This window comes from Aulostomus chinensis, chromosome 2, assembly GCF_037954235.1.
Source record: "Aulostomus chinensis isolate RoL2024-O1b breed Wild chromosome 2, RoL_Achi_v1.0, whole genome shotgun sequence".
In the NCBI taxonomy this organism is placed as follows: domain Eukaryota; kingdom Metazoa; phylum Chordata; class Actinopteri; order Syngnathiformes; family Aulostomidae; genus Aulostomus; species Aulostomus chinensis.
The window spans coordinates 22,575,864-22,714,343 of NC_141321.1; the positions used below are offsets into that span (position 1 = coordinate 22,575,864).

Below are 138,480 nucleotides of genomic sequence, written 5' to 3' on the forward strand. Positions count from 1 at the left end.
TTTGTGTAAAATTACACGCCAGGTAACATGTCAAAACTATGGTGTGTCCCAAATTGCATACTTCCATAATTCTTACTTAAAATTTTCAAATTGAGCTTACTAAGATGTCTGCGATGTCCTCTTCTTCTAGGCCGATTTGTGACTGGGCACCACATCAGCATCAACTAATGACCGCCACCTTTTGGCTGCGCTTGTTTGTTGATTTTTGAAGCAATAAAACAGCAAAATGAATGGTCATTGCACATTGTTATGCCACAGTCGGCGCCAACAATGCGATGTCCTCCTTCTATTGGCTGCAGATGCAACGGTTAAGTATAGTTTATTTATGTGATCTATTTCGCAAAACATTTCGACCAACTCTCACCACAGCTGTCCGTCGCCTTTTTTATCGATGAAATGGATGCGGCAAGTGCCCACAGTCGCATACTCAAAATCTTGTCTGATTTGAGTATGTTACCTGAGTACTTTTGCGTGCTCAATTTTCACATATTATCCATGCTTTTTCCATTTTAAGCATGTAGTGTGGAAGTATGTGATTTGGGACACACCACTAGACTCCCCCTGCAGAAATACTGGCATGTACTGCACACCCCGGTGAAGTATAAGGGACCCTGCCCAAGCAGTGACTTCTAGTGTCATGCCATCACAATGCCAGGCAACCAGCAGGGACATTGTACCGTTGTCGTACATTCTTGCCATTGATAATAGACACTAACTAACCCAAAACCCTAACCCTAACCCAAAACCCTAACCCTAACCCGGCTACTTCACACATCAGTGTATTTTCTTCTGGCTTTGCTGCAGCAGTAATGACATACCGCCCATGCGGCTTATTTCTACGTACTCTTTTCCAGCCCTGTGAAATAATTATACATAATTTGTGTGAGGATTTTTATTTAGTATGAATGTTGACAGAACGTTGTTGTCAGTGAGAAAGACGACAACAAACATGCGAGCACACAGCCAGACGCTTCACAATAGGCACACACAAAACCTCCCTCCCTCTATCACAATTGCCTGTTTTTCCTCTGTTCTGCTTTTGTTTTGTCCGGGCTCATTTGTGATGGTATTTATCTCGGTAAAGGACACAAAAAAAACCCGCTCTTGTCTGAAAGAAGAGTCATTTACAATCATTTACATTAACAAAAACTGTATTTTACCATCACAATAACCTCAGACAATAGCATATATTCGCCTCGTTCATTTTGTGCAACAAATGAACAGAAGACACGCGCCTCCATTGTTCCGAGAAAATACGCCACAAACATAACCATCTCTCCCTACACTTCATGTGATAGATAATGAGAAGATTTTGATAAATTCTACAATACAACCTTCTCCCCATTGGTTAATCCACATTATTTAGTATTGTAAGCTTCACAATAGTGGTTTATTGTTGCTCATTCACAGCTCAATAGTGATTTAACCGTTTATGATATCTGAACAAACACGGTCTCAGATCATTTTTAAGAGGATGCCAACTCTGCTTAATGGCAGCAGCGTTTTTTGTTTGGAGGCTGAAGATCTTTGCTGGTCTTAGAACAGCAGATACCTACTTTTGAAAAGTTGGATTAAGAACAGGAATATGTTTTGTAAGCATGCCACAAAGACCATAGTTATATCTGTGAAATAGAATACAAGACGGTTTAATTATGCACTTGAATACCTAAGTGACGCCCAGAAAATGAATAGAGAATGAAATGTTCAAACTGTTCATTTCCCTGGGATCTTATATAGTTCAGTTTAGCTCATCTATCCCTTTTCTGTCAGGCACCTGGGGTATTGAATTTCCCTGACACTCGGGTCCTTAATGAGAAGCAGAACGACACATTCATATTATAGCTTCTGCCCTACCTCTCTCCATTTCTATGACTTGCTTTAATAAATTACTGTCCAATAAGAACTTTTATGATCTTGGCATATGTTGCCTTTTATAGGTGAAAATAATTGCGTTCTCAGATCCCCCTGCCCTTTCTGAACATGAGAATGAGACTAGTGGAGCCTACAAAATGAGATAGTTTCACAGTGTCTGCACAAGTCCTTCTCATTTGGGTCGTTACGCCTCCCCCTCCGTCTTTCTCAGTTTCCTGGTATACCTTCACAAGCAACCCCCCCCCCACCACCACCACCACTCTCAACTCCACTCATGCCTAGAGAGGCCCATGCTTGCATGCCAAGAGGCGCTCTTAAAAATCCACAACACCATCCCCCAATCATCTACACATACACACACACACACACACACACACACACACACACTCACTCACTCACTCTCTCTCTCTCTCTCTCTCACAAACACAGTTGTTGATTTCCCACTGAAGTGTGACAGAAGCCACTTGACAGGTGACACACACACTTGATGTTATCGGGTCAGGGCCAGAGATTCAGCCTCTTGAGTGATGAGAGACTGTCACTTGCATTGTTTATGAATGCTAAAGGAGTGGAGAGAGGGGAATGAGAGAGAGAAAGGGAGGTTTCCACACTTTCTTTGTCATATATCACTCAAGTCTCACGGGGGGGGGGGGGGGGGGGGGACAGAACATTACTCACCACAGAAGTCTGCGGAATATTTGGCCACAACTTGTTCCTTCAACAACTTTATGATAGTGACATCTGAAAAGACTCACTAAGTACGCAAGTTGGTTCATCATCGTGGTTTCTAGATTCAAGTTGGCCTGAAATAAAAGCACTATTCAATCATTTCGAGAAATGCGCTGGAGTCGGCTCAAATTGGTGTGGCTTCATTATTGGCATTGTCAATTGATTACACCTCGGGCTATAATGAAATAACTAATTGAATGTGTCCTCTTGGAAACAGTTTGTTGAAAATGTACAAAATGCAAACAGCCGTGTCCTGACTTGCTCTGTGAGAGTGGCTTTTCATGAATTGGCTGAGTCTGTTCAACTTCCAAAAGTGCTGCAGGTACACAGGCTGCTGCAGTTATTACAAAAATCCAGTACACCGCTATGACGTTGATGAGGAATGGTAAGAGTCTGTAGTCTGTTGGCCCAGGAGGGGGTTAGATGTCATTTTAAAAAGACCCACACTTTAATTCTCTTTGAGAAGACATAACTTTACCAGCACACAAATCCTCAAAAAGTCCTCATATGTAGAATTTTTTCCTTGTATTTCCATCATATCTATTCACTAATGAGGAATGTAAGGAAAATAACACGTTCTCTTGTTACAATAATTATTTATTAAATTTAAAATATCTTTAGCACAGGTTAAAAATTAGACACTTCCATCTACCATGAGCGCCTTGGGATTTAATGTTCTAACATGGTTGAAAATAAACACTCTTAGAAATCAAAGACATTTTCTCCTGACTTCATCCATCACTATCTTAATAAAATGTCACATCAGAGTTGCTAGGGCAGAGGCAAATTTGGCATATAGGTAATCATTGCTTACACTGGACATAATTATAGAAATGAGAAAAAAAAAAAGTTTTCAAAATGTCCCTCCCTTGCAAATTGGATAATTTGGAACGAGTCAAAAAAATTACTTATCGTACCACCGTCATAGTTTATTGTGTAGTTTTGCATTCAGAAACAGATATATGCCATTTTAAAACAACGGCACACTTTAAAGCTGGTGATACTTCTTTTTGGTGAGGTAACTCAAACGGCTGCTCAGTGTATTCTGCTTTTAAGCTAAACTGTTTTACCATGACATTTTATTGGCTGTTTTAGACACTAAGGATATGTCAGTAATTATCAAGTGTTCGCATGTGGACGTGCAATTGCAATAATAATAAAAAGAAATTACAAAGAATATGGCAAGACTGGCATACATAACCTCATCTCCTTTTTCCCCAATCCAATTTTTGCACAAACCAGTGATTCATGGTCCGTTTTTGCCTCAGCCCTACCGTATGAAACATAAAATATAATGAGTAACATGAGCAGAGCACTGTAGTAAATGGCAGGCCAATGCATTAGTTATCAGTAAGAAAACATTAACAGCAAAGACATATATTTTCCAGTTTTGAAGTTGTTTACAAACCATATCTGTGTTCACAATTTATTAAGCTTTTTCTCCTTTGATTTTTTTTTTCTTTTTTCTTGGTCATTTCATGCCATATGAGAAGTCTGGATTACAAAAGTACCTGAACAAATTGCTTGTATATTAGCATGCATAGCTGTTTGGTATTTACATCCTATTTACAGACGTGAACTGAGACGAGAAGCATCTACAATACATTTCTTTCATGTGGTTCATTTACATTTCTAGAATGGGGAACAAAAAAGCAGCCTCATACCGATTTACAGAGTACGCAGGACATGCATGTGAAGTAAAATGTTTTCTTGACTCACTGTTGTTTTATTTCTTGTCATTGAGAAAAGGAATATGTCCATTCTGCATCCGACCAGTGCTACTCCATTGCATAACACAGATCTATTTTCTTCCTTTGTCTGTATTGCGCACTAGTGTCTGAACACAGGGAGCTTGGAAAGGTTAATTTATGATGTTAACCGTGCCGTGAAGGGAAAAGCAAATAGGAAAGAGCATGCACAGCACCAGAGAAGGACATTAAGCTGTGGCTATGTCCTCCCTCTTTTTCACTCTCTTTTTCTGTCTGTCCACTGACAACAGTAGGGCCCCCCCGATGTGTACAAAGACACAGAGTTATCACCATCCATCATTGCAGGCATACCAGAAAGATCTTTCACCAGTGACCAGGCTGTAAGCAGGACTGACACCTCAGTGTTTTTGTTGCCTCGTGTCATGCATAGCCACAGGAAAAGGCCCCTCTCAGCAGAACACATTTATAAGAAATCAAAACATCCATTGTAAATTACAAAATCAGTGAAACACAAGAAAGACACAGTAAAAGAAGATTATTTAACCTACAATATACAGTAGTGCTAGTAGAATAAATAACTGCAAAATATAATATTACATTGTATCTATATGCACATTGAATGGCTTACAGTATCGTAGCATCAATTTCTGTAGTAAGAATGGAAGACATGGATATATTCAGACTGCAGACAATGTTTGTAATCCAGGGGCTCGTAACCTCCTCGTGGAGTGCTGCAGTCATGAAAGATATTGCTCAGTAAGTATGAATAACATCAGAATCCCATTCTTAGCTCTTCCCACAACTACAGGTCCATTGTCCACCTCCAGCTCATTTACACTCCAGCTCTAATATAGGCAATCAGCTGCGCTATACCCTCACCGGAGCTCCATAAACACTTGATTTCACATAACTGCCTTTGATAAAGGAGGGAAGTGACTTCAGGAGCATGTTAATGTGCCTTCCCATGAAGCTTATCTCTGACTGGGGGTCATGGAGGCCAAGTGGCAAGGGACTGATCACCATTGCAATAAGACCCTAGAAGCTGTTAGTGCATCTTACGACCCCTCTGACAATATTGGAGCCAGCCAAGGCTTACCTTTGGATAATCAAACCCTTGATCCAGGCCCATGTGGGAAATAATGTGGACATTTACTACAGTACAATTGAAATGAGGGGCGAGCACAAATTAACCTCTGGTAACAGAGATGAGGCTCATTGTGATAGGAATCATAAATTTTTAATTGTCCACCAGCAGCGGTATTTTAATAGCATGTAAATACAAAATTATGAGCTGACCCACACGATTGAGGCATCAGGCTACGTTTTAAATAAAGTCCCAACAAAGAATTACAGACAATTTCCTAAGAAAATCATGAAAAACGTTTGTTTTTTTTCCCCCCGTGAACACACTGGACCACATAAGAATGTTTTTATCAGGTATATGTGATGATACAGTATAATTTAGTCGACTAAAGACGGGAGCTTTTGAAGGGAACACTTTGATAGCATATGGTTATCCCCTGCTGTCTCACACTGTCTGCTCTGTAGGGGGGCCAGAAGGGGTATGTGCAGAACTTTCTGGATGCTACAAACTTTTCACTTCTCTAAAACTGAGGGATTACACCCTGTTCACAGCAGGGAGAATGACATGCATCCTAGTAGCTCCTCTAAGCTACTTAAATCTCCATTTTACACCCTAAAAAAGACCCAAATGTCCAGCCAAAACATTACAATCACTTAGCTAGAGGAGTAACAATCGAATAATCTAACCTTCTGATTGCTTCGTGTACGTGAGCCTGAATAAGTGCAGCCAATCTTTGCTCAGTCCCTGTATGCCTGATCCAGCAAGCAGAAAGTCCATTCTCTGTTTTCCATGTATATTAGCTTCATCAATTGTTTTCAAAGCAGGCAAATTGGAATCTAGTTAAGCTGTTTTTCCTGTCGTTAATTTTCTCTCTCTTCTGGCTCAGGTGCAGGAGAGTAAATCAAGCTGTCAGAAACCAGACTGCACAGCTAAACGTTGCCGGCTGAAATGCCACCTGTCCACTGCTTCTGGCAATTTATTATTTCCTCATGTATTTATTTCTCCAGCAGGACCTCGGGTGTTTGCAAAACTCTTAGTCTGTTTACATTTGATACAATCATATATGACCATTGTAGAAATGTTTTGGCTATTTCAAAGCAACAGATGGCTGTTCAAAGACTGTGTTTACCTCCATTACTTAATCAGATGCTAAAGATCTGGTTTACAGCATTTATCAATGGTATTAGTCTCGGGTCAGCCTAGAGCGTTTATTCCAATTGAAGCATTTCAGTTAATCCGATCTTCTCTGTTCTTCCCCAAATCTTCTTGGACGTCCATCTCATCTCAGCGAGGGGTTTGATGGCGAACTGCTCACCCCGAGCAAGAGCTTATGTGCTGGCTGGAATGAGGTGGGAGGAAGGGCTTTAAAGGCTCTATTATTCATCCCTGTCATTAGCTATGTGACATAAGGAGGTCTGCTCTGTCTTCGCTGCTGTCTAGTCGTTAGATCAACCCTCATCTACTGTCTCTCTATCCAAATCTATGCCACCGTAGATGCCTCAGCTCAATCAAGGCTCTATTTTATCAAAATAACTAAACTACTAAGCATTTTTGCAGTGAGATGTACACAGAGTATGTTGAGCTCATACCTGTGAATCATTTATTCAAGAGTCTTGGCTCCTCCCGGGGGTCAGGATTAGAGCAGAGCAGGCGCCACGCGTTGCTTTACTGTAATCCCTTCACCTTTGACCCCACTCCCACTACCACCGTGTCTGGCTTGAGGTCACCGTTTATCATGACACACAACCAGACACAGACATATTGTGTGTGTATGATGCAAAGGATATGAGCTTTTTTTTTTCTGTTACTGGGCTATTTGAAGACTTTTTTAAGCTTTATGATGAGTGAGAAACATTACATGTTTCATAATTTTGATATTTTCAGCATTTTTTTTTCCTTAATTCTAGCTAATAAAGAAATGAAATGGTGACTAGAAAGATGGGCCAGTAGTTGTTTCCTGAAGAGATTTAGCTACAAGTGTGTTATTTTGACTGGGTTGTCCTTTTCTACAGGTTTTGGCTCGTACTGTCATTGCCAGATCTGCCATCTGTATATATCGTCTCTCTTCCAGATTGTTTTTTATCCCACGTGCTCTGTCTCTGTGTTGACTTTGTCCCCAAGGTGAAGCTGCTTCAGCTAGCCAGTGGAGACACTTACAGGGTTAAGACTTACAGTATTAACTTGAGAGAATTAGCTAGATGATAATCAAATATAGGCCAGATTATTTAGGTACATTTGCATGTAGGATCTCATAGAAATGTGTGAAATGACCATGTGCTGTGATTTAGGCAGTGAAAGTCAATCAGAATTCTTTTTTGGCAGTCACACAATAAATTCCCCGGTTGAACGTCACAAGACAGTCTGTGTGAGGGGTCACGTTAGGTTCACATCAAATTATTTTGATGGTTGTCGTATCAGGCAAACGCCGTAATTGATGCCATATTTACACAACTTGTTGAAGTTTGTTAGGACAAACTATGTGAGACAAAGATCTGGGTACGTCCTCCATGAAAGGATCCTAATTGACTTTCTATTGGTATTGTTTTTGTGGTACTGTGATGGAATTTTAACAAGTCGTTGCACAACAATGGAATGTGTTTAGAGGCTTTGGTCATTTCACGAATTTCAGTGAGAGCAGGTTGGAATGAGACTCACAAGCGCAGTTGTTTAAGCATGGTCAAGTGCAGATTAGAAGCTATACAGTTTGCAGATTCCTCTATTAACTATAAAAATGCTTTCACACTCAGCACACAAGTGGATGGACTGTTTTGCTTTCAGGTTATTTCAATGCAAAACAACAGAAGTGAGTTATTAGAGTGGAAAAATGGTAAAGAAAAGGAGCAACTAAGTGTCTAAGAAAGAGATGGGTGAATGGGGGAAGGCAGGCTGTGGGGCCCTGTAGGAGGGAGGTAGAGGAGAGAAGCAGGGGACAGGGCCCAATATGGGGTAACTCTCAATCTATAGTGCTCTATAGCCTTGGAATCCCTGTCCCCCTCCTCCCACGCACGCGCACACACACGTACAACCACACACACACACACACACACACACACACACACACATATCCATCTCGTTAATAAACCTACAGCATGGCCAACTGGGTAATATATCTTTGACCTGTGATTACACTAACAGCTTATTGTTTGCACACTGAACAATCCCATTATGTTGACGATATGTTTACATACAGCCTTGCTGTTTAGATTAGCATGATGTGTATGTGTGTGCGTGCGCACATATGTGTGTGTGTCACTGAGGGAGGACAAGGATTTGCCGTGTGTGTGTGTCAGTATTCTCGATATGAAGGTGTACATCAATGCATGTTTATGTTCATGTCCTGATCCTGGTCAGGGTCACTGCCAGATGAAAGCACACATGCTGTCTGTTTGTCAGAGGAAACTAGCAAGCCTGTAATGCTGCAGCCAAGTTCAAAAGCATAGAAAAATGAATCGTCTCACACAACATTGGTAGCTTCGCAGAAACAGGAGTCTTCTTAACAATTTCATTTTGAGACTCAGAGAAAATCAGCATGGGCTCATTAAGATTTCTCATGACAAATGACATATTTTCAGTGACGTTCTAATCCTTGCATTTAAATTCTCTAATCACTGTTATGTTCTGTTTTCAAGTTAGTTTACTTATAAACTGGCTGCTGTGGGTAAATCTGTAACCACTTATGTTATGCTAAAGTGGCTAGTTTTTCCAGTAGAGGATGTAGTACGCACAAAATTTGGAACCGATCTTTAGTCAAAAGGTAAATAACACCTAATTTAAAGAAAATAAAGAGTACAAAGGGTGCAGCTGTAGTGGACAGACAGAGTCTTCGGGCTAGCAGGGTAACAGGTATTTAACCACAGGGCTGAACATCTGGTTGAGCCGAGGGCCATGCTCATTAGCACAACGTTAACGTCAGACAGGACATGAGGTCATGACAGCCCAGAGAGCTGCCTAACAGTCTGACAGTTTGAGGTCAAGGGGGTTTTGATCTCTCCAAGGTGGCTGACGGTCAGAAAAGTATATTTTATGGATGGTGGTTAGACTTTCAATTTTGGATCTCTGCTTTCTTCTGCTCTGCTCTTGGACTTCTCTGGCAGCATGTAGACTCATTGAGATGTGCAAATCCCTTTGACGTCGGATGAATAGACAGCTGCTGGCAGGATGCCCCGTGCCACTTTGTGCGCTGCCATTTAATTGGAGCGCCCCAGTTTGCTTTCCCTCTTCTCTTTTCCTAACCAGGCTTACTGCGGCCAGGCTCTGTCTGACATCAAAGGTGAGGTTATGTGTCCCTTCAAAGAGTTTATGACCTCTGTGCTCTCTACTGCAGCATATTTAGCTGAAGAGGACCCTTCAGAAAAGGAACAGGTGAGGTAAAACTATTTCAGTCATGTTTCTAAGATGTAAAAGGTGACAAAGAGCTTGCAATCTAGAGACTACCTGCACATCCTCGTCTATGAGTAATGGTCACGTTCCATCTACAACTCAACATGCAAAGTACACCATCTGCGACTATACATATTGGATATACTGTACATATATACAGCAACATATCTGAGTGGCGTTGTGTATGATGGCTCTGTATGCATGCGCTAGTTTGTGTGACTGTGTTTGTGTCAAACAAGTGTTTTTGTTTTCCCCGGTGTTGCGTCCCTTAAAAGCAATCAGCGCTGAGCAACACTCCTCCCGATGACATGCAGCAGGGCAGTGGGCTGTGGGGACGGCAGAGGTGTCACTGAAAAGTTGTGGGATCCTTGACGTACAGCTCACACTGAGAGGTAGAGGATGCATGAAGGTGGAGGTGAGGCGTTCAACAAGCAAGTGTTTTCCCTGTTGTCCATGCAAAGGTTTTCTGTCTTCACCACCGAGGGGTTAACCTTTGAGGTTGTCTGTTCACTGGCTTGGCGTATTATCGGTCAGTCCATTTGGTTCTCTTAATAGTCCATAGAAGACGGAGGTCAAGAAGTCCTCATGTCTACATCGCAATCAATGAGGTGTTCTTTTTCCCACGTGTTGGCTTGGGATCAGAGCACCACATCCAACCATGCAAAGAGAAAAGTAGCCCTCCCAGGCTGACTGCAGGTCTGTTACAGCAGCTACAAACCCTCTGGTGAGAGGAGGACAGTTACTTCAGTGGGAAATGATGGGTAAAAATGAGAGTAATAATAGTATAAAATGAAATGTCAACATTTAACAAGAATTAAAACAAAAGAATCTAATTTGAGTTGCCTTTTCCTTTTCAGTTTGACCATATTAACTGCTTGGGGGGGGGGGGGGGTTACCACATGAACTGCTGTCTTATAATCATTGTAAGGTAGTAAACAAGTAAATAACAACTTTACTTATCACAGTCTATTGAAATATATAGGAGAAATATCCAGATACTCATGACCGTATCAGAAAACCAGTATTTCTTACTTTTTAAAAAAGGGCATCTGTAATATCCACTTATTGAGATTTGCGATGTACATGAGGTGGTAATGATATGTTATACTCCGTTCCATGCTGTTGTCTTTGATCATCTCTATTTACATGTACTAGAGTGGATATTAGAGAGGAAGACTAGGCTGTTATGTAAAGAGAATAACAATAACAGCAAGAACAGTTTGTACATTTCAAATGAGTCATCAAGAAATGATACCAGAAATGATAATTACATGGTGTGTGAGGAGGTACTGTGAAGAAGACTGGCTTGATGTGGAAAATAGTGAACCATGAATACTCTATCCACAGTTTATGAGATGTTGAGGATGACTTGGTATGTGTCTTACTTTAGGAATAACAATAAGGTTTTATTATGGTCTATTTACAGAAGCATGCATCAATGCTGAAGAGAAAATAGTTCTCCCGATGTGTTTATCTGGTGGTGTGTATGTCTGGCATTGTCAACCATCTCACGATTATGAGTCTGTCTGTTTTTTTTTTTCCTCTTTTTTTGTGTTTCCTAGAAAAAGGCTGGAGGTAAAATATCAGGGCGGGAAACGGGAGTAGGAAGAGGCTTTAAAGAATTTCACTGTGGGGATTTTGAGGGATTTCAGCAGGTCTTGTCTTCTGTTCTTCAGTGAAGTCATTTTTGAATGTTGTGCTTTGAAGGCGTCTTCGTGCGATTGGTCAGCCACTCTGATGTCATCACTGCTCAGTTGTTAGGTTATCTGCTAATAGAAAGAGAAAGGGGTGGGGAGTAGGACAAGAAAAAAAAGTCATTCAAAGGAAGTTCAGACAGTCTCACACACTTTGGTGTATGCATGCGTGCAGGCTATAACGTGTGAGGTCCACATCATGAGCCGTATGAACTCTTGTCTAAACTCTCTCTCTCTGTTCAGGGTTCATGGTGACCCACAGTGAGTCAGTCACAGTTTTTCTGGGGGTGGGGAGGGTTCTGCTGTCACTGATGCCAGAGTAGAAACAAAGGCAGAGTGACCACCCTGTGAGTGTACATGGAAAGCCCACTTGGCTGAGATTCAGAGTGACAGTGGCGTCAGCATGGGGGGTGACTCTTTAATCAGCTTCAATTAAGGCCAAAGAGAGACAAGCACATTCACGAACAGTGGCGAGTCTCCACTCTGTCTCTATACCTTTACGTTATTCAATCTGGCCTTGTTATATTTCATTAACAACACAAAAATACTGCTCCTTTGGGCTGTTAATAAAAAAAAAAGAAACAAACAAAAAACTTAAATTTTGATGAGACCCCAAGAGCAGCTTGTGTACTTAGTATGGATGATTCATACAACCAGAAGGAGAACTTTGTAGGTGGGCCATTAGCCACACAGGCTACAGTGGAATCCAGCTTCTATCTACCAGAGATCCAATTACATGACCCCACTGTTAAGGTGCCTGCCCTGCATGCATTATAAATCATCATAAACAAAGGGAGTATTGACATTACATTGCATGCTAGCAAAGCTCCACTCACACTTGTTAAATCCAAAGTTATTATCTTGATAGAATAAATTTAGTCGTTTAGGGCGGTGAGGTATTTATATTCACCATAGATATTTGATATATATATTGACCGTCTACTCAACACAGATAGGCTGTTAATTGTGCCAATAAACAAATATTTTCACTTAAAATTATTGCATTGTTACTACACATGATTTCCAGCATGATTTGTGGTCTCAGCATGCACACACACGCAGTCGCCCCTCATTCATAAAACGTTTCATCCCTTTTTGCACCAATCATGACGAGCTTTACATCTCTGTGTTGTCCACATTCGGCACAGCAGTGAGCCATGTTCTCAAGCTAATATCCTCACTACTGAGATCACAGCCATTGCCCCAGGGCATGCTACATCCACTCTCTGAAAACAGCAGCAGTCACGACTCTAGCCCTTCAAGACTGAATGTGGTCCCAGGGTGTGTGATAACAGAGTATGTGATGGGAATGCAGGGCCATTTGGACCTGCAAAGCCAGGTGTTAGCACTTCAGTTCACTGCCTCATCAATAATTGACAGAGGCAAACCAATCAGAACAATTTGCTCCCCACAGCGAAGTGCTAGAGCAGCCTAACACCGGTGAATCATTAATGAGGCAATTATCTGAAATGGTTAGACGGTTAGCCCTCACTGGCAGCGCTCCCGTGACGCTACTGCGGCGGGTCTCCTTATACAGGAGCTGCACGTGATGGAGTGATATACGGCAGTCCAACACAAGCTGGAAATGAAGAATGGACTCGCACATCACAGCGCAAAGACAGAGCCCAGCCTCCGAGAGACTGGAGTGCAAGTCGTGTCAGTGATGCCAGCTCTCCATCTGTTGACCACAGCTCCGAGTGCCAATAATGGGAACAAACCCAATTGGCTATTACCATGGGAGATTGACCTTTATTGGTTGTTACCATTGCACAGACCAACAGAAGCCGTCTCCCGGGTGATTCAAGTGTGGGAGAGCCTTTATGGACATGGATAAAATCGACCTCAGTGACATCACTCAAACATGGGGGAAGCAACAACAACAATAACAGCAAAGATGGAGTTTGCCTTTGAAGAGCAGAGATCCCGGATTGTTGTTTGAGAGGAAAATCAAAGCCCCAAGGGAGCTGCTCACAAAGCCTCATCGATTGGCCATATTGGAACCATTTCATAGTTTATCGATGCTCCTCTGCCTGCTTTCTCAGCCCAGGTCCAGTACAGGCTCAATTAAACCAGCAACCTTGATCTTACATACTGCATAGATTATTCCCAAACACACACTCTTGCATTCTTATCTAAAGTAAATACTCTATACTCTTCATTTTTCAAGGCCAAATGAGAGAGTGAAAATATTATTTGTGCTGTTCATACATTTACAGCTCTTTACATAGGATGCTTGTAATCATCCTAATGCATTCTCTGTTTCAATATATCTTTGTGACAGAAGGATTTGGAAAGGGAGGGAGAGAAGCGATGAGACGGGGAGGTAGAGGAGGGGGAGGAAAACCTCGAGGGTTTATTGCCACTGTAGAACTGTACGGTAGGCAATCGTGAGCAAAGGAGGGTCAAGAGTAAACTGTTCCTTGTTGTGATTGGGAGGTTACTACAGGAAATCAGCAGCCTTATTTTGTTTTCTACCAAATTTGGAAACGACAGACATGAGGAATGATCAGACTGCAATGCCAGGAGTTTGCTGCCTTCATAAATGTGAAAGGAAAACAAAGCCAGATGAATGTGTGTCTGTTTGTTTTTTACTGTTTTTGGTCAAAGCAAATTTAACCAAAAGACTTAGCCAGCGAGCAAAGTATACTTTATAGAAGTAGTGTAGAGTATGTGTGATGAACAGTGAAAACTATTATATGAGCCAAGATAAGTTTTAATATCAAAAACCGTAGGAACAGGTTAACCCAAAACAAACTAACAATCACAACACACACACACACACACACACACACACACACACACACACACACACACACACACACACACAGAGAATTCAGTGTTTTGGTTTTTTTTGAACAATCATGTTGAGACAGCAGACTTTGTGTTCCCAAGTGTTGGCCACCATTGCAAAATTCCAATCAGCCTTGGTTCTTAGGTGAGATGGAGGGACAGTCTGATCCTGGTTGCTGGACCTTCGTGTCCTACTGGTGGTGTGTGACTGGAGGAGGTCAGAGACGTCATCCGGTGCTGGTCCATGCAGGCCTCTATGTCATTACAAGGACTTTAAAATCAGTCCTACAACAGATGGGAATGTAATGAACTTCAAATTGCGGTGATGTGAGTTTTTCTGCTGGACCTGGTTAAAAGCCTTGCAGCAACATTATGCACCAGTTGCAGACAGTTTACAGTTGACTTACTTACTGAAACAGGTGGCGTTGAAGATATTTTTATTATTAATATATTGTGAAATATAATGCAGCACTGGATAGAAAATAGTTGCTGATATATTGTATTGCTTAAAATTTGGTTTCAGACCCGGGTTACATTACATCAGCCTTAACCCTATGGATAACAGTTTTCACGATTCTCAAACCACCTGTTAAAAATGGCATTTGTAAAAATGGAAAGCGAGAGCTACACATGCAGTGACTGTTTCATTTGACGAGGCCTGGTTAGTGCATCTGATATGTCAAAGTGAGCAATTGTACTCAAATAGACTTTAAGTTACACTGAACTTGAAAAAGCGCCGAACACAAACAGATCACCTAAAGGCCTCTCTGTGTTAAATATGACTTTTATTAAAGACGACGGGGGAGGGGGGGGGGGTGAACAAGTGTAACTGGAAAAGTTCAATGCTGTCATATTTAAAAGCTAAAGACATGTCACTGAACTCTACGTCGTGCCTTTTAGTCAAGATGACCTCATTGATGATAAATGTTTCTTTTTGTCTGTGTGTGTCCTGTTAGGAATGACTTCTGAAAAACCCAGTACAAGTAATTGATTAGAAGTTGGGTCAGCCTGTATTGCTGATATTGACACTTGTGCAGATGTTGTGGACAGCTAGTCTCTGTTTAATGATCGTGATCCACTTTTATAGCCCTCACAGGATACCATCAGGAAAACAGGATATTTGCAGTATGACTTGAGAGAGTCATAACCCTGGCACCTATGTGTTTTGAGATTAACATGTAATTAAAATAGTAAATCAATATTTATTAAACAGTAGTGCAAAGTGTAATCAGGTCATAACAGTGAGTCAATAGGAACATCCCTCCACAACACTTTGATTGCAGTGATTTTACTATGATGTATGTCAATTCATAATTACCAAACAAAGACACACTCATAAATCAACTATAGAAACCTCACCTACAAAAGACCCCCCTTCCTTTTTCAAACCGCACTTTTTGAACGAGGAGTCTTTACTTGTTCATTTACTCACCACAGCTTCCCCACACTTGTACTTTAAAGGCTTTATTGTTTACAGTAGCTACGACTCCTGAATACACCTCCTGCCTCTCGCGCTACTGAGAGGAAAACGCTGTCCATACTTTCCAGCATCTACTGGAAAATGAAAAAGAGAAGATGTTAAGAGCTTAATGGTCTCCTCCGTTTATTGTTTAAAAATTGCTTGACATATAAATGGCTGAAGCAAACATTGGTTGGCCTCAATTATGCATTGAAAATAAAGTTATGAGCTAGTGGCTGAATTATTGATGCTGGCACCAGGAACAAGAACATGTTGGCAATGTGTCACTGCCTTTTTGCTGATGCTTCATCTTGTATTGACAATTTTTCATCTAAAAAGCCTGTGAAGTCTTGATCTGTGAAAGATGGAAAACACACAATGAATATTGGAAATCTAATACAATATTACTGGAAGAAGAAAACAGATAGAATAGAGTCAGATAATATAATGGAAAAATAAAAAGGGAAAATGTTGTTTCAACAAATGACTTAAATACCACTTGGTGTTAGAACAAAGTAAACTGCAAGAAATGTTACATTCTCTGTTTTTACATAACACGCAGGATTTATTCTTTCCTTATTTCACGCTATGTGTAGATTATTTAATTTAATGTCAATAAGCACATGCACTGAATAAATGGCCGTGTGTGTATATTTATGTGTGTATCTTTGTATATTTGTGTGTGTGTATATGTGTATATATATATATATATATATATATATATATATATATATATATATATATATATATATATATATATATATATATATATATATATATATATATATATATATATATATATATATATATGAAATGGAGCGCGAAAGCAGAAAGAGTTTCTCAGTCATGGGACTTTCCTGTACAGCTGACATACTTCCTGAGATGCAAATGCTTGTGGTTCATCTGTTGATAGGCTGTCTCTATCCTATTTGTCTTTCTGACTCTGTTTCAGTCAACCATGGTCTCTCACACACACACACACACACACACACACACACACACACACACACACAGGCTTATACACACATGCTAGTAAGTATCCGCATGTCAAGGAAAAAAAATTGTGCAAATGCTCAGTGTGATAATATTGTTGCAGAGTTTAAGACATAAATTAGGGGAAATGTTGCTTGCTGTTCCATTGTGAATGCATAATCATAATCTTAGAGGCCTTGCGCATTATGAATTTATGTCTTTGAGAGGCATTTAAATTGGTTTTGACCAGACATGGTGTGGTGAAAAAAGAAAGAAAATAGTGAAATTGAAAGAAAAGTGAAGTTCCTTTTTCTGCTACGTAAAAACACAAACCTTTTTTAAAAAAAAAAAAATGTGTGTTAGTGTCTGTGTGTGTGTGTGTGTGTGTGTGTGTGTGTGTGTAAAATTCCACATAGGTTCCTTTGACTGATCTTTTATTACTTTAATTTTTGTTTGATTTCAAAATGCAGGACAGGCAGGAAGGTCACACCATACAGAAGGGGTGAGTTAACTTAAGCAGCGCAAGCCACGCAGTTTGTTCTTGCTGTCGTGGCTATGAGTCAATACAGGGGTACTTTGTGTGGACAGACAGGGTGTGTGAGATGTGACTAAACGACAACTACGTTGCCATTTCTCAGTCAGGTGTTGTGCAGTCCACTGGGTCAAGTCAAGTATAACAGGGAGGAGGGGGAGTGGTGTATCCTTTCTCTCTCTCTCTCTCTCTCTCTCTCTCTCTCTCTCTCTCTCTCTCTCTCTCTCTCTCTCTCTCTGTCTCTTTTTAAGTCTGCATTCTTTCTCTTCATCACCCATCTGTCACCCTTGAGTGCACAATTTATCACTTATTGGCCCAGATAAAAATCTTTATCATGATGTACTTCTGAGAAATTGGCTTAATCAGTGTTAGTGGTGAGTTAAGGTGTACTCAGCTGTTATGCTGGTGGAGCTGTTCTCTCCTCCCGTTCACTAGTGTGAATTTACTGTCAATGAGACCATAGTGGGGACACCTGGTTACGCAATCAGATCGAGTCTTTATAGATAAACGCACAATTTTAGTGTTGCATAATCTACAGCAGAGTTTGCACAAATACGCGCACATCTTGAAGTGATGAAAATATGTTGAATAGGATCATACTCAGCCTGGTCGTCAGGACAAATCTGCTGCTAAAACAATTATATAGGCGGTAAAGTTTTATTCTCCTCTTCTTTTACTCTATTGTACATCTTTCTTGAATGAAGCTGAAATTGGATTCATTTTCTAACTTGATTTCTTTCAGGAGATGATACCATGCCATTATATCTCCATGCTATGCATCTTTTAATAAACTTGTTCACATGTCAATTATTTTACGTGTTCCATTGTATAATAGGGACAATTACAAATGAGTCTTTCTGAGGTTCATGAAATGGAATCTTACATTTTATCTTAACTAAAACAAGTAGTTTCCTACTTGAAATGAAAGACCAGCTGACATTTACATCAGACATGGGGGGGGGGGGGGAATCTATGAATCATCTGTCAATCGTTCTCAGGCCTTTTCAATGTTTCAAACTTTGACTAAGACACCAAGATCAAATGAAGAGAAGTGGAGATGAAACTGTGGTGAAAAGCGTCTGTGATATTTCTCACTGGCCTCAGCCTACAGCCAGTCACAATCAAACCGTGACTGCACGCATGATTCACGTTAATGCAGAGCTGCAGGGAAGAAGATGTCGTGGATTTTTGAGTCAAATAACCACAGATCACATCTACACTTTAGTTTTTCATGCCCATACCTCTGCAGCCGACTCGTGTGAGGCTTTGGATGTGAAACAACACAAGGATATATTTTCTACTCTGTCAGTTTCACACTGACGTGACTCAACGTTTGTCATCTTTCATCGCTGTAATGCTGCCTGTTGAGATACTATGACTTTTATTTCCAATAATAGACAGATTTCATGTTTAACTGGCAGCTGCTGTTAACCTTTCCACACTTGCTCAACAGCGTGTGTCTTTTTTTTTTTTTTTTTCACCTCATTTGTGAGGTGTGTGCTGCTAGAGAGCCGGCCACTCTCTTCCTTTCCGGGGCCTGGTAATGTTCGCGTGTGGAGAAGCCACTGAGGAGATCAATACCCATCAGACTGCTAAAATAAACACATTTATCAAACTCTGATACGTCCGTGCTATGCCACGCTACTACAGCATGTTACATGTGATCGGAGTCAGATATACTCAGAATTACCCACCTGCTAAAAAAGCTCATCTAGGGTCATTTTCTATGCATTTCAACACCAGGGTGACAGACTTTATGGCTCTGGCTGGCAAAAGAAAGAACAATAGTTTCTCCTGTGTTCTCCATCATTAGCAGTTCAGCAAGCTCTCTGGGATTTAACGTTTCATCTGAGGAAAATGTTCCTTATGTCCTCCCTCTGCTGCAGATAAAGAACAGGCGTTTGAGTAATTATGGTGCATTATCGCCAAGGAACATTTCACTGCTACATTTTAAACTGTGTAGTGAGCGGTGACAAACGAACGACCATTTTAATTTCTATCAGGAGGAAAAACACATGGTTGGAGCCAATGAAGTCAGCTCTCTCATGCTGCCGCTGACTGAGACCATCTGGACCAAATAAAGTTTTTCCCTTTGAATCAACAGCTGTTGGAAATTACTCTCCTCCTCTATATGTCAGTCAGTATGTTTTTTGCACTCCCTTAAAAATCCAGCCTTGTTTGTTTTACAGTTTTTGTCCCGTGTCAAATTTGATCACAGAAGAAAAACAAGAAATGCACCTGTTTCCCTTCCGTGTTTCCCTCCCTCTCCACCAATGCTATCTCTTACATCTTCCCCTGACCCTGCCCCCCCGCTCTGTGGTGGTGATCGAAGGGTTGACCATGTCAGTCAATCTGTCAGTGGCTGACAGTTTTACAACACATGCACTATACTGATGGGTACTATCACTCAGTAACGATTGCCCCGGACAAGAGAGAGTGAAAGGGCAGGGTGGAGTACAAATAACAGTTTGTGTGAAAAAGAAGAGGGAAAAAAGACAGTTTTAGCTCAGTTTCACTTACCGAACGACAGTTCACCATCATAAGGTTTTGAAATCAGAGGTAAATTTTCCCCTCTAGTGTGGAGATGGAATCAGCCTGGTTTTCTCTTTCCACTGGACAGAGAAGAGACTGTTCCACTCGTCTGGCAGATAGGTTTCTCGACACTTCATTTTGGACTCGCCAAATTATTTACATATTTTGACGCTAATTAATTCAAAATACATCGATTGGAATCTATATTTAAAAAGCCACATTAAGGTTGTTGTCTGTGTCAAAAAGCACTTGCTTTTTAAAGAGATCTTCTTTAACATTTCATTGTTCACATTCGAAAAAGAAGTGTAATAGTTATTTTAAGAGGTGCAGCCTCGAAGATGGAACTCCAGTCCCCCCACACACACATTTTAGCAGTTATGTTTGATGGAAATTTTGTACCTTTTTTTAAATTGACAGCAGACATTGACGAGAAACACGAGTAAAATATTCCTGGTTGGACCTGACTGCTCATGTCCTGGAGGGCTGGAACAGCATGAAGCCACAAGTATGCAGATTTGAGTCTGCTGTTTTACTTACATTTTGCCCAGTTTTAGGATATAAACGATCGTATTATTTATGGTTTGAAGATGACCTAGCTACAAATGCAGGACGTGGATATTAAATGTATTGTTATATTTATCGTAAAACATTTAATCAGTGTTTACACTGTACACCAAAAACACACCTTTTTCTTCTAAAACAAACCATTTGCCAAGTTTTTTTTTCCTTTTTTTTCTATAGCGCAACCAAGGTAATGCATGTTCAGCATGTGATGCAATCAATGTACGTTTATTCAATTTGGTAGTAAGTAGAAAAAACTGTTGTTTTTTTACAAAAGGAAAAATTCATTCAAGATGTAAGCTGAATGTATTTGCTTGAAAAGTCTTAAAAGTTAAAGACTTGCAAAGTTTTATATAAAATCCTCCACTGAAAAATAGAAGAGGATGGATTTTTTTCTACACATAACAATTTTAGATCATTTTGACCATTCTGATCTGTGATTTTTTTTTCTCCCTTTAATTCATAGATAATTCAAGAAAGTCTGTTCATTGACAAAATTGGACGAGATGCATTCCACATGTGAGTTTGACATTTAACAGCAGCGCAGACAAATTAATTTGAGCTATAAATTCAAATACGGCATAAACGCGAGTGTCTCTGAAGACCCTCGGGAGGAAAGTCCTAAGTATTTCCCCCCTAGAAGCCAGGACGCAAAAGCTGCCCAGAGGAGAAAGGCGAACGAGCCAATCTGTTGGACTGTTTACAGGCGGCGGCAACAGAAGCGTCGTGCCACCCTGCACTGTCATATGGGATCCAGACTCCCACAAACACGTGCTTAATGACTCGATTTATTCACCCTGTCACCATCTCTTCATCTTTCTCTCTCTCTCTTTTCTCTCTAATGGTCTTGCCCATATGCGCTTCCAGTTTTCCCTTCCCATTGGTACATTAAAATTACGCGCTCAAGGTTAACACCTTTTTTCCTGCAGAGATGCGCGGACGTATAGAACAGCACTGTGGCTAGAAACACTTCTTTATTTAATCAGCGAAGTGTTCCCCTTAAAAGTGAGGGTTGGGCTCCGCGGTGGTTCTAAGTCATGTGGTCAGAAATGTGTTGTTTTGAGCAGGAGCGTGATGCATGTCAGTGACATCTGGGTGAACATAGAGCATCGATCAGGCGGAAGCTCTGGAAGGTCTCTCACAAGCTTTATTCTTAAATCTATGCTGACAGGCGATGACATGATGGAGACGGGGCTGCTGAATTGATTGTGTCCTCTCCTTTCACTCACCCCCCCTCCAAACTCCCTCAGTCGCTCTCTTTTCCCTCGTCTCTTTGTCCCATCACTCTCTGCCTTCTACGTTGTGCCGCCCCCCCACCCCACCCCACGCCCCCCCCCCCCCCCTCTCTTTCTCTACTCATCGCTTGGATGTGTTGAGCACAAGATGTCAGATTATTTCCCAGCAGACACTGCGCTGTGTGACAGAGGACTGGGGCAGTATATCACTGGATGACACTTCCTCTACGCCCCCCCCATCTCTCTCTCTCTCTCTCTCTCTCTGTCTCACTCTCTCTCTCTGCAGACATCAGATATCGCTGGGCCTTTTTGATCACTTAAAAGGCTTGTATTAGGAGAGGAGCTGGTGCTTAAACAAAAGCAAACAAAGTGTTTCATCTGTCGTGTTTGTCAGTGGGCCATATGTGTGGCAGTGTAACAGCTTTTCTATCACAGAGGTGCTTAACCACACAATATCACACGTTACAGGATTCCAAACACTCACGAGATGTCACGTAGGCAACATGGCCGTTCTACATAAATCATTACTTCAGATTTCTCACGTGTTCATCTTTTGTTTTTTTTCATTGAATACATTTTTGAAGTATATTCAGTGTACACACACCTTTTGAAAAACTACATTTAAACACTTGTAATGACAAAGATTTGTTAGAAAATAAAAACCCTTTCAGATTTATTTTTTTTTATGTTCACGAGAACTGGGCCCAAATCCATACCTTAATTCTAATTGAATGCCTTGAGGGCTTTGGCAGGAGTCGGCTCGGCCCAGTATACAGGCCAACCGCTCAGCATATTGTTTCTATGGCAGCTGTCCCCCCAGATTAATAACTCCAAGGTCTGCGCTGGCAAAGCATGCGTGGATACCAGAAATTACAATACTAATTCAGCACTGGGGATTTATACAGCAGCCTCTCGCAGGATTTATGACAAAGTGAGAAAGGGAGCAGGAAAGAGAGGGAGAGAGCAAGAGAAAGATAGAAGAGGAAGAGAGACTAATAATGCTAGCAAAAGTGATTAACTCAATGGGAGAAATTGTGCATTTGTAGCCCTGCGATTATTATTGTGTTTCTCATCACATAATGAGTTTGAACAATGCAGTTAATGGCATTATTGGCTGGCCACCAGGATAGGGTGTATATAAGCTTGATAGCACTTTTTTCATCAATAAATCACTCCAGTGCACAAGGCAATATTTAAATCTATGTTATTAAAATTGTGGGAACAACACTATCAGATTTATGTTGTGTTATTTTATTATGGATTGATTAGCATCATCATAGGCATATCTGATTTGCGTGGAGGCAGCTGGAGCGTGGTCGCTTTAATCCATTTTGATTGCTCTGCGGAGGAATGTCACTGCTTTGCTTGAATGGACAACTACTCACCGTGTACCTCTAATGATTAGTTTAGAGAGGAAAACACAAAGTTTTTTTTTTCCTTTATATCTTTTGCCCCCTTTATATTTGTTACTTCCACAAACAGATACGTTAACCTGACATAAAAATCTTTAAGCATCACGCTCATCTGTCATGGTTTTGTCTAAAGGAAACAAATGAAAAGCCGAAAAGATTACCTTTTCTTTTTGCCGTTTTCTTGTGACAGAGAGAACCTTTTAAAATCTCAGTTTGTGGAAAGCATTACAAATCATTAAGAAAAAAAACCAGAGTATTCTGAGGCAAAGAGATATATAAAAGTCACACTGGACTGCCAAAGTAATTTCAGTGGGATTAAAATAGAGGAGAACTGGAGAAACACAACGATGAAGCAGCGAGAGTCTGACCACTTCATAGACACTTGCTCTGCTTTCTGTTTACAAAGCAGCCTGTTGTGAATCTAATTATAATCAGCTTGTTTACTCCCATCCTAGATGAATGCTTACATTTTGGGAGAACCGGACAATGAGGGAAGAGATCGGTCTCGGCACGCAGAGGCAGTGAAGTATGTACCATCATGGATACAACAGCAGAATTACTGGCTCTCACAACCGTGACAGCCCCGAAATTACAATTGAGCTTCACTCTTCCCTGCATTCACACCTACCTCTTCCTCCCTTCCGTATTCTCCTTCTCTCTCTCACTCTCTCTCTCTCTCTCTCTCTCTCTCTCTCTCTCTCTCTCTCTCTGACGGCTCAATAACAGGTGCCATGCTAAGAGAGCTGTTACAGCCGTCCCTGAGTGGTTGTGTCAGCAGCAATGTTAGGGTTGAGCTTTCCAACCTGCTAACCATGCAGGAAAAAGGAAAGAGAGAAGGAGAGGAAAAAATCTCTCTGGTCCCCAAATGATGCCCGCTGGGAGCCATCGTACGCTAAATTTTGCCGGGTGGTTCTCCCCTGTTTTCTGTCTTGTGGCCCCCAGACTCCGATTTACAGACTGAGCCATATTGGGCCTTTCTGCATGGTGGGGCCCAAGCAGCTGTGTTCAGCAGAAAAAAAATGGCAACAACAAAATAAAGAAATAAATAAACAAATCAACAAACACGTAAGGAAAGCTTATTTCTTTGCAAATGCTCGAATAAGGACTTTTTGTGTGCCGTCTGCAGAAAATGAAGCATATAGTTGGACCTTGATTGCAAATGTGTAGCCTGACGATTCCAAAAAACAAACATACAACTGTTGTGGAAGATTTAGTAAAGTGCTAGAAATCCTTCAAGGTGCTCAAAGGAAATTATAAAAAAAAATTTGAGCCTTCTATGAAATGAGGAGCTCAGCTGAAAGACATGTTGCCTGCCTTTAACACAAACAAGGTGATCTGTCGTCATGATTGCTCATCTTTAAGCACACTCCTTAAGATTTGAGAGGTTCTTGGCAAAATCTATGCAAATGAAGCTACTTTGTGAAAAGACGCATCACCGCGCACGAAGCCTGAAGCGGGCAATAATCACAGACGGATTGTGTGCAAACAAGAGATGCTAAGCATCTCAAACCTCTGCGAGCGACAGAAACACAGAGCACACACACACACACACACACACAGAAGCGCAGGGTGCAACAGAGAAGTTGGTCAGGTGATTGCTCAATTTCCTCTTTGGCTGATGAACCACAAACACGTTTGAAACTTCAGAAAGTATTATCTTTACCTGAGATACTCAGGGGTACAAACTAAGACAAAGTCAAGTCCGAGATCATGTTTTTGGTATTACCTGTCACAAGCGCACAGATTTCACATCTCAGCATAAATCAGCAACCTTTTTTTTTTTTTTTTTTTGAGGGGGAGAGGAGGGTAGAGAAATGTTAGCATATAGGTAATCTAAATTTAGCTTCCATACCATCATGGGGCGTTTCATTTTACACATGCAAAAAAAAAAAAAAAATGATAAATTTCAAAGGTGACCTGATGGGTTTCATTACAGCTGATTGATCGGCTTATGTGAGGGTGTCACGGAATGGACAGGGCAGACATAGTACACCTTCAGCATGCTTCCTATAGGCCCTCCAACGCAGGCAAATACACAGGACTGTTTGTGTGAGTGTGTATGGCTGCAGGCTGTTATGAAAACCCCAAACTAGTCAGTTTCATTTTACAAGCAGAACTCACTTTTATTTATTTTTTTTTACTAAAATTTAAATGATTGTCAAAATCATCTATAATGAAATCCAAATCCATTCGTCTTTCAGTCAGAAACACACAGGTCATATATAAATACCACCTTATTCTTTCCAAAATACTCTACGTATCTTTGATAGCTTAAGAAAGTAATTTTTAAAAAATTATTTTATTGATTCAGAAAGCTTAATGTTCTGGTTATTGTTTAAAAAGAAAATTCTTTCACTATTTTTAGAGTTGTTTTTGCGCCTCGAACTAATCCTCCAGTTAATGTAATCAACAAAAACACTTTGACCAATTAGGACTGTCAGAGAAAGTTCCAGAGCAGTTATTTTTATTCTTCTTTGGGAACACTGCAGAGATATGTATGAGTCTCTCCTATGAACAAACAAATAAGCCCTGTAATTCATCATAAGAACAAGAAGGAAATGTCAAGGGCACAGGAGTCTCTGTTTTCATGTTGAGGTCACACACAAAACATAAACATGCAAAAACATACACACAAATATGCAAACGCACTACCACGAGAAGTTACGGCATTGACAAATCACTGAGACCTGAAAGTGGGGCCGAGGTGGGACTAATTGAAATGAACTTTAAAAAAAAGAGGGGGGGGAGCACCTAATTAAACATGAACTTTCTATCCCGTGGTTGTGTTGACATCATTGGGGTCCTAAATTTAAAGCTCACGTTTGTTTGGTTGAACCTGGTGATGTAGGCAAAACTCTGTACTTTTACATGAATGTTACGAAGGAATAAGGTCATTGCTTTTTCTGGGTGAAAACAAATTTTTCTTTGTCTCAAGTCACTTGTGACACTTTTCTGGAGTGCATGAGAGGCCCATTCATTATCTACCAGTGTTCTTCAGAGCACAAGTTCGCTTCTGGTGTGTGTTTACCTGTTTATTTGTGCTGGTTTGAGAATCTGTTGTACAGCGTGTCCTTCTGCACCTGTGTGTGTGTGTGTGTGTGTGTGAGCAGAGATGAGTGTGTGCTATGTGCATGTGCTCGTTGCCATTTATTGCCTGTTCTAGATTCTGTATTACTTAGCGGAGGACACGGGCCAGTGCGGGAGCTGTGAAGTTTCCCAGTAACAGGCTAATTCCTCAGTGACTGTTTAGTGTCTGCAGCAGTGCTAAGTGTTCTCTCTGTGGCTGATCAGAAAACAGGACCACTTTAGTCAGTTTGTTTAAGGTCCCCTGAGAAGGCTCTCATATCCTACCTCTAGTCACTCTTTCCTTTGCCTCGCTCTTCCCTCTCCCACACGCCTGCATACACACACACACACACACACACACACACACACACACGCAGGCACACACTAACACACTTTTCATGCCATGCATTTTAAATAGATTCAGCTTGACAAGTAGATATCGCATGTTACCATCGTAAGTTGCATATATTTTTGTCTTTTTTTGGGGGGTGGTTGATTTTAAGCCTTAAAACAGGCAAGTGTTAAAGTTGATGCTATATTAAATAACTGAAATCTAGAACATAATCCATAAACCGATTTTTTTTGTTTTTGTTTGTTAAAATATGCTCAACAGGTGTTTCTGTTCAGTATCAAAAAAGAATCAAGTTAATCTCCTTACCTGCTCTGGCTACAACTTCATGAAGCAACATTAAAACTTTGACACACAAATTTTACACAAGGTTGTGAAAAAGGAGTTCCCACGATGTTGATTGACCTTAACGCCATCAGGTAAATCCCCTTCTTATTTCACATTAAATGGAGTTTTAAAATGTGCGTGTGGTGACATTCACTCGCCAGTACACCCACAGTGATGTGTTTCATGTCACCCAACAGTGTTTGGCCACAGTTGGGAGGTGTGTAACTGTAGCAAAGGGGGGGCTTCAGAGAAATGTTTCAGAAGAGGATGATAGAGGAAAGATGCAGGAGCACATGAAAATAAGAGGGGGATGATGTCACCTTACTGCTCTTGAACAGGTTTGCTGTTGTCCTTGGAGTAGATTTAGCGATTGTAACTTTTCTAAAAACAAAGCAGGGGACTTTCGGGGCTGCGGGTCTATAACATGAACACACATTTCCGCAAGCTAGCAGCTTTATAAAACTATTTTTACAAAATACCTGACTCTGGGTAAGCTCTTCGTCTAACCTCTTTGATTAGGAAAAAACAAAACAAAACAAGAAGCCCGCCATCTTTAACCCCATCAGTGTTGTTGTGATAACCTTCAGTTCCACAAGGGGGGGTCAAATTTTATGAACGATAGCTTTAAGCCGGAGGACATGCTGGTTCTTAGCGTATGGGTTTGCAACCTGACTTAAATGCACAAACATTTGGAATAATTAAAAAAAAACTATATTAAGTAATAACTTCAATAAATTTTATGCAGGTGGCAAAGTTTGTATTTTATTCAGCTCCGTTATGTTGAAACTTTAAAGTATTACATGCCATCTAGTTTGTGTGCTTGTCCTTGTCTCAATATAGTGAGGAGGCATCCATATATATATTTTGCATACATACGCACAAGCAAATTTACTCATCTGATACTGGCAGGAGATTTACACTCACACACTTTTAATAGAAACATTTTATTTCAGACGTTTGATTTTTACGAGGCCTATTGAATATTCAGTAACCTACATGGAAAGGATTTTAGCAATTAAGTTATATATTTTAGAGCAAATTCTGCACTGTGTTTGTAGAATTGAGAATAGAACATATTTGCAGATGGAATTCTTTGCAGAGGGAATGTATCCCTGCAACAAGGAGACACGTTCAGTGTTTTCAGTCTGGCCTGTTCTGCTATCCTTGTGTAAAGGTGAAGTTTCCTCACAAGAGCTGACAAGTGTGAAATTACGATAGGAAGTGCTTCATACCCTGCCATTTACCTTCATTCATTACCATGCCGTACACACACACACACACACACACACACACACACACACACACACACACGTATACACGTATATCTGTACATCCATGAAGTCCACAGCTGACTGGCTGATGTGGAAGTCATTTCTTTTAACCAGAAGCCTTTGAAAACGCCTTCAGAATCTCTCCAACTTTGGTGAAGTCCTCAAAGGCATTGGTTTGCCTTTGGAATGGTATTGAATATAAAAGTACAAAGGAAATGGAAAGGAGGTTGGAAGTAAAGCTAGACCTGCATGGATTATAGCTCATCTATACATCTATACCAGCCAGGGAACCAGATCCATATGACGTTCAAAGCAGCAGTGGGCCACAGAGCTTTTCCACCGCGAGGTGAGGCAGGTCACAGGACATGGCGTTGTTCTTTCAGAGCATGTTTTCTTCATTCTCCAAGACTTTATTATGAAAACCTAGACTTAGTTACAAAGTTACCTATTAGTTATTTAAGAATAGAATCACTTGCTCATAAGAATTAAATCATGATATCAGGTTATTTCAACAGCCTTCACTGTAAATGTGTCATCATTTTACAGATTTAAAATCTAACCACTAGTAGCAGATTACATCAGCTGTCGCTAAATTTGAATACGGTATATAACTTGATGGTGGGTCAAAATGAAACTTGTCGGTTGTGGGCTTTCTTGAGGCGGTTGTACACCAAATATTGTTTTGTGAATGAAGGAAATCATCACTGTTATGTCACAAGTTTTTCTTTAGTTCCAGCAGCTGGTCAGCGTAACGCATCATAATGGATTTATGTAGTAATAGAAGAAGTACCCATGTTTTCTCTTCTTAAATCAAAGTAGAACTACTTAAATGAAATACTACTCTGATGAAGTCTCCATTTAAAATTCTACTTCAGTTGAGTTTTCCTATGTATGGACGGGATCAAATGTTAAAGTACAGTAAAGTTAAAGTGTTAAAGTAAACTACACTGTGTACTCTGTGTACTCTGTGTGTGTGTGTGTGTGTGTGTTTGTGTGTGTGTGTATGTATGTATGTATGGAAAAAAAAAAAAATTTCCCCCCACAATTTGGCACATATTACACACATACACAGCCACTCAATATCACAAACACACTCCAAACTAGAGGGCTGCACGGTGGTGCGGTGGTGCAGTGGTCAGCACTGTGGCCTCACAGCAAGAAGGTTCCAGGTTCCAGTCCCGGCTCGGTCACAGGATCTTTCTGTGTGGAGTCTCCATGTTCTCCCTGTTCCTGTGTGGGTTCTCTCTGGTACTCCAGCTTCCTCCCACAGTCCAAAGACATCAAGAGAGGACGAGGCTGATTGATACTCTAAATTGACCGTAGGTGTGACTGTGAGTGTGAATGGTTGTTCGTCTCTCTATGTTGGCCCTGCGATGGACTGCTGACCTGTCCAGGGTGAACCCTGCCTCTCGCCCATTGACGCTGGGATAGGCTCCAGCCCCCCCGCGACCCTTAATGTGTAGGAATAAGCGGAAGATGACGATGGATGACTCCAAACTAGATGTGCTTACAGGGCAACAACAAAATAAGAACAAAAATTGGATCGGAATTTTTGAACTGTTGTGAAGTCAAAGGACAAAATCAAGCTGTATCACTATTTTAAACATTTGAACACGGCGCTGCACTTCACCATCATTACGTTTAATTCAAAAGTACCTTTGGCACCAAATGTAGGTTCCTTTTGGGAGTCATGGAATGTTTCTTACGTGAGCCTCTGCTAGTGCTGATAGAAGATACCTGATATTAAAGAGTCAATTAGGATCAGTGGTAGAAATGTTTAATCAGGACCTTTTTCATATATATTTCATATTTAGAGACATAACAACGGTGTTATTTTGCTTTCCAAATAAACGTTTCTCCTGGAATCACGGATCAAATCAAACATGTCTTTCTCCTCCCTACATACTGTAGTTTGCGTTGTCTGAAGGTTATCCAGCTGACTCTGTGGCCAGAGAAACTGAGGAGACATGGGCCGATCATAAGTCTTTGCCTTTGAAGGCTGCATGCTGTGTCCGTATCGCTGTTGCAGTGTAATTGATACAGTCTCATGCTGTTGAGCTTAACGGAGCCCCATCATGGCCTTACACTCAGATCTCTCACAGCTGTAGGGCTCAGCGTACTGAGCTCTCGCAGAATTACATACACACAAACACACACACACACACACCCCCACCCAGCTGGCTTCTGGCGAGATCACAGCCAAGGAGATCCAGAGTGGAGATGGTTAGACTAACACTAATGGAGACGAGCTGCCTGGTTAGCTCAATGGAAAATTGAGCAGAGTTGATGCTTATTTCATCACAGCAGTAGCCCTTTCCCCAGGGAATATAACTTACGCTGATTTTAAATCTTTCTGAAATGAAGAAAATAATTTTGTGCATAAGGACATTAGATGGCCCGATGCTTTGTAATCTGAAGCTTTATAGGACATAAAACTGCATGTGATGGATGATTATCGTCGAAGAAGCATGCACAAAGGATACATTTGTAAGGGCATGCTGTGCTCAATCAGCGCTCTTCCACTGACAAAGAGCTCCTCTCACTTGGCTCCTTAGTAGCAAGTGCATTTAATCATGTCACCAGCCGCTCTGGTGAAATCTGTGCCACACCTGAGCGCGTATGTCCTGCCCACCAGCACTGTAGCGTAGTAAAAACTACTGAGGATCACTGGCAAGCAGGAGGAGGTCCTCTGCTTTTATCCCTCCGCCTGACATTCTGTGACATTTAAGAAGTCGTTAAAGGTGTGAGCATGTGGAGTGGGAGAACGAAGCTCCTCAGGCAGAGAAAGACCCTCAGCATTGTCACCAAATAAAACCCTGTTGGATGAACTTATTACGCTGTCAGAAAAATCATAGCGTCATTTTACACTCTCCTCGCAGTACATATTTACTGTGTTGACAAATCATGCGTGGTGGTGCTATTAGAACAGCTAGACGCCAGTGGTGGTGGAGCATTAGAAGTCAGACCCTTAATAGAAAGGAGGATGTACTGCGATTATTATATGGCTGGTCTGGTTGTGTTTCACTTTGGTCAGACTTGGCTGTGACACAAACACATGGGGTCCACAGAAGATAAGAGTCTCCATTTTTATGAGCCTCTTCCTCTCCACCAACAAACAGCTATTAAAGTGCGGCGAGATCTGGCTCCTGCTGATGCTGCTGACAGCTAATGTCCTGCTATTCGTCCATCTCTGGCATCCGTCTCCATAAAGGACTTGTTGTAAAAAGCCCTGCTGACCTACATCGTTAGGGGCCGACCCTGTCTTTATGGCAGTAAATGTTTGTTTAGGGGCAGTCCCCTGTTCTGAAGTAGCGATTAGCCTTTGGTAGAGAGAGGAGCCCTCAGGTTCAGAGCCCTTCCTCCACTGAGGGGCTGTCTGCTTCAATCCTAACAGACAACTACACAGGCAGAGAGAGGATGGCGATTACATCGGCTCAGCTCTCTGCTCTGGACCCTGTATAAGTCCCTCCTCAACCCAAATGAACTGACAAGTGGATGTGTCCAAGTAGTGTGGTGCTGGATGTGGGAAAAAATCCTCTAAATTAGGTTTACATAGTCAGGCATTCACCCAAAATACACAAACCGTGTGTGTATATCTATCTATCTATCTATATATATATCTATATATATCTATATCTATATCTATATATATCTATATATATATATGATAGCATTCAGGCCACAAATAGGATGCAACATCACTCAATCGCATCCATTTTTTATGTTCCTGTATAAAATCCAAACAGCTTCATCACAAATCAAAACTACACCATGAGTATAATTCTTTGAGCATAAATGATGTAGATGTTCTGTCCTGCCATACTGATGTTAATAATATATTATAGAACAAAAGAAACTTACTAACTGCTAAGTTTACCAACCAGTTCAGATGAGGTTAGGTTTACGTAGCACAAGTTAAATTAAAGGTGATGCAGTTGCAAAGTTGTTTAATTAAGCCTGTCATGGTAGAAAATCTTAAAAACAACCCAAACATTAAAATAAAAAAGTCTTTTCAGAAAATAGAACATTCTCCCTGCTGCATACTCCAAAAGTAGCAAACATTGCACGATTGTTTGGTCAAGTAAACCAAACTTCTGAGGAGTCTGAACTGAAACGGTCATTCGTGGAATTATGCGTGAATCCCTCAGTCTCATTCATGGATAGGCTGAAATATGCACTCAGTAACTGTTAGCGCCTTACTTTTAGTCCCGTTATTCAATATACAGTTTCCAGTAACCTTATGGCGAAGAACGTATTTTCCCCTTCACATTTTGAGCTCATATTTACGGACATGCTGCTCATTTTGGGATATATCAGGAGGACAGGCTTGTAAATCTGTCATCTAATCCTTCCTCTTTTACAGCATGTATTTAGGGGGACTTACACACCTCTCCCATAATGCACAAAGCCACATTCCTATGCCATGTAAATCTGCCGATGTGATAAGTGCCAAAGTCAGCAGGTCACAGTTACACCTTTGCCCATCAATCTGACATGCCTGCTGCAGTGTCTCTCTCCACAGAGGGAGGTCCTGACATTCCCACCGTACACGAGGAGGTAATGGAGTCCCAGAGATGCTTAGGGGGACATAAGTCACAGTGAAAGAGATGGTGACAGAGTGACACAATCTTGCTACAGTTGCATGGCTCCAACCTCAGGTACAAGCCCTGAGAGATAGTTCCAGGCCCAAATTCTTAGTGACATCCAGCTCAGGTGTGCCTGGACCCTCATCGCATGGGCTGGATCATGTAGCTTCATGATGGATGTTCAGGGGTTTGGGAGTTTTAATATCCTGTATGACTCCTCAACTTCTACATTTACATTCGTCTCTCCTAAATGTCTCACCTGTTTTGTCAGGGTGACAGCCGCAGGCCTACATGCTGCTCTTTTAGCAGGTACAGATTAATTTTAGCATCTATTCCTTACAAGATAAAAACCTGAGGAGGATCTTCAGCCCTACGCAATAACTCCTTAAAGTATAACTTAACAAATACATATTCGATAGCATCTTTCCGCACCATAAGCAGCTTTGCATCCATGTACACTGCGCAATCATAACATATAGACAAAGAAGCAAAGCCAATTACTTTTTTATTTCCTTGTAGACAACTGTATACATTCACATTATATATTTAGCCAGGCATCAACAAACCAGTACAGTAATGTCTTTTACAATAAATACTTCAGTAAAGAACATAAAAAAATTGAATGGGGCCATTTTGAGAGCTCCCCTGGCTTCATGGCCACTTTTGATCAATAATTCAAGTAGCACTTTAAATTATTTACGTTAAGGCTATAGTTGGTATAGTTAAGGTTGTTATGCAGAAAATGAGCTTGCCTGTTAGTGTAGCACCGTCTTTAGGTTATGGAGGTGATTTTTCTAACCCGCTATGATAAGTTATGCAGGACTACATGCTGTTGTTATGAATTTGCACAGTCATGAAAACAACAGCTTGGAGATTCACAGTTAACGTTTGAGTTGTCCACCGCATTCTCTTGCCTTGTATGAGATGAAGCAGAGTTGTCCAGTATTCTCAAGTTACTTTGATTTTAACTGCTCAGTCCAATCGCGTGAATGGCACATCCTGAACTTTTTAGTTGAGGTAGGCAATACTTGCTGCTACTGTAGCTAGCTTCTTCTTTACAATGCTCCTCAAGTAAGTTCGGAGAGTCTTCTGACCTTCCGTGACACAGTGGATAGTGCATGGCTGTACCGCTTGTTTGAGTTGGAGCTGTTTCGTCGAAGCCCCTTTCACACTGCACCCAAAACACAGGTGAACACGGGTGTTTGGGCACTCTGAAAGGGTTAACTCGGCATTTCGACCCGGGTCCACGACCCTCCAAGTGACCCGGGTGTTTAGCGCCTCGCCTCAGCTCTGCTCGGCTCGCCTGCAGTGTTAAAAAGGCAACCCGTGTTGTCTCAGGTTTCCCGCGACCTTCCTGTCGCATTCTGGTTTTGTTACTGTGCCGCCTGTCAGGCTGTCATTGTGGAAGCTCCAGAAAAAGAAAAAAAAAAAATTGGGCTGGGCTGCGCTGTGAGAGCTGCTCACTCATCTCTCAATAAAGCTTTGGCCTCTGCCATAAGATCAGTCTTCCTGTTGACTCTATTTCACTCCTTTTTTTTCAATGATGATGTACGAGAGAGAAAAAAAGCCTCACAGCGGGAGCTCAGACCCGCGTCTGCTGGAAGCTTGAATGCGCCCTAATGCAGAGCAAGCACGGGTACAAAAACCCACTTTGACATGCGTGTTTCAGTGTGAAAGGGAAAGGGGTACAAGAGACATCAGGTCCCAATTTTTTTTCTCATGTGATGAACAAAACCCCCAGCATTGCAAGGCTGACCAAAGGCTTACAGTATTGATTAATAATGGACGGCAAGTTAATTGTGCTGATGACGGTTAAGCAAAGGTCCACCAGTCCTCATCCTTCACTGCTGACCCCACCAGGGAAACCACAGTTACAGTACAAAAAAAATATGCAAATGTGACCTGAAAGGCACCAAAAGCAACACGAGTACCTGAGAAACCTCGGCAAAAGACCCTTAAAAGAACAAGTAGCTACCAACCTCGCCCTGCGCTTGTGTATCCTAAGTCACAAGACGCTTACCTCCAATATCATCATGAACAACCTGGAGTGCTGACACAGTTGTCCCATTAGACAATTAACAACTACTACCAAGGAAATGTTTCCAGGTACATACACTTATTTTTTCTGGGAACTCACCCAAGGCCAGTGGGACATGAACCTGTCCGATCTGAAGCCAAAACTAAACACATGGACATCTGCCACCTGTAATCCTCTTACAAATGCCCCCACACATGGTTCTCAATGGTGTGTCTGCAGTGACTGTGACATTGTGACATGGAAATTAACTTTAACTTATGTCCATTGATTACCCTAAAGTAGCTTACCCCAGCAAGGGTCAAGGAACAGACTTAAACTCTTAGTAGTGAACACCTAAGAGAGGTCAAAGGGCAGCCACATCCTTATGTGATGTGTATAAGTGTCTTTGTATTTTATTTTTGCCTTGGAGAGTGGAAGAAAAAGCCAGTGGCCAAGTCATGGTATTTAATATTTTATTCAGAGATCATGTTACCTTTAAATACAGTCCATATAACACTGCTCTACTAAATGCAGTTGCAGATTCAGAGAGTGAGTGAACCTGATACTAACCCAAATAATGCATGACCGTATCCAAAGCATGTACAGAACAAAGTTGTTTCCAAGAACAACATGTAAAGAGAGGGTAATAGTTTGAGAGCAACAGGAAAAGCTCAAGTGAAGGCTTTGAGATAACAAAAAGGAAGCTGCAGTGTCCCTGAATTTATACGTCCCTGCCAGAGTACATGACCCTGCCACCATCACTCACATCAACATCCTCCATCACCCATGTTTGTATCTCCTGTTTCTTAATTTATTTCATGTTCCACATATTAAGTGTTCAAACCGTCAGGGTGCAATTTTAGCAGCAACAAACTATCTACAAATCTTTGTTTCTCCCCTGGCACAGCGCTTAGTAGTAACGATAAAAGCTTTTTGAGAGAAACAGACTGGAACAATGGTCGGGACTGTACTCTAAATGGCTTCCTGTTGCGCTGCAGCACAGGTTTGAGTACTTTAGAGGAGCAGAGAAAGTAAAAGAAAAGAAAAAAAGCATTTCATGTCATGGGTACAGAGAGCTAGCCAGAGATACCCAGAGTTCATGGAACAGAAAAAAAACACTTCAAGAACAGCTTGTTGACCCTCTTGTGCAGAGAGTAAAATTATTCTGACAGCAGTGATGTTTGCTCCTAGAGATATTTGTTGAAATTATAAGAATAGTCAAACTTAAATTTTGAGTGAGTGCTCTATAAAATGTAATATTTGGTATCAAGATATGTCACTGCAATGTGGACTCATGTAGCTCCACCTTATTATAGGTGGCAACAGTGACTGAAGGAGATATATTCTAACTCTGTAGTCTCATTTTCTATTCCAAACTGGCTGAGTGTCCCATGGTAGGGGCTCTTCGCAGGGTCTCACACAGCTTAAATTAGGGGTGTTCCTTATTAGCACAGAACCCAAGATAGAACCTTATTTGAAACCTGAATGATAGATGACACTTTGGCTTTGACTCCGACCTATTTGGATTTATTAGCACTTTGTCACTGTCTTGAATTGCAGACATAAAAATGGAGCTACCACAAAGGCTATACGCCACACATCTGGTTAAAAGAGAAATGAGCATACACACAGACACAGAAAATATGTAACTTTAATCACATCCAGGCCTATAAATGTAACTCTGAGCTGTAGTAATGGTAATCAGAAACAGAGGGGTCCCATCAGGAGCCAATCCGCTCTCTGTTTTTCATTAAAATGCTGGCCGCTACTTCTCACATCTCTGTGTGCATTTAAATAGTTAATGGACTGCCCATCCGCTCAGCTACTGTAAGTTGGGCGACTGAAGGAAGCGGGTGGAGCTCTTCAAAAAGTTTCTCTTTCACATCAGAAAGGGTGAATTTACAATCTTGCAATATTCATGATGTGTTTAGGAACTCTATCCCCTCTCCTAGCTTTGAAGTAAAAAGTAAATCCAGATTCATCCGTCCCTCCAAAGCCGTCAGTCCTTTTGACTGGTCAGTAATTGGGCACCAACATAAATACACAGAGTACATATCTTTTCCCATTACTTCTTGATGTTTTACCCTCATGCAACCTTTGGCTCAGTCTGAGGAACTCACAGCTGAAGAGATAAATATGCTTGTCAGTACACGCATCATGCAAATTTGGTTCGAACTTTTCAATTTGCTGACCATTTACATCTTCTGACCCCACTGAAATCAACATTCAACGACTGTATTTTGGCAGTAATGCTGCTCATTGCTTCAGGGTTCACTGTGCAGTCACTGTTCTGAGGAGATTAAGTGAGTGAGCAAGAGGATAAGTAAAGGAGTGAAGGGTAACGCGATACAGGTCCAGGATACCAGGTAGGAAGTTGAATTCTTACACTGAAGCCATGCAGAGACTTTAGTAGGCAGCAGGACGTCTGTGAAGGAAACTATAAAATATTAAGGAGAAGTGGATACCTCACCTGGCTGACTGAGTCGGCCACACATAGGGCTTTTACGATAAATCCCCCTTATCTCTCCCTCGTTTTCTCTCTGTCTTGCTCTGTAACTCCTCTCTTCCTCTACATCCCATTGGTTTATCAACCGGTTTGTGTGTTAAGAAAAGATTTCAGCTACACAAACTTCAAGGGTGTCACTTGATCTAAAAGACACATTCTCACAGTCTCCACCTCCTTCTCTTTACTTTCATCATATTCTCCATCAATCCAGTGAACCCTCCTGCTTTCATGCATACATGTATCTTTCTTTCTTAGGTTTATACGTATTTTCTAAGCAGAAAAGCCCAGAATACATCCATCGCTATGATGCCACGGGCTTCTATTGACCCCACAGCTATCTTCCCCTCTGTCTCCGTTCATCCATCCATCCTGACCCCTCCCTCCCTCCCTCCCTCCATATTGTAGGACTGTTCAAAGTTACTGATGCCCAGTATGCCAAGCCAGATGGTCAGCAGCACGGTCGAAGCATGTACCACTCAGTTTCAACACCTCTCTAACAAACCCTCTTCCCGACTCCAGATGGCATGCCTTGCCTGCTTCTCGAGCAATGGGGCACCGTTGGCGGCATCAGTGTGACTCAGGTTCCTTGGGCTACGATCTGCATGTGCACATGAATGTGTTTATGTGCGTATGTGAGTGCATGAGCTTGTTCCTTAGGCACTTGTATCTCACGGGCTCCTGTTTTCTCCCTTTTTGTCAGGTTTGCCTGCTGATTCAGTATGAATTTGCTTACCGTATCATCACTGAGCTTCATCTTCAACTGAGTGATTACAATGAGAAATAGTGGGTTTTTGACCACTTAAAGAAAATTTTAAAAAGTACAGTTAGTATATCAGAAGAGAGATGACAATTTTTGTCTTTATGTGACTGAAATGTTATTGCTGTCATTTTGACTATGACAGTGCAAAAAGCACGTTTTTAGTCTTTATTCACCTGTATTTTGCAATATATGACAAAAAAATCAATATTTTTGTCTTTTTATATCAAAATTCAGTCAGGTTTTCTTCAAAATATGATTTGATCAGCAGATTCAACCTATAACATCCTGACATCCACCTGTCAATCAATCTTCAGATTTAAGTGGCATACACTTGTCTTCAAACTAATCCTAGTCAGCCAGCTGAACGTTAAGCTGGTGTATTTTGGCCGTTCACAACCTCAAACCCTATATCAGTCAGGACCACTTAAGTCAGTCATAAAATAAATTGCCTTTGCTACAAGTTCATTTTGGTGGTACAGTATGGCTCTCTTCTGGGACCACAGTTTTAAATTCAAGAGCCACCAATCAACTGTTTCATTTCATCTTCTCCATTAATGGATCGCTGGTATTGGCATCAGCTGGTTTATAACTTTCAGTCAAACTTAAACAAGCGTACAAGTTGGTCTCCGCTGGAAGCCAATTGATTCCTTTTCAGCTGCCTCCATAAACTATATGATTTATAGCTGCATGTCTGAATTATGTTCATTATCATCCAAGTCTTAAATAGACTCACACTTCTCACTGGTGTCAGATTCTTGAAAAATATAATCATCTTTAATAAATGGTCATTTCTTCAACTAAAGATGATTACATTTTCCCTGAAAATCTCTGTTATTTGGATGAATACATGGGTCTGTTTGTTTGGGATTAAATCCTGTAGGTGGCCCGGGATTATCATTCTGCCTTTGTTCTGTCAGTGGGGCCATGTTGCAAAATGTCGAAATAAGACTCACAGAAACCAAATGTATTTAAACTTTTACTTATTAGCAGATAGTCAGTAATAGAGCTTGAACCAGCACTGGCCACGGCTGAATATAGGGTGTCGATAACAAATGCTTCATGTAAATCATGAGTGCAGTTCTCCATGACCATTAAGATTAAATGGGAAAAAAGCTAAAACGCCCTGTAAGTGTTGCGTGTGTCTCTCTGCCTCACAATTCCAGGCAATTTCGAAAATCAGTAAAAAAGGAAACCAGTGATGCTCCTTTGTCTCATATATGGGAGGATATTTCTGTCGATCACCTTCTAAATTAAAAAGCAGTTATGAATAATCCTCACTGGAGGCTCAACGTAAATTAAAGCCTCAATTAGAATGGGAACATTAAAGGTTGGAATGATTCCGCTCCCCTGTATCGTTATTTAAAGCTTGCTCCTCACTGGGAAAGCAGCTCTTTGCAGTGAATGTATTGGAGTATATTAATGAGAGGTGGATGTGGCGTTGGTCAGCCCCGAGAGCTGCTGGCCACTTAGCATCTCCTCTTAAACATTCTCAATAGCATGAAAACAGCACCAATTATACAGCTTTTGTCAATCAGAGACAGCAGGATAATTGGTGAAAAGCTTGCATAAAAACACCCACTCATAACACACATAAAAATGCTTTACGTTGCTGCGGCAAGAGCACATCTCACTCAAGACCATCACCTCTCTGTGCTGCTATAAGTCACCGCGTGGCTCCACCTGAGCGCTGGGGTGGGGTTGTAACGATCGCTGCGTGTAAGAGATCCATCCCAAATCGATTCAGAGTGTCAGCATGGACTAGACATTCACCTCTGCCTGTTATCTCTATCTGTAAGGAAGCCTGCCTCAGTCAGGGCAGTGACCACAGCCCTACCCTGGCTGCCCAGCGCCAGTCACAACCCTCTAGGGCTGATATGATTCACCTCCAGCTCCCAGCATAGTTCTCTTGATTCAAATCTTGGTCTCAAGTCAGGTTTAACTTTGGTGAAATTACCTGTAGAGGGATGTCAGCTAGCTTATATTGCATTAATAGGTTAAATCTATGGTGACCTTATTTTTGGTGAAGCAGTGTGATAATTGGAAGTCCTGCACAACATTGGGGATTACAATGTTTATCCTCCTATAATCCCCATAAATACTAAGACACAACGAGCTACATGCTGATTAGCTTCAGGCAGGAGCAATCAATCAGAGAATGATAAATAGCCGCCCCCCCCCCCCCCCCCGGCTTTCCATCCACATAGACATAGGGGTGAGTAAATACCTTAACTTGCAGGATTTTCTGCTACCATGTCAACATGTAAAGTAAATAAAAACCCTCCTACTTTTTAACACACAAGAAATAAGTGTCGGTATAATTCTGCATTTTCAGTGATATTTTGGATGAAGTTTGTAACTTTAAATTAAAGTGGAATTTTATTTTGTTAGAGTAAATAGTCGGTGCATTCCATAACCCCTCGCTGACAATCACAAGGGTAAACATTTATCACTTGCCCCAGACCTGTGGTTAGGTTGTCTCCATTGGCAGACAGGAAGCCATTTTGCCAGGCTGCATATTTGCCTATTCAGACGAGGAATGGCCAGAACTCCTCAAGCAGAACCTATTCAGGGAGGTGCGTTTTGAGGACTTCATGTTTGCAAATGACTAGCAAGTACACACATAAACCCCCCCTACCTGCTCTCGATAAAGAGACTTGTTGAAACCCAGACAAGCGCAGCTGCTCAGCGACTCTTAACCAGATGCAGGATGGAGGAGACAAGTTGTGTAGTGAGATGGAGGGGGGGGGGGGGGGGGGTAGACTGGCGCTCTCTCCTTGTCCGTGTGACGCCATGATAAGGAGACACTAGAGCTTGTTTACATGCAGCAATAGGAAAACAAATTGAAAATTCCTGCCGGGACGCAGATGCATATCAAAACAGGATTATTTTAGAAATAATCGTCCATGCCACAAACTGTCACCAGCTAATCTCCACTTTGTTAGAATTCAAATTACTTTCCCATGTTTACATTGCCATTACTGCAAGGCCAGGGACCTGGGACTCTATGGGGGCCTATTTGCACAAGAGAAGCATTAAAATACAGATAAAATAAACTTTCCATAAATATTCCAGAACAGAGAGAATGCTCAGGTCCTGTTGGTGCAATAGGAATATTGAATCGGAGAAGCTTTTGGAATAATGGAGACTGAACGCCCAGCTATAAAGGAGAGGCAGCAGACAGATTTGCAGATTTGAATTGTGATGGTGTGTCTGACTGGGGAGGAGCTAGACTGGCAAATGGAGGAGTAAATCATAAGTTTTCAAAAACTGCTGGAGAAGCTTCCACTGACCTCCACCTGGCTGGGGCATGTCAGGCTCAGTGGGGTTGAGCCAAGCAAATCTGGACTTGGCTGAGAAGAATAGAAGTGCATTAAGTTTGAACTCTGTCAGAGGCAGAGGCGTCTCTTGTCTCTGGATCAGGTTGCCAGTGTTTATCACTTCTAGCTGTGCTGGCACTGAGGGCAGACACACTATCCCTTATCCAGGACTGTCAGTCAGCCAGTCGAGCCGTCTCCCACACAGGAGCTCGGAGCATCAGCCTGCTTCATCACTGGAGGGAGCCATGGAAAAACACACAAGGCTTATTGCTCCATATCCAACCGATCAATGGGGCTTGTCCTTAAGTGAGAACGGAAGTGCAAACCTGTGCTAAACAGTTATCATGTATCAGAAGCTCTGCCAAGCATTGCTAAGATAATTCTAAATATGCCGGTAAAAAAAAAAATAGACCTTACACCTTTTAGAATTAATTGAATTGCAAAAGGAACAAAAAAAAAACTCAGTAGGGACTCGAAATGTGCGCCCTGAATGTCACTTCTGTACACACAGAGACAAGTAGTTCCTCTTTAAGCTGCATTGGAGATACCATCAGTGGGCCTGTTTCTCTCCAGCTCCTTTCTCGCGGTCAGAGTCTCTGTGCTAGTCTATTAGTTGCGTTGCCGCGCTGTCAGAGAGGCTGGCCTTATGGTTCCCAGAAGGATAGGGGATGTGTCTTGTGGTGAAAACCACACTGTGTGACAGACACAGAGGAGACATGAAGAAGGCAGTTCTCATCCATGTTCATTTCAGACGTGGTCACATCAAAGACCCTTTACTTGTTTTGCTTTTGTTCTCCAAACGCTTTGACATTCTTGCTTGAAAATTCTCAACACATTTGCAAACAAATTTATACATTACACATTCGCAAGAAAAACAGTGTAGTTTTCCAGGCCAAACTATTTGGATGGGTGACCATACACAGATTGATGGAGTTAACTCATGTCACAATGTGGGCCTCTTCGTGTAAAGCGAATCATGTAGTGTGTGAGGAGACACTGTGGTGGTGTGTACAGCTCTGCTGTGACTTTGCTCTTATGTTCCCAGCCCTTGCCTGAGGCAGCAAACGGCTTTGCTCACTAAGGGAGGCGGGAGAGGGGGCCAGTGCTGGAGTGGAGGGGAGAGCAGACACAGGCAGGTTAGATTAGGTTTGACAAGGTAACTCTTTGAAAAGAAGCCTGTTAGATGATTTATTCTCAAACACAGCTCCATAATGGGCTGGAGCGTGTTTCTATTAACGCTGATGGAGACAGTGGAATGCTCACTTCCTCAGACACTCACTGGCCTGCTGTCTCTCCTTCATGTCTTCAATCTTTTCATCTCTTTCATTTCTTAGCTTATGTTGCTTATGTTGCACTCCCACAGAGATGCACACATACTGTACATGTTCCCTCTTTCTTTCTTTCTTTTTCTTTCTTTCTTTCTTTCTTTTTCTTTCTTTCTTTCTTTCTTTCTTTCTTTCTTTCTTTCTTTCTTTCTTTCTTTCTTTCTTTCTTTCTTTCTTTCTTTCTTTCTTTCTTTCTTTCTTTCTTTCTTTCTTTCCTTTCTTCCTTCAAAGAATTCCTCAAGATCTTGTGTCATTCTTTTCATCTTTAGAGCAGATAGCTTGTCATGAGGGCCTGTGTCCACCAAAGCATTTCTTCCTACAGCCAGCATACCTTTTGAATGGGAGCTCTGAGGTGTTACACCAGGCTACAGATGCCAACAGTGACGAGACACCAATCTCCTTTTATTTTTTTTTGCACTGAGCATTTTATGCTTTTTTTTCCTGGTCACTCGGAGTTGAATAATATTCAGCAGCTCTCGTCTCTCTCACTTTGTACCCAGCCATCCAACCACAGAGTAAGAAGAGCGTGACAAATACGACCAGCACCAACCGACACACAGGTCATTTACAAGTATTGAAGCACAACATTGGAGGAGCACTTGAGGCAGACAGTAGTGCTCGCCGAGACATTTCGACGCCCCAAAAAATCTCATGAACGTGCAAAGACCTGCATGCCGGTCTTCTCTCCTGTCCATGCCTTAATGTCTGTCGGTGAACTGGTTTGGGTTACGTGGTGGTCCACGTAGACATAGGAGCAGCCAGTAAGAGACAGTCGACACAAACTAGAAAGGAAAAGGAAAAGAACTATGATGGTAAGATACATGCCTACTCTGATATATGGCAGGAAAGAGCAGAAATGGATCCAATTGTCTCAGCAGTGCTGGGAAGGTGCAGCTCATATCAAACAGTCACCTTACATAGGAAAACAAACAACTGAAAGGCAAGAAACATGAGGGTACATTCTAGACTCTGGGTGAGTAAGTAAACCTAATACATCTTCAAATAAAAAGGGGATATAAATACACTTCTGTAAAAGGTGATCACATCTGAAACCTGTGACACAGTGAAAGACTCCAGTCAATATTGACCGTGTTGACCATCAGTTGTAATCTGAGGATTAATGAAACAGCAGAGCTAGTCCTGTGTCCTACATTATTTTGGTAGTGGATGTAGACATTGGAGTTGATGTGACTCTTGCTTTTATACACAAACTCCTGTATCCCTTCATCTCAAACGTACAGATACATTTTTCCAAAGACGGACAATTTGATCCCAGAAGTGACTTTTTTTTTTTCATTAGTGCACTAGAGGAGTAGTTTCTTCTTTTATGTGCATGTGTGTCATGACAGCATTTCTGTAGAGGACTGTGAACATCTCCAGGGCAATTCAAGACACCCATTCCTCACATAAATACTTTTTTTTTTTCATGTCAAACACTATAACTAAAAAAGCAGCTCACAAAATAACTGGATGTTTAGGATTTTTGTCTCAAACAGCAGAAAGTCAGGTCACTGTTTATCATCGCAATAAATCCAGTTAATTCATTGTCAGGACAGTTTGCTGAGAACCGGCAGTCATTATAAGCTCGCTCAGTGGAACATGTCAGTGTTTATTTTACACTCTGTTAGTGTATTCACACTTCAACGTAGTGGCAGTAGCTGCAGTCTTGTATTCTGTTGACTTTTTTTGGGTGGCATGAAATGATACAGTATCTGCAGCAACAGAAACTTGACTACCTACCACTCATGATCTTTGCCTTCTGCCCCCCACTGATGTAAATTTGCACCTATACACACACACACACACACACACACACTCACATACACACACACACACATACACACGCGCGCACGCGCGCTCACATGTATCTGTGAACCTCAGTGCGACCACCTTAACTGCAGGTTATCGTGGGAACCCATCTTGGGAGTGTTTGAAGAAGGAAGGTAGAGCAGCTATTGCCTCTTGTTAGTTGTAATTTAGAAATGACTCTAGACTTCGATTGATGGTTTGATTAACTAACGGCAATGACGGCAACCTGCTGAGCGAAGAGTGTGAGGGGTGTAACAGAGAGGGGGGAGTTTATGAGAGATAGCAGGGAGAAAGAAGACGAAACAGAGCTGGAGTGGTCACAGACCCCATAATGTGCTCCCAAGGGAGGTAGAGTGTGATGGTGATGAAACAACTGATGATTCACATGTTACTGTCAGAGGTTGTAAAGGGAACGCTTGCTCATTCGCTTTGAAAAACAATGCGCACTGCACTACTGTGGCTGCCATTGACTCACATCTCCTCCTCCGTGCTGCTGGGCCACCTGCATCTAGTCACGACAACAGGCTACACAGTGTGATTGTTGCTAGGCGAGGCCATGGGTTGTGTGATGTCACATGACAAAAAGTCTTTTGAGTCCCTGATTTTACTTTCAGAAGAAAGAAAGTTTCACTAAGTTTAATGTGATGTCATCACTCCTACACGCCCCACCCATTTGTTTACTGCAGTGACTCATATGGTTTTTTGTTTTGTGTATTGTTATTATCAATGTTTCTGCAAAATGAGAGCAGATTTCAGCACATGAGCAGTTTTAATTTGCATTTTTCTTGTGAATTTGTGTGTGTTGGGGGGGGGGGGGGCAGCGCCCCGGAGCTGCAGATGGTAAAGTCCCTGTTCTCCATCAGCGGGATCTCAGTAGAAACAGATGCCCATGCAGGTCTGTGAGTGTTCCCATTGTGTCTAAATGTGTCTGTGCCCCTCGCCTTGTCTGCTTTTCCTCCTCAATCTGTTTTTTTCCACGAGGTGGGAATAATGAGGATTACTCTTTAAAATATTGTTCAACTTCCTGCCAAGTGGGCCACATACAGTCACTATGAAAGAAAGGGCTAACGCAGTGAAAATAGTTGGCATGTTAAAACACACCTCTGCCAAGTGAGTGTTCATCGAAAAATGCAACGTAATGAATCTTAATTAAGTTATGGACATTACAAACTTAAAATATGACAAACAATTAATTTACAATAATTGAAATGGTAAAGGTACTCATCCTCAACATCAAGGAGGGAGAGATTCATGGCAGCACCACATCCATTAATCTAATTGTTACACCCACCAAGGAGGTCATGTTTTCTGTAGTGTTTGTCTTTCTCTCAGCAGAACACGCTGAACTAGGGTTGGACTGGGCCTAGGAAGAAACATGATATTTGGGGGTAGGTTAGTCATAGCGCCACCATGTGGTAACATGAATATTTTTTCCCCAAAATAACATGTTCGATGAGAGTCCTAGCCTGAAGACGTCAACAAGCTGAAATAAAGTTACAGGCATAGTGCCACCTCGTGGTAACAGGAAGTGATATTTGAGCTACAGTGCACACATTAGTCCGCTCCTTCTCATCAAGTCCAAATAAAATCAGGTTTCACCATCCTCTCACTTCACGGAACAGCCACATTCTGTAATGTGAATGACGCAGTGTGTCAATCTGTGTGCGTGTGTGTGTGTGTGTGTGTGGGGGGGGGGTTTGCAACCAGTGTTTGCAACCAGTGTTTGCAACTTTAATTATTGCCAGGGGCTGAAACTTGGCCTTGATGGAGGTTTGTACCCTCTGAGGGCTTCCTAGTTAGAAAGTGTGTCTGGCCTTTTTGTGGCCTTTGCCATGTTCTATGAGCACTGTCCTTAGGGCTTTGGGATAGTGTGTGTGCCTCTCAGGCCAAGTAGTATCTGTCCAAACACTGATAAAGTGATTCCAGAGTTTCCTCTTGTCATGCAAAGACCTGGCTGCTTAAACAAACATGGACCCATCCATCTGTCAGTGACATGCCACAGGTATGTGACAAGCAGGAAATAATCCTTTCTTTAATGTTTTTGTTGTTGTTTAAATCTACTCTCCCATTAGTGTGGCTTTACACAGGTACAGTTTACATCTGTGTGTATAATGTGTGCTATAGGTGTGGTGGTTATTCTATAGCTTCAATTTCAATGTGCCACCACTGATTATAACTAACAAACCCTCTTTGTTCGTGCTGTGGATGGGAACACACTGCTCAGATAAGAATGAACTCTGACCAAGCAGGCATCCTGTCCCAGTCCCCCATGCTTTTCTAACCCTAACACAGGGAGCAGCTGAGAGCCTGCACTCGTGTCTTTATGGTCCCCCTGGGGTCATAAAGCATGATGCAGCACACTTGTACTCCACCAACCATGTCACAGCCAGCTCTCTCCACATCAGTAGCCTCGACTCATGCCAACTTAGGTGTTTGATGCTTGTCGCTTACATGTCCCTGGATGTTAACACAGCAAACACAGGTAATTTCTCAGGCCCTTATTCTACAAAGTCATTTCTGCAACAGATATGGAGTGAGAATGAGGGAACAGGATCAACAGGATAAGTCGTAACAGTTGTCAGATGACGAAAGTGCACATCTTCAGTGTCTCTGCTTTACCTAGTGTCTTGATGACCTAGCGCTCGATCACTTGTATTTTAATTTTGCAAGACTGAAACAGGAGAAAGGCTGATCTTCTTTGGGAACCGTCTCAGTTGCACTGGCTATGTTAAGCACCCCAAAACCGCCCACTAACTTTTCCTCAGATGAAGTGCTGAATGCTTGAAAGCCATGACAGCCGAGCCAAGAGCCCAGAACAGACTCCCATGCCCCAGATTAGGTTGCAGCACCAACGGGGATGGGCCGATACACTTTCATCACCCTTACACATGTTAGGCTTTAATGAGTGTACCAGGTTCAAGTTTAAGTTGGAACGCTGTTGACTGACCAACTGGGCTTGGTTTCTTTGATTAACAAGCAGGTAGAAAGGATCTTGCACAGGGACTGCATGTGTCCTCCTGCATTCCTGTGAAATCAGGCTGATTTCACAATTTATAAAGTGACGGTTTTCAAAGTTTTCACAGCCAAATTCCCACTCCACATTGCAATTTAATCTGGGTGACTTAGTAGTCGGGCTTCTGTCACTGTTTTGAACCAGCATTATAAAATAGGTGAAGGAAAAGATGAAATTTGAAGAAACTCAATTTCGCACAATGTTTTATGTGTGCTTGAGGTGTTTTTTTTTCCTTTTTATAAAAAAGACTAAGTTCACAAAACATGAGATGGAAACCAAAATAAGTTCTGACACTGCCAATATCTTTCTCTTTAATACGACTGATAAGCTGTTTCTGCTGCTGTCGTCTTCACAGCGAATCCCAGACTGTCTTTGAACAACAGCATGTCCACCACTTTAGAACAATAACAACTTGTGCAGACTAAAGTAAATCCTCAAGACTTCTCTCTAGTTCTTGCTGATGGATCCTCCTCTTTTCCTCTTCTAGCCACAGCAATGCTTAACATTGCGTTCATCAGCATCTCCTTTTATTTGCTCCAAAGCAGCTAATTGAAACTCACTAATTTCCCATTTTTTTAGGAATATCTGCAATTTGCTTGAGATATGCTTTACAGTTAAATTGAAAGACAATTATTGTGAAAAGACCAGAAACTTAGCACACAGTTATGTTAAGGATAATTAATTATACCATCTACAGTTGGAATGTTATTTTAAGGGTGAATAAAATAAGAGATTTTTCCATATTGTACGTGTTAGTGAACAGAAAACTTACCAGTTGGTTTAGGATGTAAGGCACAATCGAAAATATGATCAGGATTATCATTTCAACCTCTGAAGCGATGTTACATTTATATGCCAGAGCTCTACAGTGGGTTCTGTATCAATTTAAAAAGCATCAAAGAAGTCAAGTAGTGGTAAGGACAGCAGATGAGGAGAGAGAAAGAGAGAACAAAAGGCTGAAGGCTCAGATTCAGGAAAAAAAGCCTGTTCTTGGCGCCTGTGTTCTTGGCAGTGTGTGATCAGTAGAATTAGCACCAAATCTGCAGTTATAAAATTGTCAAGGGTTGTAAATGATCCCCAAAGATGAAACTCCAAAATGGAAGCGCTCAAAAAGTAGAAGCACAAGCGCAAACATGCATTGAAACAGATATTTACAGCACAACACACACACGCGCGCACACACACACACAAACACGCACACACACGCACACAGCTAATATGTCATTGGCTGAACAATCAGAAACTCCGTTGTATGTGAAGAAAGAGAACGTGGACTCAACAAAAATCTGCTTTTCTTAAGCAAATTACTTTTTCCAAGAATAAAAAAGATGCTCACCTAAGTGAACATGTATTTTTAAGGATGGCACACACACACACACACACACACACACACACACACACACACACACACACACACACACACACACACACACACACTTCTGCTTAAAGCTGACCTAAGGTAAAACTTCAATAATGCAAACAAACATCTTTATTGCTTTGTTTGGTGGATGGCATGATTTATGAGGAAAAGTTCAGATCAGCAGTATTTCAGTTGCCCTAAACCAAGGGACAGTGAAAGGGCTGACTGTAAGCTAGAAGAGAAGGAGACACCACAGCCTGGCACAGCAGACTAACCACTACTGCCCCCGCTGGTCAGAAGCAGCACATTCCATTTAAAAACTCATTAACCATGTTTATAATGAATATTCCAAAGTTGGCATCATTTTGTTTTTACCTTTTTTCCTCATCCTCTTCCTCCCTGTTTAAGCCCATTAATTTATCCCAGGTAAGTCGAGAGAAAGAGTTTCAGTGATTATAGGGACTTATTGTATTTATAAATCCAACCAAAGATTAAAGGGAGAAACGGGGGTGGAAAGATGAGGGAAGGCTAAAGTGCTGTGCATGCATTTTATACACACACAAAGACTTTTTCATGCATATGCACCTCCAAATGCATCTTCACAAATGGGTGCACCTTGAGCAAATATATTCTAAGATATCTTTCTAACTAACTTTTGAGGTAAAAAAAAAAATAATAAAGTGGGGTAGTGGGGGAAGCCTGAGCTGGATTCCGGCTGATAACAGAAGTGTGTGTGTGTGTGTGTGTGTGTGTGTGTGTGTGTGTGTGTGTGTGTGTAACCACTGGATGCACTTGCCTTGCCAGAGTGCTTCTGGTGACGGTCGTTAACTGTAGCCGTGATATCACACAGACTGGCTAATGAGCATTAGCATTATAGCTAAGAGATGCACAGGTAAAAACACAGAGGAAGGAACCTCCTGAGGATATGTCTAACTTTTTAAATCCCCCTTTTTTCCTCTCCTTTATTTTCCCCCTACGGACCATTAGCCAGTAGATACCTCCCACCTCCCCGCTGCACCTCCCTTCCTTTTTTCTTTCTTTCAGCATGGTGCAATTAGTGCTCTCAATGAATATTGAAGGTATGAAGAAGAATGGGGCTTTTTAGCTGTTTCTCTTCCGCTAACACCATAGCGCCGCTGAGGGATGGCTGAAGGCTTCGACTAAATCAGGATGCTGAGCTACAGCAACGGCACTTAAAGCCAAACAATCACTGATCATTTATTTAGTCAGCCTTATTTATTCATTCTTGTTCGCTGTTGCTCAGAGCTGTGATTATTTCACTTAGGATTATTCTCATGTGATTTTCTTTCCTTGAAACTGACAACTGGCCTGAGCTCCTCAAATTACTGGCAATCCTTACATGTAGTTTGCCAATTGAGATGATTTTACCACATGTGACTGTTCCTGGTAGGGGGAAAAAAAACCATCACTGGAAGAAACATTGTATTTTAATCATGTCATTTTACCTGCTTTATGTTTTCACTTTATGATTTTCCGAAGCATGTTGCTCTTGTGTTACATAGATCTTGTGGGTATCATATCTTTGTGTAATTCAGAGCAGAAATAGTCCGGCTGTACTCCTGCATGGAAGTTTGCCTGAGGCCTGTGACTGTCAGGTAAGCCTGGATGTGCCAGTGGTCTTTCAAAATTGTCAAAAACCTTCTGTGAGACCCTGACTATATAATCACATGTTCCTGATTAAAACAAACCTGCTCCAATCAGTCATTAAATAATATCCACATAACTCCCCCCCCCACACACACACACACCTGCTCTCCTCTAGACTTTACATATTCACACGCACAACCATCAGACATCGATTCTCACACATGCTAGATTACAACAACTCATTCTCTCGCAGTCTAATACCCAGAGCCAGCTCCCGTTACCTTCTATAAATACATATGCAGTATTAACAGGACACAGTATCAAGTCTGGTATGCTGCTGGACTCCACCACTTGTTGGTTGTAGGGCAGATCTTCAGGATGGGTGAGGTAGGGTGGAGATAACGAAGGTGTGTTACTCAAAGTTTAATTTTTACGCTATTTAAGCCACTTTCAGGTATGTTATTGACGTTAAAGCCAGTAAGTTCCTAGGCTTTGAGAAAATGAACTGACACCAAAGTTATCATGCGCCCCAATTCACACACACACACACACACACACACACACACACACACACACACACACACACACACACACAGATACAGGAAGGAAAGTATTGCCTTCATATGTCTCCCACCACTTCCTTTCAAATAGAGCTGTGCTCTGTGGTAAGAGTGATAATGCATAACATAAATGCACCACACATAGACAGTGATGCAAATACAGGAATCAAATACACACAGTCGTTTCCAGGAAGTCACATCTTACTGCAGTGAAAACGGCCACGCGCAGCAGAAGCAGACACTTATAACTCTCATTTCTTAAAGATTCGATGTGTCCCTACTTCGACTTAGCAACACACGCTGTAAACAACCGCATTCAAATAACCACTGCAGCAGCGAGACAGATACAGATCACAAAACAAGGGAAATAAATTGAAAGGAGACAGCCAAAGAAGAGACTTGCAGCAGGCAAAGGCCAGACCACAGTAGGAGACAGGCTCCATCCTTCCCTTTCAGCTCCATCAATGTTTAATGCTGTGGGGCAGAGAAGGGGCCATGCCTGGGCTGCCGTGCTCCTCGAGGAGGTCAGTAGTGGAGCCGGCAGGCTGGAGAGGGAGCACAGCGAGTGGTACAGAAGACCAGAGATTCACCATCTCAGAGGTCATTTTAGTTGATGTCTCCTTATACTCACCGAGAACATTAACAGATGCGTTTGATAACTGAGGAGAGAGGGGGGAAATGTATTTACAGCCTGTTAATTGACAAAAAAAGGATCTTATCGTAGTTCCTACCCCATAGTGCTCACTCTCCTGGTAACCACAGCAGAAGCAATGTTTTTATGGGGATTTCAAACGAGAGAGAGCGAGAGCGAGAGAAATTAAGCTGACAAGCCTTGTTTCCATCTTGATGTTAAGTGAATGTTTTGATAGTTCATAAAAAGGAAGAAAAAAAAGGGTGTTTACATCAAGTGGTTGGAGCAGATAAATGACTAGTTTTGTGGGAAGATGGCGGGATCGACAGCATACAAGAGAACAGCTTTCCCATGAGTTCAATGTTCGCTACGTCAGAACTTGTTAGGCAACTGTGTTTCCATCTCCCATTTCGCGTGAAGTCAAAAACCACCTCGGAAGAGTGTAAAAATCTTTTGTGAAGAAGAGGAATTTTTTTCCCTTCAGATTTTTGCTTTTGAAAAAATTCAAAATACAAAATCGGCATAAATACAAAGTGATGGAAAGCCAGCTAGTGATATGCAAAAGTTCAATGTTGACTTTAAATATTTCGACAAATTGGCCGCTAAATATATTTTAGGACTCCAAGCCAAACAATTCAACCTTTGTTTCGTTGTACTAAGGCCTTCAATGATCTGCTATACTTCAACAAATCAAAGCAGCGATGACATGCTCTAACCTGCTTACACACGCTCTGCTGATCAGGTTTATATGTAAATGTACACACAATCGAGGAGTATGTGTACACTCCCCACAGTAGAACCAGAAGAAGAGAGTCCATGAGTTTGTCCAAACTTGAGAGGACATCCCGTGATGATAACCACCCAACAGTCCCCAGACGTCTACTCTGTGATCAGAGCAGGAAAAGCTCGGCTTTCTCCAGGTCCACTCTCACTCAGTGGGATACACTTCACATCATCATCATCATCATCATCATCATCATCATCATCATCATCATCTCTTCTCACAGTATGAAAAGCCTCTCAAATACACTCACACACACAAAACGCACGAACACAAGGCCCGTGTGCACATCTTATACTTACAAGCTGTGATTACCTGGACTAGAGTCTACCTTCCCTGTCATTGGGGCCATCAGCAGCAGAACCAGGGCGGTGTGTGTGTGTGTGTGTGTGTGTGTGTGTGTATATGTATGGGGGGAGGGGCAACATAAACACAGTTACATAGTGACCTTCATCTGCTCTGCTCGTTGTGTGGGCTGTGGTTGCAGGTAGAGGCAGATAGGAAGGACAGAGGGAGGCAATGACAAACAAGTTTGCAGATGATGAAGAAGATGTGTGAAACACGACAAGAGGATTATTTTAAAACAACTTTCAATTTTTTTTTTTTTTATGTGGCAGCTGCAGCGACAGGACAGATTCCTTGTCAACACACAAGCGTGCAGTAATGAACATATTAGCTTAGGCGTGTGTCCTTAAGGGATGTCAGACCTGCGGCATCTGTGGTTGGCAGACAGGGAGGGATAGAGAAAAAGAAAAAGAAGAAGGAACGGGGGTAGGAGAGAGAGGGAAAGTGCTGACTCTGACACCGTCTCTGTGTGTCGCTAACACAGGAACCAATTAGCTGGAAGCCAGCTTCCGTTGCATGTGCTGTTACAGGACCTCATCTCTGAATCCCCAGGGCTGACTGCAGCTTCAGGGCTACGGTGGCACGTATACAGTAGAGGAGCTATAGGAAAGACACAGATACTCTGCAGACATACTACAGACGGGGATGTGGTGTGGCCTTCCAGACAGGAGAACTGAGGGAGGTCAAATGGGAAGAGTCAGAATAGAATAAAGGTTTTTTTATGTTGTTTGTAACCAAAATAAAACTAAAGGACACACTATAGATTAGTAGCACTGCCAAGGTCATTTCCCTGCACTGACATTTATATGGTCTGCTGCTACATCTCTCCGTAATTTAAAGTGTTAGTTTTTATGTAATGCTGCCAACAAACAAGCAGATGTGAGAGAACAAAAACACCTGAATTGTGGGCGTAACACAGGCTCAGAGAAATGACACTGACCAACCAAAGGCATGACACTCTAACACATCTAAAATCTTCCCACCCTCCCATAGTGTCCCCCACCCATTTCATGTCAGGTAATATTTCATCATTTCCACAGAATTCTTCTCAAACAACATAAAAAACAAGCAACAATAATAACGTTCACAATACGGATATAACATTAGTGCAAAATTCCCTAATGTAGACATGTTCACATGTACTCACACAAACACACACTTACATCCCTAACCTACACACACCCCCTTCACTGTCCTGCATAAAGAGGGCAGCGGGTGACGCAGTCTTTTTATGACGATTATTGATCCTCTGGAGCGCAGTAAAAACTATCCCCAGACAGACAACAGAAATAACTGTAACCATATAACAGCTTCCTGCCTGGGGAACATATCCCACAGAGCGGCCACGTGACGATACTATTCCTGGAGCATACTGTAGACCCTCAGCAGGGCCGGGGCACTGACCAGGCATATAGGAGAGGAGAGGAGAGGAGAGGAGTGGAGAGGAATAAAAGTGTACATTTAGACTTTGTCTGTTCTCCTGGCTGAAAAATGATTATTTCATGTATTTCTGTTCACTGAGAGGCTTTCAGTTAGATTGTTTACGTGCAGCTCCTCTCCCTCACCATATGGTGCTGTTCACTTTTAATTATGATAATATCAAAGTCTTTGTCTTGCATAGTCCATTTATGTAATAACATTTTCTCTAAGCATCCCTCAAACACACACCTGCGCGTATACTTGCGCATACACACACGCACACACACACACACACACACACACACAAACACGCCAACACATCCTTCCCTCAAAAGACTATCAAATAGATCCTCCTTGAAACCAACATAACTTTAAAGTATTACACCAAAAAAAAAAAAAAACCCGACAAAAGGAGGTGAATTATGAGCTTTATTTCAGGAGGAAAAATCTGCTATTGTGTGGTGGCATTTCTACCGCAGGAACAACAGTCAAGATAATTCTCCTTCCTCAGAACAATTCAGCTGCTGCTAGGAATGAGTTGCTGTTATGAATGTTTCTTTGATTCTGACAGTTCATCATTAACAGCGTCGGCTACAACACGGCATGGACAGCAAAACGACAGAGGGAGAAAGGGAGCCTGCTTTAAAAAAAAAAACAACCTGAACTAAGGAAGAGGTAAAGATAAGGAGAATCAGAGAGGGGAGAGTATTGAAGAAAAAAAATACCCTCCGTGTCAAAACATGTGGAGGCAGAGGGGGTTCTGGATATAATCTGGTCTCAGATGTAGAGCTTTAAGCTGGCTGTCAGTTTTGTCAAACAGTCACATGTTCGGTTCTGGCTGTGGTCCATGCCAGTGATAAACCCCTCTCATCAGTGCCATTCCTCACAGTCAACTCAGTTCTGCTGAACTGCTGAAATTTTATTCTGTGTTTAAATACAACTCATTTACTCTGTTTTCTTTCCTTCCATATCACCACCTCGTTAGTGCTTCCTCGTACCCAGACGGGGTCTTTGCCGCCCTCCTGCCCCTCTTGTGGAGCTGTAGTCTCTGTTTGAGCTCACGCTTTATTTCTGTTCTCTTATGTGGTGACCTGTTCAACAGCTATCGCTTTGATTTGTGGTCAAGTGTAAGTCAAATGCATTAACCACATGTGTATATTTTGACTGTATAAACACTTGTACGCACAAATACACCACACACACACACACACACACACCATCAAAAAGAGAGCATGTCTTTGTAAACCTTCAGGCAGAATGAAATGAACACCCTTTCCTCTCAAGTGTTTGATATCATTTCAGGAATTGCTTGTTTGGACTCCATGTGAATACGGATGAAGAAAATTCAGACGTGATGTTGGTGTTGATTCATGTATTTCAACCGGTCCAAAACCCACTTTTGAATCTCTCATGCCAGTTTCACTCTGTAAACAGAGAAGTGCTACTTTTTTTTCATCTACATATCTAAATCTAATAATAATTTAAAAATGAGTGCAAAGATCTACACAAAAACAACATGACTCGGTTTTCATTTGGCTATTGAAGATTAAAAAAGGAGAATTAGGAATGTGGAATGATATGCTCTGCACATTCACAATCATTACTGATAGTGGCAACTCTATCTGCTTTACTTACATTGAAAAAGCTACTTTTGATGTGCTACTTATGCAAGATGGATGAAATCCTATAGAAAAAAACAATCGGCAAGACTTGAATCAAGAGAGGTGGTTGTTTTTGTTCAAAATTGACATTTTGACATTCCTTTACTCTACAAAGTTCCTTATATCCTCACATTTATCTTCCACCTGCTGAGGCCAAACATATTCCTTTGACAATGAGTTATAAATAAAAAAACACAGTCTCCTGTCAAGCTTTTAAATATATCTCCCTTAACTATGGTCCCTAAACCTAGCAGAGAATAAAGAAACACTCAAACAAATAGAATTAGACAGTGGATAACCATGGAAAACTACAAAAGAGGGAGAGTGAAATTGAAAACACACCATTTCCCCGCTATATATCCTATTCCTGTACGCTAGTCTTGTGCATCTATATGTGAAATAGATTCCTTTGCCATTCAGAGTCCTTCACGCTGTTCTTCACAACGTCCCTAAATATAAGGAAGGTAAGTATGCATGTAGATTAGGTCGAGCACAGGAGACGCACCCCTAGACAGTGTTGGCCTGCTTTACCACAGAAAAGTATTTTCAGTTGGAGGAATGAGCACTGCAGGGTATGATTTTTCTGCCATGTCTGCAATAATAGTGTTAATTTCTGGAGGTATCTCCTTTCAGTGTTTTTTTTTTTTTTTTTTTTTTTTTCTGGAAAGGCTGGGAGGCAAGAATTGGAGTTGGGAGGTTTGGGGGATGCTGGGGGCCTCTAGTAGCAGGTTATCTGTTTAAATAAAGCCCTGGAAAGCTGTGTGATCAGGGAAGAAAAACATGCAAAAAAAGAAAAGGTCTTCTTGCAGACATACCCATACGCACATGTATGAAAAGAACGGTTCCAGAAGTGGAAAAAAAAATTAAGCTGAATGCATACAAAAGCACACATGGGAGCAAGCAAGCGTGCAGAATGCGTTTCTACTGTTTATGTCCTTTACAGGTTTTGTAGCAGATGCACTAACACGGTCGCGCCTTTAGAGGGATCATTTATGAGGCGTAACACGAGATATGTCACTTCCATTTATAGGTGGAGAAAATGGGAGTTGTACTCAAAAATCATGGAAACAATGCAAAATGATAAAACTGTTTTGTGCTTTGACTGTGCAAAATGAGAGGCTGTAGCGACGTTACCCGTTAGTACATGGACACTCTGAGGTTTCAAACTCTGGGTTTTAGCTGTTGCCGTTTTTTGGAGCCAAACAGGATGTCACGCTGAGCTATGGGTGAACGGAAGAGAACCGTTGATTGATATCAAGTGATCTGTATTTCTGTATTATCAGACTTCTTTTTGCATCATTGTTGGTATATCCATTCATTTACACCCATAAATGGAAGTGTCTGTTCTGCTTAGCCACAAATGACACATACAGTCTTCACTATCAGTCACAGGTTTAGTACAATGAGGGTAAAACTTTGCTGTTTGTACTGTGTTCTTTCATGTATGTGCATGTGCCTCCCAGTGTTTTATAAAGACTAGAACAGCAGTAACAGGTCGAGTCTCTATCAACAGACGAGGAAAGCAATGGCTTTATTTTTGTTAGTTCTTATAGTGGGCTGGTTGCAGCTCAACCAAGTTTACCATCATAAATGAAACATATCCAAAACAAAACGCTCATTTCAATAACCACAAAAACAAAGAATGCTTATGTGTATGCGTGTGTTAGAAAAGAAATGAAATGAATGTGTTTATGTTTGTCCTCACTTATCTTTATGACTGCAAGAAAGAGAGCGAGAGAAAGGAAAGGAGAGACTTTACAGACGATGACTGTGAAAGTACTTTGGATAAAGAGTGGAGATTTCATATATAGCCGTTAGCAGTTTAGCCATGATGGTGGCTGAACACAGCTGTCAGACCCAGATGGTGAGGTGCTAATAACATTCAGAGTTTTGCAGTGCACCGTTTATTTTCTAATAATAAAACAGTTAGCGCTTCCTAATAGAATAGCCACTGCCTGCCAAGCACACGTTCCGGCTGACACTCACACCACTCCGCTGCCATCTATGTGCCATACTGCCGAGCGCAGTGGGTCTATTGTAGGCCCCGACACACACACACACACACACACACACACACACACACACACACACAGACCAGAGAATTTTCATGTGTAACCGAGCAGATCAGAATGACCTACGTTAACAAATAAACACAACAAATATGTTCAAGTTGTTGCAAACACGCTCACACACCTAAATGCACACAAGCACACTGTGAATGTGATGTTCAGGAGGGTTTTCAGTACCTTCTCACTCTTAGAATGCATCACTTGAAACAAATGATCTTTTTATGCATTTTAGTTGAATCATCTGTCAGTTCAAATTGAACATTTCTAGATTTATCAGTCCGTTCCAATACAGTAATTTCAGAAATAAAAGTTACTAATAATGCACTGGCATATTCAGAAGCACTTAATAAAAGGGAAAATATGTTTAAATCATGACTGGATTATGTCGGAATAATGGATCCGGACATAATAAATCAGGCCATAACACCTAAACTCCCTGGGACAAAAACAAAAGGTCCTATTCTGCAAAAGTGCCAAGTCATCAGAATGTGTTCTACAATAGGCAGCGAACGTGGCGTGACACAGTATGTCTCTGACCCTAAAAGACTTTCTCTCTCTCTCTTTTGTTGTGTCTCCTTTTATAGACCGTCCCCCACTTTGGGTCGGATCGATATTTTTTTCAACACAGAATAAAAAAAGAATTGTATTTATCATTGTGTATATTTAGAGAGTGATGAGGTAATATGGGGAGAGAAAACTGATATCAGATGGAATATGATCAAGCATGAGGTCCACGGCTGTAGTTAAACCTGAAATGATATAAAGCTCAGTATCCTGATCTGCTAGTCCGTACCACACTTTCAAATCTTTGATCTAACTCCTCCTAACTACTGTGAGTGGATCATTGACATAAAACTTAGCTTTATTTGTATTTGTGTGTACATGCAGCTGCAAGAAAATACTTTTATCAGAACCCTACCAGCCTGTTTCACCTTGCAACTTATTTATTAAATATTTCAACAGGAGTCAATTTCCTGTTGAGTGTCATTACAGTGTTTCTGCACGTACGCCTGGAAAGTGTCACAATTAATTGGACTTCATTTCCCGGGGATCATTTCCGACTGTTAGGCAGGCTGTAAAAGCACATCACTGTGCACATAATTACATAGGCACGCATGCAAGCAGCCTGCAGAATTTATCCTGTACCCCAAATCTGAGAGGCTGGCTGGTGAGTAGGACTGTACCGCAGTCTTTGGAATAAAAACAAAAACCCTTCATGTTCCTATCTTAACGGTCTTAACATCAGCTGCATTTAGTTTTAAACACAGATCTAGAGCATATTTAAGAAATTAATGAGTAATAATGATTTTTAAAAACTATACAGAACAGTAAAGAAACAACAGGGAAATGCATCGTGTATTCACGACTGAACTCTAAATTAACTCGATATAATAGCAGATCAGCCATCTCAAGCAGCTGAAAGCAGAATTCTGTGTCCTGGGTAATTGAGCTCATCTGCTACAGTGATCATTCTGCTTATTATGCAGACATATTTAACACAGCAAACAGCAATTGTTTCTAGTTGGCTCCAATGAGAAATCACCCCTTGCACTGTGAGGTGTTTAATGTACAAAGACAAAATGGGGGGTGGGGCAAGTGGAGGACAGGAGACCGCCAAGTGACCCAGCAGGGAGACGGAGGGCTTGTGTGAAAGGTGTTTCCAGTGCATATTTGTGAAAAACTTGAGGAGAACAGCGCAGAGAGAGATGTGTTTTACTCAAAGACAATTCAATGATTCGTGGAAGTCTGTGAGGTGCATGAAGCTGTGGTACGGTTGTTAACAAGGAAAAATGTTGTCTGTGTGTGTGAATGTGTGTATGTGTGCATGACAGAAGGTTCCGGGGCTGCTGTGTGCAGTACCGGCTGGCAGGGTGGCTGTCAGAATGGCCCTGTTTCCTGCGTCAGCTCTAAAATAGGTCCAAACACAGCAGAGATGCACGACACACTCCGGCTATTTACAGCACTCACACAGTGTGTGTGCAGGATGCTGCCAAGTGTATAGACTCGAAAGCACTCTGTGTTGTACGGCCGGGAAAAAGATGTATTTATTCTAGAAAAACAAACTAAATAATGAAGCAAGGAAATATTACAATACAAATTTACTTAAAATACTCAACATAGAGGGTTATGATACTTTCCGATTATGAATGAAATGTGTGGGAGCCGGTGTGTGTGCGCGCGCCCTTGACCCCTCCATATGTAGGGAGAGTATTGTGTGTGGTAAGGACGCTGCGCCCTGCTTATGTCACTGCACCCACCTCCTGTTCGCTGGAATGTTGCCCTCTGCGTGTCCGTGACAACCAGAAAAACTCCCAAATGATGCAGACATGCTGCCACCTTGCCGCCTCGCTCTGGGCATGCTGAATAAAGCTGGCCGCATGCAGACTCAGGTGGAGAGCTTCACAAGTCTCAAACTGAAAGGAGCAGGTTATTATGTGTTTGATTGGTGCGTACGAGAACTTTTGTGTAATCATCGATGCTTTTGTACTTGCTGCTTGTTCATGCAAGGGTCAGAATTTAAGCATGCTTTGACCGCTGGTATTTATAGTTAAATTCCATTTTGTGCAGTTCATAAAACCCACATATGTTTTTAATTCTTTTTGCTTTGAATGAAAAAAATTAAACACAAAAGATTTTATTTCTGTCCATAAAATTGCAGGCTCGTAAAAAGCTTTGTCAGCTTGATTTGCTATCATTCTGTATCATCATCATCATCATCATTATTATTATTATTATTATTATTGATTTAAATTCCTTTCCAAGGACACGTGAGAGACATGCATGAATAAAAGTAACGGGCCGCTCATTCTCACTTGACTCGACACTTAAACACAAACACACATCTAAAACTGCCTCAGATTTTACTTACTTGTCATCATCTTCCAAGACCAACAGTTGAGCTATACAAGGTTCCCATTACAGACTTTTAGAAGTAATTATCTCCAGCTATGGATTTCTATTTCTAAACCATCTTCACCCTAATGTTCTAATCCTCAGCTGCTGGTTCTTTCAAGGCCAAAACCACGTCCGCCCAAACTTACAAATGAAACTGGCTCTCCCATTGTCAGTATACACACATATAGTGGGGCCTCTTTGCCACCCTGGGAGTTTTTGGTTTGTGATCTTTGTGGTTCCCGAGAGAGGCGACCATCAAGACTCACCCACATCAAGCAGATTTGCACTGGAAATTGCAGCACAACATGAAGTTTTAGCACCCACGTCTCTGCTCTCGGGCTTTCTTAGAAAGAATTATATCCTATATCTAAAGAGAAAAAAAAAGAATAAAATGTATGTCTTCAGAGTAAGAAATCGAGAGCAGGAGTGTGGGTGAGTCAAAATGATTATTCAAACAAAAACATGCTAAGCTAAACAATCAAATGAAATCACACACGCGTGTGATGGCAAGTAAATTTCCTAAAATACACGTACAAGAAACATGACATACTCATGGTTGAGTTTAAATTTGATTGCCTTTTCAGAAACATGGTACATGGTTGGCAGACCTGCTCATTTATGTGTGTGTGTGTGTGTGTGTGTGTGGGTGGACGTGCGTATATGCATCTAAGTGTTTCCGCTGGAGAATGTTCAGAAAGTGAAAGGAACTGAGCAGATGTGGGGGGGGGGGGGGTCAGTTTTCAGCCATGCAGGCTTCTCTTCGGGTTGAGGAAGAGTAGAAGGTGGAAGGAGGAGGAAGAGGGGGAGGAGGAGGAGTACAACTCTGGAAACTGATAAAGGGGCTCAAGGCTTTTTCAAACGAAAGCAAAATTATTACAATTTCATATGAGAACAGCAGAGTTTCAAATTATAACTTCCTCTTGTTTTCTGTCCTCAGTGCTGATCAAGATTTCCCTAAAACATATTTTGATACACGTGGAACTCTGAACCTCCATTTGGAGCTCCTGAGAGATGAGTGTTTCATTCTGTCACTATTTTGTGTGTGTGTGTGTGTGTGTGTACAGAGGTCCCATAGTCAGTGTTTAACACCCAGGCCCTGTATGACCAGGCTTTGAACCAGAGAGCTAAACCAAGAAACCTTGTGTGTGTGTGTGTGTGTGTGTGTGCACTTATGCTCCATGAACCAGAGAGCTTGGGTCAGATGCTTCCAGTGTTGGGCTTAAAGCTGCTTTGAATGGGCCAGGCTGTGCTCATCTTGTATCTAATCTTCCTGCTCTGGTGAGTGTAAAGGGTGAGGAGGAGGAGGAGGAGGAGGAGGAGGAAAAAAAATCCATAGTCTTTTCATCCTCCTGTGACCACTGTGCCTGTGAGACAGCAGCCGTGGGAATGGAGACGGATACCGGCAGCCCTGCCTCTGACCTCCTTCTACTCCAGCACAAGGGTGGAGATAAACAGGGCCACAAGGATTCCTAACATCTCTCTTTCTCAGGCAACATACGACACACACACACACACACACACACACACACACACACACACACACACACACACACACAAACTTCTCAGACATCTCATTAAAGCAATAGTAGGTGAATGTTGTAACAGCAGTGTGCCACTGGGAGAGAGGTCTATTAGGGATACTATCAAGAGACAGGGAAAGGAAATGAGAGTTAGTGCTCTGGTCCTGAATGCATCTGGTTCTGACATTTGTTTGACGTGGGACTGATTTTGATGCAGTGGTCTGACCAGTTCACCGGTGTTAGGAATTTTCACCATAACATCATAATAATGTAGGGCTGAGAGAGATAATTCATCAAATAATCATTCATGAGCTGAATAAAATGTCGTTGTGTGATTGAGAAAGACAAGCGGCACAGACGGTCTGAGAGAGACTGCAGCCGGCCACTGATCCTAAATTACACCTTTTGTAAGAATTAAGCTCCTGTTATTCCATAACTGTCACAACCTGTCAACTGATCCATGTAAACGTCATTTCAGGAAGGTCACGGAGGTCCTCCTCAGCTGTCAGCCAAGCGAAACACACACCTCCTCCCTGGCTCCTCCTTTAGTTAACTTTTTTTTTTACTTAGATCTACTCCTAAATACTTCTGGCATGTATTTTGTGTATATTCTATGCGTAGATATGTCATTCATGTTCTTGCTACTAGCTGTCAACGTTATGATTGCTTGTTCAGAAGTGAGTGCTCCTGATTGACATCTTCATCCCTCTCCATCATCACCTTCCAACACACTCACGGCAAATGTGACTCGCGCTTGCTGTATATACAGATTGTGTTGCGTATTTATTTTCTCATAGTAACCCACCTAATGGAGCTTTGGATTTTGCTAACATGTCTTCATACTGCAGAATTTCAAATTGGAAAGTAAACACAGTGCCATTCCTTTGGTCATGGCTGGTATCCATAGAGATCCATGTGTCTTATTATGGTTTGTCAGGGGTCATTTGTGTAATCCAAGCAGACAGAAGTTTATACTGAGAGAAGTACACCATAGTATTCTCTTTCTGTTTGTCTTTTTTTTTTTTTTTTTTTAGTGTCTATATGCAGCCACTTCCGATAATGTAATCCTACACTGCTCTCCGCTCCTCGCAACCAGAGACTATCAGCTGTGAACTCATTGCTCTCCTTTAATGGCCAGGTCGCATCGAGAGGGGAAAAAAAACAACAAAAAAAACAACCTAAGAGCATTGCAGAGCATAGCTGAGGTATTGAGTTAGTTCAGGAGAAGAGGGGATGTATGTGTGCGTGAGTGTGTGTGCAAGAGAGGACAGACAGTTTCCTGAGAATGGATATTGAGTCAGCAAAGCTGGAATGTGGGGTCTCTTGTGATATCTGTTGTTTTTTTCTGACACAACAATCCACTACCCAGCCCCCCACCCTCCTCAGGGTTCACTCACATACAAGCCAACAAGAAGATGATGACAGCGAGGTGACCAACAGTTTGGGTCTGGCGTGCCTGCTGAGAAACCTCACCATATGTGAGTAGTAACAGGCCAGTTGGACGGCACTGACATGGCAGAAGTGTGCCGCTCCTCATCCTCCACACGTCAGGGTCTAGAGAAAGCCTTCCTCTGAGGCCGCCGACTCTCCGAGCCTGACACTGGCCAAACTCTGTAATTACACAACTCAAAGAGCATTCCTCACTATGGTTAACCAGAACTATGAGAGAGAAGGACAAATATTTACCCCCCCCCCCGCCCGACCCCATCCCTCTGTTCCTCCTTCTTCAACGCAAACCCCCCCCCTACACACATACACACACATACACACAAACCCCTCCACCCCAATAATTTAACAATAAGAGCAACTCAGCCTTGTAAACACAATAGTTATGTCTGCGCTCACAGAGCCATGGAGCAGACATTCAGGCTCCACTGCCCTCGCAGCTTCTAATACAATCTCCTCTCCTGTCTTCTCCAACTTCTATGTTACCAGTCAATTAAGCACAAGTTTGGATCTCTAGACGTTGAGCTTTGGGTTTATTTTGTATATTTATAGATTAAATGAGGAATGGAGGAAAGTCAGTGCCTGTTTAGTTTCACTGTTATGTTTTTTTAAAATGTTGTGGGGGATTTTATCTTCAGAGCTAGACTAAATGTCTTTCACAAGGTCCATAAAAGTAAAACTTTATTGTTAGTTCTCTTCATTAATATCTATTCCCACACACTGCATATTCAGTCTGTAAGGGATTCATTGGCTGCCAGATTCTTCAAAATAAAACGCTGTGAAGCTGAGGATGCTGTTACACCTTCACTTTGGTGGATTCTGTATAGTTCAGTTGCAACAAATTTACTTTTTGATTTGGTCTGGTTTGCTTTTCACACTGTGCACCGAACCAACCATCCACTCCGTTGCGGGGGGGCTGGAGCCAGTATCCCTTGGGCGAGAGATGGGGTTCACCCTGGACAGGTCACCAGTCCATCACAGGACCATCACATAGAGACAGACAACCATTCACACTCACATTCACTCTCACGGTCAATTTAGAGTATCAATCAGCCTCGTCCCCTCTTGATGTCTTTGGACTGTGGGAGGAAGCTGGAGTACCAGAGAGAACCCACACAGGAACAGGGAGAACATGGAGACTCCACACAGAAAGATCCTGTGCTGGAGCTGTGGCTCGAACCCAGAACCTTCTTGCTGTGAGGGGACAGTGCTGACCACTGCACCACCATGCTGTCGTGTGCACCAAACATTGTAAACAAATGTCACATGATCAGAATAGCAAGGCTGCCATAATTCAACAGGCGTGTCTTTAATGATGTGGTGTGTAATACGGTCTTACGTCATCCTGCGTCTGGTTTCAAATGGCAGAACATTGCAGTTGGAGCTTAACGCCTTTTTTGCTGTAAGTATGTATGTATATGTGTGTGTGTATGAATGTATATGTGTATATGTATGTATATATGTATAGTATTATGTATATATGTGTGTATATAAATATATGTATATATTTAATAACATCATATGTTTATTATTACATATTATCAACTTTCCACCCCCCAAAAAACCCTCTAATTGTATCCACAGCTTTATTTTCCACTGTTGTCCATTAAAAAGACATATATTGCCATTTAAAATGATTAGAATAGCCTTTCATAGCCTATTCATGCTCAAGTTAAAGAAAAAAAGCACACACTCCTCCTCATGCTACCTCTCTCCTCGTCACTTTCTCCCAGCATGGCAATACACGTGACACAGTGAAGATGTGAAATCACATGCGCCGACACTCTCTGTTGTGAGCCAAGAAATTTCATGTATTTTTGGTCCGATAAATTTGTCCAATTCTTTTCACATCTCACCTGAACCGCACCAGGGATCACTTTACTTGGCCCGCACCAGAGTTCAGAGGACCTTTGACACCAGCCCAAATGAACCGACAAAATGCACTGCAGGCTGTTTAAAAAGGATCGAAAGATTTAGGCGTGAAAGAATGCAGGTGGAGTTTGAAGTTTGATAATTAAACACTTTCAAAGCTCATGTGTTTGCTATGAAGCGGGTACAGAGATGGAGCCTGTACGGCTGTCCTGCTGAGTAAATTAGTGAGGTGTCAAGAAAATACTGGAAAATAGTTTGGCCCAAGGAAATGTGTACATTTATTAATGTGATAGCAAACACTGTTTTCCCCTTAGCCAAGGGAAACATAAACTGTGCAGCTGCATACCACACAGCTACAACAAGAGGACATGCGTATGTGTCTAAGACATGTATTAATAGAATACTCAACAGACTGTTTGTCTTAACACTTTGTAAACAGCATAATTATAGCCCAGGCTTTAATTTCTGTGTCTGTGCATGCATTATAGTGATCCCAATGTGATTAAATGTCCTACCTCATTTTAATTAAATACATAAAACATAGAACAACTTTCGTTTCCTGTCCGACTGCAAGAAACAGGGTGTCGTATCATCTCAGAGGATATTTTGTGTTTAATGTTAATGGGTAAGCACAATGCATTAAGCCTGGAATGTAAGTAATGTGCACCTAGAAATAGAGCGCCAGCCACACAGCATCTTTTAATGTGCAGCAATAACTCTATTAGGCTTCTCTCTCTCTTATTGCCTCTCTTTCACTCTCATCCATCCCTCTTCCCTTTGTCACTCTCTATATCCGTTTCTTAAATGAAGCACTGGTCTGAAAGATGAAAGATCTCTCTCCCTCCGGTCCTGTTTGTCTGACTGAAGCAAGATGCTGAAAACTGGTGAAAAAGGGCTACCGGCTGACTATTATTTGTGGTTTTAAAAGCAAGTTGTGATTCAAGAGTGGAGCTAAACTCTCTCTGTAAGGCCTGGCCTCCACAGCACCTTAGGTGAATGACTGTGAGAGCTGCTGCATGGCAGGATGAAGTGTGTTCATTTCCTTATTTATCGACTCACTTGCTTTTCTCTGAGTGTTTGAAATTAATAACAGCCAGCAGAAATCAGACAGAGGGATGAAAATCAGCACTTTCCCTGCAGTGAAGCCATTCATCAAGCTAACGAGGGGGAGAATAGAAGTGGGGGAGGTGGAGGAGGAGAGAGGGGAGGGAGTGACGTTTGGAGAGGGAGCAGAGAGCTGGAGGGGAGCAGGTGCAGTGTGAGGGGGGAGGGGGGAGGACATGGAGGGAGGGAAAGTGACGTTGGGAACCGAGGAGGAATAAGTTTGTTATGGAGGAGGAGAGTCAGGACAGGAGAGGCTGTGTCACTGGAACAGCCCGCTTGAATCTTGCAATGTCTGCAACATTGTGAAAGCTGCCAGTTTACGCGAGCAGACGGTGTATTTATCACAAGCTGAGTTGCAGGCGACGCCCCAAGCCGACTTGAGCCGAGCTGAGCCGGGCTACTTCACACTGCCGCAACTTTCCCTGCAACTGTTTTTTCTCGTCATGAATCTTCGGTCTCAACTGGCTCCAGAAAGAGATGAAGAGACAAGTTTGACATTGGAGTTTAAATAAAGATGGAGGAGATATAATGGTTGATGTTAATGGTTAGTGGCTAACTAAGCCGACATGTTTTTAAAGGCTGGATTGTGTTGCTCCGATAGACTTTGATAACAACTGTGTCCACAATGTCATGGATTCATTTGGATTCTCCACATCAAGGGACTTCTGATCCCGGCAAATGTCAAATAACCAGCGGGCAGATGCATAAAACTCTCTTGACTACAGAGACAGGAATATGAATATGAAGTCTTTTTGTCAGTGTGTGCATACATTGGATTGTTTTATGCTTTTGCATATTCACCAGCCTAATGTCCACTCCCACAAACGGCAAGATAATTTCCATTTAACTCACTGTTTATTGATATCCATTCATTTAGAGAACAAAATACAATGTTGCCAAGTGTGAAATTGAAACGATGGAGTGAGAGGTTGAAAGGAGGATAGCGATTTAGTTTGGTGGTCTCAGCAGCAGTACCACCAACAAAAATGAAATATTATACGCATATAAACTGAAATACAAGCCTGCTGGGAATATTCAGTTATATCAGAGCTCCGGAGATTCTAAAATAGATGAGCACAAGGCTTCAACTCTTACACTGGTAATGTCCTCTAACAGTTACACACAGCTCGGACTATTTACAGCACTCGCAAAGACTATTAATTAATATCACGTGTTCCTCTTAATCTTAACGTCCAGACCAATATCTCTGTCTTACTGTATACATTTCATCCAGTTTCTCATTTTTACTTTGTGAGCACATTAGGAACTTTTTTCCACTATGGTCCATCCTATCATCATCACTGCTGTGGGCTGCATCTCCCTGCAGCTGACATTGATGGATTTGTAGATGGGCGTGTGTCTGACACTGGCATGTTGTCAATTCAGCTGACCCTTTCCTTTTGAATGCTTAAAGATGAATGAACGGATCCATTTTGTTTGATTAAATCTTTCTCTCCTCCGTGAGTCTTCTCCATCAACTTGCAGCTAAAAACTCGGGACTCGTGCATGGCTGGAGATGTGTTGTTACGTTTTATAAGAACAATCTTCTGTGTAAAAAGAAAAAAGGGAACTTTTATGTACTTTTTAATGTATCTGGCGCCAGATCTAACGGACGTATAAAAACTTAAGCTTGAGTTCTCTGTCCCCCCACAGTTGCAATTTACTCTCTTTCCTTTCACTGATGGGTGATGATGGTCCTGCCCTCTCCCTAAAGTCCCATGCTGCTCCGCCTCCCTGACAGCTCACCAGAGACCCAACAGTATCTCACACCCAGAGTAGGGCTGACTAAGCACTTACCGCTGAGTCTCTCTCCTCTCAGACTGAGAGAGGCGCTCCATGCTGAGAACTCTGCCACAGGAAAATAATTAGCAAAGTGGAGCTCTGCCCAAAGACACAGGGCTAAATCTAGCAGCACTTCACACACAAATGCAGCCATAAATTGTTTTTTTTCTTGCTTTCTTTACTTCTTTACCCCTCTCACAATCAAAAAGGAACATTTCTTGTTGTGTTTATGGACAGATTAACAGAGTATGTGTTTTCAGTGCAGTTCAAATGTAGAAGAAAAAAACAAAACAATGATGAGGCTCATTCAAACTGAAAAACGTGTGCTTGGTGTGTGGTCGAGATGCAAATGGTTCCCATCTCACTGTACATGGTTATCTATATTTTTAACTTTAAAGTTAGACCCCAGTATCTTCGGTCACATAAGCTAAATATAGTCAGAGCCTCCTGTGCAGTCTCCAGTTTCTCACTCCTTTTTGAGAGGCAGGTGGAAGCAGAGAGAAGGGGGAAGGGCGGGATAACACCCACTCTTGAATAAATCATCCCTCGACTTTTGACCCATATGGAGCAGGAGGTTGTTTTTATACCTCTGCACTGTCTCTCTCTCGATGCCTCTGCCTCCCCCCCCCCCCAGTCTACCGCGTTCGTTTTCTCCTCCACATGACGGCTCAATCTGGATCGATTCCACCTGCCCCCGACGACTGCGACCAACATCCTGGCACCAGAGAAATAGGGCTCTCGCTCATAGAAGAGCCACGGAACAGTGTTACTGTTAGCATACAGCTCTGAGGAAGGCTGAGTCGGAGCAGATCAGGACATAAAACCCATAGAAGTTGTGATTGTCATGACAATTAGACGAAACTGATTTAAGGAAGCAAAACTTGTGAAGATAATCAATATGTGATGCACTTGTGACATCATTGTTTCAGCAGAGAGGTTTGGGTTAAACTCAGGTGGTATACACACACACACACACACACACACACACACACACACACACACCATTCTGCCTCCCTAATCTATATTTGCACTCATCTCTCACACAGCCCCTTTCACACATTTACAGTATATATACACACACACACACCTGGCGTTTTATCTTTGTCAGCATATTCCGGGTCCTTCAACTCCCTGCTGGGTTCTGAACTCCAGCATCTCCTTGCATGGTGAACCCCTGAGGTGTGCCTGCTTTCATAACACACACACACACACACACACACACACACATACACTCACCTCACTCGTAGGTGAGACACTGGCAGTCTCATACCAATGTTAACCTCTCTCTATCTCCTTGCCAATGCAACATCTCTCAGGCTCACACTGGTTTTGGTACAGTGATACAGTATCTTGGTGGTGTCTATCTATGCAGTCCAAGCCGGAGTCAGGACATTCTTTCCCCAGGCAAGGACACTGAGACCTGGCTCTCCGTTTCCATCACTCAGCCTGTCCTCCTGGAGCTACGTGGCCAGACTGCTCATCGCCCCTCCCCACTCTGCATATGCTTGAATTTGCATAAAACAAAGACATGGCTCTGCCTGCATCGTCTGCCATGGTTGAAACCACTAAGCACAGGATGGACCACCAGACCACACTGCGTGCAGCCCCTCTAAGCTTAGCTGACAGGTTGTCAGTGCGCAGCGTCACTACAGAGCGGTGGCACGGCGAGGGAGCGCGGAGATTTACGAGGCAGACAAAGATGGACGCCCTCATGGTTTTCCACTTTCATTCGTTTAACATCCAAGCCTTTGGCATTGTTTATATTCTACACCCCTTAGCAGTGAGCAGAGGGCACCTAATTCACAGCCATGACGTGGGAGGAGAATCAGAGCACTTAAAACACTTCATCTAAAGATGATTTGTCCTTGTCTTTCCTGATGGCTTTTGTCCTGCGTCCCCTCCTGAAGTTAAGTGGAGCTGGAGAAAGGCCAGCTCCTGATCCCACTCCCCACTTAGACACAATCAAGTAAACAACACTGCATACAAATATGCACACAGACACACATTCACACAAACACACACACAGAGTTGGGAGGAGGAATACAGTTTTGCTTTAACAAGGTGGAAGTCATAAATACAAGCTCAAAACTTCTCGTCTTTATGTGTCATGACCAAAAACATCCAGGAACAACCAGTGGAACCATTATAAGTGAGCAGTTCCTGTGTGATGGAGGCTCCGCCTTCATTCTACCTTAACTGTTGTCTGACTTTTTTTTTTTCCCTTTCCACGCAGAGGCTGAACATGTAATTTACACTTGAATGAGTGGCAGTAATCTGTCGGTTGTGCTGTTGAGTCAGGACAGCTGAAAACTTCATATCTGGTGTTTGTGTGTGTGTATGTGTGTGTGTGGTTTTCCAACAGATTTAAATAAGGTGGGAAAACACGCACACACACAGGACTGTGGAGACAGAATGAGATATTGTGAACATAAAGTAGGTGTATACTCTTCAGCATATGAATTGACAAACATTGTCTGTCTATTATTGAGCCTCACAGAGGTGTAGCCGGCATTATCCTTCCTATCTCACATGAGAATCTAATATTAATGAATATTTACAATGGATTTAAGTGTATAGTGATGGGACAGGAAAATAGAAGCATCCACACCAGTTATAAGACCTATTGTAACTGTATATGGTGTTAGAACTCGTGATTACTTTTTATATGATATACATTTTTGCTGTTATGAAGTTGAAATACAGAAAAGAACCCCAAAACAAAGGGGATAGAAGTGTTTTACCTCAGGAAGCCAAGGGCACGGAGGGGTGGGGCTTGAAATCACAGATGGAGAAATTTCCTCGATGACCTAGAGAATCAGATAAGATTGGACATGAGTGGATAAATGCATATCAAGACACAAATACTCCTTTTCTTCGATTCTGAGTGTGTTTGTGTTTGTGTGTCATTCTCTGCCACCCCATCAAACACACATACACACACACACACACATGCAGATATGCAATCAGAAAGAAACAAATAGATCCACCCAGAGCGAGATTCACTCTCACCTTGTCTGTCTGGTGAAATACAGTACATGTATCACAGTAAGCATTTGATGTGGAGGGAAATGTAAAAAATTTGCATGCAAATAGATTCTACAGGCAAAAACCATGCATCAAAACACTGTAACCACCAGAAACAAAACGATATCTAAGCTTACGCCTTGTCACAGCACAGAAGAAATAGGCTAAATAGTTTCATTACTGCTCTTTTCATTAAATTCCACATTTAATTGTTCTTATTGCTCTTATCAAGCAGACGGGTAAACAGTGGCGATGGTTGCCTCTGCCGCTGCTTCATGACAGGTGCTGTCATTTCCTCCTTTCTAAACTCACACATTCGATGGCAGGTGTGTTTAGTTTTTCCTACTGCATGTGAATGCGAGCGAAAACATTAGCTTAGCTTTTAGCTCCCCGTGCATGAACGTCAAGCAGGGTGTGGAAATTCCACTGCAGTTAAGGACATTTTAAAAACTTTTTCTTGCAGTTCATGAATAAGCTGCAGGGAAACAAAAGTGGTTTGGATGTATTTGTTCTGGGGAAACCTGTCTCGTTCAAAATAGCAAGAGTTTACTTTGAGGAAAGAGATTTCGTATGTGCTCCGGTAGTACGGCTACCACACTAAATACAAAGCAGCTGAATGGAGACGTCTTTTGACATGTTGGTGCAATGAGATGAACACAAGTATGTGTGAAAATAATGACTGTTTTTAAATGACTCAGTCCTCATTGGCTTTCTCCTGGGCTTCGCTCTTTTGCGGCTCTACATTTCAAATGACTTATGTGGAAAATCTGACACGTACGGAGTCTGTGTGTGGTTGTGGTCATGTACCGTCAATGAGGTTTCCTTCTTTTCTTTTCTTTTTTTTTTTGAATTTCGAAAATGGGTGTTGCAATCAATAATCCCTCTTACATTATTTTAACACTGTCACCTCTTGTGTGCCATGGGGCTGCTGAGAGATGGTGTTGCATTTATTTAAGTCACAGGCTCTTGGTTTGGGTCCATTTACAGACATATAAAATTACCCCAGCAAGTCCCGACCACCTCATTACCAACATAACCTGCAGCCAGTCTTTCAAGGACAACTCTCTAATGACACCATGCGTATCCGCTTAATGCCTGTTTGAAGCACACTGTGACTTTCTGCTACAATAAGAGAGAAATATATAGAAAGAGCAAAGTATACCCTGGTAGAATAAGCACCTTAATTGATCCCTGATGTACCTTTAATTCACTGTCTTGCTCATGTAAAGTGCAAATAGACTGGACAGACTGTTCAAAGACGTAGCCGCCACCTGGTTCTGCTCAGACACCTGAATACTGTCAAAGTATATAAAATCCTCCCAACAGCACTATTAAGGATGAGTGGTTGTGTAAGTTGTCTCTAAGATGATTAATCTGACCCAACGAGAAATGTATGCTATGTTTACAGTCAATTTTGAAAACTACGTGATTAAATAGAACACATTAGTAAAGACTGGGAGGTAAAAGTACGAGTGGGGATAAGTTCAAACCCTCTTAACAATGCAAAGACTCGTCAGTGCACAACGTACCGTTTGTTACAAAATGATAGTGAATAGTTACATAATGAAATACTTTTCAAATTAGTGGAAACATGAGATCATATTTATTCTATATGCCCTTATTCCAGATTTGAGTCAGCTGTCCTCGCACGTACTTTGTTTTAGCGCAACGATTCTGACTCACTGGATATTTAAAAGAAAGAAAACATAATTTGCTTAAGTATGAATGGTTGTTTGGTTGTGTCACTGCCACACCCAGTTTAGATTTCTTGATTTATGTGAGCATATAATCACGGTGGGTGTCACAGCCACGATTGAACGATGCCTGTGGACACTAATTCTGTCATACTTGAACCAGCTCTGACTTCTGTATCGCTCTATTCTCACTTGAACGTTTCAGTGTCGTTGCGCATCTGGTACAGTGGCACTACAGAAAAAAGTCCAGTGAACTAAACCTGCCAGGCTTTGGCCTAGAGCCACGTGTGCCCCCGCCACACACACACACACACACACACACACACACACACACACACACACACACACACACACACACACACACACACTCTCACACACACACACACACACACACACTCAATTGAAAAAAATCAAATGTGTATGTAAGCAGATAAACACATTTTGCATATAATAAAATGCATCTGCCTTGAGCTTAAAGTCAAAATAAACTGTGTTGTTTTTACCTTAAAGCAAATGTTGAAATCCTCAGTAACTTGGAAAAAAAATGCTGCAGGGGCATAACTCTTTAAGACAGTGGTGAAATACAGGAAATGGGTAAAAAAAAAAAAAAAAAAAAAGAATTGGCAGTGAGTAATCTTGAATTCACTGTGTACTGTACCATGTCGGATGTGCATGTACATCTCATTCGGTGGGTTCTGGGCAAAGGAAATGAGCATGAGCTCCCCAGGGCAGGGATTACTCTAATGACTTTGAGAGCAGCCTTGTGCACCGTAACTTTTGACCTCCACTCATCCTCTTCTCCAAAAGATGACAAGACACGCGCACGCACGCATGTAAGCACACATGCACGCACATGCATGTATAGACGCACATTTGCACATACAATCACACCCAGTAGTACCCATTAACCTCTCAGACAAGCCAGTGTGAGTTAAAACTGCAGAATCACAACCAGCAGTGCAACAGCTCTTTCTCTTGCACCCTCTACAGATTTTAAGGATCCACACCCCCCCACAACCTAACACACACACACACACACACACACACACACACACACACACACACACACACACACACACACACACACACACACACACACACAATACCTTAGTGTGTGTATTTTTAGCTCTGTCAACCTCCAAACTGTGACTTGAGCAAATAGTTAGTCGGAGTGATAGATTTATCACTCGTGTAAGCATTACGCATACATCATGGAAAACATCTTTAGCTAATTAAACATTTTCTTCACGCAAATGTCTTTCAGTCTGGAAACTAAAAGTATTTGATTCATGTAAATACCACAAAACAGAGACATGCAAGTAATATCATACTGTGAAACAACAGACTGGAGCAGAGCAGTACATGGCCGTTCCTTGTTTGTCAGTCAGTGGTTAATGTGTTTTCATTTCTTGAGTCTAGCTCAGTGCCGGGAGCTTTTTGTGTTTTTTTGTTTCTTTTATTTTCCTTCTTCTTGGTGTAGTAAACGGTAAGATCTCAATAAGGAAACAATCAAAATAAACAAGCCAAAGAGTTTAACAGGACGGTCTTAAAGAAAAACCAAATTTTCATTTACACACCACTGAAAACACATCAAAAACTACCACACACTGCCTGAGAGAAAGAAGGGCCTAACTACTAAGTAGAGGAGAAAAAATGTTCTCTTTGAAATGGCAAGAACGGAACATGTTCTTTGAAGAATAAAAGCAAACAATTATCCCTCCTGAAGTCCCTAAACACACTCTTCTTAATATGAAATATCAAAATAGAGCAGCATCACGCCTCAGATCAAATAGATGTAATTAGATAAATTGAGAAAGAGCCAGAGTGGCTTGGCTGTAAATTTCATGGCGTGCGCATGCTAAGACCCAACACTGGCACAGCTGCATGGAGCTGCACTCACGATTTATCATCTCCACATCGCAGGAGCTAGTGGCTCACACCACTATTAATCATCAGCAAAATCATTTAATTCAGCACAAGCCCAACTATTGTCTCACTTTCTACTCTCACCCTGGTCAGAATCAGCCACCACAGCAGCAGCAGCGCACACACACACACACACACACAAACACGCACACACACGCACACCTCCAAGGAAATCAGAGCGGGATGGTGGGATGAAGCCTCTTCTTTGGACAGGTTGTGCTGCTACACTGGCAGCTGGTGCACACGATTTTTTTTGTGTGTGTGTGCATTTATTAAGAATTAAATTCAGAAAGACTAGATTAGTAATGGCTTTGTACCGGTTTAATGGAAGGTGTGTATCTCAGTGCCGTGCACGTGCAACGCTGAAGAAATCCATGCGTGTGCCAGGTAGAATCTATCCTCAGAAACCTTTAGTGTTTCCTCAAAGTGCATCTTGGCACGTTTCTTTTCCTCTTTCAACAAACAAATTGTTCTGGAATCATGGAACACAGTGCCCACAAGTCTAGCCTTTGTCCCAGAACTTGGAAAATAAGTTTTCTTATTGTGTTTCGGATAAGTGGCAGTGAGTCCACCATATTAGTAATAGTGAGAGAAATCACAGTGAGAGGTGCAAACAGCAGCACTGAGCTCCTCCCGTTCTGCCCACCTCAGAGGCTGACAGACATTGGCACTCTCTCCACTGCCCCCTCACATGCCTGACATGGCCGTGCCCCTTCACCACCACCCTACCACCCCCTCCGGGCCAACATCCAGGTCCTTTGACAAACAGGATGAAGAGGGGAGAAATTAGGAAAGCCAAGTGGTGAAATGATAATGACTGTCAGCACACACGAGTGTTAAAAACAAAAGACACAGAGAGCTGATACATACACACGGATCAGGAAGCCAGAAGTCTGAAAAGGGTGCAAATCAAACATGTCTGGCCAAGAAACACACAGAAATGGCACTTAAGGAAAACAGTATGCACAGTGATACACATGCGCATGTGCGTGCGCACACACACACACACACACACACACACACGTGCACAAACATGAACAAACACACTTTCTCACCGGATACACATACGCTTATTACAGATCATATTTAGAAATTAAAGAAAAAACATGGCGCAATCATAATGAGATTTATATCAACATCGTATTCTCTGACAAAGTAACACTCAATGCTGTAATTCCTCAACTGATGTATTTTAAATATAGGAAATTATAATTATGTTTCATTTTCATAACTTTCAGAAAGAAAATTGAATTTAGATACTCGGAAACGTCATGTGAGACGATTTTTTGGGGAATGTGGAAAGTGATCTCAAAATCAGTTAATTCGGCGTTATGAAGAGAAGCCTCAAATATAGGCCAGTGTGTCTTAATCTGTGTGGTTTCATCTCTGTCTACAACCGGACTTGTGTCTCAACACTGCAATAAAGCGCCTCAGCTTCAATACGTTCCTTTCTTTTTTTACATATACAACTTTTTTTTTAATTATATACCCGATGTAGTAAGAGTGGCCTGGTTTTGAATGTATAAGAAAATAAAATAAAAAAAAACCTAATGAAATGAAGTGCAACAACATGGACAGCATTAAAACTGGAGCAGTAATCTTGAAGCTTTGCTCTCTCCTGCTTTCAGAATGTTTCCTTCAAAGCAACAGAATCTGAGAACAAGTTAAAAGAAAAAGTGAGAAACTTAGTGAAGACAATTATACATTTATTGCATATCATTTAATTGTATGAAATGACAAAACGAGCACATATGAACATCACATATGGTTAGTGAGTGAAATCATTTTGCACAGCAAAATATATATATTTATATATTTATTATAAGATGAAAGATTAATTCACATATTCTCTTTTTAGGCGAATGGAACTCCCTCTTTTTTGTACATGCAGGGTGTCAATCCCTGACCATCTAACAATGTCCAGACATTATTGATTATAATAATTATTATTGCTTTGCAAATATTGAGTTCCTCAAAGACAAAACAGCCTTTTCCTTAACTGATAAACTATCAAAAATGTTAAGATTACTTCATAACAGACTGCCAAATATATTCTTGAGATGTGGATAATACTTTTTTCAGTACTTCTGCATGATTACAGGCTAGAACGTTTAGTGCATTTCAGTCCAAATACTTCAGCTCGTCCATGAAACACTCATTTCTAAAAGCATGGCTTGACTTCGGCTGTGAGAATCATCTCAAATAATTCTTGCTGAAATGAAAGTGACCACAGGAGTTCTCACACTTCTCCTTGACGCGCATGCAGCGCTGTTTTCTGCACTATACAGTAATGCTTATTTGAATCAATTAGAGCCGAGCCAGTTTCTCCAAAACGATGTAAAAAAAAAAAACAACAACCAAAAAAAAACCAACTTTAGCGCGGCCTCTTCCTCGTTAACTAGAAAAGCATCAACCTGCACTTTACCTTTTTCAATTTAGAGGAGAAAAAAAAAGCTACTTAAATTATGCTTCAAAAAAATTAAATGCACAGTTGAATATATTTAAATAACAGTAGGGTTCAAGCAGCAAACTAAACTTCCAGGAAAGGGCTCTGATGGTTTCCTTAATAGTGAAGACTTTTCCTTCCCCCGCCGATCAACCTCCATCAGGGATGCATATTCGCTGCAGCCTAATGACAGTCGATGGTGGTGCAACTTCAACACAGCTGAAGGGCACTGCTATAGGTTACAAGGGGAGGGAAGTCCTGTCACTTTTTTGTTGCTGCCCCCAAAAAAGTGAGGAGGCCATAAATGAAGTATGTGAATGCCATGCTGGAGTCATCCGACAAAAAGGACATCTTCAAGCACAGAAAGAAAACCATACATGTCCAGCATGCAGGGCAGTTCAATAACACATCTCTTTCCAAAAACAAAACAAAAAAAACAACACAAAAAAACAATGAATAGTTTGTAATGAATATAGTCTTTTGTTGCTCAACACAATAACAAGCAAACGCATGAGATGAGGTGGCGTCAAACGGCAGGCTTGCAATCCTCCAAGTTTGGCGGACAAAAAAAAAAAAAAAAAGAGACCAAAAAAAAACATATCGTCGATGGATGCAGTTTTGACAGGGATCTGTACACTGAATTCAAAGTAAAATGATGACAAAGGGCGAGTTGATGAACTTCAAGAGTATACTTCTAGTGCTCGCATGCACACCTCGTATACTGCCGCATAAAGTTGGATCAACTTTCAAAAATCATCTTATTCAAACACTGCAAATCTAATGAACAACGACGAAAAAAAATCTTGACAAACAGGTTATGTATAATATACTGAATATGATAGAAAAAAGTAGGCTAGATTAAAGTTCTCTGAATATGCCCCTTCAGAATTAACACGACGGACGACAAACCCTCCATATCTAAATGTAGTCGCAGACTTGAGCAAACTCGTTTAAAAATGTATAAAATGAGAAAAAAAAATTTAAAAAAAAGTTGACAAATAAGTTCTTGGTCTATTGGGCATTTGCGCCAAATGAAAAAGAAAAAAAAAAGTTTCATAATGAAAACTTTTTTAAGCAGGGCTGAGTAACTCATTTTTTTCACGATAATGTCGAGACTCACATGAAAAACTCCGGGGATGAGGGGTTGTTGTCACTGCTGGATCCACTTTCTCTGAAACCGTTGCTGATGAGCTTCTCATACTTTTCTTTGTACGCGTCCCTCTCCCGGACCAGCCTGGAGATCTCCTGCTTTAGGTGCTCCACTTGCTGCACCAGTTGCGTCTTCTCTCCCTCCAGGACGTGCCGCTGCTGGACCCGCTTGAAGCGGCAGGACTGCGCGTAGCCTCTGTTCTTTAGGGTCCTCCTCTTCTGTTTCAATCTGATCACTTCTTCCTTGCTGACCCCCCGTAGCTGCCGGTTGAGCTCCCGCACTGACATGGTGACCAGCTGCTCGTCTGAAAACCGCTCCTCCAGGCGCATGTGTGGGTGATTTGTCCCAGAAGTGCCGTTGGACTGGACGCCGGGTGCCTGGTGGTGGCTGCTGCTGTGGTGGTGGTGGTGGTGATGGTGGTGTTGCCCTCCGTTCTGAGCGGCTGCTGCAGCGATAACTGCCGACACCACCGCTGCGGCGGAGCCCATCTCTTCCCCGGCCATGGTGCCTCCTGTTCCGGCTGCGCCAGCAAACTGCTGGCCTCTGGTGTAGCCATCGAACGACTGGAGCTGGTGACTGCTGTTGATTAGCGCCTCGACTGCGTCTTCGGGGCTAAAGCCCAGCGCCTCTGGATTCAACTGCTGTTGATAACCGGACATCCAGTAGAAATCCTCTATATGTGTCTTCTGCTCGCTCCCCGAGCCCGGACTGGGCGCCGAGAAGCTTGGGGAAGGGGGCACCGAGCTGCAAGGCGTGCTCATCGGGGTGGAAGACAAGGATCCCCCGGCGATAAGGCGACTGCACTGGCTGATGTTGCGATCGGGCTCCACCGGCTCCTTTTTCACTTCAAACTTCATCAGATCGAAGTCATTAACATATTCCATGGCCAGGGGACTGGTGGGCAGGTCGGAGTTGCTCATTGCCAGCTCTGATGCCATCCTCTTGCTGCTGACAGTCCTCCAAATGGGGTGAAGAGCAGCTGTCAAACTGGGTTGGTTGGGAACAACGTGAGCCAGTTTGATTTTTAAGCGTTTGTCTTGAACTGGAGAAAAAAAAAAAGCTTTTCAGCGTCCTTTTTGCAGCCGCGGAGTTGCAGGCGGGTACGAGTAGTTTTTCTTTGCAGAGTCTATTGCACAGACACAGCAGTGCCGCGCGCACGAGAAGCGGAGTCCTTTTTCAGCATGTGAAATTCGGCGGTTTTCTATTTCAAACATTTAACACTTTACGGTGTCTTCGTAAACACAAGCGGTGAGAGGCTGGGAGAGAAGCCGAAAGTAAAGGAAGTGAATGCAGCCTCGCACGTTAGAAGCCGCAGACTGGGGTGATTTTTTAGAGGGATCACACAGCAGTTGAGTTTAAGAGCATTGTAGCTGCCCTGACGTCAGGCAGCAAGTGGGAAATTGACTCGGACGAAGAGCCAATAGGGTCGCACACTCACACAGCTAATTAACATATTTAGTAGACTACAGAAACAAAACTTTTCTCAACTGTCAAAGGCCATCAGCTGACTGTCAGCTGGGACACTGCCTCTTAACTCTTAGATTGTCGGGCAGTCAGTCTCATCTGCTATATCCACAGCTCCAGACCGGGATTCTGTCGCAATACCAGCCGCGCATCTCCCTCAGAACCACGTTATTGCACGTCCAGCGTGACCCTGATTCCCAATTAGAGAAAACTACGCAGAATATACAAAGGATAGATCCAATTACATACCTGTACTGCTTGTTAAAGTATAAACATATGAATCCATGCAACATATAACTTGTTTTTTACATCATTTATTAAATATAGAATTTAACTTTGCTCATGTATTCAGTGTTCTTTTATTTTTTCTGCAATTGTATTCTATTTTTAAAATATTTCTCTAATTTTATATATATATATATATATATATATATATATATATATATACATATTGCATTGAAAGCTATTTTTTGCTTATTGCATCTTTTGTTCTTTGCACTTAAATGAAACGGGTTTCATATAGGTTACGATTTATAACTGAGAAAGTGACAAGAAAAGATAAGACAAGAAAAGAAAAGAAAAGAAAAAAGGTGGATTTTTAAAACCGGTGGTGTCCTCGCGCAGCATTGTAAAACTCAACACTGCCACCTTTTGGACATGTCAAAGTATGAAATGCTCTTTTCTATCACTGTCCACATAAACGCAATATCCAAACAAAGAAACCTACGGTGCCGCAATTAATCTAAGGAGTATTCAACTATGAATAAAAGCACTTAATGACTCCTTATGATTTCAATTATATCACATGTGAAGATGAGTAGGTTTTTTTGGGTGTTTTTTTTTTTTTTTTTTTTTAGTCCGAATGAAGTGAACCCAGTGTTCCATCCAAACTGATACAATGTGGCCATAAAAATGACTATCTGAGCGTCGGTGCGGGTGTTGTCATATAATCAACTCTCTTTCATTGCACTTTATCTCGGTTCAGAGGTCTCCTGCTTTTGATTGACTTGTGTACACCAGTACCACAAGACTACTATAGAAGTACTCCCGGTTCCCATATTACTCTTTTGCACTGTCTACTAAACACGGTACAATTATCATGTGGTTGTTTCATGAAAAATGCGGGAACTCTGGAAGTGTAGGTGTGAAATCAAGCAGTTGGAGCCCATTTTCTTGTGAGTTTAAACCAAGTGTAACTTCTACAATGTGTTTCTGATGATGCTCAAGCTTGCATTAACCGCAGTCCTGGTTGGACTGGAATGACATTGCATTCTTACCGTATTCATAACCATTTGTAAACGTTCCCTGTTGTTTCTGCATTCATGGCAAAATGCAATAAAGTGAAGACACATGGCAGTTTACGCATGCAGTAATAATTCAATTAGTTTGGGAAAAAAGTGATGTAAACTATACAAAAAGCTCGGCCTCACTGAACAGTCCGAGACTTTTTTTTTTTTTTTTTTTTTTTGCGGCCTCTGTTGACATGCTGCTGACAAATAACCATTTCTTTCCTGGGACAAAAGCCTATAATCATAGTCTGTCTCTCTTTCTAGAGTAAGTGTATGATCTCATGGTGATGATGTGTATTTTTAGGTTCCTGGGTGCACACTTTTTAATGATAGGCCAAATCAGTCACATCCCTGCTGCCAATAGCTGTGGAAGATCAACAGGATAACCAGCAGATATTTTCATATACAGTCCAGCACTTCCTGTGGTTGTCCAACTCTGCGTGCATGCTAAAATGTTTGTTGGTTTTAAATTCTTCTGCTCATCTAACATGCATGTGCAACCGTTTGTGTGTGTGTGTGTGTGTGTGTGTGTGTGTGTGTGTAAGCACAGAAATATAAAGTCAGATGCAGCGTTGATATCACAATGATTTGATATTGATCTCAAGGAAGAAACAATTATGAAATGTGATTCTTTTTCCGCAACTCTATAGAAGAAACCTTAAAGCTGAACCAGACAAACCCTCATTTCCAGGTACTGAGTGCTCCAGTAAAGGCATTAATGGATGCATCTGCTTGCAAGTTAATCCAGCAACGTGTGCGTAGCTCAAACAAAACTCAAATAGAACCCTATTGTTTCTATTTCCATGCTGTTGCCCTGTCATCTGTTTGGGCTTACCTGCACAGCAGTGGCCCGTTCCCTGGGGTACGGCCACAGCAGAGCGAGACTAATACACAAACGAAGGGAGAGCTCATTAGTTATGACAGAAGAAAGTGGCAGACCTAATTTAGCTGCTTTTGTGTCTTTGAAGTTATTGATGATACGGAGCTAAGAGAGATCTACGTGGTGCTGCTGTGAAGAGAACTTATCAAAGCAGGACATTCGTGCAATGAGGTGGACCAGCGAGGAGGATTTTCATATAAAAATGTTAAACATTTCAAAGTTATTTAGGCATCAGGACCTTTATTCCCCTCACATTTGTGTTATTTTTAACCCATAGCAACCACGTTTTATTTATCGTTCATTTAGCCGAAACGGTCCCATTGAGGGTCCTGGTCAATATGGCTGCACAGATAATTTCACACGCAACAACTTCACAAAGTAGAACAAATGCCATGATTTTGGGAAGACAAGAAAGCTTCTAAATCAAAGAGTTGCATAAAAAGAGTAACAATGCGGTTTGTAAAAGACCTTTAAAGGCATTCCATTAAATAGGAGAGTGCAGTGGTGGAGTGTTGTGGCAAATATGGCGTCCTGGTCATCAGCGACCTCATCATGGCAGTCTGCCGTGGTTTCAACAAGCGTTTTACGAGGCAATAAATGTCATTTCAGTGTATTTGAGTTTGCTTTGTTGTTTATTGGATGGATGAATGACACATCATCACTTCATATGCAAACGACAACCTGAGCACCCTTGCAGTAAAATCTGATTAGCCTGTATGTCAAATAGATGAAAATGATAAAAACTCAAGAAGGATTTGGGGGGGGGGGGGGGGTTGTTTTTTTTATAATTGCGCATGGATACATCGAACAGATTAAAACCCGCAGATCTTACAGTGTAGCATAGAACTAAAGATTAGAAAATGTTCTCGGAGAAACCCTTAAAGGAGTAACTTGAAGAGTGTTGATCAAATTGTTTTAGTGCAGCTGGTATCAGCCTGCACTCCTCTCACTCTGGTGAGTGATCGAGGTGACTGAGTGGAGAGAGCAGAGGTCACTGAGTTGTTTGCTCTGTGTGTGTGTGTGTGTGTGTGTGTGTGTGTGTGTGTGTGTGTGTGTGTGTGTGTGTGTGTGTGTGTGTGTGTGTACACATGATGGAGTTGCTCAGTTCCAGACAGAACCTGATAAGGCCATCTAATCAGCCTGTTTGCATTCCAGCACGAATGCATGCTACCTCTAACATGAGACCTTAACTGTAACTAGTAGCACCTGTGCAGGTAACATTCATAAAACACACACACTCACTCACACAGCTTTTAATTACTCTTTAGTAACTGTAGAAATTAAGAGGACAGAAATACCATACTACCCATGCATTACAGTTTTTTTTTTCCTTGGGGGCAGGGGGGGGGGGGGGCAATGCAATGCAATGCAATTTCATCAACAGTTGAGTGAGAACAACAAAGCTAGAATATCAATTTTCACCCCACCACCAGAATGTGGGCACAGCCGTGTCATAATTACCTTAATCCATTAGTCAGGAGGAGGGTGAGGCCGAGAAGGGTGGGACAGAGGACAGGACAGACAAAACAAGGTCAAGAGGAGAGCAGAGCTGTCATCTGAGGTGGATTTTGGATGACCTCTCTGACACTGCCGGGAAGTATTTGGTAGCCTTCAGCTAGCGGGCTTTATATGACTGGAGAACTCCGTCTCATGACTCTGAGCCAATCTCCCATCTGAGGCTCTACTGCTGGATGTTGAGGGAGCAGCAGTGAGCCACTGAATATGTTACAGTACTGTGAACGGCACTCACATATTTTCTGCCTCAGCGTCACATGACAGAGTTTTGAGGTTTCGTGTTTCAAATTTATCGCTTTTCACTCTCCAACTGAATATTTTGTCAAATTAAAAACACGGTGGCTAATTAATGCTGCGGGCCACAAACTAAGGCTAGGCTGTTCACCACATGCAGAATAATCGAAGGCGACTAGTCAATATTGCACAACAGTTGGCAGAACGGCTTGCATATTAGCCATAATTACATTCACATGAACATAAGGTATTGGTTTACTGTCATGTGTAAGGTTAATGTGTATAGCAATTTAATGATATATTAACTGTTAGACAGCTTCCCAGGGTTATCTCCTTTAAATGTCCTGGATGCTTTCACACCACTTAGACTTTGTCACTATGTCTCCAGTGTGTGTGTGTGTGTGTGTGTGTGTGTGCGTGCGTGCGTGCGTGCGTGTGTATGAATGCGCGTGGTGGTTGAACGTGTATCAGTGTTTCTATTTGTTTCTTAATTTTTGCAGGTCAGTTCTCACATGTTTTGTTTGGATTTTAATAGATAAACAAAAAGTTGCCGTGCGTTGATAGTTTTCCACTCTGCTAACAGAGTAAACTTTCTGCCATAAGTGATAACAGATGAAGATACTTTTGATAAAGAAGAAAGGGGCAGAAATTTATAAGAGCAGCAAGAGAAAAATGTTTGGAAATGTTTGTCAGGATTCCTTGAACACAACTCCACAAGATAGCACGAATGTATTTACTTATATGGCAATATCTATTTGAAAGAATTGGTATCTAAAGCAAGTTTTTAAGAAATTGGCTGATGTATATTCATATTGCATTTGAAAAAAAAAAGTATGACTGCTGATACAAAGAATAGAAAGCATTAAAACAAAAATGTGTGTGCCAACCAAACATTTTCTCTTTTTGATAAGCTTAACAATGTTTCACAAATATATTTACCGCAAGAGGGGATATCATGTTGTAGTTATATTTGTGCCATTTTTCTGTAGGTTTTATTTACCTTGCAGTAGGTGTCATATTCCTGTTTGTAGGAGGTGCCACCTCCAGTTTGTGTGACCCCCGCTGCTGCTCCTGTGCTGCCGTAACCTGGAACTGACACTAGCAACACAAAAGAATATTCACAATTAACGCAGGGTGAGTGAGCGAATTAGAGCAGCAGCAATGTTGGAGTACCAGACCTCATAGCCGCCATACATGAAATGTCTTTTTCCGCTTGTGACACTGGGGCTGCAAGGCTCAGAGGTCGACTGGCCATCTAGCAATCTATGGGTCGCTGGTTTGATCCTCACTTCCCCCACTGACCATGTTGAAATGTCCTTGAGCAAGACTTGCATTATGGCCCTGAAACGGACTGGTGACCCATCCAGGGTGAACCCCGCCTCTTGCCCATTGTCGGCTGGGGTAAGAACCAACCCCCCCCCCCCCCCCCCCCCGCAACCCTTACCGGATGCGGAAGCGGTAGAAAATGGATGGATGGATGGATGGATGGATGGATGGATGGATGGCACTTGTAACACTCTGGGTAACATATTCTCATTTCATATTTTTATCATATATGTTTTGAAAAGTTTCGCCAACTTTTGAGTGCATATTTCTACCGATGTCTAATTTATGTTAGTTCACTTGCTCAGGTCCTTGCTGTAAGAACTTTAAGCAAAATGACGGAAATTCTTACGTTCAATGAAACACTACTTTAAGTAAGTTGTGACAATGCTTTGGTTAAGGTTCGGGCGTTCGGAAAAAACAGCAAAATGCTTTGTTAAGGAAAAAATGGTATATCAAAATGTCTGCACATCCAAACATCTCCCTATAGATATGAATTACAGTTTCTTTTTTTCAATATGGAAATATTTGAAAAATAAAAGTCAGTAGTTTCTTAGTTTGTGTGAGTGGAGGGACAGTGGTCAGTATTCCGGCCACATGTCCAGTAAACACAATATGACGGCCCCGGTGTTTTGTTGTTGTTTAACTCATTGATATACGGTTATCTATCTGGGTTTTTTCCCCCCAGATTCGTTCGTCATCTGTTACATGGTCATTACACTGAATGAGACCATGTCTTCATTGTGTTCAACACAGTGTTTGTCAAATATGCCAATACAGACAATTGACTCAGTAAAGATACACAGCAGCTACATGGCTGTTGCCCTTTTACCAAAAACAACAGTTTGATAAGAGCAGCGCAACGGCTACAAGGGTCACTGAGAGAAAGACACCCTCTGAAAACTGTAGACGTGCCTGAATATTTACAAATTTTCTGTCATCATTCAAGTTTGAAAATCACGCTATGATACAATAAGTTTCGTGAAAGGACGATCAAAACACTGTACAATTGTAAACTCTACAAACGGAAACACATGAAGACACAAACTGCCTCCAAACGCACGCATGCTCATGCTGATGCACATACGAGAGCCGTACACGCGCATGCTCATAGCCTAATGAGAGATTTTCTGACCTTTCTTCGTGTACCCCTGGAGAATATTGATGAATCCCCCTTTAAAAATAACTCTCGGCTTGTAGGGTCATTAAATGATTTACAGTTATTTCACTATCACGTAATTATTACATTTATAATGTTGGATTGTACAGGGTTAGGTCTGGACCTCTTAGCACACAATACAAACGATTTAAAGTTTATTTTTCTGCAAATATACTTAACTTACATTTCACTCCGGACTTAAAAAAAATAATTGCTTTTAGAGTGGCGCAGTATCCACTACAGAACTACACTGGTAGCGTTTAGAGCATTGCTCGTTAACAGAAGAAAACCTCACAAAGTTTTAGCGTGAGCAGGGGCTAAACATATTTAACACTTCCATGATTTCCCTCGTCTTCACAGCTGCATTCCAACCATTTCTAATTGTAGGATTTGCAATGACATTTAAGTCCCATATTGTCATAGATTTTCAACCTTTAAGAGGAAAACCTTTGTGACAACGAAACGTGAGTAGATAGGTTTTGTCCCCTCTCGCGTTGTTCCTATTATCTGAGTCAAATCAGGCATAATCTAAAATAGTGATCTAAGTAATCACAAGTAATGTCACATTTGGTAAAAAGACTAACCATCATAATGAAATGGCAAGGTTGGAAAATTATCTCTGACCTGCAAATGTGCATGGGCTACCACTGTAATGACCAATATTATTGAGGCTTTTGTGTATTTGAATCAGGCAGTCTGTATCCATCCTTAATCATGATATCTTGACAATTGTTACGCCGCTAAGCTGGTTTAAATGTCATCTGACTGCAATTGTGAGCGGAGGCCCTTCAAACACTCCCCGTGGGCGAGGAGGTGTTTAATGTTCATTTTGAGCCCGGCGTTGAACATTAAAAACCAGACAGAAGCTCAAATGAAGATGATTTAAATGAACTCATTTGAGAAACATTTAATTACCGTTGGAGCGTAATTAAATGTTTCTCTCAAGTGTTGAGTGATTCTTAATGAAATGAGAAGAACTGGGGAGATACTGATGAGGATGAGCATGGATCCACTTTCAGCCTACAGGACTTTTAAGAAAAAATACGGGAGGGGGGGGGGGTGGAGTGAAAACTTAAACTGAATGCATAAATCCACAACAGGAAAATTATCTTCAGACTCTAAATATAGTTGGTGTGAGCGATATTAAAGTCACAATGCAGCATGGTGTTAATGAATTTTAAGCATGACGTTGGCCATTTAGCTCAGATGTGAGTGAGGTGGTAGTTCCATACAATAAAACAGGTAAGTGAGGGGTGAGATAATATTTATAGGGCAGGTGTGCTGCAGTAAAAGTTCCTTCCTCTGGACACTTGCTGTTAAGCTGAGGCTAGTATTGGCCCTATACCATTATAGTCTGTATATTTCATGGCCTTTGGAAATTCCCGCATCACTACGTCCTAACACCTGCACCATCCATTAATAGGAGTCTCTCTTGCAGTTGCTCAGTATTTACACGTATGGGTGGTAGTGAGAGAGAAAGGGGGGGGGGTGCGAGTAAACATGCGTCACTCTTTATGAGTGGAAGAAGAAGAAGCAGCAGCTGCTATCCCTGTGGCCCCTTCACGTTCTGTAAGCCCAGCGGCCTCCAGGCAGAAGACACAGAACATATTCACCTTCGTGTGAACTTGAAGCAAACGGTCAAAACAAAGACACAAAATACCTCAAAACTCTTGATGTTCTCCTCCGTCTGAAATTTCTCTGCAAGGAGCCAATGACATTAACTCAGTCAGATTGTGACACCATTTTTTTTCCGTGATAGACACATTTCCACCATCGTGCCTGTTTTGGGACGTTAGCATGGATGAATGGGACTGTTTCTCCTGTATATTGTGACGTCATTCAAGAACACTGACGAGTCTGCGATACCCTGCGAATGAAAAGTCTGGAATGTCCTTTTAGCATGGCTGCCCTGGGAGCCAAATTCAGCCTGCCACAATGTTCAGTTTTTACTGCCATTGTAATACACAAGAACCCCAAATAAAATAATTTTATATATTATGAAAATCACTCTTTATCCTGTTTTTGTGTGAGATAAAATGCCCTTTTAAATATGTAGGCTAGAGGCACTTCAGCGACCCAATGAGTAGCAAGCCAAACTATGCTAAGCTATCATTCCTCAGTAAGGTTAGCCCTCAGCGACAGTAGCATAACATTGTACAGCTGAATGTTTTAGAAGGTCCATAATCACTTTCTTTCTTTCTTTCTTTTTGCAACACAGCACTGCCAGCATCACATGTAACACTTCTGTTGCTATGACTGATAGTATCTTGACCCTCCCCCCATGAGCAGAACGAGCGCAAGAGTCGCACAAGATGGCACACGGCCACGAGGCTCGTATTTTTTGCTACTTTCATGTCCAAGACGCTGTGGGAATTTATAGCATGTGTCCAATCTGACATGGTGGAAACTGAGAAAACCATCCTTCAAGTGAAAAATATAGTGTAGTCTGATGCTGGCACGTCTTAGCTTCTCTCAGTTGTATTTGTAACAGAGCTTTAACATAAAGCGAGTGGAAGCTGGTTGGTTAAATGCTGTGACGCTATTATAAGGTTAAATCTAGAGTATACAAGCCAGCCGTCTGTATGGTGAGAGCATTTCCTGTGGAACAATGAGTCTACAAGCTTGTCTGACAAAGACACAGGATGAGATAGAGAGAGAGTGAGTGTGCGTTTTAGGTGAAATGGAGAGAGAGAGATCAAAACTGCACATTATGTGCATTTGTAGCTATACGGCTTGGCTGCGATTCGTCTGACAATTGCTCTAAAATACTGTTTGAAGTATCTTCTTAATTTACAACGTGATCCCACCATTTAGAAACTGAGCACAAATTATTTTCTTATTTTCATGGTACAATAACATGATTGTACCAGCACAGAAAAACTCAGCCTTTTCCACCCTGGTAGCATGACTAGAAATACTCATATTGTATGCAAATTTGCTGAGTCAAAGGTGACAACTTTCACAACACAACTCCGACAAATATCCATCGATTTGCAAGCCTCGAGACAATGAAACATACACACCAACACAAAGTCGAAAATGTGAAATTCGTGTTGGTAAATCATCATTGTTTTGACTGTACAATCAACCACATGAAAGTCATATAGTTATAAAAATGATGACATGACAGCTCTTTTTGTCCCTGAACTGCTGCACATCAGTCTCATGACATGCGCTGATTACAGGTAACTAACGTGAGTTGCAAAAGATTTAGCAGGGGTGTTATTTTATAGTATATTGTCTTCTTGATTGTCTTCATTAAAAAAAAAAAAAGTCCATTGAAGTGATGAATTGCATTATTTTTGTCTTTTTGTACCAATGCCACATCAGGCTCAGTTAGAGTTGCCGTCATTGTTCTTACGCAGTGTGTTTCAAGGCCTCATTCTTTAAAAGAATCCCAGCAGTTTCATGTTTTAATCTTTGATATGATTTTATGAAGATTGCTGATCTTCAATCTTTCACAAGCAAACACGTGCATCCTCACTCTGACTATATCCACTCACACACACACACTTGCCCCCTCATATATGAGCAGACACTTACACACAAGTATACTATGCATGAATGAGAATTAGCTTAATTCTCCAAACATCACATGCTTGTTATACATTCATGGGATGTGCGTCCAGCATAGAGAGTCATTTGACTAACTGGTCTGACAAGTCTGACCAGTTAGTCAAATGACTCTCTATGCTGGACGCACTTCCCATGAAGACATGGGGATTAAATTGGCTAATAAAAGCTCATAATCTAAATTGTGGTTCGTGACTCCGGAGTTCTGATATTGGAGTTCACATGGACAATGACACCCAGTAGTCAGAGCACATCCTCGAACCAGGGTGACATTCCAAACAGCAATTACAGCACCAGGCCCACCGATCCAGACCAAAACACCTACTCAAGACAACAATGCACGCCACTGTTTGCATACAAGGGAAACCCTCTTCATTTCTCTGTCCCGTGTCCTGCTCGTCTTGTCATTAGTTCATTAGAATTGTCAGTCATTGTCATGATCTCACATTAATGTAAAACCTTTGGAAACAGACCTGTCAGTGTGTTTGTTGTTGTTGCCATTATTGTGTGTTGGAAATTTTTTTTGAGATTAAATAATGACTCCTTGATGCCTTGAACTCTCTCTGTTGCTCTTGAGAGAGCACCAATAAATCCGGCGCTGAGATTCCATCATCTTTCTGAGGTTTTAAGGTCTCTATCTCTTTGGATTAGGCATTGCAGTATTTTCTGTGAGTGTGTGAGAAAGGCTGTACATAATTTGCTATTGTTACTTGTCTAAACAAATAATTTTTGCCAGGTTACTTGTCCTTGTGCATTGTGTCACTTCCCTGACAATTCCCAGACATATTCCATTCAGTTCTGCCGTTTCTTTAAGACACATAATACTAAAAAACTAAACGCTGTCCAAACAGCCATTATTCACACCATGTAATTATGTGTTAATGGCCTGTGCCGCAATTTCGTGAGCAGAATCGGGTTTGTAATTCAGTGTGAAATGAAATATTCAAGATGTAATGGAAATGGCATTAATCCTACTGAGGTTTTCTGGAATGTGTTTGCAATTTTTCCTCTGAAAATGCTCCTTGTTTACCAGAGCGCTACTATCGCAGCCCTCTAATCTAGCCACCAATAACAGTATAGATTTATTGCAGTTGATATATTAAGCATATGAAGAAAATGTAACAACTGCTCTGACAACAATAGATTAAAATGAGTTCAGGGTGATGATGTTGAAATGATCAGACTGATCAGTTCCCCGTTAACTGGGCCATGTTTAAGCTCCTCTGATCAATATCAGTCGATGAGTAAAATGGTTTGGCAAGTGATTGTCCACAAACAAAAATGCAACAAAGCAAACGTGTGTCCACTCCTCCCCTTGCATTACACAACACATTGATATAAATATTGATGGAAGGAGTTGCTGGTGGCTGCTCCTCCAACCATCTGCAGCAAAGCTACTGTAGCTCACTGCTGGGCCGTGCAAGAACCAAGTCCTGCGCAACATCCTCTCAAAAGAACATTTGTTCTCCATCTGTGACTGCTGCTCCCACTCCATGCAGAGTTGAAGCAAAGATGCAGTGCTGCTCGCTTTCTTACAATGCAAAATAATTTGCTGCAAAGATTTTAAACCCCTCCAGGCTCCTACAAATATCATAAAATAATGAAAAAAAACAAGGTATAAATCAACTCCATCCATGACAATGAATCACCCGCCTTCTCTGGGACCATGAAAACATAATCACTGCATAAACTCCTCCTTTTATATCACTAAGAACCCTGGCCGCGGGAGTGTGTTTTGATGACAGCTATGTGTTTCCTGTTGCGCCCCATTCAGGCTGCAGCTGGCTGTTAAAGGCATTAGCCCAGACTGGAAATATTGCAGCGGTGCCAGGTAGACTCACATGTTCACACACAAGCTCACAGACGAGTCTCAGCTAAAGAACAGCAGGACAATGGGTGCAATAGATCAAACTGCATGTTTGTGATCAAATGTCAAGTGGAGGACAGGACTGATTTCCCATGCAAACACAAAGGAAACTGAAGGTTTTTACTCAATATGCAAATGTACTACTTTGTTAAAAATAACTTTTTTTATAAATGAGTACAAGATTATGAAGTGATTTAGTTAAGGTAAGGCATCTTTTTTTTTGGTAGTCGTGTGACAGAAACCAGACCAGAGGACATGACTGTAACTCAGACTTGTATGATGGTGCAGCAACAGGCAGCCACTTCTCTCTTTGAGCACATTCACACATGTCCAATCTACACTGTCACTGTCTAGTGCTCTGGGACCTCTCAGTCGGTTTCTCCCCTCTTTTGTTTTGTTAAGTGGGGCCAGAGGTTTGGCTTTGTCTGTGGAGGTGGAGTTTTGAGAAATCTGACCAGTTTAAACTGCCCAGCGACAGTTTGCTGTGCACCAATCGGAGGCTGTCCTGAGACCGAGCACGTAACTGGTGGAAGGCCTGGACAGACATGATAGAAAGTCTAATAAAAGTCAAGTATGCCAATAAGTGAAGTGCTCCGACGACATCCCTCTCTTACTCATACTACTGTAGAGTTCACTGATTCTTTACATTTTGATTACGCTCTTCTTAATTTCTTCTTTCTTAATTTCTCTTTCTAAGTATGGAAAAAAAGATTAGGCTATTATATCTGTTTTATTTTCAAGAGGGCTTCATGTTATGCAAGTACAGTATTATTATTATTTTTTTTTTTAATTAGACAAATGCTATGATACTTAGCCTGAACCCCTAATTTCCAAAAGAAGCCGTGTTCCAGTTATGGTACGGTTCCATTACAGAATCCCATCACTTTTCAAAATAAAAAAACATCTTCAGACTTAAATAACGTAAATAACAGACAGAAAAGGACACAATATAACCACGTACTCTCTGTGCACACGATAGAAACACACCAGCAGACAACAACCAAATCAGCAGAGTCTGAGCAAGTTAACAAAACCAGGCAGGCAAAATGCGCCATCGCTGAAACTGCAGCTGCGGAAGACAAATGTGATGGACGTTACTGCCGTAACACAACAAGTTTAAGTGTCTTTGCTAATTATTTGTGAAATGACATACATGTTGGGCACCCTGAGAACCTGGATGGTGCTCACCTAAAAGATTCAGAACCACTCAAAAAGTTGAGTGTGAAACATTGCATTCTTCTGGTTGTCCATGGTCACCTCTCTCGCAACATAGGCGAGGTGGGGACGCCGCAAACCTCGTTCTATATTTGTGAAAAAGGTGACAGAGGAGGCTGTTGCAGTGGTTGCAACAATGGCTGTTATGCCATACACATCTAACTTGTTTGCTTTACAAAGTGTTAATTTTTCACCAAGTACTATTTCCATAGTAACAAAACATCAAAATTCCCATAAATACAAATCAGCCTTCGTGTGTTGCAATTGTGATTTTAGCAGGGTTAAATACCAATCTATGCAAGAAGCCACAGTGTGTGCACTCATTTAGGTCAGTCCCAATAAAGCAACATGCAGTTGGCTACAATACAAAAACTACAAAACATTTCTCCCTTCGTAAGGATTACAATATTTTTATTAAACCTTTTTTAAGATACATCCATTTCAGTGTAACTCATTACAGTTCAGCAGCACGAGCAATGACTGCCTCCAAAAATGACCAACAAAATAAAGTAAAACCTTTCAAACTGTCTCAATAAAAAAATTATAATCCTCATGAAAGGAGGGCTGTTGAATTACACTGCATCAGTTTTATCTGCTAACAGGGGACAAAGAGAGAAAATACACAATGTTCCTGTTTATATGGAACAGGAGGACAGAGAATGACTTTGATGTGTATGAAAATGATGTAAATGTAAACCAGAATCCTGTGCTATGGTGATCAGATGTTATAAAGATAAGAGTTGATAGAAAGATTGGATCCACATTGACATACAGAATTGAGACAACCCAACCGAACTGATCAGACAGAATAGTTTGGACCATGGAGATTCCTTAATGGAGCAGGGTTACAGTCCAAAGGTGCAAATTCTTGAATTTGGTCCAGAGAAGCAAAAGAAACCCAAGCTACTTTAATGAGAGGTCAAAGGTCATTTGGGGTCAAGTACCCTGCCTGGGGACTACATGTTAAACACACTCCCTGGGGAAAAAGAGGGACATCATATTGTCTGACAAGATCAACAATGCTGGCCTAATTAGAACAAACCTGAGGACCAGTCATCCTGGTTTAGGACAAAAGGAACAAAGTGAATTTACTTTTGTTATTGTTTTTTTTTAGAATAAAACGTATTTTCTGGAATTAGTCTTTCCTAAGCCTGTTTGTGCAGTCGTCTTCACCACCAACAAGGATTTACCGTCTGGAGTGTAATTTGGAGGAAACAGCCTCATCAGGGGGAAAGACAATTAGTCCTTCAACAAACAGCACGGATCAGTCGTTTTAATTAAACACCCTCCCCCATTGCTGCCTCTGCCCTCCTACTCCTTCCCCTCCCTTTTGCCTTCTACTTTTTCTTCTCCCTTTTAAAAATGAAGGAGTCTGGATTTTATTCCAAGGCCAGATGACACCCTAATAATTTGTTGTGTGGCTTGGTGAGCTTCTAACCAGTGGATTAGATGGATATTGGTCGGCGGGGTAGTTTGTGGAGTTAGCGCTAACAGGATTTACCATCTACTGAGTATATCAAAGGCAGAGTCCTGCGCTAAGCACTAAGCACTTAACCAAATTAAAAAGTGACCCACAGGTGGGCTCTCTGCACTTTTTGTGCCGATGGGCTATGACGCTAATTGCTTTCTAACTCTGTTACGAGTGCCATCAAATTACGCTCGTCAATTAGAGTGAAGAGCAGTGTATGGAGGGTCTGAGAGCTTAGCCCACTGATCGCTGCAGTGTGCTTTACCTCAGTCATTATTGCACACTGGGCATTGAGTCAGACAGACATCTCCAAGGTTTGCATTTTTATATACTTCACACTTCATTCTGCAGTATACTTTTGAGGTCAGAATTGTAGGTTTATCAGGAACCAAACAACAAGAGCCCTTCTTCAGAATACAAGTCATGGTCTACATTATTTATTTCTTCCTGTTGAAGATCAGAAAGAGGTTACGCTGCAAAGGAAAGAAAATCCTAGAAAGTAGGTGAAGTACACTAACAGTGAAAACAAAACTAAGCCACCACAAGAAACTCTTCAGCTGAGTCTTTGAGTGCAGTGAAAGGAAGGCAGGATGTTCATATATGAAATCCTGTGATGTTGGGGATCCCCACTGTTATCTTTGCTCTCTGCTAAAACACATCAGTACTGCCTGCACCAGTGTAACTGTGTGAAACATGATTGTGGGTAGGTACTACCAGAAAAAGACCCTTGTAGTGGTGCAGCATGTTCTCTTCTGAAGTAGCCTTGGGCTCGCCTCTTGTCACCGTGTCTCATGTCCATGACCAGCTTATTCCTTTGGTTATGGTGTTTGTGGTTTCATACATCTTCAACGGTGTTGCTGAGCTTTTATGAAGACTTTCAGTAAAACTGTTCTGTAGCTCTGTGAATGCCTAACCTCACCTTTGTGAAAATGAGTTGACGGATGGGGGGATGTGACATCTCTTCATGATACTTTACTGGCAGTGTAAGGCGTACCTTTCCTGGAAGAGTAGCAAAATAATGGGGGAAGAGAACAAAGAGAGAACTGACAGCTAGATTAGACAACACACCTGTAGCAGAAGATGTGCGAGTCAAGTGGCATGGTGTCAGGGTAGTAATTCTACCTGTAAACTACTGCCTGTGGGCACAAATCAACTCAGCAGCAGGAAGAAACAGTGACTTAGAGAAGCAGATACAGTATATCATAGATAGAGTGAGAAATCACATAGGCGGCGAGCAATAATGCACTTCAATCAAATCCTTTGTGGTATTCTTAAATCAACTGTGTTGTCAGGGAGCTGCCCCTCTCGGTTTTCTCAGTTTCATTCCACCAACAGCTTTATGCTCAACAGCTGTTCTTCTCTGCTGCTTTCAAGTGTTGTGATTTTCATTTACTTGACTGCTTTAGGGCACCGCACCTCTTCTGTGGTGTACCACACATCTGGCATAGTGGGGTTGAAATCAACAACAGGCTCCTGTTATACACCATACAACACATTTTTCACATTTGGCCCATGGAAATCAGTCTGTCCTACAGATTAGTGGATTACTGCAATTTACAGTTGAATTGGAGGTGAGGTCACAATATATGAAGCTCTGATTTACTGATGCATCTGTCTATCCATTTTTTATACTGCTTATCCGTTAAGGGTGGGGTGGGGGGGGGCTGGATCCTACCCCAGCTGACATTGGACGAGAGGCGGGGTCGCCAGTCCGTCACAGGGCCATCAGGAGCAATTAGGGGTTCAGTATCTTGCTCAAGAACACTTTGACATGGGAACTGGAGGACGTGAGGATTGAGCCAGTGACCCTTCGGTTGCTAGATGGCCCTTCTACCACTGAGCCATCCTGCCCTTACTGATGCAGTATTTGGCAAAGAATTTCAGTCAATGTCAGACTCTTCAGAAGTGTATATCCAGTATCTCTATATGAACAGATCCTGCATATAAATACAGAATCTGTTGTCAAGGGAGAAAAGGTCAAGACAGGGAAGCTTCTGGTTTCCATTTTCCGTTCGAGTAGCTCTGACTAATCACGTCTGAGCGGGCCTCAGTTGCGTCTGTGGAAACAGTCGATGTGGAGAGCAAAAGACATGGGGCGCACTGGACTGAATGCAAGGTCGCCAAAATGGCTGTGGTCTGATGATTTAACAAAGCGGCCGTAGTGGTTTTAAACTGTTAACTGACTACTTTTGAAACATCTTGTTTTCATCTTGTTTCAACTTCATGCAAGTGTCTTGTTGCTATACGGAATTTAAACCATGAGCGAACGGAACAGGAAATCTTGGACCGGATATCTGCTGGCTGCACCTGGAAACCCTGAAATCCTGGGCCCTCGTTCCTAGAAATCAGACATCAGACAGATTGAATATTCAGAAGTGTTGTCGGTCGTACACTGGGTTAGTGGTGTTATTACCAGAAGTGTCAATAACCTTCCGCTACCCTCGTTGAAGGGATGCTGGGATATCATATTGGAGATCAGTTAGGAGTTGGATGGGAAGTTCCTTTTTGTGTCTGCACGTTCAATGGAAGGAACGATTTTTTTCTTGTTGTTTGGGTTGGTAGTTCATGATACCAGACATCGGAGATCCTTGCTCACCAAAGTCAGTGGAATTCTTAACACCAGGTAGTTGCTTGAATGGCAGCGAGAACAGCTGCTAATAAAGCCACACCCATTAAATTTGGCAATGATGGGCTTTACTGGAAATGATGCTCACCCCCAATCATCCTCCCTACCTAAACAAACCACAGGGCAGTAGTCCCCGCGGCTGGATGAGTCATGTCCCCATAAGAGATTTTGTTTCTTTTCAACTGACTGTTTATGAAGATAAGCTGCTGGACCACCACTCTTATTGAATTGTATGGCTGCTCCAAGTACAACTGAGCAGAAAATCAAAAGTAAGCAGGAGCGATGCGCCGTGTGTGCATTTGCATCATTCCTGCTCTGAAGCTCTGAAGAAAAATATATGATGCGTAACTATGCAACATGGAAAGACCTAAAGGAACAGTGCACCAATACATTCAGTCGCTACGAAGCTGAGGAGCGGAATAATGCATCAAAAGTAAATGAACAGTGAAGCTAATTAGCAAAGTATCTACTTTTAAATGCAATAATGATGAAGTGTTTGCTTTTGGTCACCAGTTTGTCTTTAGAAAAAAAAAATTATTACGTAGTTTGTAGACCTACAAATACGGGATGGTTGTAAAAAAGTAGAATAGAAAAGATATTGTAGGCAGCTCAGTCACATCTCATCCTACATAGACAATTACATGGCACCTGATTTTCAGGGAGATTAGAGTGGCTTCTCTACTCTAGTTTCACACGACTTGGCAATTTGCTGTGTTGTTGCATCAGATTTGATATGAACTAATGATTCACACCAACAGTCTTCTCTTAGCGTCTTGTAATACAAGAAAAGGAAAGCAAGAGGGGAGATTCACATCGGCGTTCTCACATATATGGTTTTACAAGTGTGTGCTTGCATGCGTGTGTGTGTGTGTGTGTGTGTGTGTGCACGTGTGTGTGTGCACACGCACGCGTCACAATTCTGCCACACAGATGTTTCACAGCCTGCATCTCTACATGCAGAGGCATGTCCTGGTCTGGGACGAATGCCAAGCCAGGAAGTGCCTGTGTTAACCCATTGTGTTCTATGGGATACCGAGTGGAGAGTTACATCCAATAATACTTCAGTGTGGAAGGGTCAGGAGAAATATTCCCCAGTGGGCCAGGAAAGGTTTAGTTTTACAGTAAATTACTGTATCTTCTGAGCTAATGTTTTGTTTAGCGTCTGCAAGAACGTACATGGAAATTACACGAATGGCGTTATTGTGATATTATTTTGATTCAAATAATACTTTGAATAAGACACTGCCATGTAACCAGATTTTTGTAATGATCTTTTTCTAAATAAGATCACAAGTGGAATAAGCGAGTTGAGACATTTGAGGTATTCTGATTGCTCATCCAGTCAAATTGATGAAAAGAAAAGAAAAAAATGAAATGAAAGACATAGAGCTATGATAGTAAACACGGCAGACTTCTATGTGTTCACACTCCAGCTGTATAGGATTTGGCTGCCGCCGTATGCATTGCATTTGAATTTCTCGTTGACAACTATGAGCAGCATTAGAAACACACACAAGCACCCACAAAGCCTTTGCTGTTGTTATGTGAATGAACACTCAAACATATTTCTGTCCACCTTTCATGTCCTGCTACACAAACCAGACAGAAGCAGTACATATGTACAGGATATGAATTGTCATTTTTATGATCAGTTATTTGTGTGATTCTAATTCTTTTTTACAGCTGAACAAGTTTTATTTGCACTTTCATTTCAAAACAATCATAGCCAGGGAAATAGAGATATTATACAGAAGCAAAGGACATAAATTGGATGCTAGACAAGAGAAGGTTCAGATTTATAAGGTTATGCATTACATTTGCAACCAGCCGTGCTCCACACCTCTGGGGCACATTTACCTCGCACCTACACCTGTGCCAGGCTGAAACAGAAAAACGAGAATAAAAGAGAGGACAAAAACATTGCACAGAAAGAGTAAATGTTACAGGATATGTAGTTTTTAAAAAGCGAAATCAATTTTGGAAGTGTTTTGTTTACTCTAACAGCAGCACACAAAGCTACTGCTCCTCCAACCACATGCAATAAATAAATAAATCTTCAGTTTACAATTTCAGAATAAAACATTTTGAAAAAAAGGTTTGCTTGAGGAATAACTGTCAGACAAAGTTGCATTAATAACCCCCCGCTCTGTCTTGCACCATGTATCACCCACCCAGAGAGAAGTATGTCTAATTGAAGAAGACATGATGTTTGTCTTCACAATTTGGGCCGAGGCCAAATGCTTAGCATCAGGGGGCAGGGCCCCTCCAGGCCATGGAGGCTCTAAGATTACCTCCTCGCATATAGCTTGCATCTTCACTAGCGGTTCAGCTCTCCCCCCCACCTCCCCTTGTTTTCTCTCTCTCTCTCTCTCTCTCTCTCTATACTCTCTCTCTCTCTCTACGTGAGGCCAATTTGTTGTGGCAGGCATGCGTCTCAAGGTCCAGATCTTGTTACACAAATTTAGGTTTGCTTGAGGATTTTGAACCGCGGCCAGACCTGATAGACGAGGCGGTGTGCGTCTCCAAGGAGCACCACGCAGAGAAGACATTATATGGGCTGTTATGTTTGATTAGATTTAATAGGATGGCCTTGTGTGGTGTACAAACAGAATAATCCCTAGCCTATAATGTTACAAATCACTTACTAGGTGCCATGTGCAGAACATTGCTCCACTGTATTCTGCTCCATGGATCAAATAACGAAAGGAGAAGCTCTGATAATTGTGCACAAAATTACACTTATTATACAAAAAAGAAAAAAAAACTAAACTAATAGTTATTCGAGCCGTCTTTTCAGCTGCCGTTAATTTCAGCTCTTTTACATGTCAGTCCCATAGTGTTCTCAGCCACATAGCCAGTCTAATCCCAGCAAGACCACAGAACTAGGATTAGCTAAGAGAATACTCATCCTTTCCTGGATGAAATCCCGCTGCCGTCTCTGACACGGGAAGCGGTGGCCATGGTTTTTGTACTCAGGGGGAAGAGAGGCTGCTGTGGTTTACACAGCACTGTTTTTATCTCCCCTATTGTTGTTGTAGGGATTGGTTGGTTGATGAGGGTGAACTGGGGTTGAAGTGTTGAGCAGGGACGTCCGGCGCTGATAGCCATCTCCAGGCAGCGTATTGTAAGTTGGATGGTGGTGCTAAGGTCATTGCAGATGAGATAACATGTCTTTGATAGTTCACCAGCAAATATACAAACATTTCTGTGATTTGAGTTGATTTTTCATCATAAGGAATCATTTTTTGAAATATTACTAATGTAAATTACCTTACCTTTAACAGTTTTTCAAGTTTTTTAAAACAGAGTTAGTCAAATCTCACAAGTAATGTAGGCATGTATCAGAGCAGTGCCCTGTGGAGATGGGAGGTAACAAAATATGAATATTTAATCATTTGTACTTCACTTGACTATTTCTTTTTCTGACAATTTCTCACTTTTACTTCCCGCTTTAAACACAAATATCTACTTTCTCTACTCTTCACTCTCTCCTCTTTAGTTAAAATGCATGACAGACTAAACCAATTTAAGAAGTAGTTGAAGAAGAAGAAGTCTCAGCACTTGTTGTTTTCGACTTTTCAGGACATTTTAGGGCCCAGACTTCTTTAATTTTACTTGAGTGGAGTCTTTTTAATTGCTTGAGTATCTGTTGTTCTACCTGAGTAATGAATATGTCTGGTTTTGCCGCCTCTGCTGTCGTGTCATATACATAAACTCCTGTTTTCTATGTCATTATGGAGTGACTGCATGATCAGGACATGTTTGCTTCCCTAACTGAAGGTATATCAGCCATATATACCACAGGCCTCAGAGCCACAGCACCAGTCTCCATTCCCCTCCTACGGAGCAGTGGGCAGCAGGGCTGAGAACAGAGTGTAGAAAAAGCTCTTTGGAAAGTAAACAGTCACAGAATTGAAGAAACAAGGAAGAAGGAGGCATCTGAAACATGTGGGCATTATGGGAATGTCAGATTGGATGGACAAAGGGTAACTGTGATGGGTGGAAATGGTGGAATGATCCCTCCTTGTTTGGAAAAGATTATAAGATTATGACTCAAGGCTTTTTCTCACAGACCTGAGGTAAGGCATTGTGAGCCCATTGCACTGACAAACCTTTCAGTTTACAGGTCGAGAATGGGAGGACACCATAAACTCCACTGTGAATGAAGTCGGTGCCTGAATAGTAATGACTTCACAATGGTAGAAGCTCTTAGCCTTTCACTTCATGGACCTCTTCAAGCCACATCATTTTTTAAATCTAAATGCAGCCTGACATAACATTCATACATCATGTTCGCGGTTTTGAAAGACTACACTTAGACACGGAGTAAAAAAAGCATGAAAGTCTGCTGAAAATGTGATATATTAGTCTTATTAACAGTATTATCATGGTGGGCTGTAGTTAAAATGCTGTTAGACATTGGCCGAGAAGCAGGGGATTTAAAGAGAGCACTGTTTCTCTGCCAGACTCTTAAACATCTCTTTTTCCATTAACATGAGACTGAGAGCTGCATGTGTCATAGAGGGACATAACCCCCCCCCCCCCCTTCCCCTATCTCTGGCCCCGCACAGTAGCATATGAAGCTCTCCGCTCAACACTACCATGAAGAAAGTAGTTCTCTTAAAAATCTCATCACTTCATACAGACTTTATCCAAAATGTTTCCTCTCGTCAACTCACATATTTATAGGTAAAATGGTGTCCAGTCTCAAAAATCTCAGGGTTTGCCCCCTGGAGAAAGTACTCTTATCCCTTTGTAGGCCTACTCCACAGCCTGAGCAAAGCAGTCATTAGTGGCTCATCCCCTCACAGAGGGGCTTCACAAAAGCGGTGATGGATGACTCCTCTCAGTCACCTCTCTCGTGGCAGAAGGGGCGCACGCTGCTCCGCCAAAGATCCTGCCGCCTGCTGTCTAATCTGCTCCAGAGATGACATGCAATCAGCTTTGAAAAAGCCTATTTAAAGCCCCATCCTGTACTCGTGAAGGGGTAACCAAGACTGGTAAATGATCATCCAGGGCCTTTTTTAATGGGTTTGTAGTTCTGTGCTCTCATGGGTATACCCAAGAACACTAAAGAGTGAGGGAGGGAGATTCCTGGGGGTCTATTTAAGTTCTGGTCAAAGACTGACTTCCATGTTTCCTATTTTAAACTGCTTTTAAAGATTCTCTGGGGACAAGATAAAGATTGTGAAGTGATTGGAATGAGAGCCGAGCATGAAACCCTGAACCCCAGAGGTGCTTCAAACACAACACAAAGTTAATTTAGAAACCTTGTCCTTGTTGCATAATATGCAGTATCTCTGCCTGACTCATGTTCTGATGCAGTGATTTATTTTTCAATATGCTACTTTTATACATAATGTTGGCTTGAAACCGCAGTCTTAACCAAGTCCTGAACCAAGTTGCCAGTGCCTTCAAACTGTTGAAAACACTTCAAGTATTCTGTAAAACTTCTTGGTTTTAGATGTAATTGTGAAAAGTATTGATACACCAGTTTTAAAGATGCTCTGGAACAAACAGGCAGCAACAAGTAATCATACATTGCACAAAATGTGCGTCTTTGTTGTATCTGACGGTCAGAAAAATAACCCTGTCAGTCAGAGACTTTGGTGTTTTTACTAGTTTCTACTCGAAAACACCCAACCACAGTCGGTTTGGCAGTAGGTGACATTGAGAGTTGCATTTTAACTTAGTTTAGTTGAGGGAAGAATGGTTTGACCATCTAGAGCTTTGTGTCCTTTTCCTTACTGACACACTGACCTACGAACGCAAGCACACACGCACACATTACTTAGTCATTAAGCGAATTCTCATTAGTGGTGAATGGGTCTTGATTAGGGGCAAGTTCACACAATCCATCTGATGGCTATCTACAGGGACTGGAGCAGGGGGGGGGGGGGGGTGGGGGGGGTTGGGAGGATAGAAGCAAGAGAGCACCAGCCAGTCAATTAGAAAGGCCTGAGAGATGCTTCTGCTGAGGGGGTCACATTTGGACACTTCTGCCTCACATTGCAGATTTTTTTTCCCTTCCCACAGGAACACATATCCTCCTCTCTCTCCAAGCACCTACAGTTCAACAATACACATTGTGTGCTATGGAAAACACTAGAGAAGTCAGGAGCCTTCAGCTGATGTTATGTTAATGTAGTGTTGGACTTTTCAAACTTCCCCCAAGTCTATTAAAGTCTATTTTCTCGAACAGGAGAATGGAGTTGATCAGCTTTCACTTCAGACGAAGAAAAATATACTGTATATATTTTAAGACTCGTAAGTGGTGGGAAAAACATTATGATGTATAAAATAAACACAGTAAAATTTGCAGTAAATAGAGGCCAGATCCAAATTTAAACGAGGTGTTGATTGAAGAGAAACAAGACAGCAATGTGCCAATGTAGTTAAAAGCGGCGCAAAGGTTTGGAAAATGTGCATCTGACTTCAGCTTATCCTGAGGTGACACCAGACTCAGACGACATTCTCATATGTCTGGACTGGACGTGAGGCTTGGGGCGCAGCCAGTGCCCATCACCAGACACTGCTGCTGGGCAAAGAGCTAAAGGCTTCTGTCGGAACTAAGAACCTCACAGATGGCAGTAACCAGACTAGTTTTAATTTCTGCTGACTTAGCCTGAATGATTAAAAGAGTGGTATGGAAAAGATGAGGGGAAAATAAAAAAGGAGAGAATTGAAAATACAGTACATGCTGGTTGGTATAAGAAAACTTCAATACGTTAATTGTAGTAGTAATAGTATCAGCAGTCGTAGCACTTGTTGGCAGTTGTTGGACGTCTACTCGGCAACACTGCCTTAAGGGTTTAGTGGAATTCTATAAAAAATAAATGAGTGACAGAAAATTCCTGGGTTGGTTAAAGCAGCACATGAGTTCTGGCTGGCATGGGAAACCCAAATGAAATCCAGAAAGACAGAGTGGGTGAGGAAAGCAAAAGAGACAATGAGGAGGGAAGGAGGCAGAGTGCATGGAGGCTGGGTAGGCCATGTCCCTCTAAGAAATCTCCAAACCATTCCGTCTCCACAGGAAAATGTTTTCACCATCCTCATAAGTGCCCATTAACTGTCTATTCCTACTCAGGCCGCACTCTGCACTATGCTCGGACAATGTGGGAACTGTGGCCGCAGCCGCCCACGATATTCCAGGGAAGCTTAGGCTGAGCTGAGAGCCTTGGAGAGCTAGAAGACATGTAGGTCAGAAAAATTCAGCACTTAACATGGATCTAATAAACAGATGGTGGATCCAGGCTTTTGTTCCTATCTGATCTTCTGTTTCTAACTAACTCTGGTCCATCCTTTATGATTTAAGTCTCCCTTGATGAAATGTAATCACATAAATAAAAAAATTTGAGAGCGTTGATATCGGTGGAAAGGCAAGGTGCCAAGATTATTTACAAGTATTATTAGCCTATTTACTTTCTGCCATTTCCATCATAGATTTGAACATCTGAGGGTGAAAGAGATCACACCCCAATTAGTGAGTGATAACTAATCAATTACTGCATATTCTGCAAGCAGGAAGTAAACGATTAGGCCCCTGGGAAAAGCAGTTCAAATTACACTGTTGTCAATGTTGAGAGGAGAGCAGGAAAAAGAACAGAGGAGTTCGAGGGGCACTGTGATACAAATGAAGAACTATAAAGTAGTGAAGAGTGCGTTTATTGATATTCTGCTTTCTTACGGTATATTCTCTGTTCGTTTTTATATGGGAGGGATCAGAACTTTATGACTCCAAAACCCTCTCAATAATAAATAATGATGAGAAAGACAAGTAGTCGAAAAGTGGAGGAAATGAGTAATGTCTTGTCACTAGTTTGTGTGGGGGGGTTGTACCTCCCAGGCTGAATTATGTGGGGCGCAGAGTGAATAACTGGTAGACGGAGGCTGTTCTCGCTACAGCCAGCACAGCCAGACACAGACCGCGAACAAGGACACCACAAGTGGAAACAGGAAGACGCCACTGCAACCCCTCCAACCCCATGCTTTTATTTATGTATTTACTGTACCATGCTAAAACCACAAATATGAAGGAAAATATGCAAATTGATGCAAGGATGGGTTTATTTTTGAGTGCTATCCTTTAACCATTAGTGTTTTTGCTTTCTTAAATTTATTTAAGTCTTAGTCATTTCAGGGCAAAGATTATTTTATTTGGCAGGCTCTCTTATTTGTCTTTTTTTCTTCTGCTGTCCAGTGGCCTCTTTCAAAGTCAATCAATATTTTAGATTAGTCCTGTCTTCTGCAGCTTTCCATCAAACTGGTGAGATGTGGACCCTCCTGTGGGAAACCAAATGATCAAAGAGGGTAACTTTAAAGTGCCAAATTGTTGGAATTAACTAATTTTAAAAAAAAGGTAATCGTAACAACATGGTACATTTATTCAGTTTTTGCACATTTCACAAAATTTCACTCGTTTTTTTTTGTAGGTTGCTCTCTATTAACGTACCATATGTATACAGTTCTGTTATTATGTAATATCTGTAAGCGACATGCTCATGGAATATATTTAAAGGCCTGTTAATTCTGCAGATTCAGCCCCTACAAATGCATCCCAATTCATCAAAATAACAAATTTGTAAGTTCTCTAGTGAGGTCATCCCCACTCCCTCTAGCTAGATCCATGTTTGGCGAGCTGTCATGCATTACACAATGGCAAGTTTAGGAGTGCAGGAGTTGCATGTTCAAACTGGAAACCAATTTGCAGAGGAACAACTTTTAAAGGGTTGCCTTCAAATTGACATATAAATAGAATGCAAGTTTTTTCATTTGTTGTGATTTATAGTGGTTGAATTGCCATGTTTGCATGAGCCCTCAAATTGACTTTAATCAGTCAGCTCATAATGTGTCGCTAATATTACATAAACTTTATTCACCAGCTCTGCCAAGTTAGCTAATTTGTTAAGATGAAGGCCCAAATGTGTAGCATAGCTTACTAAACAACAATACAACACCAAGCTCCTCCCTTGTTAGCCACTGGAAGGAACTGAAACCCCCTGTAAATAGGATTGATTCTGTAGATGTCTGACATGGCGCTAATCTCTTAGGTCACTGGCAAATGATAGCAACTGAAAAATACTATGACATGCAAACAAGGTTAATTTGTTATTAGAGTTGGTCTTTAAACATCCATCCCAACCCGAACCCCATCCATCCATTTTCTCCAACACTTATTCGTTAAGGGTGGTGGTGGGAGCCTATTCCAGCTGACACTGGGCAAGAGGAGGGGTTCACCCTGGATGAGTCACCAGTCCGTCGCAGGATCATAAGAAGCAATTGCTAGACGGCCACTTTACCTCTGAGCCATGCGGCCCCTTTCTTTAAACATATATTTTTAAACTTTGATTTCAATGAAAAACAAAAAAGAAGACATTCTTTTGGAGGAAGGAGTTAAAAAAGGAAGAAAGAAATCAATTGATTACCATCTTCATCCTTTGATGCAACCTAATCCACGTCTTAGTGAGGGGATGTTGGGAGTAAAGCATCTGCATATTGACAAGTCCTGGACTCTCGCTGCTGCTTTTTGCTCATGGTGATGGATTCTATTTATCTCTTAGATATCAAAGTTAATGAAACAGGGAAATACATGTATTTGTGATCATTGTGTATATGTGTGTATTTGCCCTGAAACCTCTGGCTCAGTCTCATGGTGGGTTTTAGAGACGCCCATGAAGGGAACTCGGTGAAAAGGAGCATTGTGCTGAGGGAGTGTTCTCCTGGTGGGTAAAGCTTGTAAGCCTTTCTCCTCCACATGGGGCCTGCAGTCGAGGCTCAGAGTTGTGGTCTCGATGGCACCAGAAGACTGCTGCCTCTGACGCAATAATGGTAATAGTCGTGCTTGTTGCCCAGAGAGAAGATGAGCGACACACAAAATATGTCGCACAAGACATAGATTAAAAAGACAGTTAATGCTGGCAACGTTGTGTGTTCAGTGATGGTATATTTTCTTAAAACAGCTTGGGTTAAAAAAAGAACAGTTTTTTTCCTTTTTGTTTTGTTGGCTCTAAAAAGTGCTCTTCATGAGTGGGGTAGGAATGATAGCATTGTTCATTGTTTAGCAACTGTTCTCTCATCTCAAACCCGGTAGGTCTTAAGTTCAGTGCCTCTTTCTATCAATGGCATAAGAAATTGTAACATTGTGTTCATCTTGTCTGCACAAAATATGTCAGTAAATACCACACTCTGGTTTTTGAAGTATTAAATGTAATCAGGTTTAGCTAAGATGACATTTATAGCATATTATTAGCTTTGCACTACTAACAATTGCACTTACACTTAAAAACATAGTATGGGTAGTTTTAAGTGGTAGAGATTATCTTGATGGGCAAAACGACTCATGAACTTCTGTTTGACAGTTTAGTTTCAGCGATCATCAAAAATCGGTCTGTAAGGGAAGCCATGGAGATACTAACTTTCAGGGAGGCACTGTATAGTTCAGTGTTCAGGATAACTGAATTATTAAGCTTAAGGGGAAGTTTTCTTGCGCTTCAAAACACGGCATAGCCTTCATTCATAGTGTCTTGTCCTCACAATGTCACAGAGTCAGGACGTGTTCTACCAGTAGATGTGTTTGATATGATGCTGAACAACTATATCTGGACACACTCTTATCTCGTCATGTATCATGTTGTCACATCAGCAATCTAAATTTTATCCGACTTCTAATCGCCAGTCCCCTGTAGATATCATTGGGCCTGTCAGGGATGAGGTGAGGGAATTAATGCATCGTGCAGGCTCTCTGCTAAGGTCAGATATAGTACACCGGAATGACTGTGTATGTGTTGTAACTCTGTGAATGTTTATTTCGCACGCCTTCCCCAGTCTTTGCCAGGTCTGTGGCTTGTATGATGATAAATTCAGTGCAGGTGTCACCCTGGTTACGGTAGTTGAGGATTGATGGTCTGCAGAGGCTGACAATCCATCAACATCGCATCGGGATTTCAGGAATCTGTTCCTGATCACACCCCACGGCAGGGGCCATGTGGTAACGACCCCTCTCAGTGTGACACCAAAGGAAATCGATAGCAGGCACTCAAGGTCAATGTACTGTTGGAAAACTACTTAAGCCCTGATGGATGGAGGGCTCGCCTGCAGATGAGACATGCCACTGACAGCTCCTTCTCCCATACATTAAAAAAAAGATACTTCTCTGACATAAACATACATGCTTGTCCTTTCAACCTGAACATATAACAACAAATTGTCAACAAATCCTCCGAAAGCTTGGGAGTCACGTTGGTGAATCTAAGCCCAGCATTCATACTCCATTAGCTGTTTGTAGTCTCCATTCTCTCCCGAGGGAGACTGCTGTCTCTTTAAACTAGGCTCAACTTTGGTACCGAGCTCGGAGTGTTTGTTATAAAAGTTTGTGTCGATTTTTTATTTTTTTTAATGCGAAAGCCTTTCAGATGAGAAAGCCCCCTTCTGTTCAGACTTGTGACTTGTAACAAAATACTTCCACTTGTTTTATTTTTACTTTTTTTTTTTTTTTTTTTTTTACAGTTTTGGAATTGCTGCTTATATAAGCTTAAGAAACAAAAGTAATTGGTTCTGTTCAGGCATCAAATTATTTGGAAATGTCTCAGAAAACTTTATGTTTAGGTAAAAAATACAAGTGAAAGACTATGTAATCCTGATTTTCTGTCAAGAAAAAAAAAAATTTGCTGGCGGAAAGCCTTCTCAGCAAACTTCTCCCATGGGTGCAGGCAGTGTACAGTGGGTTTTCAGAGACTTTTCTCTTAAAATAGCTGTCAGCAGTGGCCGAAAGCGATACTACGAGAGTGGTGAGAGTGAACCAAAATAGTAAATGTGCAGGCCAGATAAATCTCTTTTGATTTAGCACTGCCAATTCTGTCATCACATGTTGTCATTCTGAACATTTTTATTATATCCTCAACAAAAATATAAACATCAATTCTGTTTTATTTTTTCCTGAATCAAGGAACAAAATTGAACTAAGACTTGACTAAATGCTTTTTTTATTTATTTATTTATTTATTTTTAATGTTTGTTTTTTTTTCTCTCTCACAGCTTTAACCCAAGCCATAATGTCTCCCTAGCCTTATACTGTACAGGTGTATTTGTACCTAACTCAACTCAGTGTTCCAAGTTCACAGTCATTTCACACATCAAGAGCACAGTGAGCTTGTTCCCCTTGGAAGAACTCTATCGGTAAAGATGACACGAAGCACTCTGATGGAGATTTTTGATCTTACACTTTATGTCTCTATGAATGCATGTGTGAATATCTGTGTGTGTAGCAGTTGTCTGTCATAGACACAGTGAATTAACAGACTAAAATCCGGGTGAATTACTGTGTTTGTCTCCGAGCTGGCAGCTACCATCTCGCCGCAAAACCCAGACGTGGTGTAGATGTCCTTTCTTTTTCCAACCTCCTTTTTTTAAGTTGCCCTCTTTTACGTCATATTTGCATTGGATTTCCAGCCACAGGCGTAAACACAGCTCTATCATATGGCCTCTACGTAGCAGCATGGCCAATGAGAACCCTGTTCTTCACTTAGCGCAGCTGCATATATCACATCCATCTGCACCTCCGTTCATTACTGCATTTCTTGAAACCACATACCTAAATAATTATACATCTCTGTAATACTCAATATTTGTTTATTGTAACCAACCCTGTGTCAAATTGCCAGGTTTGAAACGTGAAGGGTTTCCTGTGCCTTCCCTTCAGTAAAACACACATTTTGAGCAGCAGGGTGGTCTGCTGAATGAAGAAACCAACTTTTACTCGGAGTTCTCTGCATTATTAAGCACCTGCCCCGCTCAAGTGTCCTTGAGTAGTCTTCAACAGCAAACATTGTGCTCTCTCAAAGTATAAGTAATTCGATTTTCTTGTCAATCCCAAATCTGTTATTGGTTTTTAGAATCCCTGTCATATTGTAGTTGAACCGACACGGCCCATATTCCTGTAAGGGGTGAGGAGCCAGCATAAAGCTGATCTCATGACTCAGCTTTGTAGGCCTTCCGCACAAATTCAACTCTTTCAATTACAGAACAATGTTTTTTCCACTTCCTGAGCTGAAGAAGTCATCAAAAGTTCATGTGAAGGAAAAACAAGTATTATATTTGTCAGGGCTTTTTTTTTTTTCTCACAGTATTTGCTTGTTCTTCATTCAATAAAAGATGATCAAGCAGTCCACAGCGCACTTTGGTGAAATACAGCGCATAACCAAAACTCTGCATCCTATTTTACAGTAACAGGTTGTCACCTGAGACCTCATGAGAAAGTCCAGGTTCACTGAGAAGCTGCAAACAGGTGTTTGTTCTTCACACAGGAAATCCACAAAGAGACATTTCGAGAGAGAAGATGAAAGGATTTCCAGTGTAAGTCCTCACGATGCAGCAAAAGTCAATATGTATTGAAACCTGATAGTATTTGTTGTTTTTCGTGTGAAAACAATGGTAAATTCTTCTAACTCACTTTTGTGAGAGGCGACGCTAGATGCCTGCTGATCTTTCTAACGGGAATCTGACTTGATGCTACTTACAGTGGACGAATACTACAACAGTATAATGAAGCGTTTCACTCGCAAAAAGGTTATGTGAAGGCACGTGTTGCACCCTTGATCTGTGGTGCCAAATTGTTGAAATTATGAAATCAGCATTCAATTTCCATTTTTATCCTAAATGTGCAGACCTGACAAAGGTACTGCAAATTGGTGTCATGATGTAGTTATTTCTGCGTTAGTTTGATCGACAAAGACTGTGTAGCCAAATCTAAGTTGCCGAGCTGTGTCCCTCCGTTTGATAACAGACAGAAACTTTGTATAAGAACATACAGTATCTTAAACTTGTGCATGCAACAGCAGCAACTTGGAGAATTCAGCTGCGGTGGTGAAGGAAAAGGTAGAAAGAAAATGCGCCCTGCTCCTCCTGAATAATCACGGGTTGATTACCGACCGCTCTGTCATGTGATACTCCGTGTTACAGTTGAGGGGCTCCAAACTTCACCCCAGCGTTGTCCTTATGATCCCAGTGGACTTTAATCATGCAAGACTGGACAATTATTTCCTCCCACTTAACTGTGTGTGAGCACCTAAGCTAAACACGATACCTCTCCCACAGGGATCAATATTATGTCTGATTCTGAATGAATGGTTGCTAGTTCTGGCCAGCAGTTTTGTCGTCAAGAGATGTTTGAGAACCCAAATGTTGAGTTTACCCAAATGTTGAGATTACCCAAATGGCCCTGCGAGCTGCCGTAGTTTTAGCAGACCTTTTTAGAAAACTAGAAACTGCCTCAAAAACAGAAACTTCCGATAATCTGTCAATGTGCTATTGCAGTCATGATTAAAATACCGTTGTTCATGTGGTGAATGTGTTCTGTTCTCAGCAACTAAAAGTACGGTCCTGAGCATGGAGTGCTTGGGTGGCCAGGGAAGTCAGCAGGTTATACCCCAAAGCACTGCAAAACCAGTAAATAATTTTGGCTGCTGTGGTGATTCTTCACTTTGGATTTATGTTACACGTTTTGTTACTTTTTCTCTGCACTGCATGAGGATATAAAGAGACCAGTCACACAAAAACACAGGGGGAAAGTGTATTGTGAACTTCCCAGGAACCCACACAACACAGTGAATATTGTCTTCATCTACATAATGGATTATGTGGGTCAGCCTCGAGGTGGTCTATTTTTCTTACTGTAGCTCATTTTTGTGCATTATTCTTTTTATACCTGCAAATAATTAGTGTATGTAGACAGCACAACACATTTGTGTTAGCGACTGTCTTCCTGCTAACCTATATAAAGTCACTGGCCAACCTTGTCTTTTCACATTCAGGATGTGCTGTTTTCTGATACCATATTTCCTGTTCTTTGCCCTCCTGCACTGAAGATGTTATCATTATTTTCTCTAGTCTTTGTCCTCTGGTGGCAGTATTTGCAACTCAGGTCAGAGTTTAATGTTGGGAAACTTCAGATGAACAGTGCACTTAAAAAAATAGTAGCTCAGTTTTTAAATATGGAAGTTATTTTTTCTAAATTATCTGTTGGTCCAACAAAACATCTGTGTGGGTCAACTGTCTGTTAAAAATGACGGGCAGATTGTTATTTATTAAAGCGACACGGAAGAGTACAGCAACTTTTTCCCACCGTGGATTGAAGTGTACTTTTCAGGTCAACACTACTTAAGTTAATAACATTTAGGGTTATGCATTGATTTTCTGATTTCCCTTTTTTATTGTTCTTGCACAGAGCAAATAAGAGGAAAAATACAGAAAGATTCCAAGCTGGGATCCATGAAGCATGCACTACCAGCCAGATCGTCTCTCACCTACATGAGTTAGTTGATGAATCTTCTCTGATCTTAAATTGGGCATGTGTGCCAAGTAATGTGCAACCAGAATAAGGAAATGCCCCAATAAAACTGTACAAGGGGAGCAGACCTACGTGCTGTGTGCAAACCACAAACCGTTTAACAGGTACTATTTCCTTCAGGCGTAAGAAGAAAAGAAAGACCAAAAAAAGAGAAGGGGATATGCCACCTAGGAACATCAAAAGGGAAATATTTTGCCATTGTGCCTTGTGTAGGATATTTCACAATGTAACAAAACCCTTCAACACATTAAAAGGTTGCTGTCAGGTTTCAGCAGCATGTCTGTGCTTAGCTGGAATGCAATATTTTGCAGTGCACAGTGGGACACGTATTTTGTGCACTATTCAGCTGTAGATATAAAAGTTTACCACCTGTTGTGTCTTGGCATTCACCAGCTTTTCGGAATAGGGATGTTGCGTTCTACCCCTGGTTATACAGTAGGCCACCTCCATACTGGCTCTGGTTGATAGTTATTGTACTCTAAAGTGTTTGTTTTTTTTTCCCCAAAGACTGCATAATTCCAGCTAGAAAGTTCAGAAGAATAATACAATACTTGAAATAAGTAAACAGATATCGCTTTCCACGCAACTGCCACTTAGTTGTACTGTCATTAACTAAAGTGGGCCCACACTGCAGTTCTTGGTGTGGACGGTGTGTTCAGAGAAGTTGCCATGTTTTATGACCCCTGGAGGGCACTGACAAACCTTGCATTAGCCTCACTCCTGGCCTGAGGAGGCAGTTAGAACATGAAAAATTAGCCAAACCCTCAGACACTGGTCATTATGTGGTTGCCACTCGGCTTTTCCACCATAGCCAGGCCAAATGGGACCTGGTGCCGGGCCAAAGAGCCAACCTCGAAGGCTGGCTATTCATGGTAGAACCTCCCTCAGGAATGGTAATGGCACACAGAGAACCATGCAATTAATGGGAGGCAGCAGGAAGGGTGAAGGAAGTAAAACACAACTGCGAGAGAGAGAGAGGAAGATGACAGTAGAAAAAACAAAAAGCAGTCCAAAGGAAGTGTTAACAAAACTTACTTTCATGCATTTAAAATGAAGACTTGAAAAGTTTCTCTTCATTAACCATGCAGTAAAAATTACTTGGATGGAAATGTTTTATTTTGGAAGTTAGAATTCGAAAATTCACCTGTTACTTGGAGAGTAAAGTGAATTTTACTGCAGGTAAATGTGTTGTTTTATTTGCTCCATGTACAGTATAGAGTTTGGATGTTGTCACAAAATCAAGCTGAGCTCCGTTAGTCTCCAGATGCACAAACCCATTTGCACATGCACTAAACCTATATCAACCTACTTTCAAATTTTTTGCTTCAGTTTGATGGAATTAGTACCTCCACTGAGGTTATCTAGGGGGAGCTGACCTGCTTTTGATAATAAAGAAACATACAGTTCTTTTTACAGTTACTTAGAACTTAATGCCGGTGAGAAACTGGGATGGACTGGCGACCCGTCTAGGGTGTACCCCGCCCCTCCTCGAAGTCAGCTGGGACCCCCCCATGGATAAACGGTATAGAAAATGGACGGATGCCAGTGAGGCAACAGGCGTTTGTACTGTATGAGGCCATTGTTTCCTAGCTACAGTAACAGACAGCTTTGTCATAGTTGTTGAATGAAATATCATCTTTCACCTCAACCTCACTTGGCCTCTGATGATAATGTTCAGACTACCCACAGCCTCAAGGGCTTCAGTGGGTGTTTCAGAGGAAGGAGACACCAAAAGACAAGAAAGACTGAGGAAGGAAAAGATATTAAGAGAGTTAGAAACAATATAATGGGAAAAACAATAGGGGGAGTTGGATAGGGATTTGTTTGGCATTGTTTTTGGCCTAATGTAACCACAATGGTAAAATTCCTCATCATTGATGCTTCCCTGTCATGACAGCGGTCAAATACATGGAATGATTCCAGGAGAGACCTCCTACTCCACGCTGTCCTTGCCAAACTTGGCCCACAAACTGTGAAAACAACACAACACACAAACTTCCATAGACACAACCACACACATGCAGTGACGGGCATAAACACTCACGTAGCAGAACAACATTCGCTAAAGAGCTTATAAAATATAATGCACAATTATGCAAATGTCCAGCAACACTGGTGAGTATTGTGTCCAGCAGTTATCTCACTCCCCAAAACTTTGACAGGCTGGTGACTGACAAACGTGCAGAGGGGTGATGGCCTCGGTGCAAACTCACGCTCCTCCCATGCTGTAGTCATGGCTTTGAGGCCAATGATGGCCTGTGCTTGTGTATGCCTTGTTGTTTGTTGTGCAAAGTCATGAAACAAAAATCCCATGATAATAAATATACTCCAAAAAATGGCTGTAAATATTCCAAAGTCTCGTTTAAAACACGGCTACTACAAATTTCCAGACATCCCACTCCTGGTTCTCATTGAAGTGGGTTATTTATGAATGATAGTGCTTTACTTTCAATAGGTAGAACTGGAAAAAATGAATGAGAGCACAGTACTTTTTTTTCTTTTCTTTTCTAAGTTAAAAAGTTTGGCCCCCCCAAAAATTGATGGATTTCCATGTGGCGCCAGTGACAAATACTGATTCGGCGTAACCGCTAACAATAATACATTTGTTCTGGAAGGAAATGCTATTAAGTCCTTAATGCATTCCTAGCTAACAGTTAAAGACCACTGTAACATTAAACTACGACGACCCCCAAGAGCTCAACTCAATATTTTCGAACCAACAAATGATGAGCAGCAAAAAGAAGAAGCTTATAAAGCAGATGTGAAGACACTTAACTGTGATATACTGGCTTGAATAGAACAACAGGGAAAATAAACAGAACTTGTGAAAATATGCACAGCACACTTCCAAGGTGGGGAGAGCAGAAATCAGACGGAACAACAGTATCCCTCATGGAGTGAGAGAAGAGGAGTGTCTTGTAGGTGCAGGGGCAGTCCCATGTAAGATCTTGCTTCTCTCCAAACGAAAACATTCAGAACACTGAGCCTTTAGCCTGAACCTATTTTGTGGAATCAGAGCCACACTGACACCCAGTACTGCATTGTTTAGCTTCCATGTCATGTGACCTTTTGACTGGGTAGTAGATATTAGTGCCAGACATGCAAAATGCACTGTTATATTCATCATCCTTCCTGTCATGTGACCAAGGGACTCTAAGTCGGCACTAGATAGTCGTACAGTTTATTGTGCAGAGGCAGGAAAAAAACAGAAATCTCAAAGAGCATGACAAACGGAACTTGTGGTGAGAACTGAAGTCAAGTTGTCTTGCTTTCAGACACATTCATGCACACACACACGCACGCGCTCGTTCAGTGTGCAGGAGACACACGGCATCGTCATGTGTCAAGAGTGCATGAAGGAAAATGAAAACTGGCAGCCTGATTGCATGAGGATTGAGAAAGAAAACAATACCGTAAAGCTCACTGTAAAAGTTCTGATCCAACCATCAGGCAAATTCATAATACTCTGCTCACAACTACTACAAAGCCTTAAATTAATGACAAATCTAAAAATCTTTTATTTTAACACAAAGTGAAGTGAGGGTGATTGTAAGAATACAGATATACAGAGATCAAGGTAATATCATACGTGACAATTTGTATAAAAGAATATTATAAATGATATTCCCCTTGAGTGTCTCCGGTTTGCAGTCATGCAGCACACAGTAATTTTTGTGGCTTAAAGCTGTGAGAGCTGGCAGAAGACCACAGCACAGAAGCTCTTTCCTTAGAGCTGTCTGACCCCACAGCTTCACACACCGGGGAAGATTTTATATCATTAAATAAAACCTTTTAAGCCAACTTTTACAACCCCACGTGACCCCATTTCATGAAGGATCTCCTTTGTTTTTGCATCTAATCGCAGCCCCTTAAAAGTTTTAATTAGAGCCAGTAAAATATCGATAAGTAATATCAGCTGGAAGTTTTTGGCAGGTAGCTGGAGGCCCCCCTCTGGGCTGTGTCCGCCCTAACTGGCATGTGTCCAGAACTGGCTTGTGCAGATGCATGTGGGACCTGAATATTCTGCATCGCAAAGACTGATACTGTTGCGTAACAGTATCTAAAACTACCTTGTTGTGTTGGAATTGACTGACAGGTGTGGTAAAGGGAAGTAAAACCCATAGATCAGCAGTCTACTTCTTGCCATGCACGGTCCCTTACCTGACAAAGAAACCAAGCTGATTCTGACAGCCCTGAGGCGCTCCCCATCTCCATATGCTGTACACCGTTGTGACAGGCTAACACAGCACATTCACTAGCTTTAAGCCCAACGGCACACAAACACAGGTCGCTCCTCCGTTAGCATTAGCTTCATTAAGTGTCAAAACTGCAGGGAGCTGCAAAATACAACCATGATGGAATTAATGAAAACATTAGTAGAACAACAATCTATGTCATCTATGCGAAGAAAGAACAAAAACTGTCTAGTCCATATTTACATTTCGATTTCCTCACAGGAACAAAGTAGCTGGCGCACAGGTTAGCGATCACAACAAGTTTAACAGCAAGGTGGGATGAGATAGAGCCTGTGTGACATACAAAAAGAGTATTTCAAAATGAAGAGAGCTTGTATGGTGAAAAGAAAAGATAAAAAGACTATGTTTACAGTCTTTGTAGATTCCAGGGAGATCTCTCATTTATCTCTCTCCTTAAACACAGTGGTTCACCCTGCTGTTAAAAGCCAACCTCAGCAGTTTCTCTCCCTCTCCTTACCCTTTAATATTGATGATTCTCACAGGATAAAATAAGTTAAGTGGAGATATGGTAATCCCTTCTCTGCTTGCTGAACTCGTTTGTTTACTCTGGGGTGACTCCGGTGATGTAGCTACGCCTTTCTAGTCGCATATAATTTCACGTTTAGCAAACGCTCTCCTCTTTAATGTGCCCACTATCAAGGTCATGAATAGCTAAATTTTCTTTAGCTTCTGGAATTAATTATTCACAGATAAAAAGCAAAGGAGAACACACACTCTCTCTCTCTCTCTCTCCCTCTCTGTCTATCCCTCTCTCTCTCTCTCTCTCTCTCTCTCTCCCTCCCCCCCCCCCCCCTCTGTCTCTAACCATGCTGCACTTACCTCTTTGTCCTGCATACATTCGACCAATTTTGAATGCAAAATGTTGAATGAAATAGAATCAGTGGTGACTGGGATTAGGCAGTTTTAATCTTATGTTTCACTTTCTTTCTTCGTCTTCTGATTGAGCCTTGCAGGAGTAAATCAAGTATAACTTAAAGAAGGTTTAAGATGTGAGTGTAACTGACATTTTTGAAATCTGATTTTCTTCTCCTGCTTTCTGTTTAAAGTACATGTTCTGAGTAAAGAACCAGCTGATTCAATATAACTAAAGTCATCACCTGACCCTGAAATAAGTTTAAACCAGATTTATTTCTTGATAATATGAGTAATTATAGTGGATGGAATAGCTGGATTCCTACACTCAAGGTTACACCAGCGATGGAGTAGGGCACCCCTGTGGATCCTCTCTGCCCGAACACCGGGAATGGCCAGTGAATTCCACTAGATTAGGGCCTGGTTTCATTGTGTAGTCTGTTTGATAATGGATTAAACTCTGTAAATCCGTTACTTCATATGGGACTCCATGTTTGAGTTGTCCTTTGCATTTTAGAGCTGTTATTCTCTTCCTTTTCTCTTATATGACAGATTTACCAGCAGAGAAGTGGTATTATGGTATAAGAATCTCACCTAACTGAGAAGGTGAGAGCATTTAAGGAATTAAATTATCAGCAACGTGCAGGCACAAAAAATAGATCAGTTCAGGTATTATAAAGTGTTATTTCCCATGCTGTCTATAGTAAAATCACTGTGGCACAACATTATCTCATTGAGCCATTTGCTATTTACAATGGAATCTTCCAGCCACTGGTCACAAGGTTGTGGTTCTCAGGTTGAAAACAGAATAAGCAGTCAAGTAATATAAAACCATTTAAGCTTAATGTCTAATACCCCTCAAATTGCCCTGGTCTAGGTCATGCTATTATGGCATTAACAAGACATTCCTCCTCATGAATACCATTTTTTTTAACTGACCATAGTAATAAAATCATTGTTTTAGTATCATAGAAGTCGTAGACAAAAATCAAGCCCAGGTCTTGAGTGTCTCTGGCAATACTGACATGTAAATATATCGATTAGGCAGAAACTAAAAATTAACTTTAGGTTGTTCTCTTGACTGCCACATGAATCTGCTCCTCACAAAGCTGCACACTTAGTTTTGCTTTGTAGCGTCACGTTTTCACAGAAATACTCAAATGTGCAGGATCAAATATCCGTGTGCTAACAGCTTCATTAGGCTATTATTTTTTTATTTTCTTTAAAAGGGTTGATTTCTGCATCAGCTTTTATTCCCTGAGTTTGGTATTGACAACAAAGGGCAAATAACATCAGAATATACTGTATATATATATATATATATATATATATATATATATATATATATATATATATATATATATATATATATGTTATTTGCACAATCTGTAAAGGCATTTATAGATCAGCTCATCCTCACAGCAAGAGCAACGCCCCAGTAAGAACAATCCATTTCAGCTCCAACCAACATGTGCAATTAAGCTTCATCTTCACTGCTACGTTGTCAGATTCTCCTGCGCCACCTTCTATTTGAATGAATCACCTGTACAGTTTAATTACCGAGTCTCTTTCACCAAGCCCACCCACTACCCTCAGCCTACCTACCTCTTGCAGGCCTCATTATCAAACTAGGGCAAACCCACCCCTACCCCCCAGCAGCTCCATCTCTAATGCATGGTTGCTTAAAGCAAGACTGATGATGGCCAATAAAAGTGTAGGAGTGAAGCTGTATAAATGATGGGGGATAAATTGGTGTTTTGAAACCCAAACAGAGAGCCAGGATGAGTCTGTGAGCAACATTAATATCTTTCAGTGGATGTAGAATCTATCAAAACCAGATCTTAATCAACTTTAGAACAGTTGACAACTTTTGTTAAGTGTAACGATTATGATATGTTACATTGACGTGGAACATTTCTGTCGAAGCATGCCTTCATTTGCTCTACAAATCCTTAATGTTTTCTGTGCTTTTGAAGTCAGAAATACATTTGAAAAAATATTTGTCTTTTGCTGTCTTGATGTTTTTTATGGAGATTGCATTTCAAAATTTGAATCTTGATTACGTCTTAATTGGTAGACCCACAAATATTACTAATTTGACTAACCTCTGCAATGAGTTTTTTTTATATATATATAAATATATGTATATGTATGTGGCACGGTGGTGCAGTGGTCAGCACTGTTGCCTCACAGCAAGAAGGTTTGGGGTTCAAGTCCTGGTTAGAGTACAGGATCTTTCTGTGTGGAGTCTGCATGTTCTCCCTGTTCCTGCGTGGGTTCTCTCTGGTACTCCAGCTTCCTCCCACAGTCCAAAGACATCAAGAGGGGACGAGGCTGATTGATACTCTAAATTGACTGTAGGTGTGACTGTGAGTGTGAATGGTTGTCTGTCTCTATGTGTTGGTGATGGACTGGTGACCCGTCCAGGTTGAACCGCGCCTCTTGCCTGAAAGCTGCTGAGATAAATTCCACCCCCCCACCCCCGCGACCCTTAACAGGAATAAGCGAGTTCATCCACACCAGACTCTGCCATCCATGTCTTTATGGACCTTGCTTTGTGCACTGGTGCACAGTCATGTTGGAAGAGGAAGGGGCCAGCTCCAAACAGTTCCCACAAAGTTGGGAGCATGGAATTGTCCAAAATGTCTTGGTATGCTGAAGCATTCAGAGTTCCTTTCACTGGAACTAAGGGGCCAAGCCCAGCTCCTGAAAACAACCCCACACCATAATCCCCCCCTCCACCAAACTTTACACTTGGCACAATGCAGTCAGACAAGTACCGTTCTCCTGGCAACTGCCAAACACAGACTCTTCCATCACATTGCCAGATGGAGAAGCGTGATTCGTCACTCCAGAGAACGCGCCTCCACTGCTCTAGTGTCCAGTGACGGCGTGCTTTACACCACTGCATCCAACGCTTTGCATTGCACCTGGTGATGTATGGGTTGGATGCAGCTTCTCGACCATGGAAACCCATTCCATGAAGCTCTCTGCGCACCGTTGTTGAGCTAATCTGAAGGCCACATGAAGTTTGGAGGTCTGCAGTGATGGACTCTGCAGAAAGTTGGCGACCTCTTCGCACTATGCGCTTCAGCATCCGCTGACCCCGCTCGGTCAGTTTACGTGGCCTACCACTTCGTGGCTGAGTTGCTGTCGTTCCCAAACACTTCCATTTCCTTATAATACAGTTGACAGTTGACTGTGGAATATTTAGGAACGAGGAAATGTCACGACTGGATTTGTTGCACAGGTGGCATCTTATCACAGTTCCACGCTGGAATTCACTGAGCTCCTGAGAGCGACCCATCCTTTTACAAATGTTTGTAAGGACTGTCTGCATGCCTAGGTGCTTCATTTTATACACCTGTGGCCATGGAAGTGATTGGAACACCTGATTCCGACAATTTGGATGGGTGAGCAAATACTTTTGGCAATATAGTGTGTGTACATATATATATATATATATATATATATATATATATATATATATATATATATATATATATATATGTACATAGTGGGAAGGTTTTAGAAATTTGACAGTGATGGTGATGGCTGTCCTTTTTTCTGGCAATATCTAACTTTTACTTCCACATTAGTGAAATCTGTTTCTTTTCCAAAATTCACTGAGTGTATCCTTAAGTCTTAAGCTTCAATGTGTCAGTTGTGAACACTTCCCTGCTCTAGCTGATCATCTTTCACACCCTACAGAGGAACTGACAAACCCATAGATTTTTTTAAAGAAGCCTGCTGCTCATGTATGGAGTGACAGATATATGTTGTTGAAAGAGTATGTAGAATGTATGGCTAATAAGCTTGTCGAGATCAATAAATGACTGCACGCCGCAAATTAAACTGTAAATCACATCAGAGATGGTGAATAATTCTTATGTCAAGTACAAGGTCTGTGTGGTTGTTGCCTTCGGAGAGAGAGACTGAAAATAATCATAAAGAATGGGCCAACAATGTGCAACAGTTTAACTGTGTCTGAATGAAGTAAAGAACAGAACAGGTTTATATTTAACATCCTTCACTAGTCAAACTTGACCAACACTTCATCACTTCATGCCACTTTATGTCTCTTGGAGCAAATTCCAGCATGATTTCAGGGCTACATAGCTGAAGCAAGAAAGCCAGATTCTATGGCAAGCTGGAGAGCGTGATGCGCTACACTCGGAGTGACAGAGAGAAAATAAAAAGAGTTCTATATCAAATTGCACACGGAGCTGTGTATTAAACTATCGGAATATGTTTTAACATGGAGACGGAACAGAAGACACACTGATGTTGCTGTTTTTCTTGTGGCTAGAAATTAAGAAAGTTCTTGGTTTTCATTCTACTTTGCTAATGTAGATTAAATAGTGAGTCCGACATCCAATATTTCTCACTGTGGTATATTAACCTGCATGATTGAGATGGTTTGGGTCTAATCCATTCTTCACTCTTCCTAGAAATACACATTACTTCCCTTTCAAGGATTTAGTGGAACTGAAATTTTATCTGGGACGTTTAGCGAGACGAGCATTACATCAAAAGAAGATCATGTTCTCAAACCAGTTCCAACCACTATGCTCATCACCGTCCCACTCGGGAGTATCCCTCTAAGCTGTGGTTATGGACTCAAGAAGAACATCTCTGCCCTGTGGTTGTGTGCTGACCAGCAGACCACGAATGTGAATACAGCCAAGCACCCACTGGACAGAGCTGAGCTTTTTGGCAAGTTCTCCATGCTCAGTTTTTGGAGAACAGAGAGGTTAGCGAAATTATGTGAAGCTTACTGTGCCAGTACATATCTCACGTATACTGGTCCAACTTTCTTTTTTGTGGTGCTTGTGATGAAACGTCCTTTACCTTTTAGCTCTGCAGTGTTAGTCCTGGGTCCAGAGGCCAAATCTCTGGTGGGTAGCCATAAGTCACGTCTGGGTTTAGCACATTGCTGAGGCTGGCTGAGGTCTGCTGAAGAACCACAGCCTAATTCACCCAGCACTGTGAGGAGACGGTCCGTCTAGAGCCCAGAGCCATGACCAACCAATGGCTTTACTGTGGGGATGCACGCCAGAGATATTATTCCCCTTTTCCTTTATTACTGAATCACCACTCTCTCTCTCTCTCTCTCTGTCTCTCTCTCGCTCTCTCTCTTTTCTCTTGCTCTCTTTTTTTTGTCCCTTAGTTTTGTCTGTTTCACATCTTTTGAGTTTTTTTGTGCTTACACGTGCTTCCCAGTGTATTCCCTCAGGTTAATGTGTTGTTTAATGATCTATTTTTAAAGACACTCCAGATTCATTGTTTAGTCTTCAGATTTCCTCTCGATCCATGCAGACTTGCTAAGTTGCTATAATAAACACATGTGGCAGGGTTTCACTGCCAAGTGACAAGTGAGATAAATGTGTGGGTTGAACATTTCACTCAAGTGCTTTACAATACTTGAAAAGATAATCCGTTTTCAATGACGGAGGAGTGGGTGGGAGAGTTTGGGGTTTAAACAGCACAATAATCTTCCCATATCTCCTCCTCGACACGGCACACTCTCCCCACCACTTACTGGAGATGTGAGGACGTGATAACATAGAGTAAATATACTCGGGCTGCATGTTCCGGCACACACACACACACACACACACACACACACACACACACACACACACACACACACACACACACACACACACACACACAAGAACACACCCCTTTCAAATCATTCCCTGGTGCCACCGCAGCTACTTTACAAATAATGGCCCCCATGTGTGTTCAGGGCTCCAAGGCTGTGTGAGGTAGGGGGACTGGGCTTTGTGCCCAGTCTGAAACCCTGTCAAGATCACTATAAATTTCTCCTCGTTTTCAGCAGCTGTAATTTAAGGGCCAGATGTGCAGGGGACTGAGCACAGAGGCACATAAACAGCATATTGCATATTTCTTTTCCACGTAGAGAATACTTCTTTTTTTTTTTTTTTTTACTATTTATACTCGTCATTCTATACAATTGTATTATTTGTGCCATATTATGTTTTATTTGAATTGCACAGTCCTGTAGCGCTTCATGTCCAGGTTGATTTCCTGCAGGTGTAATTGTTTGTTGTTTTTGTGTGTTGCCTTTACTTGTATATGTGCAATTTATTTTTTAATGGCTGTAAATATAAGAACCCTATGCCCTTAGTGTCTACTAAGTTCTAAAACAAATCTTACTCATTCACTTACAAGCTTTACCAACATTAACACGTCATATTATGTCATACATATTTTCAAAAAGGACAATATATGACAATACATATGACAGAACATTCCTTTTTTATTAATGAGCCAATTGTTTTGTGCTTGAAAAATATAAAGTGGCACTCAGAGAGACATTGGCAGAGTAAACAGTGTGTTTTACTGGGGAAAATGTTGTTAAATCCTGAAAATCCACCCTAATTGGAAACATAATGGAGGCTGAAGGCACACTGCTTGACTTGATGGATGTGATGAATGTGTGTGGACTGGAAATACAGAGGATTCTCTGGTGAGTTTTGGCAAGGACAGGCAACATACCATCATATTGGCCCACTGCAGCTATCTGTAGAGCTGGGAGCACCTGAGGGTGATATGAATCAGGGGGTAGCCGGAGGGAAGTTTGGAACCTTTCAGGGCAGCACCCACCATCAATATGTGTGAATGAATGAATGAGGCAACCTTTAAAACCCTGTGAGTGCCATAGGCATGAGAGCATTATAAATTGAGTCCCTTTACGGCTGCCTAAAGTGCAAGGCACAAGTGCATTTGGAGCATGTCCACGTCCACTCTTCCTACTTCAACAGCAACTGCTATGGGTGCAAAGTACACACAAAGAGGTTGTACCTGGTCACTTTGCTTCATCAGTGGTGGATTTTGAAAGCCAAAGTGTCATCTCCATTCTCTTCAAATCCAGTTGCTTGACACATTGCTATTTGGCATGTATGAATGTTGTTGATTTTAATTTAATGAAGGAACTTTATTTGCAGCACATTTAGGACAAATCTGGGACACATCTGACTCAGTTATGGCATGAACAGCAATGATTTGGACCATGTTAGGGAACAATTATTCATTGCTATCTGGAAAGAAACATATTTCACAAGCTAAGAGTTTAATGTTTTTTTTTTGGAGAGGTCCCTCCGATCAGTCAAGTTTATGACTCCAGTGTTTAGTTTTGCTGCTTAAATATTGTCCTGACTGATCCTGTCAGCATGTTGGGAGATTTAAATAATCAACAAAGTTGTGCTAATAATCAACATGCTGCTGTGTGAAAATGTGCACAGTGTTGTTCATAATGGGATGTCATTTCGGCTCCAACAACATCTATAGTAGCAGGAATTCACCAACACAGTGAAGCAGGTGTGATGTACACAACAATTCTCTTTCATATTGTAATGTTTAAACTTGTTTATGTTGTGCGCTTGGCGACATGTGTATCGCTCTGTCTTGATGTGTACCTTATTGAATTTGTACCAGGCTTTTGTCGGCAGGACTGACCACACCTTGAAAGGTCAACATGGCCACAGGTGCACAGACGGGTGCAAGAACATTTGCTATTGAAACATGAGAGATGATGGGCATGAAAATGACAATTCCTAATTACATTTTTGCTGCACTTGAATAATAGGTCACAGTAAATTATGATTTTTCAAATCAGCCTAAATAAATACAAATACTTGTGATCCCTTTATTTTCAATTAAGTGACTCCTATATATGTATAGTTTCAGAATGTTTTCCATAGCTGAGAGGTTATCACGTATGCATGTCTGTCCTGTAGCCTATGTTCCTCATCATTTCTTTGTCTGTGCAGGTTGAAGCTTGACCTATGACCTGTGGGTGTCCCGTGACTCGCTTTGTTTACCCTGCCATGTTGTCAAGAAAAGCACAAAAAAAAAAGAAAAGATAAATACAAACAAAAAACCCAACAGAGTTCAATGCACACTTTAAATCCAGGGATATTGAAAGATATATTGCCAAACTGGATTGTTAAACCTTACTGACCCTTTTCATGGCCCACAGAACCATTCTGTACCTGGTAAGAAATAGTCAGTACACAAGTGGAACCCACTGCCCAGGGCTCCGTTTGCTTCTGCTACATTTTTTGGTTCTGTCATCATTCAGGGTCTTTTTCCGTACAATAAACACCGTGGTCAGTTTTTACAAATTCTCCAGGCAATTAGAGCAGTTAGCTGCCTAGAGTCATATTCCCGGTAGCCATTTGAACAGCGCACTTGGCCAGTGTGAAAGTCGTTTGATTTGGACTGTTGCACGCTGGGATTGCGTGACATAACCTACCAGAGCTCTGTTGCAGGTTCTGGCCCAACAGGCGCATTTCAGTAGCCCCTCACCTTACCTTGCAATCAGTTCCATCCTGTGGTGGTGCTGCCTGTTCCAGCTCATAGCTTCCACACGCTCACAAGATTAATGCTGCTTAATTAAGAGTATAAAGTGACTAATTGGGGGCACATGTTAGAGGTATGTGTGTAATTTGCACATCAGTAATGATAAGTTTGGGGAGATCCCTCGTGTCAAACATATTTAATTGCTGCGTGGATTTATAGCTTTGCTTGTAATGCCAGGGTACTCGCAGATGTAGAGAAACACATGAAAACCAACTCACATACGCCTACAAGACAAACACAGGGAACATTTAGAAACTGGGTTGCTGTTTCATCCTCCCCTCAGTCATGTATGCATGAACTCCACAAATATTCATTTCTATCTCCTCAAACTGAAGTCCAACACTGCCACAGACTGGACCGTTTATCTTGTCTCATTTTTGTCCTCAAGAAGTAAACTTACACTTGCCATTAAATCAAGTAGTGAAGTCACAACCTTGACAGCTGTTTTATTCCAGGTTACAAATGGGATTCTACTCTCACAAGAAACAATGTTGTTTGGTACAGATCCCACGCTGGTTTTCATTTCAAAATGTTTTCAAATAAAATGTTAACAGCAGAAGAATAATAATTCCTTTTAATATAGAGAATCATTTTTTTCTCCAGGTATCCAAGCCCTCATACAAAATGCTACAGTATGTATGATGTATTATGTAACCATGTTTGTTTGTGTGTGTGTGTGTGTGTGTGTGAGTGTGTGTGTGTGTGTCCTGTAAAAAATGGTTGCTGTATTGAACATAGGCAGACGGTCTGTGACCACACAAAGAGTAGCAGTAGGAGGTCGACACCACCCTGGTTTACAGCCTTCTGAGGAAGGAGCCTCATTTTCTCTTGGTGGTGGCTTCACTCCTTATTTTTCTGCTTATAGTTCAAGCACTAATATTAGATTAGCGGGGCCACCGCTCGATAGAAAAGGCTTTATTCTTGATAAAATAATTGCTCTCAGTTTTCCAAGTCATAAAATTGCCTTTGTAATTCGATGGGGGATATATCTTCTGAGACGATTGCTCTCAGGCCAGAGTGATGGCAACTGTTTTAATTAGTGGCATTGGATTTCTACAGAAATGAATCCTGGGTGCTGCAAAGAGCAATAATTGTTGAGGTAATAGTCTTATTAATTCTGTCTCACTCTCTCTCACACACACACACACACACACACACACACACACACACACACACACACACACACACACACACACACACACACCACCTCTTTGGGGGCAATTCTGACATTCCGACTTAATGGAATTCCCACTCTTTGAATACACAGTTAATCATTTTTTTGTATTGTTGCCGTAGTACTCACAAACGAGCAAATATGGAAACATGGAGTTTGATGCAGGCAGATTCGTGCTGTGCTGCTTACAAAGGCCACAGCTCTGTTAGTCCTACTGAAGGAATTCCACCTAGAATTCCATTGTGCCATGGGGCTGCTGGTTGTACGCTGGTTGCTACAGAGGGCTTTCACAGGCATGGACCCTACTGGTATAATCCCATAATCCTGCTGCACAGGGGTCTTAGAACTGGGGTGGGGTATATGGCTTTAATTAAGATCTGAAAAGGAGGCAATAATGTTGATGAACAGAGGAGAGAAACGAGAATACTTAAGAGAGAAGGTATGTGTCAGAGAAAACATCTCAGTGCACATGTACTGCAGTTTATAGAGCAGCTGTCATAGTTTTGCAATATAACAGAGTAATTTATAACTCCCAGGGTGAATGTCACACACACAGTACAGCAAAGTAATACTTGGCTTACTACTTTGTAATACTACTTATGAAGACAATGCAAATATCTGTATCACAACTGTTAGGGATTTCCAAACGCTTGAATATTGCAAATCTGTCTTTATAACCCACCCTTCAGTACAAATTAGCTCACTGTACTGGTATTGTCAGAGCCTCTTGTTTGTGTTTCTGGATGCAAATTAGGATGCAATGACCGTGGTAATAGAAACATATTCATTGACAACTATTCCAAGAAAGACACGTGGAGGACTTTCTCATTGTATGTTCCAAATCCTCATCAAAATTTGCCAATTTCAGTGTGCCGGTGCAGATAGTAGCATCTAGCTGACTAGCTAGTAGCTAGTAGAGAAATTGCCGAATGGAATTCTTACATGTGCTTCAATGAACTAGACTATTACAAAATAAAATCCATCTCCATCCGTTTGTTTGTTGGTAACCTACTGAAACTGTTATCTGAAGTTAGCATTTTGTTTGGTTGGCTATGCGCATTTGTGTGTAGACCATCAGTGCCTCTTACAGAATCAATGAAATTATATTAATCTAACAATATTCCCGTCTAGATGTTTATTATAAAACACGAACAATTTGTCTACTTTTCTATGTCTGCCCAGTGTGTGTCCTTCAATCCCATATCCAACTGAGAGAGTCTCAGGGCAATTTTAAATTCAGTTAAATTGTCTGAGGCCTCCGAGGGCAGGCAACAGGAAGAACCTGGGGTGGAGTTGGCAGCAATGTTAGGCAACTCTAATCCAATCACAGAGTAACAGCAGGGGAGCTTTAGCTCTGCCTGATGGATATTACTACTGTTGGCTCCACAGGCCAGATCCAGAATTCCCGTTTCGTCATTTAACTGACTTATTTTCAATACTGAATTGAAGCACATCCATAAAAATAGTATTACATGCATCTCTGTAAAAGCCTTATTATGCATGTCAAGGCAGAGACATTTTCACCTGTGTTTGTCTGTTAGCAGGATTGTGCAAAATCTACTTGTCTGATTTTAACTAAACTTGCTTTCCTCTACTGTCTTACGATTACAAAATCACACCTTTTGGAATGACCTTCTGCAGTAGCGCTCCTGCTATATGCCACCTTAGTGGTCACATGATGAAGTGAGTGAGTTCCTACATTATCACAGTTGAACTTGAAGAGTCTCTCACTGTATTTGACACGTTGGGAGTGAGAACAGTTTGAGGAATGTACAAGGGTAAAGGCCACAGGTTCATTCATACTGAGACGCCTCTGTTATCAGAGTGTAATGTTGTAATCACATGACACACACAGTTGACCCAACACAAGGTTTTATTTTTACTGACTGATAAGATCTAATTACATTTCAAAGGTTCCCAAAGCAGGAAACACCCCTGTTACAGTCATGATATGATAGTGTGCTGTCTTTCTGTTATTGATGGTGGCAGCTACTGTGGAAAAGCATCTGTAATTTCGGCTATATATTAATTTTAAATGATATTTCTGGGTTGTACAGTATATACAGCCCTATATATGTGTGTGTATTATGGCTATGGGGTCTCAAAACTTCTGCTTGTGGTGAACAGGAAATTTAACTGAGCCAGGAATGGTTGTAATGGGGTTTACTGCTGGATAGGCCTATTGTAAAACAAAACTACATGACTACTTATACTAAAGTCTTGCAAACCCACAGCTAAGAGGATAATAGCTCGGCCTTAGAATGAAACATAGCTGAGCCGTGGAATAAAAGATATTTAGTCCGATTGCTCTGCTGACTACAGAAGCAAAATCAAATGGGTGTAAATTAAGAGACTGGTTAATTACGCGAACTGTGAACGCAAACCAGTTAATAAGAGCAATTTGAAGACTAGATGATTCCCTGATAAGCAGGCAGGATTACCTCTGTAATCTCTTCTGTCACTTATAGTGATGCCCCAAATCTCCTCTTGCTCTGAGGAGCATTCAACCCGTCAGTTGAAATGAAAGAGACCTTAACGAACACCTCTCTCCCACTCATGAAGCACTCACATCCACTCACTATTTAACATGGGCTGCAGCCCCTGCTGATGGTGTGTAGGCTAAAGCCGGGAGATCAGAGTACACTCGTGTGCAGGGTGTGCTTGATTCTCATGTGCTTTTAAAGAAAACTTGGACTCGTTTGGCCTTGTGTGTGTGCGTGTGTATGTGCATGCACGCATGTGTGTGTGCGTTTGTGTATGTGTGTGTGTGTGTGTGGGTGTGTGTGAGAGAGAGGCAGTTCACTCATACTGGATCAGTTAAAAGTTCCATGGTGCGACAGCATCAACCTCACATGGCTGATATTCTACCACGTCATATATATATAGTGAATATGCAGAACGACTTAAGTGTCTCTAAAAAAACAAAAACAAAACTAACATTGAATATTATAGTTATGTTTAATGTGAAATAAAGAAATATAGTGTTAGTGATATGCTAATATTCCAATTCCCAATTGGAGTTAAGGGACTGAGGGTATGGGCACTGTTCTCTTATGCATTATCATAAATCATAGTAGGCCTATTTAGTCATTCAATACCACACTGTCCCCAAGGACTATAATCTGTTTACAGGAGCACTGCAGCTTTGCATAGTACTTTCAAATCCATACCAAATGCATTTTTAATTGGTAAATAAATGCAAAATGCATGCTAACAGGCAATTGTAGCAACGCTCCTGAATGCTTAAATATGGTTCTAAGCATGATGTTCACATTATGGATTTTGCATCACCGTGTGTTTCCAAGGTGATTTATAATCAACCAAGCACCCAGTCTATGTTATAGCGTAATGGAGGTTCTTGAACCTAGCGAGGATTCCATCACATTTCAACATGAATATTGAAGATTTCTCCGAGTTTCTGAAGGAGAATCCTTGCAAAATGTGGGTAAGAATATAGTCCTTTGTTATAAGACGTTTCATAAACAGATCCTGAATTGTTCGACGTCCTCAGTAGTCACCAGGGGTCAATGCCATTCTTGGTGCAGTAGATGAATATTGTAATAGGCATACATCCATAATTGATAGCCAGCAGTAATATTATCACTGGAACAAATCATTGTGTCATTTTTTTTTTGAATATGTATTTTTGGAGGTGGCTGATGCGATTCAAATGTAAGTAAATCCTTTTGAACTTTTGCAGTGGTTGTTAAATTCTCTCTATGGTGAATTTTAAATGAATTTAGTGAAACTCACAAATCAGTGGACAAACATAAACTTGCACCATATCTGTTAACACACTACTTGATTAACAATTTAATATTTATGGGCAGAGCCATCATTCAATGGCTATTTTCTACATGGAGTTGGTTAACTGTTTTCATCAGAACCAATAACGTGTTCTAAAATGTGACTGGTGTTCCAAAGCCAGCCAGTGACCAAAGGCCAAGGCACGGCACCATGTGTTGAAGCACATGATTGTCTGTCAGTTTAGGGCGTAAAGACAGTAAACATCAGCTTGATTGCGCAACAGTTATCACAGGTGATGGTTGGATGGTGTTCAGAGGAGAAAACCTTGATGTTAAAGAGGCCAGAAATCACAACAGCAGAATAATGTTTTGGGTTTGTTTTTTTTGACTCCGTGCTGAGTGGCGTTTAGTGACTTCTTTTTGAGGTGTCAACCAGTTTACTTGATAAAGTAATACAATAAAGGTGTGAATTTATTCAAGCAACAGTGATCTTTACATGGGCCGCATTAATGTGAATGTAATATCGTAAGACGGCATCATAGAATTGGCTGTACTCTGAAGAGGATACAGTTTCTGTGAATTGGGTCCAAAGTTGCTTTTTACAACTTTAATTGGGGAAATTGAAGATAGATGTTTACAACATTGCAGTAACAACATACTTGACTTTATAGTTTAACTGCAGTTACGTTTCTTATTAAGAAATACTTATCAGGTTTATATTGAAATGCGTTCTGCAAAAGTAGGGCATGCAGAAATAATATTGAGCTTGCATCACATTGTACATTGAGAAAATACATAATTAAAGAAATAACCTGCTAAAGTACATGCAATGCATGCAAGAATAGCCGTAAACACATTTCAGATACAGACTTTTTTTCAAAGAAGAGGCTGAACTGTTGAACAGTAACACTACAGTTAGCTTTGAGGGAGGGAAGGATGTGCCTCCACACCATTTATACACACAACAGCAGTAAATCAATACATCCAAAGATTAAAGATACTGTCTTTATCTTGCTTTTATCAAATCCTTATCAAAATATGAGCTCCTATACCCTCACGGGTGAATGAACATTCTTACTGCTACTGAAATCAACACAAGGGCACCCTGTACTCTATCTGTTTTATCTAAAACAAATCATCACATGGTCTTCATCCATTACTACATCAGTTATTGAATTCAAACTATATCCTCTTCCTCAGCACAGCCAGTTAATAATAAAACAACAGTGCTGCTGCTGCTGCTGCTACTACTAGTAGTAAGAATATAGACAAAGGAAAATGTAAATAATCACTCACAATTAATCGCAGAGTTCTATATTTTTATACTTTCATTTGATTAATACTGATCTACTGTACGGCATGGATATTCCAAGAAGTTCTCTGTGTTTTATCGACAGCCGTGTAGAGAGATGCAGGTACATTATCAACAACGGAGATGTGACAGTATGGTTACCCTGGTAAACACCCATACAAAAGTCTATGTGATATTTTCAGAAAGTAACACGACCAATCATTTAATACAGTACCCCAAAACTAACCTGCCACTCGTACCCTCTCCTACCCCCTCTCCCTGTTTACTACATGGCACTTGTTGCTAAATATAACATCTTTGTTGTTTTGTGATCTGGTTGAACACACACACACACACACACACACACACACACACACACACACACACACACACACACACACAAGTGGCCTGCTAGCTCACTTGAATAGTTTGTCAGACCACATCCACTGGTGTCTGAAGTGGGATTTCAAAAACACAGCTGTGAGTTCTCTTAGGCAACCGAAAAGCAGTTAGTGAGAACTACAAGGAGCTACTTAGCCAGCTGAGTCACTAGCTAATGTTACAGCAGTCAACAGTTGCTAGCCGTGGCCCTCCAGCACAGAGGATTGTTAAAGGAACCGTATCCCCAAAAAAGAAATTTCAGTCATTATTCACTCGCCCTGAGATATATTGGAGGTCAGGGGAAGTTATTTAGTCCATAAAAGCAGTGCAGTAATTTCCTTAAACAATTGGAGAAAAAACATAATCAATCATTGCCCAACATGCCAAGTCCTTTAGATTGTTTTTTGTTTGTTTATGTTTTTTGTGTATGTTTATTTGAAAGCTGCATATATCTATCTATCTATCTATCTATCTATCTATCTATCTATCTATCTATCTATCTATCTATCTAGATAGATAGATAGATAGATAGATAGATAGATAGATAGATATAGATATAGATATTTATACATATATATATACTGTATATATATAAAAACTTGAGCTGCATCAAGATAAGTCATCAGACTATGTTTTAATAAATTGTTTTTATTTTTATTTTCATGAGAGAGGAAGAACAACACAAAAGAAAAAAACTCTTAATGCATTTGGTAAACTGCAGAGAAAAAAATCAGTGTGTGCGTGTGTGCGTGCGTGTGTGTGTGTGTGTAAGCAGAAGGGATGGTAGACAAGTGTTGGTAGATCCAGCAGCATATCGCCTCATCTGTCAATCAAACAGCAGGGGAGGTGAAGGGTAAGGAGGAGACAAGCACGCTGGCTAATCATTTTGTAATCAGGCGTCAAAACAAAACAAAAAAATGTTTATCTGATCAGTGCAGGCGGCTGCCTGAGCTGACATGAATGTTTTTTTTTTTTCCTCTTGTGTCATCGTGTCAGGCCTAATGGACAGTAGTAAGGAGGGGAGTTAATTACTTTTGACGACGCTCCCCACTAATTTTCCATTTATATGGAGTCCCTTTTCTCCTCTGCCATCAGGCAGGCAGACAGCTTAGCTGGCAACATAACAACATCTCTGTGCATACCAAATCACTCAGGACTCCATTGTGTTCTCACTGGGTTTTAAAAGAACGATTTCAAGAAACACATAATTTGTATCACAATTTCTGTCCAGTGCCAACAATTTGTGCCAAACCTCATATAAAAAAATGCATTGCAATTACATCATTGCCTAATATTACCTCAAACTAGGGGCATGTGGGAAGCCTAGTACTTTAATCTGCATTAAGGCAGCAAAAGTAATTGTACTTGTATTGAATAAAAGTGGAAATAGGCAAAACAAGCCTTTCTTTATCAATTAATTCTACTTTTGGAACATTAATTATCTAATATATGTGTTCTTCAATAAACTATGACAATAAAGAACACAGCAATAAACATGGATAGCCTTTAAAATATTATACCTTCGATTTCCCAATCCACTCAAATGAATATGCCTGATGTGGCTGTCATGACATGAAATGATGTGAATATTTGTTTGTTTGAATGTTCTTAACTTGGAATTGTTCCATCCTTGACTGGGTTCCCAGTGGGTGCACTTTAGAAACAAATCCCATTATATTTGCAGTAGAGGAACTGCACTTTCTACTTCACTGTCTTTCCTTCAAACTGGTACATTACAAAATATTATCCCCTCTGGGTTTTTTTATGTTTAAAATACTAATGATATGATACTGAAAAATACGACACTGATAATGTACCATTTTATTATTATTATTATTATTATTATTATTATTATAAAAGCTCCTGAATTACAAGCAAATGGTTCTGTTACAGTCATGCTTAAATTTCAAACTTTCACTACTCCAGGAAATTCTTACTAAAGGAACATAGGTTGTGACTGGTGACGCTCTTGTCTCACACCAAAGAAAAGCTCCTTGATTGGCAGACGGACAAGGAAAATGACTTCCTTTCATTGTGTGTGAGTGACACTTTTGTCATCAGCGATCACTCTTGTCACACCCTCTGTCAACCTTGACTCGACTCGTGCTGATGTCCATGCCACCTAGTTTCTGCACATTTTACTCTACGCTCATACCTTCAACCACTTTATGTTGTCGTCCCGTTGCCATTTATTGACCCTTCATACCAAACTTCTTTTATGGCTGCATAAACTGATTATAAGACATATCAAAAAGATACGGAAGGAGTTATATATGGCCTACAGTGACTCATCTACTGAAGTTGGTGGTTTGAGCTTATGCGTCAAAATGTCAGTAAGCAAGAAACTCAACCCGATTTAGATGGTAGCTTGCTCCCATTAGTGTGTTTGTGGCAAATTGTAAAAGGCTTAGGATAAAAGCACTTTACAAATATCAATATGCCATAAAACTAAGTGAATGTTCTGCTTTCCATCCTGTGTACTGTATTTCTAAAATACTCTCCAGTGTTTCATGGAAGTTCTGGAATTAACTCTTCTAAAATTCCCTCAACTGTAGGTCTGAATCTATGTCTCTGACAGGTGGCCTTCTTAACCAGCAGACCTCTCTTCAAGCCCTTTTTACATTATTATATGTTATCCCAGTAGTCAGCATACTTAATACTAGTAGTGGGCAGGCAAAACGATGGGCTTTCTGGCTGATATATGTTGGAGGGCCAAAAGTGAAGGGGGACATTTTATTCCTGGCCATCAATCTGACTGGGATCTCTGGGCACTAAGGAAGAAAGTGATAATTCATTTTAAAAGGGACTCAATGGGCTACGAGTGGCCCTAAGGGTTGGCTAGGGGTCTTCACCTATGATTGAGATGCTGAAAGTGGAGCTATTTTATGAGCTTCTTAATTTAGAGAGGCAGACACTGCCACAGATGCATTGAAGGGGGGCAAAGGGCACTTGAGGCTGACCTCTAAGGGATACATTAATTGATCATGGGTTAAAAAAAATTCAGTTGTATGGGCACTTGCTAATGTCTTCAATTGCAGGGGCGCAATTCATACTAACTGAGAAGTGCGCAGCAAAACTAGGTTAGTGTGAGTCTTAAATGTTTGTTATTGGCTATCTATCTTTGATTGGATACGGAGGTGGTGACATCCATATGTCTTGTAGGTCATTGATATAAATGATGATACACAGATAAGCATGTCCCCAGTGTCTCTCTTCAGCCCGTTTGAGGAAACGCAATCAATCTTTCTGCCACACACGATAAAAAAAAGTGGCTGCTGTTGAAGACACCTGAAGTTAATTGCATTACCTTGTTCCAGTATGTATATGAGGGGGGTGATTATTTCAGGAATGCCTCTTTGAAATCAAGAGATTGATGAGCGTTTAAGCATGACACCAGTCAGTCAGACAAACAACTCCTCCGTGTCACTGCACGTCGTCCGCTCTTCTATATGGGCGACAGCCATTCTCCCCGCATGCAAACAATGTCCCCAATTTGTCAGTGACACAATAAGAGTGCCCATTTGCATTACTGTGTGAACAACAAATGTAATTGATCGAAGTATTGATTATTGTATTTTGGAGAAAAGGGATGTGTCAAAGGCAGCAGTTGTGACAGTTGAACAATCAAATCATTCGATGTACCTTCTCTGACCTTTATCAAATTTTATTTTCAAAAACAAGTGCTTTCTTGATCCTGCCCCCGATGAAAGACAATAAATGCAACAACATGTGCATACAATAAGAGCGTGACTGTCTTGATATCATGTTACTGTGTTATTAATTAAAAATTACATAAAGAGCTTTCAAAAGTGCATCTTTAATCTTATCATCGAAGTCCTAAACCAACAAGGAAATTGGTAACTCATAAAGATTTTTTCATTACATAATGCAATAAATCAACAATTAGAGCCGTCATTGTGATCTGAGGGCATCAAGTTGATGATCATGATGTAAAGATCAAAGCCAAAGTTTCATAGTTTACTAATATAGTAAGACACATTACACCATAGTCTCAATATTTCACTCTAGAATTTGTGAACAATGGGGTTGAGATTCAGGGCTTAAATACAATTTGTGGCATTTGAGATGAATCCTAGGTGGCACAGTGGTGCAGTGGTCAGCACTGTCACCTCACAGCAAGAAGGTTCTGGGTTCGAGTCCCAGCTTGGGCACGGGATCTTTCTGTGTGGAGTCTGCATGTTCTCCCTGTTCCTGTGTGGGTTCTCTCTGGTACTCCGGCTTCCTCCCACAGTCCAAAGACATCAAGAGGGGACGAGGCTGATTGATACTCTAAATTGACTGTAGGTGTGACTGTGAGTGTGAATGGTTGTCTGTCTCTATGTGTTGGCCCTGTGATGGACCGGTGACCTGTCCAGGGTGAACTCCACCTCTCGCCCGTAGCTGCTGGGATAGGCTCCAGGCCCCTTGTAACTCTTAATAGGAATAAGCGGAAGAAAATGGATGGATGGATGAATCCCAATAGATATGATGTGATTCGATCCATCAGTTATCAAAGAAGCATGAAGAAATGTTAAAACAATTTCTCCTCTTGTCAGAAGTTGTCATACCACTCAGCCAGGAGGCCTAAGCAGATCTCACAGCACTCAGAGGGCCAAATGATGCAGCCACACCACTTGTTTGAGTCAGTCAACAGTCGGAGTAACTCTAATTGAAGATGTAAATCACACTGCAACAGTTGCATATTATTAACACACAAAACAAGGGCCAATTGATCATTAGTGCATCAATATGTAGTTTGCATAAAATTATTTCCTTTAAATTGTCTGTGTTTCAGGTGACACAGGGTTGGCTCATCAATAATGTAAATGAGCCATTAAGGCCTTAAGAGGCTGCCTGTGAGAATGACAGACCGCCAGGCGTCACTGAGTTAATAACCAATACTGCTTCCCCGCCATTGGCAAGGCTCATAGTAGACCCATATAAGTCTGGCTCATTTTAAAGTTTAAAATATGTTTTTTTGTTAAAGTAGGTGTATTGATTTACCGAAGACAAATGTTCATTTTCAGAAGTTCGTACTTCTTCCATACTGATGAATCAGTTTAGGCCATAATGTATGGTGTGTGCTTACAGTTAGGGTGTGGTTGGTGACAATGTAAAAAGTGATTAGCGATGATTGCAAATGCTTTATACCCCTGAGGAGAATTCCCGATGAAGCAGTCAGAACTCATCTCAGACTTTGCCCTTTACCTCAATCCATAAGTGCTCCTGGCTAACACCTGCAACCTTGAGATTCTCCCTTCTCTCCTTTCACACTTGTGTGTCTGCTCATAAGAATTCAGATGAAATGGCATTGGGAGGAGATGATGAACATGAACTTGGGTGTGTCATCTTTCAAACTTTTAGAATGATGGTTTATGTGTTTCATATCTTGCATTATAAAGAATTCAAACCTTTCATTCACATGGTACTTAGATATGACAAGGTCTGCAGTCGGTGACTGTGTGGGTACCAGTCCAGCGGTTGCAGCGCCCAAATAGGGTAAGGCGGGGACCTATTTTTCTATGCCAGCCGGAAGTCAGCATCATATTGACTTTGAGACAGGGGGATGAGACTTTCAACAATGCTAACTTATTTTGGGGTTTTAGGTCTCATTCCTGCACTACTCTATATTGTCTGGAACAGCTCCCCTGTGACCCTGCGCAGGATAAGTGGTATAGATAATGGATGGATTGAGGTCTGCAGCAAGTTCCTGTTTTTAGACTGAACTTTCAAAGTTACGAGAAGCCTTTCAATCGTGTCCATTAATTGTCAGTGTATGTACTGTTGCATTATCAACCACTCTCCCCTACATTTATGGACCACTCTCTAACTT

General features: G+C 41.4%; 1 protein-coding gene and 1 long non-coding RNA gene across 3 annotated transcripts; one reads left to right on the forward strand and one right to left on the reverse strand.

The window, feature by feature from the left end:
- Window positions 1-3,227: 3,227 nt before the first annotated feature.
- Window positions 3,228-79,905, reverse strand: mafa (MAF bZIP transcription factor a). Of its 2 annotated transcripts, none has more exons than XM_086185345.1 (3): window positions 78,571-79,905; window positions 71,102-71,167; window positions 3,228-11,540 (listed from the first exon to the last, which is right to left on the reverse strand). In XM_086185345.1, exons 1-2 carry the CDS (start codon window positions 79,536-79,538, stop codon window positions 71,140-71,142), a joined length of 996 nt encoding a protein of 331 aa, XP_086041471.1. In that variant the 5' UTR covers window positions 79,539-79,905; the 3' UTR covers window positions 3,228-11,540; window positions 71,102-71,139. The 2 variants fall into 2 exon arrangements, with proteins under 2 accessions (XP_086041471.1, XP_086041461.1); XM_086185335.1 differs by having other exon boundaries at window positions 3,228-11,543.
- Window positions 20,784-23,965, forward strand: LOC147269465 (uncharacterized). Its single transcript, XR_015110090.1, has 3 exons — window positions 20,784-20,833; window positions 23,417-23,487; window positions 23,688-23,965. It is a non-coding gene; the product is annotated as an uncharacterized LOC147269465 (long non-coding RNA).
- Window positions 79,906-138,480: the final 58,575 nt, after the last annotated feature.

Bases quoted from the DNA above. Each gene is read 5' to 3' on its own strand.
- mafa (XM_086185345.1), bottom strand. From the start codon at position 79,538: ATGGCATCAGAGCTGGCAATGAGCAACTCCGACCTGCCCACCAGTCCC. The intron at 71,168-78,570 runs GTGAGTCTCGAC...CTGATTCTCTAG, and splicing joins TCATCCCCGGAGTTTTTCAT to GTCATCGAGGAAATTTCTCC.